Source organism: Lepisosteus platostomus, chromosome 2 (genome assembly GCF_059453375.1).
Source record: "Lepisosteus platostomus isolate fLepPlt1 chromosome 2, fLepPlt1.hap1, whole genome shotgun sequence".
NCBI lineage: Eukaryota > Metazoa > Chordata > Actinopteri > Semionotiformes > Lepisosteidae > Lepisosteus > Lepisosteus platostomus.
In genome coordinates, this window is record NC_142612.1 from 54,237,507 (window position 1) to 54,347,526 (window position 110,020).

At 39.4% G+C, this 110,020-nt stretch overlaps 1 protein-coding gene and 9 long non-coding RNA genes across 14 annotated transcripts; 6 read left to right on the forward strand and 4 right to left on the reverse strand.

The window, feature by feature from the left end:
- Window positions 1-6,427: 6,427 nt before the first annotated feature.
- On the reverse strand, window positions 6,428-11,273 carry LOC148676524 (uncharacterized). Of its 2 annotated transcripts, XR_015927154.1 has the most exons (4): window positions 10,832-11,273; window positions 10,490-10,563; window positions 9,328-9,412; window positions 6,428-7,743 (listed from the first exon to the last, which is right to left on the reverse strand). It is a non-coding gene; the product is annotated as an uncharacterized LOC148676524 (long non-coding RNA). The 2 variants fall into 2 exon arrangements; XR_015927151.1 differs by lacking the exon at window positions 10,490-10,563 and having other exon boundaries at window positions 10,832-11,211.
- Window positions 8,125-16,389, forward strand: LOC148676525 (uncharacterized). The gene is made up of 3 exons (XR_015927163.1): window positions 8,125-8,446; window positions 15,622-15,668; window positions 16,303-16,389. It is a non-coding gene; the product is annotated as an uncharacterized LOC148676525 (long non-coding RNA).
- LOC148676526 (uncharacterized) lies at window positions 11,449-13,561 on the forward strand. The gene is made up of 2 exons (XR_015927169.1): window positions 11,449-11,709; window positions 12,559-13,561. It is a non-coding gene; the product is annotated as an uncharacterized LOC148676526 (long non-coding RNA).
- A 10,812-nt stretch (window positions 16,390-27,201) lies between the features above and the next one.
- Window positions 27,202-30,903, forward strand: LOC148676527 (uncharacterized). The gene is made up of 5 exons (XR_015927172.1): window positions 27,202-27,338; window positions 27,420-27,767; window positions 28,673-28,765; window positions 29,149-29,222; window positions 29,721-30,903. It is a non-coding gene; the product is annotated as an uncharacterized LOC148676527 (long non-coding RNA).
- A 2,637-nt stretch (window positions 30,904-33,540) lies between these two features.
- LOC148676528 (uncharacterized) lies at window positions 33,541-37,859 on the reverse strand. Its single transcript, XR_015927181.1, has 2 exons — window positions 36,143-37,859; window positions 33,541-35,542 (listed from the first exon to the last, which is right to left on the reverse strand). It is a non-coding gene; the product is annotated as an uncharacterized LOC148676528 (long non-coding RNA).
- A 4,643-nt stretch (window positions 37,860-42,502) lies between these two features.
- Window positions 42,503-48,595, forward strand: LOC148676529 (uncharacterized). Its single transcript, XR_015927177.1, has 4 exons — window positions 42,503-42,815; window positions 44,198-44,308; window positions 46,973-47,057; window positions 47,473-48,595. It is a non-coding gene; the product is annotated as an uncharacterized LOC148676529 (long non-coding RNA).
- A 332-nt stretch (window positions 48,596-48,927) lies between these two features.
- On the forward strand, window positions 48,928-58,550 carry LOC148676530 (uncharacterized). 3 transcript variants are annotated; one of them, XM_088608504.1, is made up of 6 exons: window positions 48,928-49,078; window positions 49,324-49,656; window positions 51,662-51,682; window positions 52,334-52,516; window positions 52,712-52,797; window positions 58,482-58,550. In XM_088608504.1, exons 1-6 carry the CDS (start codon window positions 49,042-49,044, stop codon window positions 58,548-58,550), a joined length of 729 nt encoding a protein of 242 aa, XP_088464630.1. In that variant the 5' UTR covers window positions 48,928-49,041. The 3 variants fall into 3 exon arrangements, with proteins under 3 accessions (XP_088464630.1, XP_088464629.1, XP_088464631.1); XM_088608503.1 differs by lacking the exon at window positions 58,482-58,550 and adding an exon at window positions 53,056-53,772 and having other exon boundaries at window positions 48,939-49,078; XM_088608505.1 differs by lacking the exon at window positions 58,482-58,550 and adding an exon at window positions 53,056-53,772 and having other exon boundaries at window positions 48,940-49,078; window positions 52,406-52,516.
- On the reverse strand, window positions 49,651-66,227 carry LOC148676531 (uncharacterized). Of its 2 annotated transcripts, none has more exons than XR_015927222.1 (6): window positions 65,914-66,227; window positions 58,471-58,592; window positions 54,797-54,950; window positions 53,045-53,166; window positions 51,641-51,708; window positions 49,651-51,585 (listed from the first exon to the last, which is right to left on the reverse strand). It is a non-coding gene; the product is annotated as an uncharacterized LOC148676531 (long non-coding RNA). The 2 variants fall into 2 exon arrangements; XR_015927216.1 differs by lacking the exon at window positions 65,914-66,227 and adding an exon at window positions 65,571-65,902.
- An 8,907-nt stretch (window positions 66,228-75,134) lies between these two features.
- Window positions 75,135-82,008, reverse strand: LOC148676532 (uncharacterized). Its single transcript, XR_015927233.1, has 3 exons — window positions 81,656-82,008; window positions 79,740-79,825; window positions 75,135-79,458 (listed from the first exon to the last, which is right to left on the reverse strand). It is a non-coding gene; the product is annotated as an uncharacterized LOC148676532 (long non-coding RNA).
- Window positions 82,009-101,167: 19,159 nt separating this feature from the next.
- LOC148676533 (uncharacterized) lies at window positions 101,168-103,379 on the forward strand. The gene is made up of 5 exons (XR_015927244.1): window positions 101,168-101,307; window positions 101,453-101,785; window positions 102,207-102,233; window positions 102,481-102,507; window positions 103,299-103,379. It is a non-coding gene; the product is annotated as an uncharacterized LOC148676533 (long non-coding RNA).
- Window positions 103,380-110,020: the final 6,641 nt, after the last annotated feature.

The following is a 110,020-nucleotide window of genomic DNA, read 5'->3' on the forward strand; positions in this document are numbered from 1 at the left end:
TGGGTCTCTCTATTCACCTTCTAAATAAACCATATGGATACAACTCCACTGTGTGACTCCTAACAGATTTAAGGCACTGTGACCACATTGCCCCAACTGTGGCATCTCTGCACTGGCTCTCCATTATTCAGCACATTGACTTACATTTTTTAACTTTTACCTTCTGCAGTCTTATACTCTGAACCCTGCAAAGCTTTACATTTTATTTACTAACTGTGAAATAAGCAGGGCCTAACTCTATGCCAAGGCACATCTTTTAATAGTTTCTTTAGTATTTTCAGGATGTGATTTTAACCACATTGTTCCACGGCTCTGAGGCTCACTCCCTGTCTATCTGAGAACTATAAACTCTTTTTGAGGTCTTACTTCTAAAGTGAAAACCAGAGGTCCTACTCTTATTTTCATCTGTTCCCCCTCTTTTTTTTACTACTTTATCTATCTCAGCTTTGCAGGGGACCTGGAGTTCATCCCTGTCCAACACCCTGAATGAGACACCAGTCCACCACAAGGCACACACAGATACGGGGCTCTGTACACACTCACACCTAGGTCAAACTTTTCCCTTTTTTTTAGATACCATTTGACCCACCCACATGTCTTTGGACTGTGGGAGGAATCCAGAGCATAGGAACAGAACCCACACAAATACGGGGAGAAGATATAGACTCAATGCACACAGCACCCCATTAATTGAACCCAAGGCTAAACTGTATGAGGCACAAATGCTAATTATTGAGATTGTGCTCTCCTCATATATTTCAGCTTTGTTTCAACTAAATTTGTATAGCTAATGTTTATACAAATACTATCTGATTTATATATCCGAGTCATTTAGGTCTACCTAAAGTGAACTCCTGTGAACTAAACTTTGCTTCTCTGTGGTCCATTACCTGTTGCAGGTTGAAAACTACCGTAAAACTACTTTTTTGCTGTTCTCCTGTACCTGACAAATGACATGGTGTCAGACTAAACAGCCTATCAGATCACCCTGTTTTTTTCATGTCAAAGTCTACAGTTGCTTTCAGGTTTGTGTGCGAGTGTAGAGCTCTCAAACCATCTAGACAGTGCATTCTTTGCTACAGGAGCAAGGAAGGAGTATGATTTCATATTTAATTTGATAGTGCAGTGGATCTGTTTGTCTCTGTTCTTTTAACTAAATTTGTTGTATTGGTGATGAGTAATCTTTTGGATAAATTTGACCAGTTCCTGAGAAAAGTACTCCATGTAGAACATTTTATCAATGATATTTAATTCATCAAAAACATTTCAAAGTTTTGTAATCGGGATTATCAAGCTTTTCTTAAGTTTTTACATTTGTTCAAAGTCTGAAATAAACATCACAGCTGAGGGAGAATTTTATGTATTGTAGAATTGTCTAGTATAACAAATAGTATAAACTTTATAGCTATCCACTTGCAAATAAAGAGGATTATCATGTCACAAGAACTGTGATATGATGCAGCCCTTCCTGCTCACAAGTCACTACAACGACTAATATAGACATAGTTGCAGTTCCTCTTTAAGTATTTTGAAGTAGTTGTCTACCAGCTTTGTACACTTGCCACGATATGGATTTCGCTATACTGTTTATACCGGTAGAGAATGGATTTTGATGTTTACACAGATTGCACCGCCAGCATCCGGTTTATGATATGTCTGAGGTCATTGTGGAATATAAAAACATGTGGGCATCCTTTTCCCTTTTCCATGAAAACAAACGCACATGTTCATTGTGCCCGTCTGCAAACACAAATACGCGGAGGAATGGAGAAAGGCAGTGAGCAAGACGGGAACAAGTGACGAAACTGTTGAAAAGCATCAACAGTTAATAATAACTAGCAGCCATATCACTCTGCAACTCACAACTGGCAACCCACTGAAGCTCAGCAGGTGTGAGCCTGGCCAGTACTTGGATGGGAGACCTCTTGGGAAGAACTAAGGTTGCTGCTGGAAGAGGTATTAGTGGGGCCAGCAGGGGGTGCTCACCCCATGGTCCATGTGGGTCCTAAAGCCTCAGTATAGTGATGGGAACACTATACTGTAAACAGGTGCTGTCCTTCAGATGAGATGTAAAACTCATTTTAGAGTCCTGACTCTCTGTGGTTATTAAAAACCCCACGGTGTTTCTCGAAAAGAGTAGGGGTGTTTCCCCGGGGTTTTGGCCAAATTTCCCATTGGCCCTTACCAATCATGGCCTCCTAATAATCCCCATCTATGAATTGGCTTCTTTACTCCGCTTTCCTCCCCACTGATAGCTGGTGTGCGGTGTGCGGTGAGTGTTCTGGAGCACTATGGCTGCCGTTGCATCATCCAGGTGGAAGCTGCACATTGGTTAGTGGAGGGGAGCCCCCATTACCTGTAAAAGCGCTTTGAGTGGAGTGTCCAGAAAAGCGCTATATAAGTGTAAGCAATTATTATTAATACTTAGCTCCAGGCAATAAAAACTTACTGTCAAAATCTTGTAATCCTTTTAAAGCATGTTCTATTGAAATTCTCTGTTTATGTTCAAATTGATTTATTTTATCTTAATTTCATTTTTTAAATATGACCTTTGATTTACCACTTTAGACTTTTCTTTAAAATTAAGCATTGAGAAAGTTGTTATTGTTACAAGAGTAGGTCCATAAAGTGAATTTTGTGAATTATCCACTTATATTTTTTATGCGCTGTTCCTTAGCATACAGTATTTCCACTATTTGGCCACTGTTCTTTAAGTCATATGTGCTCATGCTCGATAATGTAAAATTAGTTGGTCCCTGCACCATTCCAGTTTCACTGGACCTCAGGGCGTTTCTCTTCATTCCAGGACCTCAGTCATTACTTTAGCCTTGACCAAACTCACATTATTTAACAACTTGCACTTATTTTTAGTTATTGTCATTCACAATTGATCATTTGTTCTTGTTTTCAGATCATACAGTATCTTGGTTTTCGTTTAACCTACCTATTTTTCTTCAGTCTCTGCACAGAACATCACAACAGGATTCCATGTTCTTCGCCAATTGATGAAACCCAGCTAAAAATATACTGGTCCTGTACAGGCAAAATTGTCCATGATTTTGTTCATGGGAAAGATGATCTGTCAGACCAGGACATCCAGTTTAAAAACCAGACTTGCCTGTTTCCAAGTGAATTTAAAAAGGAAACTTTTCCTTCGAGTTGATCAATCTGAATAAGTTGGATAATGGAGTGTACATCTGTCATGTAAATTTAAAACAGATAAACACGATACAACTTTGTGTTGAAGGTATTTAACTATTTTTGTATACACATTTTTTAAATTGTATATTAAAACATTACCTAGGCTTAAGGAAAATAATTTAAGTAAAAAGGGCCTTGCAAAATTCAGATTTTCAATAGGTTTTTGTGCATGATTTGCTCAGTTGTAGCCTCGGAACAACATTAATTACAATTCATTCCATTTTCACAGACTTATGAACACAATCCACTGAACATTTACTGCCACACTTAATTGCATTGTACACTAAATTCTACATTAAAATACCATGTTTTCAGTTTTAATTCTAGATTCCATATTAAATAGCAGAACTTATTTTTTCAAAGAAGAACTTCATCAGACTTTGTGATCCCAAACATAAAGTATGTTGTACTGTTATTCACATTTTGAAGTGTGGAGATTTTTAACAATCAACCTAACATTGAGTTAAGGAAATTGTAACTAGGTTTTACGTTTTTGCAATGTTTAGGCTATAAGGAGTCAATCTACAGTGTGGCGGCAAGGCTTATTAATAATACAGGAATTAAGTTTGCTGCTCCCTTGCCAGTCTCTCTCTTCCTCATCTTAGTGGTGCTGGACACAGAGAGGCCATTCCATTTGGTTCAGGTTTAAGGTGTTTTTCTGTCTGATAGAGTTTCTTGAAAAGGAACAACTCCCAAGGCTGAGATTCTCCAGCCACCCTAATGAATTGTCTTCTCTGGTGCCTCACTGTCTGGGAGATTCCAAGGGAGAGTCTAATCCCAAGGTTTACAACCCTAATGTCAGAGTGCATTGTTACTCATCCTCCACTCAATCAGCCAATCAGGAACTGGTAGGGCAGGGTAACCCCACGTGGGTCTCGAATACCCGCGGAACTTTCAACCAAGAACAACCATAGTTCCTCCAGATAAAAGAGGCAGCACAAGGCTCAGAAGGGGCCCCTCCAGGATATTCTCAGACTCATCTCGGACAATCACGTGACGGCCAGTGTCTCCGAGTGCCAGGACTTTACTTTGTTCTAAGACTCGAGAACGGAGATCGCCCGCGCATAACCAAAGGATCCGCCCAAGGTTAACCCAGCAGCAAGCCTCGTGAACCGCCAGTACTCCACCGCAAACGCTCTCCTGATCAACGAGTGAACTACAGGTCGGAACTGTCGATAGCTGAATCTCAGGATTCAGGACTAGCGCTAAATCGGGAATGAACCGGTCTTCTTCCCGTCTAAAGAGTGTGACTTGCTTGGACCCGCAGTCACTTTTGATGTGCACAAACTGTGCTTGTTCAGCCAGGACTAACTAGCCGGTCTTCAGAGAGCCACTGCCAGCGCGCCGCAGCAGGAATCTCTCCCTCCTTCTCCCACACCTCACGTCGCACCAGGACTGCCTGGCACCTGGCCAGAGGACACTGATTGGACGCAGCAACAGCCAGTCGTTGTTCCTTTGTGATCGCAGGAGATCTGAATCTACATAAATTGGATGAGTATTCAACATTCTACATTACAGCTCGAGAATTAAATTGTTACCTCAACCCCAGTTGATATCAATTTAACTCCTATGAGTGACGTACTTGCTTTGAAGTATCTAGTGTGGAAGTTGTGATCAAAGTTAATTAACGAAATGGTATAAATGAATGATATACTGAATGCATGTCTCTCTTGGTATTTGTAACTCTTCGTTATTTTTGTATTAGCAGAAAACAAAATACCTTTTGTATTCTGCTAACCCTCACTATAAGATCTGTTATGTTTATATGCACATTTTATAGATTAATAAATGTATTCTTGTGTATTTGTGTGTGCGTTGCTGAGTTATTCCGCAAGGTCGGTTTTCTAATAGCCATCAAAAAATCATTTTGTGACATACTGCTACAATTAAGAATTGTCCCTGTAAATGCACAAAACCCCTCCAGCATCAATCAAGATAATCTTTCAAATCAACCAGGCCCTATGACAGCTTAAATCTGATTTGTTTAATCGACAGCAATGTAATCAGATTAGTGACTTTATGACTTTACAGGTATGTATGTATAGTTAAGCCACTGGGATCTATCTTAGAACCCTTATTATTTTCTGTAGCATTGTTGTAATCTTCCTTTGAGCAGTAGAATTCATGGCATTAGTGTTCACCGTAGTGCTTAAATGCAACTTCTTTTATAAAAATGTTATTCTACATGTATACTAATTAAACCTACAGTACTACTGATTCAGGGAGAGAAAAGCTATTAAATGTATATACTATGTCAAACAAAATGGTGGCCAAATGAGATTTCTAATCTATATTATTTTTAATGCCCACAAAAGGCCACAAACCAGTTTGAGATGTCCAGGCCATTACACAACCTGCTTCTCTCCAAATCATTTTTGACCAATTTGGCCATTTTTATAATCTTCCTTTGAGCAGTAGAATTCATGGCATTAGTGTTCACTGTAATGCTTAAATGTATGTAAACTCTTATATAAACATGTAATTCTAAATGTATACTAATTAAACCTACAGTACTACTGATTCAGCCACTTGTATACTTTCATCATTTCTGACAGATAACATGGATGAAACTGAATGGCTCTGAATGTAACTACAGTATGACAATACTATTGTTCTTTGACTCTACTCAGCAGTTGCACAAGATGGATAGCTTTGAATGGAGCATTGAAGGGAAAGAGATTAAACAGCTAAGATCATAAATCTGAGAACTGTGTTTGACCACATTAGCTGAAAGTGTCTTTCATTTGCACACTATTTCTTGCCTGTTGTTGACTTGCAAGCTTTGAATGGCCTCAGTCCAGTGTACTTGGAAGATGTGCTTGAGGTCCAGTCTCATTCTCCATACTGTACTTACAATCAACAGTCTCTGGTCCTCTTTCCATCCCAGATCAAGATGGCGCTCCATGAGGGAATTGGGGAAGAGCGATAATGTCTCCAAATCCATCGTCATTCTAAGTCATGAGTCACAAAATCATATTTTTTCTCCATTATTCTTGATTTTATTAAGTATTCTGTTTTATTGAATTATTTGTGAGACCTCTTAGATTTGAATATTTTTATCTCTCAATCTTTTATGTACAGGGCTTTGGGATATCTTAATGAAAGACAATAAATATAAAACAAAACTAATCTAAAGTAGTATCAGATTCTAAAGTAGGTGAATATTCATTGATATTTTCCTCAGTTAAGTAGTAGATATTACCCATATTCTTCATCTGGTAATCTGTTGTTCAAATTCAAATTCAAGTTTATTGTCATTATAAGATAAAGATAAGATCATAAGATCATTGTCATTATACTCATACATACAGTAGGTACATTTTATGGTATAATGAAATGCTATTAAGCTAGCTCTCAGACAGTATGTAGTACAAAAAACAAATATACAATTGTATAAGAAAAGAAAGACAAAGACAACAGGCAATGTGCAAAACAACAACAGGTAACAGATAATGTGCAAAACAACAGTTTTGCAAATCATACATCAACAGAATGAAATAAAGGATAGAAGATTATGGGAAGTAAACGTCTTGACATGTGAGGTAGAGGTAGAGTTCAATGTGCGTTCAGCAATACTCCATACCACACTTTCTGTAGTGCATCTGTAAAAGTTAGTCAGGATCTGGTGGAGATATCTTAGCCTTCTTCAACCGTCTTAGGAAGTACAGGCGCTGTTGCACTTTCTTAATCAGACAAGTGGCGTTGAGAGACCATGTGAGGTCCTCGGTGATATGGATGCCAAGGAATTTGAAGTTACTAACCCTTTCCACTTCAGTCCCATTGATGTGGATAGGGGCACGACCGTTTTGCAGTTTTCTGAAATCAAAGATCAGCTCCTTGGTTTTGCTAACGTTGAGGGTGAGGTTGTTGTCTTCACACCATGTTGTAAGGAGATTGACCTCCTCCCTGTAGGCCCTCTCATTGTCTGTGATCAGACACACAACTGTGGTGTCATCTGCAAACTTGATGATGGAGTTGGTGTTATGTTTGGCCTTACAGTCATGGGTGTAGAGAACGTAGAGCAATGGACTAAGCACACACCCCTGGGGGACCCCAGTGTTCAGAGTTAGTGTGCTGGAGGTGTGGTTTCCAAGCCTGACAGCCTGAGGTCTGCCTGTCAAAAAGTCCAGAATCCAGGTACAGAGGGTGGTGTCAAGACCCAGTGCACTGAGTTTTTTTACTAGTTTCTCTGGAATGATGGTGTTAAAAGCTGAACTGAAGTCGATGAGTAGTAGTTTTGCATATGTGTTATTTTGTGGTTTTCTTAGGTTTTGGGAAGATGGTGGTTGTCTTGAAGCAGATGGGGACTACAGCTTGGGCCAGAGACATGTTGAAAATGTTGTTTTACACAGTTGATCCTGCAAGGCTATAGAATTGACCAGCAAGATGAGACGTGTTATAGGATAGAATCAGAATCGCCAAGCGAGAGCCTCAACAGCCACCTCAGGGCTCTTCTCAGCAGGTTTGTCTCAGCTTCAGGAAATCTCTCAGGATCAGTCTCTGTCCACATCCCTCTTATTCTCCATCTTGTTTTGTATTGTACTGTAGTGGAGGAGGATATAAGGGAAGAGGCTATTTTATCATACAGATCGCAAATAAGGACTAAATAAGGACTTTACTATCACTCCAAACGATCCTTAGAATGACTAAATCAAAGAGTTAAAGATTTTTGAGTGACTTAGTTTACTCAGTTCCATGGTGACTTAGTTTCTTAACGTCACTAGTTTCCGTGCTTTCTGGCTTTTTTTAAGAACAACTCGTTCTGAAGTTCCTGCTGTGTTGGGAGATGAGCAAGAGCTCATCGTCACAAGATAGGCAGCTTATTTCCGGGACGTTTACAGCGCATTGGTACGCTCTGTGACCTAGTGCATCATATATTAAGACTGGCACAATTAATATACACACATGAATAACACACGTCCATCCATCACCAGAAAGACTCGTTAGCCTACAAGTTTCGTTAGCCTGCAGCCCGAGACAGGACTAAACCCTTTCTTATAAAAACTCATCAACTAACTCTGACCGTCACCCAGCCTGTGATTGGATCATTTTGATGTCAGTAATGACTGGTCTCGAATGGTCTATATAGGATGAGAATTTGATTGGACGTCTTTGCCAAACAGTCACGAAAGCAGGGCTGAACCCGAAAGATCATCCAATCATTTCTCGGGGTGACGGTCGGTCACAGAAAGGTGCTTGGCGGTGCTGATCAACTGAGCTCTCTTGAAAGCTGAAAGGAAATAAGGTAATAAGATGATCATAAGGTAGGCTGTTGTACTGTTGTCCTGAAAGGATACTTTTTCTTCATATTTTGGCGGCTGCACTTCTACAGCAATACGCTTTTACTGCTGTAGCGAATGTAAAATGTTCAAAATATTGTCTGAGACCATTATTACGTGTGTTAATCATTCGGTATTTAACACCGTTTTGTGGTTGCATTAACCTGAGAAGGAATGTAAATGTGTATGCTACGTTAATTTATATAGCTTTAAGAATAAAGAACAACACCCAGCCGGTTTATTGGTATACTGTATGTACAGTACTACATGACGCAGCTGGATAACGGTTTTGCGTCTCAAACATAAGGACTGGTTTCGTTTTCTAAGAACACTATTGCATTATTGCTATCCTTTCTGGGTATTTATAAAATAAATGTTATAGATATAGCTCTGGCCGTCTGTTCAGAAGCTCTGTGTCGTTCATTAAATTAATAAACAACTCTACGACTGGCTTTTTACTCTTAACCAGCGGACTTCCCCCGGTCACCGCCCAAGGCATGGTGCACGTAGGAAAGTCAAGAATTGTAAAGTGATAATTTACTAATATCTTGCGATTGAGATACTTTGTGTTACAAACTGTCTGATCTTGATGTGTAGGTTTACAGTTACTGGGGGTTAAGAACTGGTTTTGTTGTCTCCTGGTCTCGCTGCTCTTTCTGGAGTTCAGCAAATCTCGTCAGCAGGCCAGGGCACTGGTCTCAGATCATCTATTATTTAGTCTTTCCTTTCAGATCAAATGCACCTCTAAATATATATCTTGTTCTTGAGATGTCCTGATATTATTGTCGTGTAGTAGCGCTGGCCACACAACGCTCCATAGTGTGTGAGATTGTAAGTGTTAACTCACCATTACTGTGAGTGAGTCACAGTCATGAGGGCCTTCACCCAAAACACCACAGGATCCTCATGTAGAGCTGCCTACACCCACACTCCTAGGAGAAAACACTGTTAATGGTTTCTTGAGGAAAAACATGGTTGTCCTGTAATAATCCAGAATCAATTGATTGTCTATAAATATGAGTGAGCCAGTTATGGAGGTGGCCTACAGTTCTTTGGTTCCTTCCTTTCTCCACACTTTAACCTTTCAGACACTTTGGTAAAGGTTTATATTGGTGTTTGCATATTTATTGGGCAGTACTTCATCATGCAGCATTACTGTGACTCCATACATATGGCCAAGGCAAAACAACTTCCTCAGCGCTGCATATGTGTGGTTAAGTAGGGCCTAGTATAGTACTGAACAGTAATCTTTGATATTCCACAGCTGGTTTATTTTTGTATAACAAGTTTATAGTGCCTGTTCACCAGAGGTACATACCATTACATACTGTACCAGGCTGGTATTTCACACACAAGTGGAACACGTGTGGATTTTGCTTTGTGTGGGTCAGAATATATTAGTTCTATTGGAGATACAGCAAGAGATAGCGTTATGGACCAAATATTATCTTTGGACCTAATATTAATAATTGATCAACACAGGAACCCCATTTTTAAGATTGTTCATTCTGTTAGTACAAATAAATTTAGTACCTATTATGTTGAGGGTTAAGGCCTAATGGGCCAAAAATGGTTTGGAGAGAAGCAGGTTGTGTAATGGCCTGGGCATCTCAAACTGGTTTGTGGCCCTTTGTGAGCATTAACAATAATATAAATTAAAAATCAAATTTGGCCACCATTATGGTTGACATTGTACATGAAGTTAACAGCTTTTCTCTCCCAATATATCCACCTACAGTAGTAAGGGAACAAGTAATAGGTTTAGTTCATGCTGAAAAGAGAAGAAAGAAAACACAACGTTTCGGCTGTGGAGCCTTCTTCAGGTGTGTTGGCACCAGAAGGCTCCACGGACAAAACGTGTTTTCGTTCTTCTCTTTTCAGCATGAACTAAACCTATTACTTGTTCCTTTGCAGCCTACGCATGCTGACACAGCTACCCACCTGAACTACTATCCACCTAGTAGTTTCAACTACTACAGTACCCAGTATTCAAAGACAAGCAGTCTTACCCTGTAATCTGTACAGGCTGGGAGGCCTGGTGAGACCCACATCTCTGAAGGGTGCTGTCAGAAGGTTTGCATTCCTGTGTAGTGATTTTCACTGTCAACTACAGTTTGTTTTTGCATGTGCAAGTATTCACATGTCTGCATAGGCAGTCCTGGAACTACGACACTACTGAACTACGTGGAACAAGTCTGCTCTGACTGCAGACTTGCCCTGGAGACTAACTTGACTGAAAACATTGAACGCTATTGTTTTCTGTTTAATAATTACCTTTTTGAGTAAATATTAACTCACCAGTTCCTTCACATCTGAATGACTGTGCAAAACAGAAATATTACAGTACTTACATGCTCCAGAATCTCATTCACTCCTTTATTCCACTCAGAAGTCACTCCAAGAGGAGAAACAGTCTGAGTTCTGACTTGATCTTGGGGGAATAAAAAGTGAACAAATATGAACTAAACTTTGCTTCTCTGCGGTCCATTACCTGTTGCAGGTTGAAAAGTACCGGAAAACTTTATTGCTGTTCTCCTGTACCTGACAAATGACATAGTGTCAGACTAAACAGCCTATCAGATCACCCTGTTTTTTTCATGTCAAAGTCTACAGTTGCTTTCAGGTTTGTGTGCGACTGTAGAGCTCTCAAACCATCTAGACTGTGTGTTCTTTTCTACAGGAGCAAGGAAGGAGTATAATTTCATATTTAATTTGATAGTGCAGTGGATCTGTTTGTCTCTGTTCTTTTAACTAAATTTGTTGTATTGGTGAAGAGTAAACTTTTGGATAAAGTTGACCAGTTCCTGAGAAAAATATCCCATATAGAACATTTTATCAACCATATTTGATTTATCAAAAACAAGTTTTGTAATTAATTGGGATAATCAAGCTTTTCTTAAGCTTTTACATTTGTTCAAAGTCTGAAATAAACATCACAGCTGAGGGAGAATTATATGTATTGTAGAATTGTCTAGCATAATAAATAGTATAAACTTTATAGCTATCCACTTCCAAATAGAGGATTATATTTTTTCCATTCACTAGGTGTTAATTTTTTTTATTTTTCAGCAGTAAACTGTCACTTATCTGCAGTTCTCTCGCAGAGAGAAACATTCCCGGGATACAGATGAACTCTTATTTATAAAATGTGGGTGGGGAGATGTGAGGCCGGCATGCAGTATCCTCACATGACCATTATTATACAATTATTTCTACAGATGCAGAGAAAGTAAAACTGTCCAAAAATTCTAAGCTTCACATAAATACATTTCAAGGTTGTAAAATGGTGCTTTTGATCATGCCAGTGGTAAATTTAAACATAGGAAGTTCAGTATAATAGATTAATGCATTATTATAGGGTTATGGATGATGCTAAATGATAAATATATAGAATTGTCTTATAGTGTTTGAACTGGGACAACGGTTTATATTAAAGCTAATTTAGACCTATAATGTGTATACAATGTGTTTAAAAATCAAATATATTTTTTGTATTAAAACATGATCTACAGTAGCTGTGCTATGTTACGTTTCTGGTTGACCTCAATTACAGAACATACGAACAGTTACAGATGAGAGCAGGCCTTTCAGCATATCTAGTTATTTTATTTTTTTTCAGTAGCAAATTGATCCTATCTTATAATTTGCTGAGTTATGCTGTTGAAAGCAGCACAGAAGCTAGATTCAACAGCGTAAACGAAGGCAGTGAGTTTCATTTTGTAGTTTGTAGGGGAGCCAGCTTCACAGAACCGTTCTGATTTCCTGTGAAGCTTCTCCACTCCTCATCCTCCTGATCTGGTATCTATGAATATAACTAGTTTACCATCTATACTAGAATCTAGATCACCAATGTTAATTGGGAAGAGTAGTGATTCTAACATGGGTCTGTTACTCTGTAATCACATCATCCCAAGTTGAGCACTCACCTTTCTTTTCCGTCTATTAACCGGTTTGCCTATAGTTTAATTTTTTTATGATCCTCTACTCCTAATTATCTTTTCTATAACTTTAGCCAGTATAAGTAAAGACGTGTTCATCTGTAAATGCTTGTTTCATTCATATTTCATTCTTTGTATAGTCTGCCTAGAACACTTCTGCCTTGGTCTGGATCTGTGTGGAGTTTGTATGTTCTCCCCATCTATACGTGAGTTTCCTCCATGTGGTCTGGTTTGGTTTTTGGGAAATTGGCCCTGGTGTGAGTGCGTGTCTGTCTTGTGATGGACTGGTATCCTGTTCAGGGTATATGCCATAAGCCCTTTGCTTGCTGGGATAGGCTTTGACCTTGAATTGAATTACTGTGCAGCAGGGGTGGGCAAACATGTTTTGGCCCAAGGGCCACATAAAAGTTTGAAAATGTATAGAGGGCCACTTCAGGCTGCTGTTACAGATAGCCTATGCCCTATATAAGTTTAAAATCCAACATGAGCTTATTAGTTCAAGGTTAACGATAACCTGAGAGAAATATTTTAATTATAAAAACTCAATAAAACTTGTTCAACTCGCAAGCCAAGTCTTCAGCGATTACCTCTACCCGACGGGTAACTGTACTGCGTGATAAACTTATTTTCTTAAATTTGCTCTTGCTCTCTGGAAAAAGAATATCTGTGGTTTTTTATCATACTCCTTCAAGTGCTCCCCTTCAGAGAATGGCTTGCTTTGTTCAGCAATTTTATACTGTATGCAAGCAGGTAGCTTGCCTTTGTGCTAGCCTCTTGGATAGCAGAAGAGCCGAAAAATACATTTTAGCCTGCTCCTCCCATGACAGATTGCTAGCATAGTTCGCATGTTTGGTAAAAAAATGCCGATTGAGATTGTATTCTTTGAACACTGTGACCCTTTTCTTACAAATTAAACATACAGCCTTTCCACATGCCTCCCCCTCTCCGAAAATAAGTTCTATATTTGAAAAGGAAATGATGGGTCAAAATAAAAAAGGTGATCCAATTTTTATTTTTTTAAATCATTTTCAAAACCAAAATACTTTTTGGTTAATAATGACTTTTTAAAAATAGTCAACATCTTTGTAAAATGCAAATAAAATGACATTTTATAATAAAATTACAAAAAGTAAAAAAAAATAACATTCATGTTTTTACAAAAGGGGGAGAAATAGTCTTTTTGTTTGTGCCTCTTAAAGGATAGGTGGGCTTGTTTAATAAATTAACATAATTCACCGAACATACTGGGTAGTATTTTTGAAATGGCAACGCAGATCTCCTTCTCAGTATTGACTCTTTGATCTCTACTTGGATTTCATAACCGCAAGTGCTGAAAACCCAGCCTCACAAAGGCAGGAAGTTACAAAGGGAAGCAGAATTCGCAAGGCTCTGTTGCTTATTCGTTGGTATTCCAATAGTAGGAGTTTTTTTGCATTGTGCTACTCTGTACACAACTTTGTATGATGAAAGAAGAACTTTGCTGGGGACTGTAGCTTGGTTAGAAAAAGCGGCTTTCTGTTCATTCGTTTAACTTGCGCGAAAAATACTCACGAGGCTTTCTTATCAAACTACTGTGAACAGTTTCCAAATTGTTTCAATTTATTAGGGAGCATGCTCTCAGCAGCTAACATTTTAAGGCAGACAACACAGTGGGCATTCTTCAGTGTTCACAATTGTGCACGTGAAACAGAAATTCAATTTTTTCTGTATTTCTGTATTTGGTTTCCGTTTCTCTTTAGAACTAGGCTCTATGTCCTTAACATTTTCTACTCGTATTGAAAAACCTCTCCATTACGATCGTGTTACAAAAAAACTCCCAAAATGACCACTCATCGAAACATGAAACAGTGATCGTACATTCTGTGTGCATGAAAAGCGGGTTTTGGTTGTAGTAATTTTTTATTTCACTGCGACACCCCTGACCGACAATGGCACCTCCCCAAGGCGGCGCGATGCACAATTTGGAACCCCTGTGCTAAAGCGTTCGTGCGCCATGATACGGCACGAATAATGAAATGTAAGAAAAAAAATAGCTCCAAATAAGATGGAATATGGCAAATATTGACTCGTTTATTTTTTTTTACCTCAAGGGCCAGTTAAAACTGGCTGGCGGGCCGTTTGCCCACATGTGGTCTAGAGCCTACTCTTGCAGATAGGAGTTTATCACTCCATCATGAATATTCCAGTGAAACAGGAGTTCAACATCACCCCAACTATAAAGGCCACATTGAATTTTGTATTCATAGCTATGACAAACCCACACTATTGAATTATATCCAGAATAGTCATTCATTGTTTTATGAATATTTTTATTAATTGTATATTTTATATCTCTTATATTAAATTATCTATTTCATTAAAGGTGATTTATTGAATATACAGAAACACAACTTCAGAAACAGTGTTCCCTTATGAGCTGTATTTGGTTTCTTTGTTGTCCATTACTGTAGCTGAAATGACACTATAACAAATCTAAATGGACTGGTATGAAGATTTATCCAATCATCACTAAAATTGACCCTTTGAATGGTGTTTTCATTGAAGTAGATGTTGGTTTGGCCGTGAGTCATTGCTTTGCAAGTGTGCTGTATCTATTATATACTCATGCTGCTACAATTTATGGCAAGTAGTTTTTTTTGTTGTTGAGCTGTCTTCATGGTAGTCCTCTGTTGTGTGCCTTTATTTCATTGGTTGCTAGTCTAATTTATATATCCATTATCTGAATGGGTTATGGTAATGCAGAGATTTTCCCAAAAACCCAGAGTACAAGATGGAAAGGCAGTTCATCACAGGTTAAACAAGCAAACGCACAAGCACACAGGATAATTTAGAACCCAGTTAACCCAGCTTTTGTCTTTGGAAGATGGAAATGTGAACCCTAGCCCAAAGAGGTGTGAGAAAGCAGCCCTAACTGCCTCACTATTGCCCTAACTGCAGTGTTACTGTGACACCTTTATTTTATCCATGTCTGTGTCAAATGAGTCTTTTTATCACTTATGCCAATATATCAAAATTATAACAAGATTTTATAGTTTCATTTGTTTAAAAAGTTATCTTTAAGCAGTTACATTGTGTGATCTTTTGTTTTAACTCATCACAGCTTCATGAAGTTGATGGAACTAGAAAATGTTTTGTCTTTATTTTCTATATGTAGCTTATTAGGGGATACAATGTAATTACATTTTAAATGTTTGTTTTTACAGGTGTTTGCAGTTATCCTTTGTGGTGTTATTTACCAGCACAGTTAAAGGTATGGTGATGAAAAATACTTTTGATATTTGGAGAAAATTATTTTTTACTTTGTGAAAAGAAATACAAACCTATGTGAATTTTATTTTCTTTCTATTGATATTTTTGATTAGGTGTTTTTCTAACACATTAGTAGGTAAAACAGATATGATGAACCTCCTGTATTAGTTACAAACAAGTGAGTGGATTACTCAAAGATTTGTAGAGCATTGAATCGATGTAAGGGTAACTATTCTTATGAAACAGAGTTTAGTGTTGGCTGTTTCACTGTCTTAATTTGTTTCATCATAGGTACAACTTTTTAAATATGGAATCCTAGATTTTTAGCTGTTATGAGGCTAAGTCAACAAGTTAAGGGAATTTGTTATTTACCAAATATGCTCTATGGACTGGGATGAATATTTTACCTTAACCATTATACATTTTGCTACCATGTCACAGGCTTATGGGTTTATTCATTATATCTCATGTTTTGCATATGAATTATTCATGCACCATAACTTGTGACCACATTTGCTTCATTTAAATTAATGATAATTATTATACTTTTTCTTGTGTCAAATTTATTTTATGTTTCTGTACCCAGTGTTTTAATGTATATCTTGATTTTGTTGTAATTGTTTTTTATTTTATAGTCTCTGCACAGGAGCCCATTTTTAGATTCCAAGGAGAAAGTGTTGTCTTGCCTTGTACTACTAAAATAAGTGGAAGCCGTACACTTATATTGTGGTCCTATGGCGCAGGCAAAAGAGTGCACGATTTTTTCAATGGGAAGGACTCTATATCAAAACAGAACATCCAGTTTATAAACAGGACTCAGCTGTTTCATGACGAAATTCCAAAGGGTAATTTCTCCTTGAAGCTGACAGATCTGAAGAAAACTGATAATGGAACATACAAGTGTCATTTAGAAAATGAACTGATAAGCACATCAGTTCTTTTTGTTGGAGGTATTTAACTGTTTGCTTTTTAATCTATATGTATGCATGTTTTAAATTCTTTTAATTCAGCCAAGGCAATTTGTCAGTCAGGAGTTGCAAAATTCACTTTGTTTCCCTATAATTGGTTCAATTGTAGCCTTAAGTCAACATTAATAATCACTGTACAATTATTCCAACATTCTTTCATCCTTTAATTAATTGATCATTCCATTTCTACAGACTTCACAACTGCTACATAATTATCTGTAATTTTCCACTAAGGACAGTATGACATTATACTTTACATTTTAAACAGCCTAGATTAGTACAGCAGCAACAGACAAATTCACTTCAGTGGTTCTTCATTTCAGATTTGTGAACAAGCTGATTTACAAAATCGTCTGTTGCACATTGAGGGGGCCCCCCTGGTGGCAGTTGCCTTCTTCATCTAAGCCAAGGGCTGATCGTGATGGGGGGGGATGAATATTTTAATTGAGCACACTATTCATTGTAGAACACGGGCATTTTTGGTTACTGAATATTGTTTCATTTTTCATTTTCTATGTTTCAGATCCCAAGTCTGACTCTGCAGAAGCTGTAGTCCCTACAAAAACTACCAAAGACCAGGCTCGTGGCAGCAGCAGCAGCAGCTCTAGGATGTGTGCAGAAGTCATTTATCACCTGCTTGCTCTCACTATTCTTTCCATGTATCTCTAATGGTGTTCTAATTTAAATTATATTTTTGTTTGTTTTCATCCAGTTATTTAACTTTGGAACTCTTATTAATGTATAGCTTATTTTAGCACAAGAGAGAATTCTTTTTGCCGTTGAAGTATATAATCACCATGGAAGTGCATTGCTGCCATGAAGAAAAATCATGTGTTATCTTGTAATCGTGAGATGGCAACAATCATTTCAGTGTTCATTCAATGATCATTACAGTGTACAAGCTGTTACATTATGCAATGACAGTATCTACAAGCTACCACTAGCTTTGCTGGAACAGTGGGTTAAGTGATCTTGACAGTTCTAACTATTTTTGAGGATACATTTACATGTATCCTCAAACAAGAATTAGTGTGGCCTGGAAACGATTCCACAGCTTAAAACTGAAAGTCGGATAATGATAATGTATGACAATTGTGCTATCGTTCGTTGATCACATACAATATGTTGGAATGTGTTATCTCGTAATTAGGAGATAATCATTGTCCTATTAGATGATAAATCTTCTCCCAAGTCCCAAGTCTCTTGCAAACTGCAGCAGGTTTTTCTCCAGGATTTCTCTTTACTTTGCGGCACACATTTTGCCTTTTACCCTCACAAGTTTTCCAGGCCCTGATGCAGCAAAGCATCCCCATAGCATAATGCTGTCACCACCATGTTTAATGGTAGGAATGGTGTTTTCAGGATGGTGTGGTGTTGTGCTTACAAAAACATAAAACATAAAACATAAAACATAAAACATAATGCTTAGCATTGTGGCTATAAAAGTCAATTTATGGTCTCATTAGACTGTAGAATCTTCTTTTACTTGTGTGACAGTGGAACACACCTCCCACTGCATTTCTCACTCTGCGGCGCGGGGGAATATGCAGCTTGCACTCCTGACGCTAATCAGCGCTGCGATTTAAGATCCCCACGCCCCCGCAGACAGTGTTCACGGCAGAACCGAATGTGTTCCCCTCACCGGCGACACAAACTAATCTCTCCGATCAGAGAAAGATTTCTCTCCTGTACCAGAGAACTGAAACTTCTGCAGACGACTATACACCGGCACACTGCAGGGAAGACAATACACACTCTGCCGGTGTTCAGGCAGCCTCTTAACACTACTGACACTATCACACTTGTGATACAGTAGCTTTGTACCAATCACTCCAGTATTTTTGTGATAAGAGGATTTTGTGCAGCTCTAATAAGTTCTGTACTTTCCTTGTTTTCCTTCTAGTGTTTATTATTCCAAGTGTATAACTTACAGTAAAAGTGTTACCTCCTTGTACTGTTAATGTCTTATCCAGGTCTGAACTATTTTGAGTCTATTGAAAATAGTTGTTGCCTAGGTATTTTTTGTCATGTAAAATTTGCACATGAACAGACGCTTTACAGAGCATAAGCATGTACCCTTAATTTTGCAAAAGTAGATTCTGTGCTTAAATTTTTCATTCTTTTGTTTTTTGAATCACTATTCAGTATGTATGATGTAAATGTGTTCATTATGTACATTAACACAAAATAGATTCTGTTGTGCTCGTGCAAAGCATATAATTCAGAGCATCTGAAGATTGTGATTATATAAAAAATACAATTTCACATGTAGCTTATCTAGAGCTCTTTCAGGTAGAGTCCTAAATGTTCATTGCAGAAGACTTGCTTGCCTAGGCACCCATCTCTGATATGAGTTGATTATTTTTACTTGGGGTTAATTGGAAAAATTAAGGTTTCCAAGCTAATCTGTGCAATCTTAAGGATCCTTCAGAGCACAGAGTGTGTTTCTTGAATGTAAGGAAAGATGTACTGAAACCATTTAAAATTCTGTATGAAGTTCAAGATTAACACACGCATACATATTTATTATTAAAATATGTATTTTTACTTGATTTCTCAGGAAATAATTTCTGCTTTGCCCCCTGTCCCAGCAAGCAACAGGTGCACCCTGGTTGGGACCCCAGTCCATCATAGAGCAAACTCAGACATGCACACACTCACACCTAGTGTGATGAATTTTACCAGACTCCAGTTAACTTACCTGTATTTCTTCGGACTGTAGGAGGACAGTGGAGCACCTGGAGGAAACCCACGCAAATGCAGGGAGAACATACAAGCTCCAAACAGAGCACTGTAACACCCCAGGTCTAGAACTCAGGGCCCCATTGCTGTTATGCAACAATGCCAAACCCTGCCCCACTGAGCCTCCTGTTACCATGATGCTTTCTAGTGAGGAACAGATGGAAGAGAAATAGAAAAAATACTCTGCATCATGGTATTTTTCTTGAAATCTTACCTTCATAATTTCTGATTTAGTAGAGTACCTTGGGCAAATAGGTGAAAGAAGCTTAAGATGACATATTATGTTGCTAAATTGAATATTGTTAGGCCAGATTCAAAAAGGGATGTAGTGGTCCTTGATTCATCATCAAAGCAATCATAAAATTTTTCTTGGTTTACCTTAGTTAAGTTATGGATAAATGATTAAGTGTGAGTCAACAGTCCGGGAACAGATGCATAAAACAGGCAGACAGTGCAGAAGAGACTACAAGACAAACAAGGAGAAGAGACGAGAGAATGTAGAGGCTCCTTTTTCAACATCACCCCAAAAAAACATGAAATATTTGAACCTTGTTAAGAGAGCTTGCTATTCTGTGTTTTTTAGGGAACTTTGATTTCTTGTAAAGAATCCCTTGGGTAAAAATGGCCTCTCCTGGCTCATGGGTGCATTTTCAGAATAGAGAAATAGATTACCTTTTATTTTGTTGCACCAGGGTTTACAGAAAGCATTTAACCGCTGTTTAGTTTAGACGGCAACTTATCTATTTTTTTGGGCTTTGTTGTATTATAATAATAGTTTGAATACTTGGTAATAGTCTTGGGTTTTTCTGTGTGGCTCGGATGTTAGGCCTCTGGAACACCTTATTTGAAAGTTTGTAAAAGTATATAGGGTAACTTCTGTATTGTATCTTGTTTAGTGTGTGTATTGTCACTGTTAACAAATATTTGTTTAACCCAGTGTACCTGACTCATTACTCTTTTTAACAAAACTGTGGCAGAGAACAAAGAATGTATATGCTTTTAACTGTACCAATCACTCGCATATATACTTGACAAAATCTTAACTCTCAGCTTGTAACGATGAGTCAAATTACTTATTGATTTATCTGCTTGGTAAATCTAGAATTTTCTCCAGGATCCCCCTTTTTGTAACAATATATACTGATGCAAAAATGAAACACAACAACTCCTCCTCCACACTCTGACCCTCTCGTCTGCATCGAACAAGCTGAGGAGTGACTCATCCATGAAAAGGACCTGATGCTATTGCTAACAAGTCCAATGCAGCCTCTGTCTGGCCCAAGCCAGTCGGGTGTGATGTCTAGGAGGTGTAAGCAGAGGGCCACTGACAGGTCACCCTGCTCTAAGGCCAGCAGCATGGAGCCGCACTGTCCTGTCACGGCCAGCAAACACAATGCCCGCATCAGTTTCAGCAGCAGTATGGGTGGCAAATCTGAAATGATCTCTCAGATGGACCAGTCTGATGTGTCGGTCCTGCTCTGGTGTGGTCACTTGAAGGCAACCGGATGTTGGATGGTCATCTGTCTTGCTGGTCTGCTGAAACCTCTGCAGTCAGGACACAGTGGAGCGGCTTACTCCATAGTGTCTGGCAATCTGGCAAAGCTGGCACATGACATGCCTGCCTGCAGCATGCCAAAGGCCTTCTCCCTTGCTTCTGGTAACATTCAAGGCATTATGGAATGCACAAAAAACTGACTAAGTGTGACCTTTTCTTGCAGTGACCTAAGCTTTGAATTAAGGCCTTTTTAAAGGTAACCTGATCAGACATTGTTCAATCTGGACCTCGTTGGATAAAAGTGCACCTAATGAGCTTTCGTGTGATTGGCAAGTTGCAATACCTCACTTCACAAACTGTATTGCTGGTCAGTGGGCTGAAAAATTGACAACTTTTTGTGAAAGTACAGTACATAAGCTATAAATTTAGTATTCTCATTCCAGAAAATGGTGTGTTTCTTTTTCTCATCAGTATGTATAATATTAATTAAGCAAAAAGTTAGTAGAGAAAAGAGCACCCGGACCCCACAGGGGAACCCAGGTGGTCGACTGGGTTGGCTGGCTCGGCAGCCTCCATGGTGTGAAAACATGAACACCCCTGACTCGTGGAGAGTCGCTTGAGAGGCGCTGCCTCACGACTGGGAGCTAGGCCCTCAGGGGTAGGGAAGGAAGAGAAAGACTCCCCTGACTTGCTGAGGATCGCTTTGAGAGGTGCTGCCTCATGACCAGGCGCTGACCTCAGGGGATATAGAAAGGGTGTAACAGGACAGTTCTTTCCGGACCCTATGCGGATGACACAATCCAGAATAGTGAGGAAACACTGGGGAAAATGTCATGCAGGAATACGGGGATGAAAACAGGGGGGCGTGCCCATGCAGTGCTGGTGATCTGGGGAGGTGTGGCCGAGGCTGATGCAGTGCTGGTGATCCGGGGAGGTGTGGCCGAGGCTGACAATCCAAAGAGATCCAAAGGGAGAATCAAAAGTGAAAGCAAAGCCCATGGCCGAGTAATCCATCCAAAAACCAGAGATTAAAAACAGGTGCCAGGTTGGGACCGGCGGGGGGAACAGGAACAGGCGCAGGAAGCTAAAAACATAACGGAGCCAGGCGCAACCAGGACCCGGGCTCGCACGATGCGGAGATCAGATGCAGAGCCTCGAGTGAAGTGAGCGCCTGGCTTTTAAAGGCGAACTTAAACGGGGTAGAAACAAGGAACAGGTGCGGGGAATGAGGCAAACGAGGAAGAGCTGAAGCGCCCTTAAGAGGAGGGGTTTGCAATCGTGACAAAGGGAAGAGGAAGACCCCTGACTTTTTGAGGGTCGCTTTGAGAGGAGCTGCCCTCAGGGGATAGAAAGGAGGAGATAGCCTCTTGACTCACTGAGAGTCTCATGAGAGGGGCTGCCTCACGACTGGAAACGAATCCCTCAAGGGGGAAGAAAAATAACCCCTGACTGGAGGAATCACTTGAGAAGTGCTGCTGGATGGGGTTGAGAATGAAGAGAAAGCTGCTCGAGAAGGAAGCGAAAGAAGTCCCCTGACTCGCTGAGAGTTGCTTTGAGGCGCTGCCTCGCAACTGGGATAAACCCTCAGGGTACAGAGGGAACGAGAATTAACAAGTTACAGTTCCCAAGAATAATGTGGCCAGGGGTTCCCTCTGGCTCACGCTTGAGAACCTCCCCAGAAAGAGACAAGGTGGCGCTGCCATCCTGAGGTCAGGGAAGTAAGCTTCAAATACCCCGCAAAGATGGACCCCGGACCAACACTTTCCCTCCCAACACCTGTGAGGACAAACAGTTTTCCAATGCATAATTAAAACAAACAAGAGAAAAGAACAGAAGAGGAAGGTGATGAGGTTATGAGTGAGCCTGACCGCACAGTGGAGAGGAAAAAAACCCTATATGCCAATTCAGGGGAAAACCTCTGCTGGCCCCAGCAGAACAGACACCCCCACTCCGGGCATACTAGCAATAGATCATGAGTAGCTGAAATGTCTGAGAGTGGTATTGATGTAAAGGTGGAGTGCAGAGGTGGATGACTGGCCCATTGTTTAAATAAGTTGAATATCCAGGATAACTCAGGCAGTGGAGATGGCAGCTCCAATTCTGAAGGAACGAGGAGAGTAAGCTGAAGGTTGAGACCAGCATTGGAGATTGAGCTCACAGCTGAGGAGAAAACATGTATCTGGGTACTGAAGTATCCACAACGAAGTGGATCAGGCTAGAAGAACATAGAAAAAAAAATGAGAGGCTGGGATATACTGCAAGTCGAGTCACTCAATTCTGGAAAATGGAATACACACAGACTGGTGAGTTGCGGCTCTTAAATCTGAGGCAGTCAAACACATTGCATCCAAAAGAGCATCCTTGAAGGGGTAAAACTGCCTTGTCTCAGGAAACAAGCGGAGGATGTTGGAGGAGATAGGCTTCCTGAAAGGAACTCTTAGACGTGCTGTCTCTGGATTCCATGAAATGCAACAGAAAGCAGTGAGGACATTAAAGGGACTGAAACGTGAGGCAGAACTGAATCCCAGAGGTAAGATTCTGTTGCACTTGCAAAACAGCGAGAAGAGCAAGGTTAAAATGGAAATAAAAGTGGCCGGTGAAATGGGGCAAAGGGAGAGCATGCAGTCCTGGCAGAAGAGTAGGCTGTGTGGGCAGATGGGGCTAAAGCATGCACTGTAGTAACACCTCCATTGAAGCTGAATTGATTCTAAACGACAAAAGAATGCTGAACTCGGAACTTGAAGGGGAAAAGAGCTGAGATGGGCATTTAGGATGCAGGATTTGGGTAACTGCGAATGGTAAAAAGCATTGGTTGAGCATTGGAAAGGCCAGGGAGGTGATCCTCACTAGAGCTGAAGGAAATCCAGGTGAGATAGCGAAGGAAACTTGAAACTAGGAGAAGGGCATCTTCCTTTATCGGTAATGGAAGCAGCGGACACGATATCAGAAAAAAGATTGATCACTGGTCCTGAGGTATCACAGACATGGATGGCAGCAACAATAGGGTAGAGCTCTAGAAGGGCTGACGATTATACAAGGAGAGAGAGAAAAACACTGAGCATTGAATATTACTGAAAGAATGACAGAAGCATTAGAGAAAATGGAGAGGTCATGCAGAGGAGAACACCAATTCTTGTAGAAGAGAGAGGCAGTTCTGAAGACAGAGTAGAGATCCACAGTCTGATATCCTTCTGAACGTCAGCTGATATAGTAACGTGGGCATTGATAGACGACAGTTGTATAACACGAGAAGATGGGAGAAAGATTTGGCTTGAGGTAATGTGGATATCATAATTTTAATGCGCCGACTAGGATAGCAAGTCACATTACCGATAATTTCAAAATCTGAAATGAAAATATAGACAGCTGTCAAGAGGAAGGTAAGCTGCAAATTTAACCATATCTTAAGGGATAGGAAAGCTTACTAAAAGCAATACCAAAAAGGGGCTGATCCCAAATGATGAAGACACTCTACGAAGGAGCCAATGAGAAAACCTTTCGGAGCTCCACTGTTAGAAGAAAGACGAGAATCATTTTACAGATCTACAGATGTCAAAACCGCTATGTTATGAATATTCAAATAGGGGCGTGCCTTAAAACAGGAAGAGTGGCTTAATTACAAATCGGTTCAAACTGAAAATTTAATTGGGCAAAATAAAGAACCACTTTAATAAATAAAGACAAGCAGTAGCAGTCCACTCCTGGCGCTGCGGAGGGTGGAAAGAACAGATGACATCCCTGAAAATAGAGAAATTCAGAATAAATTCTCTGAGAGTGAAACCACTACTCAGTAATTACGATTAGAAACATTTAGTATGAGAGAAATGGAATTGACATCTTTACCCTCAAGGATCTGGCGGCGAAAATGAGGGTGGCCTGAGAGCAGCATAGAGTGAGAGGCTTTAGCTGTACTGAGGGTGGAGAAGAAAAAAAAACACTGAAGATGGGCATGGCTGAAGGAAGCAGAGCTGAATGAAGGGAATTTTCAAGCTTGAGCAGATGGGATCCAAGTCAGAGCTAAAAATCTCACTGGTGAACCTACTGGCTCCTCATCTCTCCATCTAAACTAACAATCTGACTTTTCCAATTACATGACTACTATTAGTCCAAGTCACAACTTAAACATTTCTTAAAGACACTTGGCCAACACAGTAAGTCAATGAAGTACTGTAAATTCTATCCAAGATATTCTTTCTTTAACGAAGAAATCTTGTGTTCACAGACCCATTGTTATTTCTGCTTGATTAACAAAATAAAAAAGTTGGACTCTTTCTTTATGTCAACATCCAGATTATACAAGCATATTCTGATCAAAGCTACAGCCAGGATGAACCGAGTTACCCTTTGTCTACCTTGCAGCCAGACCCCAAGAAGACAAACTTAGTACAAACCATTTTTAAAGACTGAAGTCAGCAAGATGCTCACTTTGGTAGAGGTGCCTGAGGCCAATGCAAGCTGCTAAGCAATGTCAGGCAAAGCTCTCTTTCTCTCCTCTCTGTAACTATGAAACTCCCAGTACAGGGCAGTGCAAATCAGTGGAAAATTTAACTCATCATGGATGTGTGGCCAACAGATTTTTTAATATAAATTATTTTATTCACATTAGAATTCTCGAGAGTTGTACTATTATTCCAGACATGTTTGATCTTTACTTCATGATAGTAAATGCATATTTACTTGTGTCTGAGATTAAGTGATATAAATAATGAGACTGATAGAACCTATGAGCTAGACCATCATAACACATTAGTTGATGCATATTTAATCTGTGAAGTTATTAACTCTATTTGTTATCCCTGAGAGAACTATTAGCCTTTTGTATCACAGAAGACTGTTTAACAGATATATTCTGTCATGTTCGTTGTTTGCAATGCATGTTTTGGCTGTATCAATAAATTATACATTGTATATTCAGAATAAGTGTGTGAGACTGTAAATTATTATGTTTAATTGATCCCTAAAAGTTGTCAAGTACCCTCACAATTTACAATTACAATTTCTGATTGTTAAATTAAAACCCTACATCCCTTACAACACAATAGTGATGCCTAAAGTAAACTTAATCTCAGCTCATAAACCTTTCCTTCTTCTGTTCACTTTTTGTGACAATTGTTTGGATGTAAAGTTTGGTTTGGTCCCAATCGTGTTACAATACTGTAAGAGGAATTACCATTGATGTAATTTCCTCAAGTGTCCACAAGATGCCCTCAATCTACAAATTCAGACCAGAAAAACACTGATTATTTCTGCACATATTAATTGAAACTATAACACCAACAAACATCAACCAGTCAGCATTCATAAACATCTTTTCCAATAATCTGCTATTCAAAACAACTAAACTAAAGTGGTAGAATTTCCCATTCATGGAATACTTTCATTTCCATAATATAGATCATTGCACCCTTTATGAAGACAAATCTGAATTAATCACAATGCTAAATTTCCTTGTAGTATTTTAAGGGACATTTTTGTTACAGCTAAAGCTTTTAATCAAATGGTCAGTATAATTTACTTAGACTTGAAAATGCTTAAGAGTTGATAAAAACATACAAAATGTGATATACCTTTATTAATATACTTTATAAACATAATTTTTAAAACAGAAAAGTCTGATATCTGCAGGACCTCTATGTCTCTTTAAAGTCCCAGCACATAAAGAGCTGGCAAAAATGGCCAAAATGGTCCATTTAAGATATTAACTAATAATAATAATAACATCACCTTATTAACCCTTTACAATCTCTTGCATTAGGAATTTGTCTTTTCACAAACCCCAGCTTGCTCTCCATGATGCCCCTGGGGCAGTTGGGGTTAAGGGCCTTGCTCAGGAGCCCAATGGAGTAGGATTCCTCTGCCAGCTGTGGGATTTGAACAGGCAACCTTCCAGCCACAGGCAAAGATCCAGGCACAGATCCTTAGCCACAGAGCCAGCAATCTGCCCCCTAAACTGTGCAATGGCAATGTGTGACTTAAACTACAAGAAAAGAAAAACATTACAGGAACTAACTGATACGAATCCCTGTAGACTTACAAGTCATCTATTTTATTTGCTTGCTTAGAAATTGTTTTCAGAATTAAGGTTATTCCTTTCCATTTCCAAACATAATAACTCTTCCATTTTGAACTACAATATTATAGCATAGTATTATATTATTTTTTCAACAGTAATGCTTAAAATCAATACTTCAAAAGTGTAAAAGATTATAAACAGCGCAATGACAATGTGCGACTTAAACTACAAGAAAAGAAAAACATTACAGGAAGTTTTGTGAAAGTCATGTGATGACCTTATGCTGATTATCTGTGCATTTCTGTCACTAAACACGACATCACATTTACAACTCTTCAGATGGGTCAGTTCTTCCTGAATTAACTTTACTAAAAGTTTTTCCTTCACACGAGACTGAAGGAATACTCATTATGAAAACTAGATTCAACATTTTAAAGTCAAAGTTAAAAACAAGTGAGTAACTTTTTTTCATTAATGATTAATTAAAACATTTATACAAATATATGTTAAGATGTTTGATCATTTTGTTTGCAGATTTGTTTTTCTGCAGCCTGTTTGTTAACTGTTTATCACTGACCCCTCACAATGGGGAGAATGTGACTCTCCAGTGTCCTTTCAAAGGGATTTATACTTACTGGCTCAGACAGCAGCCAGACCAGTCCCCACTGGTCATACTGCAGGTTCTGAGACCTGAATATCACGTGGCCATCTACTACAACGGGTTTGGGACACGACATTCACTGGGACCAGACAGCAGCCTGTCCATCCATAACGTTTCCCATGAGGACTCAGGAATTTACTACTGTGCTAGGAGAGAGAACGACACTCAGAACGATGCTCTTGTGTTCAGCAACAGCACCTCACTGAGTATCAGAAGTACCGGTAAGATCAATCTTTTACTCCCCACTGACACTGGACTTTGAGCAGTTTGGACTGATTTTGAAGTGTGTACATAATTAATAGTTTAAAAATCTCAGGAATTGATTATATAAAACAATTGACATTTTATAACAAGATTTTTTCAACTGTTTTTCAGTTTTGAGTAGTAAAACATGATTTCAAAGTGTATAATAAAAATACAAAACGTTGAATTTTGTGTAATTAGATTTTTGTTTTTTTTATGGTACTGACAATACAAAGACAAAAAAAACAAAGATAAGATATTTTTATTACTTTTTATTTTAGAATTCTACAACATTTAAGGATTAAATTATTTTGCACCCTAAATACTAAGATGAACACTGTTTTGAATAAAGCAATCATTGAAACTTTGGATTGCATGATGGAATAATGGAAAATAATGGAAATTGTTCCATAAATGAAATAATGGAAAAACAATATCAGTTTTATCTTTATGATATTATTGTTAATACATATTGAAGGAGTTCTGGTTCAGAAAAGGTCTTTAATTTTATTACTTTTTACTGATTCTTGAGTGCAGGTATAACACAAAGTCTTTGTTATAGAATTATAATGTTACATGACTGCACTGCCCCTGTATAATTAAGGGCAAACAAAACTCATGAAGTACAAAAGAAAAAAGTTATTTTTTTCTAACAATTTAACAGTCATGGTGCTAAATATGACAGTATTTCAAGAAAAAATAGCAAAATAATCTTTTGTACTTTCTTTAACAAATCTGATATATCTTACATCAGTCAAACTATACTTAGAAAGCAATCTTGTACATCCTTAAAATTCTATCCACAAAATTCATATTTGCGATGATGTATTAACAGAATGTCTGAATTTGACAGTTTAACTGTAACTTTTATCGTCCCTCACAGATTCTTATGTTCAACAACATCCTGAATCATGGAAAACAATCATTCTGGTTGCTTCACTTATCTGTAGTTTTATTTTATTGATTATAGTCATAGGTGAGTTGCAAACATTTTATGTGAAAATTAATCTCAGCAATAGGAGAAATTGGTATTCATCCAGCAATTAGGGTCTTGATTGTAAGCTAAAGTTCAATAAATTAATTGTAATATATTGTGTAATATATTGTGATATTAAAGGACAGGTTTGGTATGCACTGTAAGCAAATTAAAGTTAATAGAAAGAAAGATAATAGAAATAAAGCAAGTATGATAAATTAATTAAATTAATAATACAGGAACATTTAAAGGCTCAGAATTTCTTTCTACTTTTTTTTCTACTTATCAGCATGGAATTAACCTTTACTTGTTCCAAATTAAATAATACTACTTCTATACTACAGGTGGTGCAGCTAATACTAACAGCAATTGATTTATTTCAGTGTTAATGAGGAGACTCCAGATTCTGGGCAAGTTCCTTGTGAATAAATCTGAGAAACTCCAAGAGAACACACAGGTAAAGAAATGCTGCTTTAACACTCTACACACCAATTTTGATAGACTGTCCTTACTGCAGAGGATTCCAGAATCACAGCTAGATAATCATGTCCCTGTCTTCCTAGCAGCAACTGGTCTACTTGTGAAGCACACAATTGCAGGGAAATTACTCCTTTGTTACAGCAATGAACTCAGAGCTTCTTATATTGTATACTGTATTTATTCTTATATAAATATGTTTAATAGTTCACAACTATTGAATTTCACATTGTCCACACTAATATCAGCCGTAAGATCTGATACAAAAGGTTGTGGGAGCCATGTTGTTGAAGACATAAAACAGACTTCTTTCATGAAATCCTTTTATCAGTTATCTACAGTCAACCAAGTTAGATGTTTGCATCCTTTCTTGTGTTCTTATGTGCCCAAACAATTTCCTTTATTTTGCACGAAACCGCAGTGAATATCTTATTGCTTACTTATCAGAATATGACTGAGCTCATCCGTTTGATTTTAGCAACAAGATTTAGCGTATGCCGAGGTTCAAGCGGCCACAACCCAGAAGAGGATAAAGAAGAAAGAGATACACTCCACCTACGCTGAGGTGCAGTTTACTTGTCAGAGCTGATCCCAGGGAGGGAGCACAGTATAATCAACGGGCAGCACTGATAGAAACAGCACAAACCAGAAATACGTCCTGTAGTTTAGAAACCAGTGACAGACAGTCAACGTATTTTTAAAACTTTTCAACATTGAGAGATTGAATATCAATAATATTTACTGACAATAAAGTAAATGGTTTTGTAAATATCCACCCCCAAATATCTTTATTTTAATAAAAAAATGTTGATGTGCAATAACAGTTCCTCCAGTGTTTTTTTTTTCAATTATAGAGATATGGAATGTTCACTTATAATGCTGCTAATTAATGAAACACAAGAACAACGCACAAATGAGAATGTAGATATACTGTATATTAAAGGGTGATGAAAGCGAGAAATGATATCAGTCTGAGAGCACAGAAAAGCAATTTGCTGTGTGAACTTCATAGAAGCTCAATTTTAAAATTAGTCTAAAAGAACAATAATAGAATTAGAAACATTTAACCCGTGACGATATCAATTTCAATATGAAACAATCTGTGCTGCCCTGGTGTCTCCTGCTTGACCAGTGGGCTGTGTCATTCTGTTCTTATGAAGAAGGACTTTAAGATACTGTTCTGCTCCTGCACAGCAACTCTGTGACAGTCTGAAATTGTTCTGTTTGACTCGGCTTTGATGTGCTTTTGTCAAACTGCTGTGATCCACACGAGCCAGTAAAATCCCCAATTTTACTGCTGAGTTTGTGGGTCGTGTTGTCATCTATTTGGAATGGAAAATGTTTGGAAAAAGTATACATTTCAGCTTTGTTCAATGAGTAAGCAAAGACATATTCGTGTTACAAAGGAAATTCCCCTTCTATGTTTTATTCAATTCAAAATACTTTATCCATCCCAAAGGGTAATATATATCTTTTATAGTACTGGAGAATTCTAGGGGTAATACAGTAAGAATATAAAATGTTTATTTAGGTCTGTAACCCAAAACTGTTAATTAATGTTATTAATTATTACATTAATAATACAGAAATGTCACAAAAATAACTGAAACTGTAATGTTTAATACCAAAAAGTTTAACCACCAGTCTGTAACTTTTTTACTGTTCTTTTTAATGTGAAGTGGGAAACAGAGCTGTCTTGATAAACATGGGACTGTCTTGCAGATTATCCTGCTGCTTCAGGAGGAAAAAAATAGAATGTGTTAGCAGATACATGGTTTCCTGTTTATTAATGTGCATTTTTGTCACAGAGAGAGAGAGATGCCATGAGATCAGCACTTGTCCACAATTCATGTTGTTGGCCATCTCACATTGGTCATTACTGTTCCCATAACGCTGCTGCCTTTGTGGAAGAGCTAAAAATAATTTCTACTTCTTCTTGACCGTAGACTTACAGGACTGGCAAAACATCATAGTGTCTATATAGGAAGGTTTAAAGTCTTTGTTTTCCAACAACATCAAGGTTTTAATAAAAAAAAGGAATGTAGTAATGTAGTGCGACAATATTAAAACACCAAACAAATTTAAGATGTTTGTACCTGTAGGTTGTCTTTGGTCTTGACATGACCGTGAATTGAAAAGAGAAGAGATTAGCAGGTTTTTCTGGTGTACAGCCCACATTTCAGTCAGAACCTTGTTGTCGGCTGAGTCATTGCACATGGAAACCAGCAACTCAAATCAATAACGGCAGTAAACAATTTAACTTTAAGCATAAAGTTAATTTTTCAAAGGAGTATTATATTTTATATAAACCTCTATAGACATTTGTAATTTTTAACTAAATTCTGCTTATTAAGAGAAATGAGCTCTCAGTATTATAGCCCAGCAGCAGATACTGTGTATAAACTACGGAGACTGTCATGTTTCGACTGCACAAACTACCCACTCCACACTACATGTACAAGTGGTGCCCACTGTTTGACTGCACTGGAAAATAAAGCCCACAACTGTCATCTGTACTGCAATTGTCACATCAGACAAGTTGCCTGTTTGTTATCTATCCATGAATTACATTCTTTCAGATATTATTTTTCATACTCTGTGATTCTCTGGTAATTATGAATTCTGGTTTAAATAAAATAGTACAATAACTAAAACATTATTATACAAGTTCAAGTAGGTGGCTGCCAAGTTGATTGACTCGTTAGGCCTTAAATTAAGCCAGGTGAAGACAATTCCATAGTCGAATAAATACTCTGACCCTTCTAACCTCTCAGGATGTTGTGCCTACTCACAACAACCATGGCCTCCTCTAAGAAGATGACTGAGGACTTGAAAATAAATAAAACTGACTCTTACAAAGAAAAAAGATATCTACTGTATAAGATATTTATAAGCTTCCATCTTAGAATTTCCACTGTCAGAAACATCATTAAGAAATGGAAGTTAAAATCCATGGAAGAGTTATCAGAAGGAAACCATCTCTACAACCTCATCACAAAAGGCAACATGTGAAGTGTGCAAAACTATACTTAGATAAGCCAGAAACCTTTTGGAACAAAGTGCTGTGGACTGATGAAACCAAAAAAACTTTTTTTGGCCACCACCACAAAAAATACATTTGGAGAAAACATAGGTGAAGCATTTGAAGAAAAGAACAGTTGCCAACTGTTAAGCATGGGGTGGATCTGTTAAGCTTTGAGGTTGTGTGGCAGCCAGTGGCACAGGAAATATTGTGCAGGTTGAAGAAAGAATGGATTCAACTAAATATCAACAAATCCTAGAAGCTAAGTGATGAAATTGAAGCTGAAAAGAGGTTGGATATTTCAGCAAGACAACTATCCAAAACATATCTCAAAATCAACCATGAAGTACTTACAGTAACGAAAGATTAAGTCCCCAGACTTGAAAACTATTGAAAATCTGTTGGGAGATCTCAAACATGCAGTTCATGCAAGAAGACCTAATAATATTTCTGAGCTAGAAGAATTCTTCAAGGAAGAATGGAAAAAAAACCCTAAAGCAAGAATAGAAAGACTCTTAGCTGGCTACAAGAAGCTGTGATTTTTGTTAAAGGAGGTGTTACTAAGTACTGACTGACAGGGTGCCTAAAGATTTGCGCATGCCACATTCATAATTTTATTTTTTTCAGTATGTTCAATTCAGCAAATAAATCGGAATTGTGCATTAAAATGTGTCATGTTTAAGTTTGTTCCCTGCAGAGGTTGTGTTAACTTCTTTCCACTTAGAGATTCTGTGAAACATGCAATTTGACCAGAGGTGCCTAAACTTTTGCATACTGTGAAGTTGAGTGGAGACTAAGACATCTTTAAACCACAGCAGGTTGCCATCAGTTGAAGAATTGTTCCTCTTGAGAGCAGAACAGCGGGCGTACTGCACTTGTACAAAACCTGTGTCAGCCTGGTCAGATACACTTTATTATTTTAATCCTCCCTTTTTCCCACTCTTTCCTCTGAGCTCCCTTTTTATATTGTATACTTCATTAATTTGTTCAGTTCTGTTTTGAGAAAATGTAATGCTCAAAAGATCATATAATAGTGTTTAAATTTACATTTTTTTTCTTTGTAAGAACTGAACCTTACTGAATATCTGAGAATAAACATAAAAAACATCTGTGCCATAGTTATTTAGCAGCTCAAGTTCACTTCAAGAATTAGAACTACCGTAACTCTAGATCATTTGAAAAGAAATATAGTCAGCATTTAATTTTATTGTTTTCCAAACTCTTGTGAAAATGCTCAACTCATTAGTGCTAAAAAAATGACAATGACATGAGGCAATTTAGAGAGAGTGTTGGCTCCCTTTATTTCATCATACAGTACATCTATAGCAGAAGCAGTATAAATTAGGTGTTTCCTGTATGTTTTTGTAATTTCTACACAATTTGTGATGTTTTGCAGATGCAGGCAGACCTGATCTTTCAACATGAAGCAATCTGATAATTTTAGCACAGAAAAGCGAGGCAATTAAACCACATAGTGTCACCCCCAGCCAGCCCACAGCCCTGCTGTGAGCCCTGCAGCAGAAATGGGGTTCACTGTGTGCTCACATACTGTAAGCACAGAACCACATTGACAAGTTGGTCTCGCAGCCAAAGCAGCAAGAGACCTTAGGGGAAAAGTGTCTCTCGTTGAACCACATAGGCCCCCCGCCTCCCTGTCGTTTTAGAACAGCGCTCTGGTTTGTCTCGCGCTCACTTTGGTATTCACACCTGTTCAGAGTCTGTCAGTGGTCAGACACATCCGGCTTCACTGCTACAGCGAACCCTCATCAGCCTCTTCAATGGAAAAACATCTCTTCTATTGGCAGAGCCAGAAACCACTAATGAACATGACCAAGACAATCCAACCATATTACTGGACTTCCACAGACAGGACAAGCACAGGCACACGCTGTTATGGTCAGTGAAGGGTTTTTCTCCTTGGTGAAAACAATGAAGATGCACTAAATGTTTGGTATTTGCTGAAGCAAGGGACTACAAATCTCATCACTGTTCCAAATCTAGCAGCCTGTTTCCCCTTCTTGTACCCACCTACACCAGTAGTTATCACACCAATCTGTGCTACTTGCACAGGGTAAACACAGACCGTCCTGTGGTAAGAAGTGCAAGACGAAGCAAGCTTGACTGCAAGCTCTGATTTGCTATGAAAAACCCTTCAGATTATAAAGATGATGGTTTTTCAACAAAGCAGTAAATCATAAAAAAGCATCAAACTGTCTCATTGCATTGTCAATATGAGACTTGTTAAAGTCTTGCAAAAATAAAATAGCACAGACATGATACCAAAACATTCCCTTAATTGAAATGTGTTTCAGAATCTGAGAGTCAGATTGTAAGAATGCCAAATGCCCTATGAATGGTAAAAAATAAGGCAAAGGTCAGACTGAGACTCCTGATTTTATCACCACTGACGATGACCTTGATGTCACAAGCCAGCCTTCCTGTCTGCGAGTGTCAATTAGATGGACTTCCAATAAATTCTTAGCATAGTCTCGGGTCACTGCTATGGGGTCCACTAATCAGGACCAGTCGAGACACGGGACAGTCTAGGGTCTGAAATATCTAAAATTGTAAAGAATTCAATCAACTTGATTACAAACCCGAATCTTTGGGGTTATTACAGATACAGATTACAGAAAGTGGAAGAATCATTAGGTTAAGTCTGAAGTTCCACTACCACACACCTCCCAGATGCACACACTTGCACAGAACCTCCCAGACCTACTCGAGGCTGGGAGACCATGTGTGAGAGCAGACTTGATAACACGTCAGAGATCTTATCTGCAGCTGACCGCAGCACACAGTGCGCACAGAGTCTCAGAGTCTCAGACCCTGAAGCAGACACCCCCAGGATGTACAGCTTGTAAAGCACGTTCTTCCACACCCAGTAGGAAACAGTGGGCAACTGACAGCACATCGATACACACTATAGGTTAACACTCACAGAAGCCCCACTACCGACCTTAGCAAGACTCTTCTTCCTCTCACTTAGCCCATACACTCTCAGCACGTGGCCTCTGAGCGATGATGGGCCCACAGACTCTTGGACCATGTCCGTTGAACGACGATGAGCCCACAGACTCTTGGCCCATGTCCTCTGAGCAACCATGAGCCCAGAGACTCTCGGCACACTCTGTGTTGCACGAGAGAGTGAGCTGGGAAGCAAGTTACTGTGGTCAGTTGTCTCAAGAGCTAAGAAGAGAAAACACAAAGAGGAAGAATGTAGGCATCAGACACACTATCCACACCTCTCCCTCTCAAACTTTTTTTACTTTCGTTACCTTGATAATAATAATAATAATTGCTTACACTTATATAGCGCTTTTCTGGACACTCCACTCAAAGCGCTTTACAGGTAATGGGGACTCCCCTCCACCACCACCAATGTGCAGCATCCACCTGGATGATGCGACGGCAGCCATAGTGCGCCAGAACGCTCACCACACATCAGCTATCAGTGGGGAGGAGAGCAGAGTAATGTAGCCAATTCATAGAGGGGGATTATTAGGAGGCCATGATTAGTAAGGGCCAATTGGAAATTTGGCCAGGACACCGGGGTACACCCCTACTCTTTTCGAGAAGAGCCCTGGGATTTTTAATGACCACAGAGAGTCAGGACCTCGGTTTTACGTCTCATCCGAAGGACGGCGCCTGTTTACAGTATAGTGTCCCCATCACTATACTGGGGCATTAGGACCCACATGGACCACAGGGTGAGCGCCCCCTGCTAGCCCCACTAACACCTCTTCCAACAGCAGCAACCTTAGTTTTTCCCAGGAGGTCTCCCATCCAGGTACTGACCAGGCTCACACCTGCTTAGCTTCAGTGGGTTGCCAGTTGTGAGTTGCAGGGTGATATGGCTGCTGGCCATATCTTGATACCTTGATACATGAACTTCAAGAAATAACCACACAGAACACACACTCCAACAGAATACACTTGCTCACTTTGCACAAGCTATTTCTGCCTCTTCAGCAAGTCTTTCTACACGGCAGCTGAAAATACAGGAGGAAATGTCACACTGGCTGTGTTCAAGTGGGAAGCACCAAGAGGAAAAGACAGTGCTGACAATTCAGTCAGCTAACTATGTCCACAGTTATTTTAGTCTTCTCTGCTATCACCCCAGGACCCACCCATTCTGACAGAGCCCTCACAAACCTTGCCAACATATTGCTTTGATCCCTCTTTGAAACTCAGACATGCACGACATATTGTGATAGTGTGAAAAGGCAGAGAGTCCTCTGAATGTTAATAATGGGTGATATTATTAACCCATGGATGAATGGATGACTCTTTCAAAAGTGTTTTATTTTGCTGACAGATTCTGGCAGAGAGCTTTAAGGGAAAGGTATGCATTGTTTTTCGTCTTCATCACTCTTGTGCGGTTAGGGCCTTTACCAGGTCAGGTTATTTGCAAGAACAAATTTGCCAGAACAAAAAAAATAAATCTTGAGAATTAAATTTGAGGAGCCCTGTTACAGGATGGCGGTGAGAACACATTAAAAGACAATGACAGCAAAACATTGACAAGCATTTCCTGAAAACATTGACAAGCATTTCCTGGGGACCCTTACAGCTGTCAATGATACTATATTTCCAACAGCACTTAATCAATTCCTAGAGATATACAGTATCTATAGGTATTATGCTACAGAGTATTATGCTACTAGAGATATAGCTATAGGTATTATGCCATGATATTAAAGGTATTGCTCCAATGGAAAATGACCTTCCATCTGCATATTCTGGTGTTTGTACCAACATTGGTAAACTGACTCTGAAAATTAAAAGTAAGGCCATTAATGCCACATGGACAGCCAGGATGTTAGCCTTTCCCTCAGAAGAAAGAACAGAGGGGGAACGAAACATCACACTTTGCTAAAAGCATCTGTTGCTAATTGCAGTACTGTACACAGCATGTCAGAACTGTTCCTTAGAGAACACAAAAAACAATGTCCTTTCTGACAACGATTTTCATTTCACATCAGCTACGCATTTTGATCACATATTAAACTTACATATTAAATGTTATTTTGACATGAGTATCGATAAATTACACAGGACCCTAATTTGAACAGATGAGCCTGTGGTCATTGCATCAGAATGACTCGTTTAGACAGATTATTCACAGGAATGGAAGAACATTGATTGGATCTCCACATTTGCAGGTGTTGGCAGTCAATATAAACATTTTTCCGGTTAAAGGCGATTATAACAATCCTGTCCTTTCGAAAAGTCTCATAGGAAGTTTGGATCAGAAGTTTACTTCTGTCTAATATGTATAATATCTAATATGTCTAATAACTAGGCACCCCTTGAGATATAGCTTGAAAGGAAGAGGGAAGTACAATTCACCAGTTGATACAAATCTGTGATGCAGTTGAGAACAAGAACCCGTGGTTTTTTCACATGCACATTTCTCAGGGTTCCTCTTTTACAGAGACACACCACAGCAGACAGTACTATGGTAAATAAATGTGCTCTTCCAGTTATTAAGCAACAGCTGTGCTGAGAAGGAGGCACTTGGGAAGTCGATATTTCACTGGAGAGAAGGTTAACAGAAAGGCTCTGAGGTTGTAGAAACACAAGTACGTACTGTATTTCTACAGTCTGAATACTGTTCATCACAGGACAGACAGACACAAACACACACATACCAGGGCCAGTTTTCCCATAAACCAATTAACTTACCGGTATGTTTTGGAGTGCGAGAGGGAGTCATATCACACATATGGAGAAAAACCATGTAACCCAGAGAGAACATGTAAACCCCACACACACAGGATGGCAGGAATTGAACCTAGGACCCCAGTGCTGCAAGATAGCAATGCTAACCACTTTGCCACCATTATAAATGGATGGATATCTTAGTTATCTTTCTAGTTCACAGGTTTGCATGCATAATTTAATTTTGAAAGCCACTGAGACATCAGGTACTACTGTTGTTCCTTAAGCCAGCACTATAAAATATTTTATTCTCAGTGAGATGCTGCCATTTCATAGTGGGTTTCTAACACTGTGTATAGTTCCATCCACACAGTGCCTTTACTTCCATTTCTAATCTCTTTATCCAGTACAGAGGATTTGGAGCCTATCCCAGTGAGCAACGGACACAAGGCAGAATACACCCTGGACATAGCGCCAGTCCATCACAGGACAGACAGACACAAACACACACACACCAGGGCCAGTTTTCCCATAAACCAATTAACTTACCGGTATGTTTTGGAGTGCGAGAGGGAGTCATATCACACATATGGAGAAAAACCATGTAACCCAGAGAGAACATGTAAACCCCACACACACAGGATGGCAGGAATTGAACCTAGGACCCCAGTGCTGCAAGATAGCAATGCTAACCACTTTGCCACCATTATAAATGGATGGATATCTTAGTTATCTTTCTAGTTCACAGGTTTGCATGCATAATTTAATTTTGAAAGCCACTGAGACATCAGGTACTACTGTTGTATTTATGAAAAAAAAACAAAACAAAAAACATACTAACAACTGTGCCATCCTACTCCTTAGTTAATACATTTTATTATTCATAAACAGTTAACATTGTTAGCAAAATATTTTGAATTATATTTAACCCTATTTTTTCTTTAGTTTTGTATTTAACTTATTATATGATAGTCAGACTTAATGTATATTTGAACAATGAAAATATATTTTTACAAGATTTTACATTAAGCACTTAAAATTAATATGGTTAATAATAGTAAACTGTAACATGCTGTAACAAGATCGGTTAAACTGCGAAGAAAATGCTTTCAGAGAAAATGTTTCAGGTGTGAAGAACATAGATCTCCAATGCAATTTCAACCAAACCTGTTCCCACACACCCTGCCCCCACTACCATTAGAATATACACAAAGCACTCCAATCTTTCGAGCTAATGATCAGGTGACCCGAGAGAGAGCGAGAGAAACACCAAGGGGTGCGGAACCAGGGAACTTTTTACATGGAAAACGGGCGATCTCCCCAGACTGTCCGCCCGTTTCACTGTTACCTGGATACCTCTTTATTTAGAACTCACTAACACTGGTTTTTAGTTTAGAAGGATTCAAGTAGGGTTTTAAATGAAAGGCAGCGACCTTAATCAAGCCCAAATCATAATTGAACCCATTCAGAGCCTACATTACATTTTAGCGTTTCATTCTGAGCAGAAGACCCTCACACCTGAAGAGTGCTGGCTGTGACGAAATAAACCGGTTTTACAGGTTTCAATCACAGACCATGTGACATTGGAGTCAGGAAACTAACACACAGCGCCACCGGATTTGATAACGCTATAAATACGCTATAAAATAATGTGACTTGGCACAGAACAAGTTTACAGCACAGTACAATAATAAATGCTGACCATGACTTTAGAAGCATAAATTGCCTTACACTCAATTTAAACACAAGCTGTCTTTAGCCCTCTAAGCTGGTTCATACAGAAATGTAGAGATCCAGGCTCAGAACACACAGCTTCATTAGCGAATACATATGCAGGACAACTAGAGAAGACGTTTTACAGAGGATGGATTTTTAGAAACATCCCATCAGTGACATCACTGAAGTCAACTCCTAGGTACTGTAACTGTCGTGTGGATAGTTTCACAAGAATCAGACAAAGGTTTAAGCATCGCTTGTTCTAGATAAAACTGCAAAAAAAAAAACAACAACCAATAATGTACTTCTTTGCGGCTCTATTTGCCCAAATCATATATTCACAACGTGAAATCTAGAAAATAATATTACGTAACCAAAATCCGCAATATGGAAACAGAACCTGTGTAATTGTTGATAGATGATTTACTCGTAACATTTTTTCAAGACGAACTACAACATTTAAAAAATGACTTGTATGTACTTGATATCTCTAATCAATCCACGGGTCCTAGCACAAAACGAAACTAAAACGCATACCGTTTCGTGCTTCTTATTAGTTGCTCAAAAGTAATTTGACCGTATGAAATGCATAATATAAACCTAGAAACATATACGTGAGCAGTACTTAAGCACTGTAGTATCGGTGCTAAGACATACCTCTCAAATACTGTAAATCAAGTTAAAAATATCTCAAGACCGATTCTGGTCATAATGAAACCATGTTTCGTGTATGTTTTCTTTTTCATCTTGAAATAACTCATTTCTAAATACCTTTTTCACTGTTAACATCTTGCAGCAACTCTGCAACAAAATATACACTCTGACAGTTCATCCTGCTACCAACATTAAATAAAACAAATCTTAAGATTTCTATATTTATGTCTTTATTTAGTGGTTTCATTAGTGACAAAGGCTAAACTTTCGTTGCGGAAAAAAACTGCCTTGCTTTAACAAAATATGTTTACAAATCCTTTCACCTGGCATTTTCGTAGTTAGAAATTATGGAACGCTCTGTTAAAAGCAAGGGAGTTTTTATGTCCGTTGCAGTTCTTTTGCAACATGAATATAATTATATCGTTATTAATTTCTTGAGATACGCGATTCCATATTATATTCCCTTTTAATCAAATTCTAAAAGTATGCTTGTTGACTCCGGTATCACGTTAGTTAAAGACTTCGAAGCTTACAATGTTTAGGGAGAAATGGAATACTGGTGTGTTTTTTTTTCTTTAAAGTACCAAGACCAGCTATATACTGTATGTTTATGTTCCAAAATTAATATCGTTTATGGCCTTCACACGCGTTACAGTATGCTCCTATTCTTTTTATGCTCAGCTACTAAGATTTCCCTTCAGTGGTAAAATTCAATATCTACAACGGGCACAGTAAAGACGTTTACAGTAAGTCTTTCTACGACAGACTAACGGACCACGAGTGCCCCTGTCGGTCAACCAATCACGCACCGCGGTATTTTGCGTCATCGCGCGTCACGATGCACGACGCCGTAGCCAATTACCTCCGGTACGTGTCTGTACCGCGCACTTTGAATGGCTGGATCTGTAAATGAAACAAAAACTTGAAGACTCAAGGTCATCCAGATGCTCAGTTCCTGATACATGCTTTATACTTGGAGATCCATTCGTACAGATCTGAGTGTCCGTCAGTGGGAGAAATGCTTTAATATAGGGTAACTCCAATGGAGATGTTCTGATCTGAACAAGAGCAGAGCCTGTGTGCTCACTGCCAGAGCAGAAGAGTGTCGGACACAGTGTGTTTAAACTTCCTCTGCTGGTTTCACAGAAAGGTGGTTTCTACTGCAGGCGGAGTCAGTACCGATCAGCATCGAGAGGAGTGATCTCTTGACACATTGAAAGCAGACGTTATTCAGAGAAGATGAAAAACGGTCTTTGCCTCGCACGTGAGTATGGGGAGAATATCTTTTATTGGGCTTTGCTGTTTTCTGATGCTGAGAGAGACCTGCCATACACAGCAGGCGGTGCTATTTCTGCTCCTTAGATAAATGCCTGAAGATGTTGTGGAAGGAAAAAGCAGGGTGTTACTGAAGGTTTTGTAAAACAAGTAGTTTAGAGAGTTAGGTGTTTAACAATTTTTAAAAGACGGCAAATCCTCAAATCCATTTTTACATTTCATTCCTCATCTCCAGATGTATAAATATAATCTTTGGCATTAAAAAAAAGTTTTGTTTGACAAGTTGGAAAATGAAATGATTTGATTTTGGTTGCAGGTTTGTTTTTCTGCAGCCTGTTTGTTAACTGTTTATCACTGACTCCTCACACTGGGGAGACTGTGACTCTCCAGTGTCCTTTCAAAGGGATTCACACCTACTGGTACAGACAGCAGCCAGACCAGTCCCCACTGGTCATACTGCAGACTGTGAGACCCAAATATCAAGCGGCCAACTACTACAACGGGTTAGGGACGCGACATTCACTTGGACCAGACAGCAGCTTGTTGATCCATAACGTTTCCCATGAGGACTCAGGAATGTACTACTGTGCTAGGAGAGAGAATGATGCTCAGAACGACGCTCTTGTGTTCAGCAATGGAACCACACTGAGGATCAATAGTAAGATAAGATAACTCTCTTACTTCAAAATGACACTGGACTTTAATCACTTAGGGCTGATATTTACTGTATGAGTAATTACAACTAAACTTAAAAAGCTTTCTGCGTTAATAATGTAAAATAGAGACAATTCATAATTCAAAATAAAAACATGGTTGTGAATTTTTCCAGACTTAAAAAAAAAACAGAATTCATCGTGCTCTGATGGTAGTAAGATTTTAAAAAAAAATTTTCAATTGTGTTACAGGAGGACTCACTCTGACAATCAATGTTACTGGTAAGCTCATTCACTCCTTTCTCACTAACACTGTACTTTACCAATTTGCTTTCTATTGTATATAAAAATCCTAGTTAAAAATCATTTTTAACGGAATAAATAAGTAGTATTTTTAAATCCAAACGACTGAGTTTATTTCCATTTTTCCCCCAAAATTTACATCTTTAAATAAATATGCATATTTTCCTTTGATATTGTTCTAAATTTCCAAATTGGTTATCCAAGGTTTCTGAAGACTGCATCCTTCCTGTAGTTTTAAAAGATTCTGTCTTCTCTTCAGGTCCTGACAAAACTGATCAAAATAAAGGTAAAAGTGTTGTTTTCTTCAGTACTCCAGTTATATATACAGAACAATTAGTAAATAACTATTTTCTTATTTTACTGAATTTTTCCTCAATGATAAAAACGACTAAGTACTTACTTTTTCACTTTTTGATGTCAGCTGTATACAAGCACACCAGTATAGGCTGGCAGACTATAGATGCTGGTTTCAAAATCTTTTCAAACAGCCTTCATTATAATTAATTTCAGAGCAGATCTGTAAACAAAAGTTCTGTTCTTTGCTGTTAGAGTCTAAGAGTCTTCTATATCTCTAAGAATTCAGAACATCCCCAAATCTAGCAAAACCTTTAATACATAAAGACAGATCATTTGTTATGCAAGTTGAACAATCAAAAGCAGATGTATTTGATGGAAATAGGATGAAAGTTTTAAACAAATAATTCTTCTTAGAATATGAATACTTTCATGTCTGGTATGTATGTGCGTAAAACAGTCCTGAAAAGACAATCTTATGCCTTCAAGAAGAACTTGTTAAAAAAAACACTTACACTGTTCAACAACAGGCAACAAGATCACTACAGCTGATACAGTATATCTTAAAATGAAGGGTTTCTCTCTGACCCTTGAAACAGCCTCAGAATACTGATACGTGGTGATATCACTATGCCCACTTAAGTAATCTTAATTCAATTAATCTTTATTAAATTAAGGCCCAGGAAACATTAAATTTACTGAAATTTAAGTAAAAGTCAGAAGTGAACAAAACGCTACACAGATTAAAAAGATATAAAAATATAAAGTCTCTCATTAAAGACATAAAATAAATTGATTTAAAGTAAGTATTATGTGGTTGTGAATGTAATTTCTAAAAAGATTATCTAGATTTCTTATTCTTTCACCTTCCCACCCTCCCTGCTGCTCCGATTTTTTTCTTGTACCTAATTAACAGTCTAAATTTTTGATTTTATGTTCAAAATCTCTAGCTCTCAGTAAATCAGTTTCCTGACCATCTGAGAGAGAAGACAATAATGGTTGTGTTTGACAGGATGTAGGATTCAATGTGTTTTTTTTTGTTATAAATAAACTATTATTTTTGTAAGTTAATTTGGGCATTTTAAACCCACTGGTCTTTGCTATACAGCCTACTCTATCTTGGATTTTTGAAAGAAAAATGTTAAAATCTTTAAATCTAGTACCAAAAATATTTTTTAAATTAAATTATTGTGAAAATATTCATTCTCACTGTCTTGATGGTTAAAACCTCTGTTATTTGTCTCAGATGACTGGTAGATTATCTTTCTATCCCTCATTCTGTTTGTCTAAAATCATCCGATGTCTCTTCAGTGTCTCCCATTCTTACTGTCCACTGTACTGGTCAGCACAGATCCTCTCCATGTCTGTCCTCAGGCAGTGCAGCTGTGGTCCAGCCCTGCTGTCAGTGTCCAGTCCTGTGGGCAGTGCTGGGAGTCCTCTCTGTGCTCCTGCTCTGCAGTGTGGCTGCTGCTGTGAGGGGGAGAGGTGGTACAGTCCTGGTGTCACTCTGTGAGGGGAGAGGTGGGTACAGTCCTGGAGTCACTCTGTGAGGGGACAGGTGGTACAGTCCTGATGTCACTCAGCCTCAGCAGGATGAACTGGTAGTTTAGCACTGTTTCCACTCCCAGGTGTTGCATAGTCTTGCCCCACACCACCTTGTGAATGGGCAGCTCCAGAACGTGTGCTCCTGTGTCTCCTCGATGAAACACGTGTCCCGGGGGCAATGTGGATTCCTGATGATTGGGTGCATGTAAAGGACCTCTCTGGTCGCCAGCCTCTGGTGCAAGGCCATCCATCAGGTCCTTTAGTTTGTTGTCCAGTTCTATTGAGAGCGTCCTTTTCCAGTTTTCTCTGGGAACCCACAGCGTTTCTCCAGTGACCTGTTGCTCTTTCACTTCTTTGTACAGGGCCCTGGGGTTGGTGCAGAGCTCTGGCTGTCTTGTAGCCTCGTACCTCTGGCTCCAGTTGACAGCATGGGTGTAGGTCTCTGGTTACTTTTCTGCTTTTGGTCCAGTGTTTGACAACTGGATCAGGGGCCTCATTAGGATGTAGAACCATAGCCTGACAAACTACAGGTACTTGAGGCTTATCGAGTCCTGCAGCTCCTGACAGAGGTTGCATCAGCAGATGCAGTTGAGGGGCAATGTGGCATGTCTCTCCCCCCTTCCTCAACCGCCTGACACATCCTGTTTCTCGGTACTCAGTACATCTACCTCTCCAGATGGACTTGAGGACCATTCCATGCAGCACTCATCTGAATATGGCCTGCAGTGGGTACGCACGACCAGGTAAACCAAAAAAGGCAGGATGTCTGCTTTCAACACCATGAGAGACAGCAGCCATGTTTTCCACAGAGCCAGCTTCTCATTCACCTTGGTGATCTTCTCAGCCCAGTTTGTGGTGTCGTTGTCCTGGTTCTGGAAAAAAACCCTCTTCAGACCTTCTCGAGACTTTCTGGCATCATGATTCTGAAACTCCAGGGTCTGAAGAACTTGACTTTGCTCTTTCGACAGTTGAGCTTTGAGCCCGAAGCCCTGGATCACCTGCAGCTCTCTCTGCAATCCACTGTATGAGCTCAGGAACAGTGTCAGGTCGTCTGTGTATTGGGAGATCTTGAGGGTTTCCCCTGTGTCTCTCAGTATCGCCTGGCCCTCGATGACTGGGTTCTGTCTCACTGCCTCTGCCAAGTTTCTCTAAGTTGTTTCCATGTCTTTGGGAAACACCACCTAAAGCCACCCACCAGGGGAAACTGAGCAGCATAGAAGGTACATTGATGGTGAGAACCACATGTCTGTTCATCGTGCAGCAGCTGGCCAGGTCAGTGAGTATTTCCTTCCATTCCAAGGGTTCCGTCAGAACGTAGATGTTAATCACTCTCAGCTTCATGTCTCGATGTCCCAGGAAGATTCCCACTCCGGAAAAGCGTACTCCTCCTACACTCCAGCCTACACTCCCGCTTGTCACCTGCATCCCACAGGTGGAGTTCCTGTAAGAAACATACTGAGAACCGCACGGAGGCCAAGTAGTAAAAAACTTCTTGTCTTTTCACTCTGTCTCTTAGCTCCCTGACATTAGTACAGATGAATGTTAATTTCACTGGCATGGTGGAGTTGTAAAAGGCTTTGCCAGTATTGCTTATAGCTTACCCGGACAGGAGTGATAGATTAAAGTCTTGGACTTGCCTTAAATGTAACGTTGGGAGACAGGGAGGAGCATACTGTGCTCCCTTCTGCTCTTGCCGGGGAGTAGAAAGGGACATCTCTGGCTGGGCCTACTCCTCCCTCCATTTTGTTCTCACAGGGGGTCTCACAGTCCTCACCATCTGAGTTGAGTGGGCTATCGGCAGCTCTTTCGCGGAGGCTTTTCAACCCTTTGATCCTCTATGGCTCGTCGTCTCCTTTGTCCTGGGCCCAAGAGGAGGGTGCCTTTATCTCCTGCAGGACCTTAATATGGTTCTCTTTCAGGGGCATTTTCTTTTTCCCCTCGGACGGTGGGTCTGCGCTGCTCTGCCTGATAAGCCACCAAATGTCTTTGTTATTTTAATGTCAACAAGCCAATTCTATTGATGCTACACTTTTATTCACACAGTGTGCTGACAATTAATTCAGGGCGACTTACAATTATCAAAACATAGTTAGACTTAATAGCTACAACAGCCTCCATCCTGTATTTGCAGGTCTCAAGCCAGATGTTTTAGAACAAAGCTGCTTTTTTTAAACAAGCAATAACCGCTGAGCAGGCCTTCTAGCTGTGGTTTCCACCAGCCTGCTTCTCTCTTCAGTCACACAGCAGCGTGGTGTGGTTCCTACTGCCTGTTCCTTCACTGTGTGGCTATTTGTGAGCTGCTGATAGAGAGTCAGTGCTGGGCCCCAGCAGGGCAGCTGAGCAGAGTGAACAGAGAGGAAGCTGCTGGCTGTCACAGTCTTGCGGTCACTCTGTGAGCAGAGAGGTGGTACAGTCCTGGGGTCACTCTGTAAGGGGAGAGGTGGTACAGTCTTGGGGTCACTCTGTGAGGGAGAGGTGGTACAGTCCCAGGGTCACTCTGTGTGGGGAGAGGTGGTACAGTCCTGGGGTCACAGTCCTGCAGAGAGACTGGAGGGCAGGCTGTTCAGCAGGCCTGATGGGGGTTCATCTGCTCCTCTGTTATAGGGGGGAGATCCCAGCTCAGCAGCACTCTGAGACTCGGGTGCGAAAGGAGAGCAGAGAGGCTGTGGGGGCTGAAGGACACTATCAGGTGAGCAGTAGGGATCAGTCCTCACACACTGCCTGTGTCTCAGGGCTGCCAGGCTGAGTGGGATCTGGGCTTGCAGATTATTAGTCTGATGGAAATTCCTTTGTTTTAAATTTATATCTTGTACATGTGTTTTTGTTAGATTCGCATAACATGTTCTTAAATGAATGCATGTCGTGTTTAATTAAAAAAAAATATTTTCAGAAAAGTAACTTTATTTCATATGTAATGTTATGTTTCTACTGCTTTTATAATATGGCTTTATAGTGACATTATACTGTTCTTTAAGATAGAGATTAGCATTTTTACATAATGAATTCAGTTTAATAGCTTTATTACTTACTTGCTTGATGAATCAGTGTGTTAGCCCATCGCCCTCAGCGTCCTGTGTGACAGTGACCTCTGACCTGTGTTGCAGGAGCTCTCTCACAGGGACACTGCAGTGTATGAGGTCTGTGGGACTCAGCATCAGCACAGGACACAGTAGAGCAGAGCTGCCACTCTGGAGCTGCACAGCAGGAGGACAGAGCTGGAAGAAGAGAAGAAGAGACAGAAGCACAGAGGAGATGTTCTTGCTGTGTAGCACAAGACAGATTCAAGTCACTGTGTTTTATTTTTTCATTGTTGTATGCATGCTCTTAAACATTCCTCATTAAGAATCTACTGTATTTCCTTTTTCACCAAACTCATTTGCAAATGTTGCCATCATCTCTCTGTCAGAAATAATAACTTTTGTATGAAACACAGGAAACTGCACAACTTGGCCACAGCCTTACTCTCTGACCTGCGGTTCCATACAGAAGAGGACTCAGTGTGTGATATACATCCCCTTTCTGCTGCCAGTGCTTGTGCTGTTCCTACAATGATCAATACAGAGCTCCATCAGTGTGTAATCGGTGTGTAATCTACAGCAGACTAATCCTGCACTCGACTGGTAACTTTCACAACACACTGCTACAGGAGACTTGGTTCCTCTACAGCAATCCAGAACTCTACAATCCCTCTGAAAGTCAACACAGGGGGTTCAGAGTCTCCCACAACAGCACAGGACACACAGGAATCAGAGGGGAAGTGTGAGGCTGAGTGAATATGCAGAGGAGGGAGTCCTCAGGAGGGAAGGATTTGGACTGAGCGGACTGTGTGATCCTAGTGACTGGTACTGTGTGTACCCAGCAGGTACTTGGGTCTCTGCTGAACTCTGGGAACTGGCTGCCTCTTGACTCCCAGCTTTTCCCTGCACTGCACTTCCTCCTACAGTGACTGTGACTGAATGTGAAATAGATCCTTCTGCTCCGGGTAGTCTCCTGTCTGAACTGCAGCAGCCCGGACTGCATGGAAGACTCTGGAATCTTTCTCTTTTACACAGTTCACAACAATGGAAAATGTGTCTGTGTTCAGTGTAATTTCAATATCACTCTTCTCATCACATGTCTCAGCAATATAAAGAATTTGACTTTAAAACTTTAAAAAAGCTATGTACTGTACAAGGCTCAGCCTTGTACATTTTTCATGTTGGTAATAAATACTGTACCCTCAATGTAGTTTGGTTTCATTTCCTTCATTTAAAGAGTTGCAACGAGAAGTTGCACAGAGAACAGCAATGAACCTCAGTCCATACTGCAGCTTTCCAAGATAAATTTAAAAATCAATTAAAATCATTTAAAATCAAAAGATAAGGTAGAGTGTTTAGTGCTCTCTTCCTGTTCCTGATCAAAAAGGTTAAAAAAATGAAAATATTGCTCAAGAAAAACTGTAGGCTTTAACATTTGATATGATTCACCCTTCATGAAGAGGCCAGATCTCACAATGTCTGTGTGGTCAGAGTGAAGGCTGCTCTGTGAGGAAGAGCTGTTGATCTTCCCCTCTGTCGCTCCTGAGGTGAGGTGATATCAGTAACCCTGTACTGATCTCTGCTGAGGGAGAGAACCTGCTTATCAGCTGAGCAGGTATACAGTAATTATTCACATAGAGAGTCACTACAGGAGCAATGGAAAGTCTAAAGAGTTTGGGTCTGACGTTAGTGTGTGAGTAGTAATTCATAATTATAAACAATAATTAATATTTAAAATCAATAATTTTAAAGAATGTATCAATCATTATTAATAAACTCTTAATGATGTTCAAGAATAAAGACTTTTAAGAGTGTATTAATGGAACACAAGAGCTGACAACAATAATTACTCTATATGAATAAAAATATTGTATTTCTAAATTGAAATAAAAAGGAATTTTGCCTTTCCAATCTCTTTTAAATGACTATTTGTTTTAGATCTGCTGTTCTGCTGTCTCCCAGTCATCTCTTTGTCAATGAGACGAGTGAATCCAGGAGAGAATGTGACCATTCAGTGTGACCTCACTGATCCTCGTATTCACTGGTACAGACAGAGCCCAGGACAGCTGCCCCTGGCCATCGTGCACACCCTGTCATCCACATATACAGACGCATGGTACTTCAATGGCTTCGGACATCATTACTCTCTGGCAGCTCATAACAGGCTGTTCATCCACAATGTTACGGCAGAAGATTCTGGGATATACTACTGCGCCAGGAAGGAGGACGACACTCTTACTTTTCACAATGGAACTGAACTGAATGTCGCAGGTAGGTTACTATTTCTGTCTCCTGTTGTTGAAGACATGACTGCAGGCGCACTGCTTCTGTATCAAGATTAGTCACTAATTGTAAGGGAAAAATATTTTGCTGAATTTATAATGCCTTAATTCAAGTGAAAATGAAGATATTCTGGTGAATTTATTAATTTAATATAAAGAGTTATTTCTGGTGTTGTCCTCTTTACAAGTACTGATATTTTTGCAATACTGCATTAATCAATTAGAGCCTCTGTACGGAGTACAGGAAATCAGCAGGAAAAAAAAGTTATATCGAGGGAACGATTTACAATTCGTGCGCACGAAATAACTTAATCGTTCCCTCGTTTTCTTTTATTCGTGCGCACGAAATAATATTTTCTCTTTCCTTTGTTTTATTTCTCACGGTAGTCACACGCACATACTGTATAGAAAGTTTCTAAAATGCCGAGATTATCCCCGGCTCGTAACTACAATTTTATCATACACTAGTTAACACGTTACTGTTTCTTTATATTAGTATAATAATGCCTAACTATCAGACAGTGCTGTAGATTAGGATACTGGATAGAGATGAACTGATTAAGGGGATGAGTTATTAGGGCATTGTAGCTACTGTACTCTTGAACTACTAGCTAGGACTGCACCTCTCTTTTCACTGCTAGTGCCACACCTGTCCTTGTGAAGGAAAGAGAAAACGTTATTCCGTGCGCACGAATTAAAGAAAACGAGGGAACGATTTAGCTATTTCGTGCGCACGAATTGTAAATCGTTCCCTCGATATAACTTTTTTTTTCCTACTGATGGCCCCTCCCGGGCTCCTCACCCTTGCATTAATTTCCTTTAGTTTAAAAATAAGATGTTTTCCTGAACTGAACACATTTCCACACATGAATCTCCTGCCCAATTGCAATGTAAATCCACCTTTAATTTTATGGAGCAGTTAAGACACACAGACTGAACGATAATTGCAAGATTCTTCTGTTCCCTGAAAATGCTACTTTTACTAAAGTGTTTTAAAATCACCCGAGGCTACAAGGACACACTTTAAGTACTAGGTGTAATGAATTAACACAAGCAACAGCAGAGGTTATTTATCGTGTAAATCAGCAACTTGCCTTGTTCTTGAATTGTCCTTAATGACAAATGTTTGAAAACAGCTTCTAAAGTTTTTCAGTTACACAAAGTACACAATTATCTTTATTTATATAACAGACAGAATCGGATATAATAATGTTATCAATATAATGCATTGTCTTTTGTTAAGATGTTTCATTCCTAATATTGCAAAAACCCTATGGAAGCCCGTTTCCGCCAGGGTGTAAAAAAAAACGCGGTGTGGTAACGGGCTTCCATACAAAACAGTGTTTCAAGCTGAAATTAGTTTTTAATTCTTATATACAGGTGTTTATTCCAACAGAGATGAAGGTAAAAAATAAATCAAACACAAGACTGAACATCCTTACGTTGTAAAAAATACACTGTATTTCGAAGTGTGCATGTCGTCGTTGAGTTGTCTAATTTCAATATAGCCCTGTAGGTCCTGTGTGATGGAATTCTTGTATTTCAAGTAAGAACTGAAAACAGGATTTCTTTCACCTGAAGCGAGTAAAGACATCTCTGGAATTTTATCCTCTGAAGACAAACTTACTGTATCTCATATGAATGAGACATTGATGGTGTAATTTCTACATTATTGATGCACTAATGCTTTAAGGAAATTATGAATATAGACCGAAGTGAATGACAGCGTACAGGGCTGTAGTATCAGCTCTGTTTATGTATTTCCATTGTTTCAATAATGCCTGAATTGAAAAGAGCAACACATCTTCCTCAATATCTAATTCTAATTCAGAAACAATAGAACGATTGCACAAACAAAAAGATCATACACTCTCCAGTCAGTCCCAGTGTTTCCTTAACTTCAGTTGACCTCTATTTTCTGCTTACTTTATGAACTTGTCTTCATTGGAGCTTCAGTTCTGTGAAAATGGAACATGTTTTCTTCTGTCCTGAAGCAGGTAGAAACTGCAGCGATGGTGAGAAATTATTTCGCTTGTCAGACCTGAAATATTGGTAGGAACGAGCTGTAAAGGTTCTAATACAAATATACACATTTATGTATTTGATACACATTTAGAAAAGAGAAATTAAGTTAACAACTTTTCACAAAAGTGTGTTGAGAAAATAGTGACATACAAATTAAATAAATACAGTTTTTCAGTAAAGTATTGTAAATGTGTGGTTTAAGAAAATTTGTCATTCAATTGTGTTTATATAGATATCAAGAGTCTTCTTTCTCATGCAGTATGTGCTGTTTTTAATTAATAATATGTTAAAACATCAAAGTAGCTGAAATAGAAGAACATAAATTTCGATACATGAGGTGAAATGTGTACCAGTGAATTTGTGTTCACTAGTACTAAGATTATAATAGAATATTTTTTGCCATTAAATCATAATTGATAATATATGAATATAAAATACAGAGAAATAAGGTTTCTAACTTCATCATCATCATTATCATCAGTGATTTGTGATAAAAATATTTTTAGATCCCATATTAAATAACTGGTTTAGTTTTTAAAACGAAACACATCTGTGATCTCTGTGTCTTTTATAGCTATTCTAACAACACCAGCAATCTAAACAAAATTATAAAAAAATAATTATTTATTAAAATCTTTCAGTGTCACTCCAGATTCCTGCATTCCCATTTTCCACTGTACTGGTCAGCACAGATCCTGTCCCTGTGTCCTCAGGCAGTGCAGCTGTGGTCCAGCCCTGCTGTCAGTGTCCAGTCCTGTGGGCAGTGCTGGGAGTCCTCTCTGTGCTCCTGCTCTGCAGTGTGGCTGCTGCTGTGAGGGGGAGAGGTGGGTACAGTCCTGGGGTCACTCAGTTAGGGGAGAGGTGGTACAGTCCTGGGGTCACTCAGTTAGGGGAGGTGGTACAGTCCTGGGGTCACTCTGTGAGGGGTAGTACAGTCCTGGGATCACAGTCCTGCAGGGAGACTGGAGGGCAGCCTGTGCAGCAAAGCTGATGGGGGTTCATCTGCTCCTCTGTTACAGGGGGGAGATCCCAGCTCCAGCAGCACCCTGAGACTCGGGTGCGAAAGGAGAGCAGAGAGGCTGTGGGGGCTGAAGGACACTATCAGGTGAGCAGTGGGGATAAGTCCTCACACACTGCCTGTGTCTCTGGGCTGCCAGGCTGAGTGGGGTCTGGGCTTGTAGATGATAAAATTGATTTCAGAAATTTACTTTTCTGTCAGCTGCAATGTAATATTTCTAATTCAATTGCCTGATTTATTAACTATTTGCTGGATTGATTGATTGATCAGTGCATTAGCCCATCTCCCTCAGTGTCCTCTCAGCCCCTGTGTGACAGCAGCAGTGACCTCTGACCTGTGTTGCAGGAGCTCTCTCATAGGGACACTGCAGTGTATGAGCTCTGTGGGACTCAGCATCAGCACAGGACACAGTAGAGCAGAGCTGCCACTCTGGAGCTGCACAGCAGGAGGACACAGCTGGAAGAAGAGAAGAAGAGACAGAAGCACAGAGGAGATGGTTTTGCTGTGTAGCACTCTGAGAACACAGCAGAAACATGGCCGCACTAATGATCTTATTCGGTTATACCGATCCAGAGTCTACTGAGCTGTACAGATCCCTCCTTAATCGAAACTGCAGAAAATTGAAGTCAGAAATTGAGCCATTTATTCCACCTGTCAATAGAGGGCGCTGCCTCTTTCTTTTACGAGATGACTGGAGTGTTTTTAACAGTCGGCATTAAACACCCAGTTATCAATCTTGACACTATCTCCTCTCATCTGTGGCTCTCAAACCTCTGTATCTGTGTATTTCTCGAGACAGCTTTTCATGTAGACATGAGAAGTTATTCAAACTGTATGTAGACCAGTTTCAGGGACCGGATTGAAGTTGTCTTTCAGATTTCACAAGGTCATGGTCAAAGTGTTGTAGTAGCAATAAAAGCTGAACAAATACTTGTGTATCTGCAACATCTTCTGCTTCATTTAATCATTATTTGAATAAGAAGAGATTGCAGCTACTAACAGATGTGTTACCTGAAATGTATTATTCCGAAAGAAAATAAATCTCTTTTGTAGGAGAGTGTCTGATACCTTGTCTTTCCAGTATGTGTCTGCTCATCATAAAGATTACACATATCGAGAGGAAGGAAGAAATTTCCATGAGATCATTTACATCTTATAGACATGGTATGGAAGCAATTAAAAAGGCAACCCAAAAGTTATGATATATAGTTAACAGTGTATCATTGAAATCAAAGTGTGTAATGTTAATATTGTATAAAACACCAGTTAGGGGTCATTCAGTACAGAGTTCAATATTTGGACATCAAGTAATATGTAAAACATTGCTGCTCTGAAATAAGTCCAGAGAAAAGCAGCAGATAGTCTCCTTGACTCTGAATAATCAGAAAGTCTTATACTGACAGGCTGAAAGATCTTGGTCCTTTTAGTCTTGAACAGAGAGGATTATGAGGGAGAGGCAGGGAATCCTGCTTTGGTAGGATTCTTCAAGCACACCTAACAGAACAGAACTACTCATTTATACCAGAGGTGTCCAGCTCAGTTTGTTGAGGGCCTGGTGTCTTCTGTTTTTTGGTCTGACATGAGTAGTTAATTAAGTAATTAACCTAATTATTTTCTTAATTAGACATATAAAGGATTTTTCTAAAGGCCACTTACTGCTTAAAAAATAAAATTCAGTAAAAGTACAGTTATTTGTTATAAATCATCTTCACACCTGGTTAGATTAGAATGTTAATGAAATAATTACCGCAGTCATGTAACAGAGCTTGAATGGAACAAAAACTTCAAGAGGCAAGGTCATCCAGATGCTCAGTTCGTGACACATGCTTTATACTCGGAGATCCAACCTGAGTGTTCATCAGTGAGAGAAATGCTTGCACATAAAGTATCTCCAATGGAAAAGTACTGCAGAGCCTGTTTGCTTACAGCCAGAGCAGATGAGTGTTGGACACAGTGTGTTTAAACTTCCTCTGTTGGTTTCACAGAAAGGCGGTTTCTACTGCAGGTGGAGTCAGTACCGATTAGCACCAAGACGCAGTGATCTGTTTACACTAAAAGTAGACGTAATTTAAACATGTTTACTAACCTCTGCAAGAAGATGAAAACTGGACTGGTCCTCACGTGCGAGTATGGAGAGAACATCTTTTACTGGGCTTCGCTCATTTCTGATGCTGGGAGAGACCTGCCATACAGTACATGTTCACAGCAGGTGGTGTTATTTCTGCTCCTTTGATAAATGCCTGAAGATGTTGTGGAAGGACAAAGCAGGGTGTTATTGAAGGTTTTCTAAAACAAGTACAGTAGCTTAGAGAGTTAGGTGTTTAAAAACTCCTCAATGACTGCAAATCTTCAAATCCATTTTTATATTTCATTCCTGATCTCCAGAAGTATACATGTTGATCTTTCTCATTTTAAGAAATGTTTGTGTGACAAGTTGGAAAATGAAATGATTTGATTTCAGTTGCAGGTTTGTTTTTCTGCGGCCTGTTTGTTCACTGTTTAACACTGAGTCCTCACACTGGGGAAACTGTGATTCTCCAGTGTTCTTTCAAGGGGATTTATACTTACTGGTACAGACAGCAGCCAGACCAGTCCCCACTGGTCATACTGCAGGTTCTGAGACCTGACTATCACCTGGCCATCTACTACAACGGGTTTGGGACACGAAATTCACTGGGACCAGATAGCAGCCTGTCCATCCGTAACATTTCCCATGAGGACTCAGGAATGTACTACTGTGCTAGGAGAGAGAACAACGCTTTTGTGTTCAGCAACAGCACCACACTGAGTATCAGTAGTACCGGTAAGACCACTCTCTTGCTATTCACTGAAACTGGAATCAGTTAGATCTCATAAGTATGTATAATTAAAAAAGCAGTCAAAAGACTTCTGAATTAATAATTTAAAATATGAGACAAATTCTCAATTCTTAATTCCAAATTAAAAAACATGGTAGTTAATTTTCGTATTGTCCAATCTTTTAAAAAATTATATGCTGTTGTTTGATGATGATAAAGATTTCAAAACAGTGTTTCAATTGTGTTTCATGAGGACTCACTCTGACAATCAATGGTACTATAGATTTATTTCTACTTTATAAATCAATTGTATATTCCTAAAAATGCAGAATATCCTGAAATTTAGCACAACGTGTTATAATATAAGAAGACAGCAATTGTTTTAATGCAACTCGAACAACCTGGATTTGAATGAAAAAGGATCAAACTTTTTTAAACAAATATTTTTTGTAGAATATGAATACGTTCATGTCTGGTATGTTTGTGTATACGAAAAAACTAAAAAGACAGTCTTATGCCTTCAAGAAGATATTCAGGATTTCAGATAATGAGCATGTCTTTTTGTGCTGTAAAGTGTCTTAGTTTTATTGTGATCTAGTTGTGGTACAAAAAGAAATAAAATTGACAAGTGTTTAAAAACACTCTTCTACAACAGGCTGCAGCTGAAGATCACTTTAGCCCATATATATCTTAAAATGAAGGGTTTCTCCTTAGCCCTTGAAACAGACCCAGAATACTGATATGCGGTAATGTGAGTATCAGTGGGGATATTATTATCCTCATTAATTTCCATTAATCCTAATTTAATCAGTCTTCAGGAAACATTTATTTTACTGAAATCTAAGTAAAAGTCAGAAGTGAAGGAAAAATTACACAAATTAAAATATCTAAAATATATAAACTCTCTCATGAGAGACACACAAATATAAATTGAAGTAATAACTATAAGTGTTATACGGTTTTAAACATAATTTCTAGAAATATTATCTACATTTCTTCTTCTTCCACACACACACCATCCCTGCTGTTCCTGTTTTTTTTTCTTGTGCCTGATTAACAGTCTAAATCTTTGGTTTAATCTTCAAAACGAACTCATTTAATCTTCCCTAACCATCTGGGAGAGAAGACATGTTCGTGCTCGACAGGTCTTAAAATTCAGTTATGTTTTGCTAAAAATAAACTAATATTTTTGTCAGTTATTTCAGTAATCGAAAACACAGTTTTGTACTGGTCTTTCCTGTACAGTTTACCTTATCTATGATTTTAGAAAAAAAGGTGTTAAAACTTTGAAATGTATTAACAAAAATATTTTTGCTTTAATGAGAAATTCTTGAACATAGGATGCACTTTCTCTCTATACTGATGGTTAAACACCCTGGTATTCCTTTCAGATTACTGGTGCAGAATCCTTCTTAACTGCCTGTCCCTCAGTCTGTTTGTCAGTCGTTCTAAAATCTTCTGAGATGACTTCAGTCTCTTTCATTCCCACTGTCCACTATACTGGTCAGCACAGATCCTGTCCCTGTCTGTCCTCAGGCAGTGTGGTCCAGCCCTGCTGTCAGTGTCCAGTCCTGTGGGCAGTGCTGGGAATCCTCTCTGTGCTCCTGCTCTGCAGTGTGGCCGCTGCTGTGAGGGGGAGAGGTGGGTACAGTCCTGAGGTCACTCTGTGAGGGGAGAGGTGGGTACAGTCCTGGGGTCACTCTGTTAGGTTGGCTGGGTGTGGAGTCAGGGGTTGTTTTATGTGCTCCTGGCTGTGGGCAGTGCTGAGAGTCCTCTCTGTGCTCCTAATCTTGAGTGTGGATGCTGCTGTGAGGGGGAGAGGTTTTTTATGGTTGTTTTATGGGACAGCAGGATATGGGGATCAGTGTTGAGGGGAAATTAATCCTGGAGAGCACTCCTTATGTTTGAAGTGTTATTAGGGAGCAAAACTGAGGATCCTATTGAGGTGAAAGAAGGTATGAGATAATAATTACAAAAGGTAAACAAAATGCCTTATAAGCCATTTTAATACCAATAAGCCAGTTCTAGTGATGCTGCACTATTATTTACACAGTGAGCTGACAATTAATTCAGGGTGACTTACAATTATCAAAACATAGTAAGACTTAGTAGCTACAACAGCCTCCACCTTGTATTTGCAGCTCTCAAGACAGAAGTTTTGGAACAAAGGTGCTTTTTTAAAACGAGCAACAACTGCTGAGCAGGCTTTTACGTGCGGTTTACCACCAGCCTGCTTCTCTCTTCAGTCACATGGCAACGCCGTGTGGTTTCTCCTGCTGCCTGTTCCTTCACCATGCGGCTATTTGTGAGCTGCTGATAGAGAGTCAGCACTGGGCCCCAGCAGGGCTGCTGAGCTGAGTGACCAGAGAGGAGGCTGCTGGCTGTCACAGTCCTGGGGCCACTCTGTGAGGGGAGGGGTGCTACAGTCCTGAGGTCACTCTGTGAGGGGAGAGGTTGTACAGTCCTGGGGTCACTCTGTGAGGGGAGAGGGTGTACAGTCCTGGGGTCACAGTCCTGCAGAGAGACTGGAGGGCAGCCTGTGCAGCAGAGCTGATGGGGGTTCATCTGCTCCTCTGTTACAGGGGGGAGATCCCAGCTCCAGCAGCGCCCTGAGACTCAGATGCGAAAGGAGAGAAGAGAGGCTCTGGGGGCTGAAGGACACTATCAGGTGAGCAGTGGGGATCAGTCCTCACACACTGCCTGTGCCTCAGGGCTGCCAGGCTGAGTGGGAACTGGGTTTAGAGATTATAATATTGAATTCATTTCCAATATAATATTTCTACTACTGTTTTAATATGCCTTTCAACGCAAGCATCCATTTTTAAATGCTCTAAGACAGTGGACACCATCTTAAAATTTGAGTAGTTGCCCGATTGATTGATTCATTGATCAGTGTGTTAGCCCTTCCATTTCCCCTTAGTGTCCTCTCAGCACCTGTGTGACAGCAGCAGTGACCTCTGACCTGTGTTGCAGGAGCTCTCTCACAGGGACACTGCAGTGTATGAGATCTGTGGGACTCAGCATCAGCACAGGACACAGTAGAGCAGAGCTGCCACTCTGGAGCTGCACAGCAGGAGGACACAGCTGGAAGAAGAAAAAAAGAGACAAAAGCACAGAGGAGCTGTAATGTTCTCACTCAGATCAGCAATAGAAAAAGTATTTTTATCACAGCATGGCAAAAAGGAGCAATTATTTTGGATTTCTGATCTCACACTTGACCTCACAAGTGTCTTTAAAAATTCAGTCGTTATTTAACTTCTGTTATTTTTTAGCTGGAAATCTGTCGATTTGAGCTCCTCTAACCAGTTGGCAGTTTGTGATGACCCAACACGATTGTGTACTGGAGTCTTCCAGTGGAGTCTTCTTAGGTGAGTTTGCTGATTTTCTCTCATTCTTATCCCTTACATTTAAAAGGATCCTTATTCTAGGGGACTTTAATATACACATTGATTCAACTTCCTCCAGTCTGGCTAAAGACTTCCTTTCTCTTTTGGGATGCTTTGACCTTGCTCAGTTTGTTTGTACCCCTACACATAACAAAGGACACACCTTAGATCTAATTATTGCAAATGACTCCTTTGTCTCCCACTGCTCCCCCCTTGATCTAGGCCTCTCTGACCACTTAGCCATTCTCTTCAATCTGGAATTACCTGTTTCTAACACTTCCCCCTCACGCTCTGTAAATTTCCGCAACTGGCGATCAATTGATCACCCAAGGTTTGCAAATTCTGTTCTGTCCTCCTTATCCTGTTTCTCTTCCTCTGACCCTCTAGAGGACAAAATACAGTTACTTGACAATGCTCTTTTATCTACCCTCGACACCTTTGCTCCTTTAAAAACTCGAACCATCTCCTTCTCTCGCCCTGCCCCCTGGTACAATGACCATCTGCGTTCCATGAAGGCAGCCTCTCGCAAACTTGAGCGTAGGTGGCGTCTTTCCGGCCTAAATGTACATTATCAGGCCTGGAGAGATTACTTATCTGATTATAAGGTTACTATAGAGTCTGCTAGATCCACCTACTTCTCTCACATCATTGAAAATCACCAAAACAATCCCAGACATCTTTTCTCCACCATCAACAGACTGCTCAAGCCAAACTGCCCCACCACATTACCTGCCTCATCACAACTTTGCAACACATTCTTAGATTTCTTTAGTTCTAAGATTGACAACATCCGGCATCACATTCTCTCCACTACGGATATAATTTCCACACCTCCTCCCTCCTCATCCAACTTCTCTGGTTCCCGTCTCTCCAGCTTCTCTCTTCTTGACTCAGCATCCCTAAACAAACTAGTTACGCGCATGAAACCCACCACATCTATTTTAGATCCCATTCCCACCACTTTATTCCAGTCCTGTTTCTCTTCTCTCTGTCCCATTGTCCTCAATATAATACATGAATCCTTGAGCACCGGCATTGTACCAACGGTCCTCAAAACTGCTGCTATTACCCCAGTGCCAAAGAAGCCTAACATGGCTCTCGACAATCTTAACAACTTTCGCCCCATCTCCAACTTACCCTTTCTCTCTAAAATTCTAGAACGTGCTGTCACACTTCAGTTACATAACCACCTCATGACAAACAACCTTTTCGAACCCCTCCAATCTGGCTTCCGTCAACTTCACAGCACAGAAACCGCCCTAGTCAAAGTCACCAACGATCTCCTAATAGCTTCTGATTCTGGTTCTCTTTCCATACTCATCCTTCTTGATCTCAGTGCTGCCTTTGACACTGTTGACCATAACATCTTGCTTTCTCGTCTCGAGACTGTGTTTGGAGTCTCTGACACTGCCCTCAAATGGTTTAAGTCTTACCTCACTGATCGCTGTCACTTTGTCTCTCTCAATGGGTACAGGTCTGAAATTGGTCTTGTCAAGTCTGGTGTCCCTCAGGGCTCAATACTGGGCCCCTTGCTCTTCAGCATTTACATGTTCCCACTTGGTCAGCTTTTAAGATCACATGGCCTCAGCTTTCATTTTTACGCTGACGATACTCAAATATACATCCATACCAAACCCGACACTGATGTGGCTGTCTCTATTCTATCTAATTGCATCTCTGACATAAAAATTTGGATGACTCAAAACTTCCTTCATCTTAACTGTGACAAGACTGAAGTCATGCTTATTGGTACCCCCCATCAACTTCGCAAAGCCAGTCCTGTAACCCTGTCTGTAGATGGCTCTGTACTTGAGCTCCAATCAAAATTGAAAAACCTTGGGGTTATATTCGATTCTGGCTTAACATTCGACCCACATGTACAGCATACTGTCAAAACATCTTTTTTTCACCTCAGAAATATCGCAAGACTACGCCCTATGCTATCATTAACTGTGGCTGAAAAGCTGATCAACATATTTGTATTCTCTCGAATTGACTACTGCAATGCTCTACTCCCTGGGGTATCTAAATCTACTCTGAACAAGCTGCAGTATGTCCAAAATTCAGCAGCCAGAATCCTGACCAGATCTAGTGCAAGTGTTCACATTACTCCTATCCTGGAGTCCTTGCACTGGCTTCCGGTCAAATTCCGCGTAGACTTTAAAATCCTCATGCTCACCTACAAGGCTTTACATGGCTTGGCACCTCAATACCTGTCTGAACTTTTATCGCCCTACTCCCCACCTCGCAACCTCCGCTCTTCAAATTCTGCCCTCCTTACTGTCCCCCAAGCCCGTCTACATTGTATGGGCGACAGGGCCTTCTCCTGCTATGCCCCCAAGCTCTGGAACTCCTTGCCCAAGGATATTAGAGAGTCACCTTCTCTAAACTCCTTCAAATCCAGACTCAAAACCCTCCTTTTCAGAAAAGCCTTTACTTAACTGGTTCCATTCTTCACCCCTCTGCTCTTCTTAATACCATCTTCCACGGTCTCCTCTATTGTTATTGTTGTATTGCTGTAATTATAATTGTGTCCTGTCTTGTGAAATTTTCTTATTTATTGTTGTAGTCTTCTTATTTATTGTTATTGTCATCCTGTAAAGCGCTTTGAGAAGCCACCTTTAAAGGCGCTATATAAAATAAAGTTTATTATTATTATTATTATTATTACTGTATCCTGAGGTCAGCGTGAGCAGTTCCATCACATGAGGGCTGATGTCATTTGTCTGTGCCCTGAGCATCCACGTTTGGCAATATTAGCAGGATGCAGGTTACAGTGTGTGCTGAATGATACTGGTGCCACTGTTCACTTTCACACCTTGGTTAAGGTTGGGAAGTTCTAATGGCTGCTGACTTGAGCAGATTTTCAATGCTAGTTATTCTGGACCTAACTGCTGCCTTTTGGCAGCATCAATCAAGATAATCTTTAGAATCAACCAGGCCCTATGACAGCCTAAATCTGATTTGTTTAATCGACAGCAATGCAATAGGATTAGTGACTTTATGACTTTTTAGGTACTGTATGTATAGTGATGCCACTGGGATCTATCTTAGAACCCTTATTAATTACTGTAGCATTTTTGTAATCTTCGTTTGAGCAGTAGAATTCATGGCGTTAGTGTTCACTGTAGTGCTTAAATGCAACTTCTTTTATAAAAATGTAATTCTAAATGTATACTCATTAAACCTACAGTACTGCTGATTCAGCCACTTGTATACTTTCATCATTTCTGACAGATAACATGAATGAAACTGAATGGCTCTGAATGTAACTACAGTATGACATTACTATTGTTCTTTGTCTGTACTCAGCAGTTGCACAAGATGGATAGCTTTGAATGGAGCATTGAAGGAAAAGAGATTAAACAACTAAGATCATAAATCCGAGAACTGTGTTTGACCACAATAGCTGAAAGTGTCTTTCATTTGCACACTAGTTCTTGCCTGTAGACTGTTCCTTTGTCGTATACAGATAAATGAATGCATTTTTTTTTAGGTAGAATTGTTTTTAAATGCTCTTTTTTGACTATTTCCCATGGTGAATTAGTCTCTTAACCTCACTTGTTTCTATGCTTTCTGGCTCTTTTAAAGCACAACTCGTGCTGAAGTTCCTGCTGTGTTGGGAGACAAGGAAGAGTTCATCATCACAAGACAGGCAGCTTATTTTCGGGCTGTTTACAGCGGATCGGTCCGCTCTGTGACCTAGCACATCATATATTAAGACTGGCACAATTAATATACACAGATGAATAACACATGTCCATCCATCACCAGAAAGACTCGTTAGTCTGCAGGTTTCATTAGCCTGCAGCCCGAGACAGGACTAAACCCTTTCTTTAAAAACTCATCAATGAACTCTGACCGTCACCCAACCTGTGATTGGATCATTTTGATGTCAGTAATGACTGGTCTATTTAGCCTAGAAATGGTCTATATAGGATGAGAGTTTGATTGGACGGTCATTTCCTAACAGTCACGAAAGAGGGTTGAACCCGAAAGATCATCCAATCACTTCTTGGGGTGACGGTCGGTCACAGAAAGGTACTTGGCGGTACTGATCAACTGAGCTCTCTTGAAAGCTGAAAGGAAATAAGTCAATAAGATGATCATAAGGTAGGTTGTTGTACTGTTGTCCTGAAAGAATACTTTTTTCATATGTTGGTGGCTGAACTTCTACAGCAATACGCTTTTACTGCTTTAGTCAATGTAAAATTCAAAAGATTGTCTGAGACCATTACTACTGGACGTGTGTTATTCACTCAATATTTAACTCCATTTTGTAGTTGCGCTTCATAAACCTGAGAAGGAATGTAAATATGTAGGCTATGTTAATTTATATAGCTTTAAGAACAAAGAACAACGCCCAGACAGTTTATTGGTATACTGTATGTACAGTATGACATGATGCAGCTGGATAACGGTTTTGGGACTGCAACATAAGGACTGGTTTCGTTTTCTAATAGAGTTTTAAGTAAATACTTAAATGTAGTCTCTTAACAGAACACTATTGCATTATTGCTATCCCTTCTGAATATTTATCAAATAAATGTTATAGATATAGCTCTGACTGTCTGTTCAGAAGCTCTTTGTCATTCATTAAATTGATAAATAACTCTATGAGCGGCTTTCCACTCTTAACCAGTGGACTTCCTCTGGTCACCCCCCAAGGCATGGTGCACGAAGGAAAGTCAAGAGTTTACAACTGATAATTTACTAATATCTTGCAATGGAGATACTTTGTGTTACAAATTCTTGTCTGATCTTGATGTGTAGGTTTACAGTTACTGGAAATTAAGAGCTGGTTATGTGTTGTCTCCTGGTCTCGCTGCTCTTTCTGGAGTTCAGCCAATCTCGTCAGCAGGCCAGGGCGCTGGTATCAGATCATATTATTTAGTTTTTCCTTTCAGATCAAACGCACCTTTAAATACATATCTTGTTCTTGAGATGTCCTGATATTATTGTCGTGTAGCAGCGCTGGCCACACAGAGCTCCATAGTGTGTGAGATTGTAAGTGTTAACTCACCATTACTGTGTGTGAGTCACAGCCATGAGGGCCTTCGCCCAAAACACCACAAGATCCCCCTGCAGAGCTGCCCGAAACTACTCCCAGGAGAAAACACTGTTAATGGTTTCTTGAGGAAAAACGTGGTTGTCCTGTACAAAATAATCCAGAATCAATTGTTTGTCCATAAATATGAGTGTGCCAGTTCTAGAGGTGACCTTTAGTTCTTTGGTTCCTTTATTTCTTCACACTTGAACTTTTCAGAAACTTTGGTAAAGGTTTATATTGGCATCAACTGTCCATAAAACTTTGTTCTTTCCTTATCTTTTTACTTCTGAGGAAATGCAAGACAGTGTGGTGGAGGATAATGTCATGGCCTGGACATGCAGCTGTCTGTACAACTGTTTCAGTTCTCTTTACTGATGGCCGCAGCAGAATAGTTCTGAAGTTTACAGAACCATTTTGTCTCCTTCTGTAGCAGAAAATGTTTCCATATTTAATGGGCAGTACTTCATCATGCAGCATGACGGTGACTCAAAACTTATGGCCAAAGCAAAACAACTTCCTCAGCGCTGCATATGTGTGGTTAAGTAGGGCCTAGTATGGTACTGGACAGTAATCTGTGATATTCCACAGCTGGTTTATTTTGTATAACAAGTTTATAGTGCCTGTTCACAAGAGGTACATACCATTACATACCAGGCTGGAATTTCACACACAAATTTGGTGTGGCTCTTGTCTTTATTAGTGCTTGAGTCTTGTGGAACACGTGTGGATTTTGCTTTGTGTTGGTCAGAATATATTAGTTCTATTGGAGATACAGCAAGAGATGGCGTTATGGACCGAATATTATTCTTTGGACCTAATATTAATAATTGATCAACACGGGAACCCTATTTTTAAGATTGTTCATTCTGTTAGGGTTAGGGCCTAATGGTCCAAAAATGGTTTGGAGAGAAGCAGGTTGTGTAATGGCCTGGTCATCTCAAACTGGTTTGTGGCCTTTTGTGGGCATTAAAAATAATATAGATTAAAAATCAGATTTGGCCACCATTTTGGTTGACATAGTACTGTACATACATTTTTTCTCTCCCTGAATCAGTAGTACTGTAGGTTTAATTAGTATAAATTTAAATCTAACATCTTTTCTCTCCCAGTATATCCACCTAGTGAGGGAACAAGTAATAGGTTTATTTCAGGCCGAAAAGAGAAGAAAGAAAACCCAAACTTTTGGCCGTGGAGCCTTCTTCAGGTGTGTTGGAACCAGAAGAAGGCTCCATGGTCGAAACGCTGTGTTTTCTTTTTTTTAATATACCAAAAATATTTCATTATAAAGCCAATCTATCTGCAGTTCTGCTTGTTATTCCAGTAAGATAAAACTACACCAGTCACAGGCAAGTACATCAAACAGCTGTCCTCCCACACAGGCAAGCGCTCCCGCATTCCCACGAGCTCTTCCTGTCCTAAATGTGCACGCACCAATCTTCCCTCTATTTAAACCCTCGCCAGACCCCATTTCAGTGCTCAGGATTGAGATTCTCTCCCTGAGCTTCGTTCCTAGTTTTCAATCTGTGATACTTCTGTTTGACTCCTGGATTTTGACCCTGCTGTTCTTCTACTACGCCTTAGCCTCCCGACATACAGTACCCAGTATTCAAAGACAAGCAGTCTTACCCTGTAATCTGTACAGGCTGGGAGGCCTGGTGAGACCCACATCTCTGAAGGGTGCTGTCAAAAGGTTTGCATTCCTGTGCAGTGATTTACACTGTCGACTACAGTTTGTTTTTGCAAGTGCAAGTATTCACATGTCTGCATAGGCAGTGTCGTGAACTGCCTGCTCTGACTGCAGACTTGTCCTGGAGACGAACTTGACTGAAAACGTTGAACATTATTGTTTTCTGTTTAATAATTACCTTTTTGAGAAAATATTAACACTCACCAGTTCCTTCACAAGAAGGCCCATCTGTAGGCCCACTGCAGGAATGACTGTGTGAAACAGAAATATTACAGTACTTACATGCTCCAAAATCTTATTCACTCCTGTATTCCACTCAGAAGTCACTCCAAGAGGATAAACAGAGTTCTGACTTGATCTTGGGGGAATAAAAAGTGAACAACCATGAACTAAACTTTGCTTTTCTGCGGTGCATTACCTGTTGCAGGTTGAAAAGTACTGTCAAACTGCTTTTTTGCTGTTCTCCTGTACCTGACAAATGACAAATAGTGTCAGACTAAACAGCCTATCAGATCACCCTGTTTTTTTCATGTCAAAGTCTACTGTTGCTTTCAGGTTTGTGTGCGACTGTAGAGCTCTCAAACATCTAGACAGTGTTCTTTGTTACAGGAGCAAGGATGGAGTATAATAAAATATATATGTAAAATATATTTAATTTGATAGTGCAGTGGATCTGTTTGTCTCTGTTCTTTTCACTAAATTTGTTGTATTGGTGAATAGTAAACTTTTGGATAAAGTTGACCAGTTTCTGAGAAAAGTACCCCATGTAGAACATTTTATCAACCATATTTGATTTATCAAAAACATTTAAATGTTTTGTAATTAATCTGGATTATCAAGCTTTTCTTTTTTCAAGTTTTTACATTTGTTCAAAGTCTGAAATAAACATCACCGCTGAGGGAGAATTTTATGTATTGTAAAATTGTCTAGCATAATAAATAGTATAAACTTTATAGCTATCCACTTGCAAATAGAGGATTATATTTTGTATCACAAAATTTGACAAATTCCATATCTAGCACAAAATGATGAACTTTGTGAAAGTACTGTATGGTCTTCATTTTGTCGCAAACCCCTGGTTTTGCCGTGGGTGAGAGAGAGCAAAAGTTCCCAAGAACTGCGACATGATGCAGCCCTTCCTGCTCACATCTCACTGCAACGACTAATATAGACATAGTTGCAGTTCCCCTTTAAGTCTTTTGGAGTAGTTGTCTATCAGCTTTGTACACTTACATGCCACGATATGGATTTGGCTATACAGTTTATACTGGTAGAGAATGGATGTTAACGCAGATTGCGCTGCCAGCATCGTTGCCAAACGGGGTTCGGAAAGTTTTGCTCTTGACCAGTCATAGTTTAAAATACTCCCGTATCCAATTATATAATTCTGAAAATGTTCATCTTTCTGATATTTGGAAATCCCGTACAGGTAGGTGCAGAATTATTGATCTTCGGCGCTTCAGAGGTCCGTTTTATGACGCGTGTGAGGTCATTGCGGCATATAAAAACATGCAGGCATCCTTTTCACTTTTCCATAAAAACAAACGCACGTGTTCGTGGTGCAAACACACATACGCGGAGAAATTGAGAAAGGCAGTGGCCGAGACGGGAACAAGCGACGAAATTGTTTAAAATCACCAACAGTTAATATTAACTTAATAGTTAACTCTAGGCAATAAAAACTTACTGTCCAAATCTTGTATTTCTTTTAAAGCAGGTTCTAATTGAAATTGAGAAAATTCTATATAATGATATTGTAGCATTTTCAGGTTCCCTCAGGACAAAGGACTAGTGGAGACGTGATAGTAAACCAAGCGACTTTTTAATTCTCCTATCGAAACTACACAAAACCAAACACAGGATATACAGTACACACACATGAGGAGACTGGCGGAACACGTACAGATCGTTAGGGTGGTAATTCGTTAACAGGCTATACACTTATAAAGCTACACAGGACACTAAAACTACTATAACACTATTTACACATGCAGGGTCAGCTGCTGGTCATCGTGCTGACCCTCACACTCCCCCCCGCCTACAACTCCCAGCCTGCTCCGAGGTACTATGAGTGCCTAGGTGCGCTTCCTCCTCACCACCGGGCGAGGGCGTTACAATATATTGTTACCATCCAAAATTAAAATTATACAGTGATATAAATTTTAGGCCATATCGCCCAGCCCTAGACTCTGATTACTTTAGCAAGGCATTGCACAGGAAACATTTTATTATTATCAAGTTAAATAGGTTATGCATATATATAGTCTATAGTTTTGCAAGACACTGTACTTTTGAGTAGACATACAGTACATTAAGGTGTATAACCTAATTTATTTCTAAAAAAAAACTTTTTTCCAGGTGCTTGCAGTTATCTTTTGTGTTGTCGTTGGCTGGCAGAGTTAAAGGTATGTGGATTGCTAAATATTGCTTTTGATAAACAGTTTTAAAGTCAACAGATTGTTAATTGTTAAACAATTTACTAAACCCAAAAAATAATTCTCTTGGTAAGTTTAGTAAATCCTCTTATCTGGCAATAAGATCTTTTAGAAGACATGAATATATGCATGACTGCAATACAGTATGTTCGTTCACATAAAATAATATAAGAATTGTTTGGGTTACACTAATAATTAAGTTGGTGTTATGCAATCTTCATTTATCTTTTTGCATAAAGTGTTGGTGCTAGGCTAATTGATAGGACATCGACATGGGAATAGATCTATAGAATACATTTCTAACCAAGTTGTGCTGTCAATGTCCTATAGAGCAAAGCTACAGTTAATCTTCTGTGAAATTTCAAATGTGTTGCGTAAAGTACTTCGTGAACAATATGGTTATGGTGTTTTCATTTGAACTTCAAGAAGGAGATAGATTGCTAGATATTAAGCAGAATTTAAAAGGTTAACTTCTCGTAATTCTCAAGTTTTGTGTTTGTATATTCTCTGCTTATGTACAAATTGATTTATTTTATCTTAATTCCAGTTTTTAAATATGACCTTTGATTTACCACTTTAGACTTTTCTTTAAAATTAAGTATTGTTAAATTTATTGTTACAAGAGTCCATAAAGTGAATTTTGTGAATTATCCACTTATATTTTTGATGTGCTGTTCCTTAGCATACAGTATTCACACTATTTGGCCACTGTTCTTTAAGTCATATGTGCTCGTGATAATGTAAAATTAGTTGGTCCCCGCACCATTCCAGTTTCACCATTTGGACCTCAGTCATCGCTCTAGCCTGAACCAAACTCGCTTTATTTAACAACTTGCACTTATTTTTATTTATTGTCATTCACACTTGATAATTTGTGTTTTTGTTTTCAGATCATATCTTGGTTTTCTTTTAACCCACTTATTTTTCTTCAGTCTCTGCACAGAACGTCACAACAGGATTCCAAGGAAGAGCTGTTGTCTTGCCATGTTATACGCCAATTGATGAAACCCAGCTAAAAATATTCTGGTCCTGTACAGGCAAAAGTGTCTATGATTTTGTTCATGGGAAAGATGATCTGTCAGACCAGGACATCCAGTTTAAAAACCGGACTCGCCTGTTTCCAAGTGAATTTAAAAAAGGAATTTTTTCCTTGGAGTTGATCAATCTGAATAAGTGGGATAATGGAGTGTACATCTGTCATGTAAATTTGAAGCAGACAAACATGATACAACCTCTTGTTGAAGGTATTTAACTATTTTTGTATAAACATTTGTTAAATTGTATATTAAAACATTACCTAGGCTTAAGGAAAATAATTTAAGTAAAAACAGGCCTTGCAAAATTCAGATTTTTTAATATGTTTTTGTGTATGATTTGCTCAGTTGTAGCCTCAGAACAACATTAATTACGATTCATTCCATTTCCACAGACTTATGAACACAATCCACTGAACATTTACTGCCACACTAAATTGCATTGTACACTAAATTCTACATTTAAAACTGAAAACATGGTATTTTATTCTAGATTCCATATTAAATAGCAGAACCTCTGTGTGAAGAACTTCATCAGACTTTGTGATCCAAAACATAAAGTATGTTGTACTGATATTCACATTTTTGTATTGGTTATGCTTGAATTGTAGTGATTAATGATTAACTATCTTCTTAATAGGAGTAGTTTTGTATTCTGATTTCCATACTTCCAAACTGCTGGTTATTCTTTTCTGAGGTGATGTAGTATATTTTTAAAATGACCTGTGCTGTCCTGACTTGACTGCAGCAGCTGTTTTCGTCATGGTCTTTCTGCTTCTGCTGTTCACCCTCCCTCCCCAAATTCATCAGGAATTCTTTCACTTTTGTTTTCTGTTCCTCATCTTTTCCCATGTCTCCACCCTATTGCTCTTTTATACTGTACCTTACCATCTGTATACTGTGGCACACCCCAGTTCTTGTTTATTGATCCTTCATATCATAACTTCTCTTTATTCCGTACACTGTACCCAGGTTTCCATGTTCTTAACCAAGCCACCTTCTGTTTATTTTGACAACTGGTAATCAAAAACATTTTGATTATTCATTATGTGCATTCAAAATGTGCTATTGTATTATCATGTAGTAGTTCAGATGGGTAGCTGGGTCAGCATGCGTAGGCTGCAAAGGAACAAGTAATAGGTTTATTCCATGCTGAAAACAAGAAGAAAGAAAACACAACGTTTCGGCCGTGGAGCCTTCTTCAGGTGTATTATCATTGCACTGATCTGTATTGTTTTATTTTTTCTTAAATTAATGTATTGTATACCTGAATGTATTTTGTTTTTTCAATTCATGTACATTGGACTAAATAAGAACAGCTGCAAAGAAAATTAACAAAAGTTTTTTTTCTTAAGGCGTGTGCCCCCCGACCACGATCTCCGCCATCTCTCTGTCAGCGGAGAAGCTAGGAAAATAAACTCCACTCGCTGAGACAGCTAGTGAAGGACACAGAGAGATTTGACCCCACAGTGTCAGGGAATAATGTCAAGAGTTATATTCATGATGCCACAGAACCGGAGAAAGTGTTGCTGGTGAGAAAAACTACCAGCAGAGCCATACATGAGTGGATGGCAAGGCAGACGAAAGAGGTCTGTATTGACTTTGAGGAGCTGTGCCAAGCTCTGATCCAAGAGTACAGTGCGTTTATTGACCTGATTGCTGCCGTGGCCACCGCCCATCACATTAAGCACGAGAGAGCTGAGTCCCCTCGTGAATATTACAAGAAAATTAGAAGCACTTATTTTTCAGGGTGAAATTATGAGGGTTGTGAAGAGAACGCAAATTTCAAGCGTTTATTCATTGCCAATCTCCACCCGTCAGTCAGAAAAATGATCGTGATGCATGCAGATGCACAAACCATGAAAATGACTGATATTAGGAGATAAGTGCCGAAAGCCTGGGAGTATGAGGTCCACGGTCTCTCCAATCAAAAAGCTATTAAAGCGACTGTGTTTGCCGCCAGCAGGATTAATACCCTCCTGCTCAAAGGAGCGGAAGCTGCTGAGCCAGCAAAGCAGGCATACAGGACTGCACCCAGCGTCCTAAACGCCGTGAGAACACCGGGGGAGGAAAAGGACTAGAGAAAGCTAGCCAAAAGGATGCGGTAGCTGCCCGCCTGGCCAGGCTTGAACAGGCTTGATTTGGACAGGGACAAACTTTCCCCAAGGCTGCCAGAAATGAGCTAGATCTCTCCACCTCAGGAGAGCGGGCCACGCGCCTCTCCACTGGAAGAGGCGGAGACCCGCACCCTCCCCCTCCCTCAGTCTATCAGATTGAGCTGAATGGTTCCTGGTTGGATGAGCTGTGCTCACACAGTGTCCACCGAACACAGTCGCCCAGGCGGAGATTTCTTCTGTGCCCTCTGGACAAGAAGTACATTTTCTTGTTTCCCGGATATACAGGGAAGTCCTGCCCTGGCCAAGGTCCCAACAGCCTCCCTGCCACAGAAGCGGTGCTCCAAGCAGCCGCCTGATCCACCAGGTAAAGCACACCCCTTTTACATCCCTAAAGAGGAGCGGATCTCCTCACCTGGTGATGAAAAGGAGTTTTCCCTTTGCACCCTGCCAGGACCACAGGTCAGGACCACCACTCCGCGTTGGTGGAAGAGATCCAGATGGCAGGAGAGCAGGTTGGTGATGTAGCCCTCACCCTTCGCTCTGAGAAGTCTTCTATTAATGAGGATCTGTTTGAGCAGCTGTCACAGAGCCACCGCCAAGTGACCCTGGTGCAACATTCACAGGTTAGACAGGGGGCTCAGCTGGACACTGGGTCTAGTGTGCTGTGGACACACCTGAGTCCAGATGCCAATCCCCTCTGCTGTGACCCAGGGAACTTGCAGTCAGGTAACATTATTTCTCAGGCCTGCCAGGTAGTGAGTGAGATTGACCTGATTGTTCCTGCCTCTACGGCAGGGTTTCCAACACACCCTGTCCCCAGGAAGGGGACTGAGTCTGAGCAATGGTAGTACACCCAGACTGGAGCTGGATGGTCAAGCCACCCGCCTGTTAGTGCAAAACATGGCAAAGGGGGGTGTCAGAATCCCCTCCCGCACTGACCTGGGCCTGGTGAGTGATAGCGAGTTCCATGACTGTGAACTAGCTATCCCAGTGCTGGGGCAGCTCCCTGACCCCCTAACGAGGGAAGGGGGGAGCGAGCAGGTGTCCTAAACCCACCCCCAGCGAACGATTGCAAACATGCTGTTAGAGGGATTCTTCAATCAGGAGGTGTGTAGGGTGGACCTGAACAGTGAGAATGGGATAATCATTCCAGTTCACTCAGGGGCTCCAGATGACCACTAAACTGAGGGTTAGGCAGGCTCTACCACTGCACCACCCCCAGTGGGGTTCTTTGAGCACAGGCATGAACAAATTGAAAAAGCAGATGCCCTGGAAATCGAGGAGCAGCATCTGCAGCTACGCCAGATCTCCCCAGATTTCCAGGACATTGTCGCACAGGATGCCACATGGCATACCAAGAAAGACACCATGTACATGCTCCGCCAGCTTAGAAAGGGGACAGTCACTCAGGAGGAAATGAATGGGATCAGCCACCCTAAAAGATTTTTAGGGGCACTGATTGCTGCTACTGTTGTGGGTTTGCTATTCTTGGTATGTCTGTTTGCCACTTACACTGTCACCCTGACGACCTTGGGCAGGCAGATGTCAGAGATTAGTGACAGGCTGTATCAACAGCAGCAGGAGCTGGAAAGCCTAGGGAAAACCCTACGGATAACTTTCTATGCAACAGGGTTAACTCATATCCTCCACCCATTGAGCAGGATTGTCGGTGTTGTATGTTTACGCTTGTGTGCAACAGGCCAGAATGGTGACACAAGACCTGTTTAGGGAGCTTAGTGCCACTGTAGCCAGTCTAGCCTTGGGACAAATCCCAACCCACTTGATCCCACTCTTCTCAGTAGAAGAGCATGCAACATTAACCACTCTACCGTTTGTAGCTCACCTAGAAGGTGATCCAAGATTGAACCTGGTTCCAAATCTTGAGATGGGTATGTCTACCAAAGCTATCCATTGTCTGTGTCTAAATGATCCACCAATGAAGGGTGTAAAGCTACTATAATGGACAGAGGGAGGTTAATGAACCCCATGGAGAGCAGGTGGGAAGTAAATGGCTGGTCAGCACACCACATTTAACTGTCACTATGACTTGTGACAGGCATGATACAGCTACCACAATGCAGCCGCCCAATCAAACAGTTTTCTGCATGTTCCTGAGGAGGCCATCTTGGTCTTGGTGACTTAACACTGTACTGTCTAGAGTCAGACAATATAAGACCAAACGTGAGGTCGTGAATGCCTTCAGGGGCCACACTGTTGAATTGGGTAGTAAAATCCAAGAAACAGTAAGCCTTGAAGGGGTACAGGTAGTTGAGTTTGCTTTTAATGGAACAGATCTCCAGACTGCCCTGGTGGGTGCCCAAGACAGTTTTGAGGTTCACCAGTGTTGTTATTCTATCGCTGCTGCTGGGTAGCTGGATCATGACTGGCATGGTACTCTGGATGCTATACTCTCACATCATGATGTACTCCGGGGAGCATAAATGGGTCAAAGGTAGCACGTCAAAGAAAGGAGGTGACCACTCCCCAAATATCTGCCTACTGCAGAGGTATCAGATACTGACAGTGAACTTCCTGATGTGTAATGCCTAGACTGAGATGATGTCTACTACCTTGTTTATACATACTCCAGGTGCTATGATAAGCTAAGTGATGGTCAGTATCTCATGTGAGTGTGACTTGTCATCTGTTCTAGCAGATGTTATTCATCATGTTTGATTCCAATGCTGGTTCCTGTATGAATTCTCGAGAAATAATGTGGACCTTGTAGGTTAATGTTTTAATGATACAAGGGGCATCACTTAATCCTGTGTTTTGGTTTGAAGACAACAACGTCTCAGGACCTCGTGACCTTCAAAAAGGGGGGAAATGTAGCGGCAAGGCTTATTAATAATACAGGAATTAAGTTTGCTGCTTCCTTGCCAGTCTCTCTCTCCCTCATCTTAGTGGTGCTGGACACAGAGATCCATGACGGCCACTATGTCCGAGTGCCAGGACTTTACTGTGTTCTAAGAGTCGACATCAGAGGTCACCCGCGTGTAACCAAAGGGTCCGCCCGAGGTTAGCCCAGCAGCAAACCTGCTGGGCTAACCTCCCAGTGGGGGGCCGATGGGGGGCCGGTACCCCACCGCAAAAGCTCGCCTGATCAATGAGTGAACTACGGTCAGAACTATAGACAGCTGAATCTCAGTATTCAGGACTAGCATTACATCAGGAACGAACCGGTCTTATTCCCGTCTAAAGAGTGTGATTTGCTTGGACCCGCAGTCACTTTTCATGTGCACAAACTGTGCTAGTTCAGCCAAAACTAACAAGCTGGTCTTCAGAGAGCCCACTGCCAGCACGCCGCAGCATGAATCTCAGAATCCTACTCCCACACCTCACGCCGCACCAGGACGGCCTGGCACTGGGCCAGAGGACGCCGATTGGACACAGCAACAGCCTGTAGCTGTTCCTTTGTCTTCCCGGGAGATCTGAATCCACATAGATTGGATGAGTATTCAACATTCTGCATTACAGCTTGAGAATTCAATTGTTACCTCAACCCCAGGTGATATAAATTTAACTCCTATGAGTGACATACTTGCTTTGGAGTATCTAGTGTGTTGTAATCAAAGTTAATTTACGAAACAGTAAAAATGAATGGTATACTGAATGTATGTCTCTCTTGGTATTTGTAACTCTTCGTTATTGAATATATACCTTTTGTATTCTGCTAACCCTCACTATAAGATCTGTTATGTTTATATGCACATTTTATATATTAATAAATGTATTGTCACGTGTTAGTATCCGTGTGTGTGCGTTGCTGAGTTATTCCACAAGGTCGGTTTTCTAATAGCCATCAAAGAATAATTTTGTGACTTACTGCTACGATTAATAATTGTCCCAGTAAATGCACAAAACCCCTTAAGCATCAATGAAGATAATCTTTCAAATCAATCAGGCCCTATGACAGCTTAAATCTGATTTGTTTAATCGACAGCAATGTAATCGGATTAGTGGCTTTATGACTTTTCAGGTATGTACAGTATGTATGGCGATGCCACTGGGATCTATCTTAGAACCCTTATTATTTACTGTAGCATTGTTATTATCTTCCTTTGAGCAGTAGAATTCATGGCGTTAGTGTTCTTTCAGTTGCACACTATTTCTTGCTTGTAGTCTCTTCCTTTGTCTGATACAGATAAATTAATGCAGATTTTTCTTTCATGTAGAATTGGTTTTTAAATGCTCTTTTTTTACTATTTCCTTCACCTCAATCCATGTTTTACTTCTTTCACCTTAAATAAGTTACAGCACTTTATATACTGTACGGAATCCAGGTGTCCGGGTCTTGATGGATTCTCAGTTAAATAGTCACATTCTGCAGTTTCGGTTTTAAATCCAGCACATGTGAACTAGTACATACAGTATCACTGATTGTAAAATCATGTTGTTGATTTGCAAGCTTTTGAATGGCCTCAGTCCAATGTAGCTGGAAGATGTGCTTGAAGTCCAGTCTCATTCTCCAAACTAAACGTACGATCAACAATCTCTGGTCCTCTTTCCATCCCAGATCAAGACCGTGCTCCATGAAGGAATTGGGGAAGAGCAATAATGTCTCCAAATCCATCGTCATTCTAAGGCATGAGTCACAAAATCATATTTTTTTCTCCATTACTCTTGATTATATCAACTATTCTGTTTTATTGAATTATTTTTGGGACCTCTTAGATTTGAATATTTTTATCTCTGTCAATCTTTTATGTACAGGGCTTTGGAATATCTTAATGAAAGATGATAAATATAAAACAAAACTAATCTAAAGTAGTTTTAGAATCGAAAGTAGATGAATATTCATTGATATTTTTCTCAGTTAAGTGGTAGATATTACCCATATTCTTCATCTGGTAATCTGTTGTTCAAATTCAAGTTTATTGTCATTATAAGATAAAGATAAGATCATTAGATCATAAGATCATTGTCATTATACTCATACATAGGTACAGTATATGGTATAATGAAATGCTATTTAGCTAGTTCTCAGATGGTAAGTAGTACAAAAAACAACAATACAATTGTATAAGAAAAGAAAGACAGAGACAACAGGCAATGTGCAAAACAACAACATTATCAGATAATGTGCAAAACAACAACAGGTAACAGGTAATGTGCAAAACAGCAGTTGTGCAAAATCATACATCAACAGAATGAAATAAAGGATTCAAAATTATGGGAAGCGAGCTTCTTGACATGTGAGGTAGAGGTAGATTTCAATGTGTGTTTGAGTTTTGATGAAGAGAGAAGGCACTGTGAGGTTCAGATGGTAGGTGAGAGAGGCTGGGAGTTTAATAGTTTGATAGTGCGGGGGTAAAAACTGTCTCTGAGTCTGGTAGTCTGGGCCCGAATGCTCCGATACTGTTTTCCAGATGGTAGAGGGTCAAACGTTCTGTAGCTGGGGTGTGTGGGGTCTTTGATGGTGCTTATTTCCTCAAGCATTGTCTGTCATAAATGTCCTGGATGGATGGAAGAGCGACCCCAGTGATGGACTGGGCAGTTTTCATCACCCGCTGTAGGGCTTTACTGTAGTCAACAACACTCCAGTTGCCATAGCACACTGTGATGCAACCTGTCAGAATGCTTTTTATAGTGCATCTGTAAAAGGTAGTAAAGATCTGGGGAGATATCTTAGCCTTTTTCAACTGTCTTATGAAGTACAGGCGCTGTTGCACTTTCTTAATCAGACAAGTGGTGTTGAGAGACCATGTGAGGTCCTCGGTGATATGGACACCAAGGAATTTGAAGTTACTAACCCTTTCCACCTCAGTCCCATTGATGTGGATAGGGGCATGACCTATTTGCAGTTTTCTGAAATCGACGATCAGCTCCTTGGTTTTGCTGATGTTGAGGGTGAGGTTGTTGTCTTCACACCACGTTGAAAGAAGATTGACCTCCTCCCTGTAGGCCCTCTCATGATTGTCTGTGATCAGACACACAACTGTGGTGTCATCGGCAAACTTGATGATGGAGTTGGCCTTACAGTCGTGGGAGTAGAGCATTGGACTAAGCACACAACCCTGGGGGACCCCAGGGTTCAAAGTAAGTGTGCTGGAGGTGTGGTTTCCAAGCCTGACAGCCTGGAGTCTCCCTGTCAGGAAGTCCAGAATCCAGGTACAGAGGGTGGTGTCAAGACCCAGTGCACTGAGTTTCTTAACTTGTTTCTCTGGAATGATGATGTTAAAAGCTGAGCTGAAGTCGATGAATAGTAGTCTTGCATATGTGTTATTTTGTGGTTTTCTTAGGTATTGGGATGATGGTGGTTGTCTTGTAGCAGGTGGGGACTACAGCTTGGGCCAGAGAAATGTTGAAAGGGTTGTTTTACACAGTTGATCCTGCAAGGCTATAGAATTGACCAGCAAGATGAGACTTGTTATAGTATAAAATCAGAATCGCCAAGCGAGAGCCCCTACAGCCACTGTTCTCAGTGGGTTTGTCTCAGCATCAGGAACTCTCTAAGGGATTTTATCAGGGATCAGCCTCTGTCCACATTCCTCTCATTTTCCATCTTGTTTTGTATTGTACTGTAGTAGAGCTGGATATAAAGGAATAGGCTATTTTATCACACAGATCATAAATAAGGACTAAATAAGGACTTCATTATCACTCCAAACCATCCTTAGAATTACTAAATAATAGAGTTAAAGATTTTTGAGTTATTCCCATGGTGAGTTAGTCTCTTAACCTCACTAGTTTCTGTGCTTTCTGGCTTTTTTAAAGCACAACTCGTGCTGAAGTTCCGGCAGTGTTGGGAGACAAGGAAGAGTTCATCATCACAAGATAGGCAGCTTATTTCCGGGCTGTTTACAGCGGATCGGTCCGCTCTGTGACCTAGCACATCATATATTAAGACTGGCACAATTAATATAAAGAGATGAATAACACATGTCCATCCATCACCAGAAAGACTCGTTAATCTGCAGGTTTCGTTAGCCTGCAGCCCGAGACAGGACTAAACCCTTTCTTTAAAAACTCATCAATGAACTCTGACCGTCACCCAACCTGTGATTGGATCATTTTGATGTCAGTAATGATTGTACTATTTAGCCTAGAAATGGTCTATATAGGATGAGATTTTGATTGGACGGTCATTTCCTAACAGTCACGAAAGGAGGGTTGAACCCGAAAGATCATCCAATCACTTCTCGGGGTGACGGTCGGTCACAGAAAGGTACTTGGCGGTACTGATCAACTGAGCTCTCTTGAAACCGGAAAGGAAATAAGTTAATAAAATGATCATAAGGTAGGTTGTTGTACTGAAATATTACTTTTTTCGTATGTTGGTGGCTGAACTTCTACAGCAATACGCTTTTACTGCTTTAGCCAATGTAAAACGTTCAAAAGATTGTCTGAGACCATTACTACTGGACGTGTATTATTCACTCAATATTTAATTCCGTTTTGTGGTTGCGCTTCATAAACCTGAGAAGGAATGTAAATGTGTAGGCTACGTTAATTTTATAGCTTTAAAAACAAAGATTTATTGGTTTATTGGTATACTGTATGTGCAGTATGACATGACGCAGCTCGATAACGGTTTTGGGACTGTAACATAAGGACTGGTTTCGTAAATGTAAAGTAAATGGAGTTTAAGTAAATACTGAAATGTGGTCTCTTAACAGAACACTATTGCATTTTGCTATTCTTTCTGAATATTTATAAAATAAATGTTATAGATATAGCTCTGGCCGTCTGTTCAGAAGCTCTTTGTCGTTGATTAAATTGATAAATAACTATGAGCGGCTTTCCACTCTTAACCAGCGGACTTCCCCCGGTCACCGCCCAAGGCATGGTGCACGTAGGAAAGTCCAGAATTTATAAGTGATTATTTACTAATATCTTGCGATTGAGATACTTTGATGTGTGAACTTGTGTCTAGTTACAAGCTCTGATCTTGACGTGTAGGTTTACAGTTACTGGAAATTAAGAGCTGGTTTTGTGTTGTCTCCTGGTCTCGCTGCTCTTTCTGGAGCTGAGCCTATCTCGTCAGCAGGCCAGGGCGCTGGTCTCTGATCATCTATTATTTAGTCTTTCCTTTCAGATCAAACGCACCTTTAAAAACATATCTTGCTCTTGAGATGTCCTGACATTATTGTGTCGTATTGCAGTGCTGGCCACACAGAGTTCCTCAGTGTGTGAGATTGTAAGTGTTAATTCACCATTACCGTGTGTGAGTCACAGCCATGAGGGCCTTCGCCCAAAACACCACAAGATCCTCACGTAGAGCTGCCTACAACCACACTCCTAGGAGAAAACATTGTGTTAATGGTTGCTTGAGAAAAACATGGTTGTCCTGTACAAAATAACTCAGAATCTGTTGTTTTTCCATAAATATGTGTGAGCCAGTTCTACGGGTGACCATGCTTTACAGATGAGAAGCTTTTTAGTTCCTTTCTTTCTCCACACTTTAACCTTGCAGAAATGTTGGTAAATGTTTGTTTTATGTCCATAAAACTTTGTTTATGCCTTATCTTTTTATTTCTGAGGAAATGCAAGAATCTGTGTTTTGAGGAAAGTGTAATTACCTGGACATTCATGGCTGTCTGTACAACTGGCTCAGTTTACTGATGGCAGCTGCATCCTGAAGTTTACAGAAACATTTTGTCTCCTTCTGTAAGACAAAATTCTTACATATTTATTGGTTAACTGCATCATGCAGCATGACAATGACTCAAAACATATGACCAAGGCACAATAATGTCCTCAGCACAACATATTGAAGTAGGGCCTAGTATGGTACTGGATGCTAATCTGTGGTATTCCACACCTGATTAATTATTGTAAACAAAGTTAATAATGTCTTTTCACCAGGGTACACAATATTACGTTCATTCTTCAGTAGTTAATGATCGGTGAGGCTGGTATTTCACACGCAGATCTGTTGTGGCTCAGTTCTTTATTAGTGCTTACAGAGCAGACAATGATTGTGCTAAGTGTGGGTCAGAATTTCTGCAGGGGATATTGTGTTATGGACTGCATATAGACAGTCAAGATAAAAATAAGTCATGTGGCCATGTTTGAACCCATTTTTAGGGATGTTCATTCTGTTAGTAAAAATAAATTAGTTCAAGTAGCTGGGTGTGTCAGCATGCATAGGCTGCAAAAGAACAAATAAAGGTTTATTCCATGCTGAAAAGAGATGAAAAGAAACATGTTTCAGCTGTGGAGCCTTCTTCAGGTGTGAGAAAGACAGGGCAGTCAGCAAAGATAATTTAGGACAGAAGAACAAAAGCCGGGAGTGTGGAGGGGGGAGGTAGAGAGGCCACTCAGGTGGTGCAAAGTCTAGAGAGGTGAAAAGAGGTGTGAAGATGAAGCTTGCAAATGAATAGAGCAGATTAGAAGGAAACGAGTCTGTCGTTGAGAAAAGGGGGAAGGTGTGATCCTAGTCACAGGATAATTTTGATTTTGGATGTCTTTCTGGAATAGGAGTTAAGAAACCCTACTTTGAGAATGCAGACGGAAAGATCAGTGGGCTCATGACCATTAGAGGTGAAATGAGAAACTTTGGGCTTGGAGAAAGCTTTGATCCTCACAGCCCTAACATGTTCTCTGAAGCGGTCTCTGAGTCTCCTTCCTGTTTCTCCAGTGTAGATGGCTGGGCATTTTCTGCGACATGCAGTAAATAAGGTTGCTGGTGGTACAAGATGCCATCTGGGTGATCTGGAATTGTCCTGAGGGGCCTTGTATAAGTGTGGTGTTAGATGTGTACTTGCAGGTGATACAGCGAGCTCTGTTGCAGGGGAAAGTGCCTGGTGTGGATGGTTGTTGACGGCGGTCAAGGGAGCTGTGAACAAGGAGGTTATGCAGAGTATTTGGTCGGCGATATGAGATGGGGCAGTCAGACAAAAGGTACCGATGGAGGGATAAAAATTATACCTATGATGGTTAGGGCCTAATTGGCCAAATGGGTTTTGAGCAAAAGCAGTTTGGGTAATGGCCTGCCCAATTTATAAAGGAACAAACTGGTCTGAGTATTAAAAATAAATTGGATTGAAAATAAGAAAATAATTTGGCTGCCAAAATGGTTGAAATAGTACAGAAATTTAACCCATTTTCTCTCCCAGTATACCTACCTAGTAGTTGAAGCTTCTACAGTACCCAATATTCAAAGACAAATTCTCTTGTAATCTGTACAGGCTGGGAGGCCTGGTGAGACCCACATCGCTGAAGGGTGCTGTCAGAAGGTTTGCATTCCACTGCATTTATTTACACTGTCGACTACATATCGTTTCTGCGAGTACAAGTATTCACATGTCTGCATGGGCACAGTGTCGCGGAACAGCCTGCTTTTACTAAAGACCTGCCTTACAGACAAACTTGACTGAAAACATGAACCGCTATCATTTTCTGTTTAATAATTACCTTTTTGAGTAAATATTAACACTCATATCTCTAAGCCCATTGCACGAATGACATTGGAACACAGAAATGTGTTACTTACTGTACATGCTCCAGAATCTCATTCACTCCTTTATTCCACTCAGAAGTCATTCAGAGTTGATGAACAGAGTTCTTTCTTGATCATTGTGGATTAAAAATCGATCAATTAGAAACTAAAAGTTGCTTTTCTGTGATCCTGACCTGACGCATGTTTACAAGGTGAGCAGTGCTGTAAAACTGCTTCTGTTCTCCTGTATCTGACAAATCACGTGGTTTCAGACTGATCACCCAATCAGAATCGCACTGTTTTTTTCATGTCAAAGTAAAGTTTCTTTTACTTTGCAGAGCTCTCAAAACCTATACACTGTGTTCTTTGCTCCAGGAGCAAACAAAGTCTGATTTAATTTTAGTTGATTGTGGAGTAGATCTTTTTCTGTCTGTTCTTTTAGTTAAACTTATTTACTCTTTATCAACAACATCTTGGCAAACTAGTTCAGGTGGTTAGCTGCGTCAGCATGAGTAGGCAGCAAAGGAACAAGTAATAGGTTTATTCCATGCTGTAAAGAGAAGAAAGAAAACACTTCTTCTGCAGGCTCCGTGGCCGAAACGTTGTGTTTTCTTTCTTCTCTTTTCAGCATGGAATAAACCTATTACTTGTATCTTGGCAAACTGGCAAGTTCATAAGAATGTATTACTTTAAATAATTACTTTGGAACCTTTCTGCGGCGAAATGTCTGCTGTACAACCTGTATTTAATTGTATATCACATTTAGTCATTGGGAGACTAGTGAGCAGGAAGGGCCGAATCACATCACAGTTCATGGGAACTTGAATGTGAGTTGGCAAAAACATGGCGTCTTTACAGAACTTTCAGTGTTCACGATTTTGTGCTTAATTCCAAATTTGTATTTTTTTCTATAATGTCAATGTATTTATTTTGTTACTGACATTTAATAACCAGTCTGAGAAATTGGAACTCCAGTTCCCCTTTAAGCCACTCCATTTTCCATTATTTTCCATTAAAATTAATAGGTGGGGGGGAAGGGTTGTTTTAGAGTATGGATGTCATTTCTCACTTGAATTATTTTGGATTTGTTTTCAAGTACATGCAGGCATTCTAACACTTTTCCATGTGTACAAATATGTCCTTGTACGTCTTTATATTTGTTTCAGTACACTATTTGTCAGTGTATTGCAGTATACCCTGAGCACAGTCGCATTAGCATTCCTGTAAAATGTGGTAAGAATAGTTGGAAATAAACCAGATTTTTTGCATATTCTTATCTGGCATTTTTGCAGCATACAAAAGAGAAGCTATGTAGTGCATTGTGAATTGAGATACTTGCAGCCCTGCAGTCTTGAATCTCTTTAGCTGTTATTTTAGGAATTTCTCTTCACATCATTAATGATTTTTCTATCGTCAACTGGCATCTTCATTGAACAACGATTTGCTCTCATCTTCACAATGGCTTGCTTTTCCAACATAGACAACTTCCAAGACTTCATCTTAGCCTCTGCCTTCTAAATCAAGAGGCAGACCCAAAGAGTAAAAAATCCAAGAACTGGAGCCATATTAGCTGAAAGATTATTTTTAAAACAATTGATCTTTAAACTTGATTCAAGCCTAAGCCTATACAGTACATCCAATATTGTTTATTTTAAATGTAGTGAAATAGGCTTTCATAATGCATAATACAGAACTGGGAGTATATTTTGTGATTAAGGAGCACTCCAATTGATAAAAACGTTATACCCTAAGACCACCTCTGAAATACTACTGATACTGATTTGTTTCAATTGTAATAACAGGATATAGATATTTGCCTGAATATGCTCCTTTATCAACAGAGCTACATTTTTTTAAATGCATTTCCTGACGGCAGTACAAACTTTACTTTCTTGTACTGAAGTCAAGTGTTGAAGTAGCATGTCTTTAGAGAAGCAAAACAATCATTGTCTTGATGTTCCTCTTGAAATTTGACATTTTATACCTGCAACATTCTTTAATAATAAGGAACAAGTAATAGGTTTATTCCTTGCTGAAAAAAATAGAAGAAAGAAAACACAATGTTTCGGCCGTGGAGCCTTCTTCAGGTGTGAGAGAGGATTCTTTAATAATATGCTGTAATACTACAGACTGGCACAAGTGTGTAATCAAAGTATAAACCAAGAATAAACAAATGACTACAGTACTTAATATTTAGTGGCATAATGACTTAGTAGAGAATTGTGGATGGATGTACCTGTAACGCCACCCACCACCAATCCACTGCTATTTACCTGGTTTTTGTGTGTTTCTCTTTAGAAATTGACATCTGAAAGAATAATACAATTCAAATGGAACATATTAATTTCAGATACACAGTCTTAGACTGGGAACCCTACATTTATCACTTAAAATTGCCTCTGCATTCTTTGCAAATGGTAAAAATGGGGATAAACTTATCAGTCGACACCCAGAATGAATAATAAAGTATTATTCATTGTTATAATAGAGACAGCCTTTTGCTCCATTGAATAAAAAAATCCAAAATTCTTACTTCATATTTATGAAGGCATAAATAAAACACATGAACTTTAACTTATTTGTTACCTTGAAGAAAAATGCAGGCCTGGCTGAAAATGTTTTTGATATACTTGTGTGATCGTCACGGTTCCGCGCGGGCTCGTGCCCCCCCCCACCTGTTCCGTCCCGCACACCTGGGGCGCGAACCCAGGTCTCCGGCGTAACGCAACAGGGCACCAACTGCGTGAGCTAAAGGAGACCTCCCCCAGCCCAGGCAGCTGAGGACTCCGATACGCGCAGTGAGGGCGCCGACGTCACCACACTAGCTCCGCTACACCTGTGACGTATTATTGTAATTATGTCTACTTAAAATCATAGTAAAATTACAGTTAAGTTAAGAGTATAAACTACACTGCAAATGAGATTTGTGACTGGATCATCTAAAGCAGTGGTTCTCAAACTTTTTGGACCAAGTACCACCTACAAGTCATCATCTCGTAGGAACCCCAGAAATTCTCAATGACCAACATGAGCGCACCTGCCCACACACTCACACATACATATAATAAATATTATAATAATAAACTTTATTTGATATAGCGCCTTTAAAGGTGGCTTCTCAAAGTGTTTTACAGAAAAAAAAAACATTAACAACAACTAATAAAAAAGCACCATTTCAGTGAGAGGGGTGAGCCTGTTTAGTTGAGCAAAGCAGATGTGAATTAATTTTTCGAGCCTTGATACAATTCACAACAGAGTCTAACAGATATTAAATCGTCAGGCATTTTCTTGACGGCAAAGGTCTCGCGGTGGATGTTGTAATGCGTAATTTCTGGAGCAACCTCTCTAATTCGTGCAACTACACCGTTATGTCAGCTTGTCATTGCTCTAGCACTGTCTGTACAAACTCAGACGCATTTTATCCAGTCGAGGCCTGCGTTCGTAGCACATATTTCTATGCATTCCTGTGTTTACAACGTTGGCATTGTTCCAAAATCACGCACATTCTCCTTTCTCCCTATTTGCTGGAGATACAGTAGCTTTTTTAAAATACAATTGGTCATTTGCATCCGTAGCATGCATTCCTATAGAGTGGTATAGAATTACAGAGTATCTCTTGTGTCCACTGAAGTATTAGCGCGCACTGTATCATAGTACGTAGGCTGCGTATTCGACACGTATTAAAATACAAAATATGAAAACCCGTCCCGATTTTTCAGCGCACACGACACAGTTCCAGGGTCATTTGGCGTACCACCTGGCGGCACGCCACGTACCACTGCCAGTACGCGTACCACAGTTTGAGAACCACTGATCTAAAGCTTACAATGTCTGTAAATTTAGTTTCTTGCAGTCAAATAAGTGATAGAAAATTAATGTTAATCTCTTCAATTTTGCATATTTGATGTACACTTATGGAAGCATTCTCCATTGTCTGTGTAATTTAGTTACTGTACATTTCATGATACTATGCAGCAATACAGTTAAACATTTCCTGTACCTAATGTACTGTAAGCTGTATCTCTGTTGTTGCTTTATATATGGCTACACCAAAATCTTTGTTCACTATTACTTTTCTAATTTGTTGGATAAAAGTGGATGGCATCGAGTGTTTACAGAAAGTAAGTGAATAGCACCTTATTTGCCTTTTTCCTGGTCTAACTGTAATGCTCATGTAATCATGTAGTTATGTTTACTATTATAGTGAATATCATGAGGTATAGAACTAATTATTCCAAGGATGAGGGATTCTGCTTATGTCTCTACAAAGTGAAAAACTTACACAATCATTTACTAGAAAGCAAGTGTTAGAAAATCTTGTTAAGAAACAAGAAGCAATTGCCATGCCTAAAACTGCTTGAAATGAAACAAAAGAATGGGTAATGAAACTAAACTCCTAATCTCCATAATGAGAAAAGTAATAATGATAATAATTGCTTACATTTATATAGCGCTTTTTCTGGACACTCCACTCAAAGCGCTTTACAGGTAATGGGGACTCCCCTCCAACACCACCAATGTGCACCATCCACCTAGTAGTCTCAAATTATTGAAGATGCAAGCAAAGTGCGTCTTTGCTAATATAAAATGTATATTAAAAAATACCAGCCCACTGCTGGCCTCCGACAAATACCGAAAAACTCTCCCTCAACAACAAAACCTTTCTTCAACCCTGATGAGATAGTTGGCGCTTTAGTAAAGAAGTATTTTTATGTGATATTAAAAGTCCTTTTGATTTTGTTTTAAAATATTGTTTCCATTTCCACAGGCTTTTCCATGTTTTTCTAATATTTATGACAAGCAGTCTTAAAGGTAAGTACTGTTGACCTTTACTGGTATGACTTTAATACCTTGGAACTTTCTGAAGCTATGGAAAAGTATAGACTTACCATACAGTTTTTTCTAGCCTAATAGTCTCCATGGCATTTCAAGAATTGATATGTGTAGTTTCTTGGTAATGATCACATGATATTGCATATTGCCTTTTCGGTTTTTGCTAAGGAAGTCTTGATATGTTGCAATTAGAAATTACCTGCTTAGGCAGTGGTAACACTCAGGACATTTTTGTTAACCCTTTAATGAAAAGGGTAGGAAATGAAAAAGCATGACAATTAGAAATATTGCTTTTGAAAAAACTGAGCCACTAAACTATCTTTAACTTTCTGAAAATTACAAAATTAGAACTACACCTTTAATTTTAATTTCATAGGCCCTAGACAACAATCAAAATCTTTCTGCCAGAATCCAATTGTAAACCTAAGATTTGATGACAATCTTGAATTATGAAGACATGAGAAGGCTGTGACAAATCTAGCAGTTGATTCCAGAAAACCTTCTCCTCTATCTTTACAGTATTTGCCGAGGTAAAGACTGTGACTGGAAACAGAGGAGGAGATGCTGTCTTGCCATGTAATACTGAAGCACACGAGGATTCTAGAGCAACTGTGTTTTGGCGTTACAAGACCAACATAATAGTTCACAGTGTGAATGATGGCGTGGAAAATCTATCACAGCAGGATTCCCGCTTTAAGAACAGAACTCGGATGTTTCCAAATGAATTTAGACAAGGAAAGTTCTCACTCGAGCTGAGCAGACTGCAAGATAACGACACAGGAAGTTACACGTGCTATATTCCATCAAAAAGCTTTCAAGAACACATTGAACTGAATGTCACATGTGAGTATTCAACTTCTTTAGTATGTTTTTTTCAGTGTGCAATAATTAATGTAAATACCTTGTAGGATCATCATGGTAAAAATAAAAATGATATTCCTTCTATTAATACGTAATACTATTGAACACTAGTTTACAGTTGCATGTTTGAAGTGTTTTAGGACAATACAAGCCAGTTAAGACATTGCAGACTCATCTTCAATACAGAGACTGTCTCAAATATCTCCAATGTCAAAATTTTGATGATGGCAATTCTTTTTGTTTTCCTTTATTTCTTTAGTGTTTGAATTGCAAAAGACAAAGCATAAATAAGAAAACAATCTTAGAAACTGCAGGCTGGTCGTTTGATAATGCTGCACATGAGGAGTTACATCTGCTTAATCTCCATTTTATATTGAGATTATGAATCCACTCAGTTTTTATACCAAAGCTAATAAGTCATTTACTGTACAGTTCATTTTTAGCTTGATACAGTACGTATAGATATCCTAGTTTTTAGGCTCCATGTCTTGATTCCAGGGTCATTATATGGGTGTATCAACACAAGTCCTAAACCTGCATGGCCCCTTTTAATCATTGATAACAGCAAGGCATCTGCAGCTCACAAATTCTATGTAAATGTCGTTTCAAATATTAACCAGCTTCCTGAGGCATCTGTATTGTTTCTATTTAGTGAAGAGAGAAGTCTACCTTGTTCTTCAGGTGTTTTTTTGCTGTTGCAAAGTTGTTGGAGAATATGTGGTATAATGTGGCTATTATCCTGTTGCTGTACTAGATGTCGACAATGAACCTAAATGAAGGAAATAATGTTGTCCTTGTACTCTACTCTACTGCCTTTTTTAGGTTTCCATTAGTTATCACTCTCTGTGGTCTTTGGATGTTTAATCATGCCTTCCCAGAGCATCATTGAATGACTTCACTTGTTCCCTTACACAAAGCACTTGGAGGTCTAGACTGCTTAACAGTTGACATTATCATTGGAAAATTCACTAAGGGGATTTCTGTGACATCGTTTTAGGATATTCCTACTTGAAGCATTACTCTTATCCAACACTTTATTTACTTTCATCAGTGAACAATTATATCACTGTATATAGAATAAGCTTTCGGGTTATGAGCTTGCGGTTGCTCAACATGGACGCACAGTGTGATGTGGCAAAGGTATCTGGAGTTTTGAGCTTGACTCAAAAGTGAAGGCTGCCATTAATTACTCCAGAAAAAAAAGAAACGTCTGTTATATTCTGCTCCTGAAGAAGGAATTTGGCATCTGCAACAGAACAGTAAATGGTTAACATCTTGGGCGAGACAAAACAATGACTTATATTATCTATTATAAATAGCATCTGTTATAAGAAAACGGTCAAGTACCTGATTGGGGATTTATAATACACGATAGCTACCGTTGGATTTATAGAAACACTTGCAATTTTATCTCAACCTCGGACCACACAGGATCTGCTGGTGATACTGTAATTTTTATACCATTCCTATTAAGAACAGGGATATGGTTAAATGGGTAAAGGATCTAGAGTGGGTCAGGATAAAACATCTGGTTAGTCCAGCTTGAGCTCAATATTTACATTCAGAAGGTACATATGTATGTTTGTAGGTCTTCCAAGACCTTGCTACCTGACAGGGAGGATTGGCTACAACAGTTAGTATACAGTATGTGTGCTAATGAATACATTGAGTCTACACTTAGTATTTCAGTATCAGAATGTGTAGTGTCATGCTTGAATGCTTTCCTTCCTTCTGTGTGTAAAATGATTGCAATAAAAATTAAAACTATTCTGGGAGGAGTACTCTTATCAATAAAATTAGTATATACATTTATCTCTAAGAACAGCTTGGTAGAAAATCACAAAGTAGTACAATATGACATGAGATCTTGAGAATTGCTGGTATTCATTACCTACAAATACTCATAATATCCATTTCTTTTTTTTCCTAAAGATCCACCACCAACACCACCACCACCACCAAGTATTGGACCCAGAAGCTGCTGTGGGTTTATAAAATTTGAACACTATCTTCTTTATCTCTTCTTTTCTTATGTATTGTGTTTATCGAATGTCTAATGAAAGGTGTAAAGTACAACAATTAATAAGCCAGCACCTTAGGAGATGTAATGCATAAAATGGCCCAACTTGTATCCAGATATCCCATTCATCCATTTTCTAACCGCTTACTCCTGGTAAGGGTTGTAGAGGTAAGAAGCTGTACCAACTGGCCCAGACTTCCCTTTCCCCAGCAACAGGCTCCAGGTAGTCCTAGGGGATTCTCAGGTGTGCCCAGGCCACCTGAGAGGTATACTACCTCTGTCGTGTCCTGGGTCTGCCTTAGGATATCTTCCCAGTGGACTGTATTCAGTATACCTCCAGTGGGAGACAAGCTGGGAATCCTCACCAAATGACCAAACCACCTTAACTGGCTCCTCTCAATCTAGAGGAGCAGCAGCTCTAGTCCAGGCTCCTCTTCCTGTTAGAGAGTAAGCCCAGCAACCCTAAAGAGAAACCTGATTTCTGCTTCTCCTACCCATGATCTCATTCTTTTGATGACTGCTCAACACTTGAGCCCAGATTTGAGGATAGAGACATAGACAGATTGGAAAACCAAAGGCTTTGTCCGAAATAGCAGATGCCACTTCATTACCACAGTGTGGTCAAGTTACCCATGATACCCCAACAACGGCCACGGCCTTCAGCGGTTCCAGTCCGGATCTCCTCCACTCCTACAGCCCTACCACTACACATCTAGTAAGTCATCACAGTGACCTGAGCCACAGCAATGGACCCAATCTCACTCAAGGCTTCTGATAGGAAAGTGTTGTGTGTCCACCAGATTCAAGAGTTTCTCTGATTGCTCTTTCCACCTCACAAATAATATCCACGTCAAGGTCAGTGTTTCCCTGGGCTTTCTGATAACAGCCTGGGCAATGTCCCATCTTTCCCTACTGAGTCTTCGAATTATTTGTAAGAACATCTTTGGGGCTATCTGACAGTCATTCTCCATGGCCTCTCTGAACGCTTTCCAGCACGCAATGCACACCTCTGTACTTGACAGCTTTCCTCACTGGTGCTGGGTTCTCACAGTTTTTATGTAAATTAAGAATTAAGAAAAAAAAGAATTGTTTGTATTGTTCTTTGTCTGGCTCCTCACCTTGGATCAGTTTGCCAAGGGTAACCCTACCAGGAGTATAAAGCTCTAAGCCATCCTGGGGCACTCAAGGCCCTCTACTGTGGCAAGGTCATGATTCCAGGAGGGTTATGCAAGTATTAAGTATATCATTTTCATCTGACATAGGAATGTATATTAACACCCCTGTAATTCTTTTTATATTTTATTGCTGTTTGTGTTTGCAATCGCAGCATTTTAGAGCCAAGATTTTTATATTTGGAATCGTAACAGTATTCAAAGTGTTACATGCTAAAAAAACTCTGACAGTATGTGACTTTTAAATAAAAACTAAAAGGTTCTCAGTCACTAAGTATTCAACTCCTCTGTTACAGCGGCTCTAGATCAGTTCAACTTCTGAAATGATCTCATGGCTTGAATGTACTGAAACAAATAGAAATTGTAACAGTAAATTGCAAGATTGCTTTAAGGCTGTTAGTAACCAACTAGATACTGTAGAAGTTACTGTACATGCATTCATAACATATAACCTACAATTAATACAACACCAAAACACGCATAGCAAACCTACAGGTATATGAGTAATAATACAGTATGCAGCGATTTTGACTATATCATTTATGGTCTATCTCATAATTTAAATTAGTCTCATGTAATCACATTCATGGACTCAAACATGGTCATGAACTAAAGGTCAGATGTTTGAAATAAGTTTAACTCTTGAGGTGTTATGTCAAAACATTGACGTTTACCAAAGATCAGCTGGCCAGTCTTGTAGAGCTTAAACCTCCTAGCTGGCTCTGCAAGTATGTTCCATAAATCAGAAAAGGAAGCTAATATGTTAGCTTGGTGCTGAAGTCAACTCCTCAGAGAGTTTAGCACTGCGCTGAGCTTTTGCCAGTTAAAACAGTTTGAGCACGTTCTGACAGAGGTCAAGCTGCAAGTGAGATCGGTTGGAATGAAGTCGGCTCATTCCAGGATATAGTGCTATATTCAGGCTGTCGACAAAAATGTCACATTTTCTTCCATTAACTGAACACATTTATGGTTGGCTTGTGAGATACAAGATTTCTTATGATGCAGAACGAAACTAGGGCAGAATTCTGGTTATGTACAGACTTGCTCTCATTTCACCGTGGTGTCTTAAACTAAAGTTTAATTTCCTTACTCCAGACAAGACTTGTTGTTGAGTCACATGGCTGATGTTGGATTGCCAGAGTTTAATTGAGAGAGCAGAGCAAGAAAAGTGAGAAATCACAGTTGCTGATTGATTGTGATGTCATCGGGTGTATCGTCTTTCTCCAACCTACAGGTTTCTCATAGACTTATAATCTTCTGGGTGGTTTAACTGTGATGGCTGAACTGGTATCTTAGTCAAGATGGTCATGCAGTTTGTACATTTCAATTGTATATTTCCTTTCCAGGTTTTGCACGCATTCTGACCACTTCACATATACAGTAACAGGTCACATTTATTTTGACAGTACGTGTAATTCATTAGTAGGGGGTTAATATTTTTGCAATGTACTATATATTTAACCTTACAGGTATTGAATAAAGACTTCTGAAATTTGTTACTTAACTTTTGAAATTGCTTTCACTTTTGTTAGAATTTACTGGGACTACTAAATTATATGCATTTATCAGTTTGTTTTGTTTCTTTACTTCAGTATTTGTTTTAAATATGAAACCAACATTAAACAACAAAATCATTTTTAATTCGGTATTTTAATATTTAAAATCGATATTGTTAAATACATGTTTCTGTTCTGTGTATTTCATTGTCAGTGTGCCTGTAGATTGTTTGTGCAGATAAACAGCTTTGGTGAAGGGAAATAAAAGCATCCATTCAAAACACTTCAGATTAAGACAACCTACAGCACACTTTAAAGAAACCAAAGTTGCCATTCCAGAGATGAGAGGGACATTTTGTTTTAAAATTATTAAAGGCAAGTGTAACATTATTTCACATTTATACAGCTTAATATCTCATGGGGATTTTATTCATTCTAGTCAGTGTGCCATGCTTAATAGATGCTATCAGATGATAAGAGAAATGCTGTAAGTACCTGAAGTTCACTGTCTTGCTGTTAAGATGATATGACAGAATAGCCTTTCATTGCATGTTTGAGAGGTGTTTTTGCTTCTTGGTTTATAAAGTAAATCTAACATTTTTTATTTTGATTTGTTGCAGTTTTGATTAAATAAGGCCCCTTTACAAATTGATTCAATCATGTTGTATGATAGAGACATGAGACATAATAGGCAAGACATGTTAGGTGTTTATCTGCTAGGGTCTGTTGTTCCTTCTGAAAAATGTTTTTCCTTTGTACATTTTTAAATAATATAAATATTGAATAATAAGACATTCATATTAGAAATTTGAGTGTTGCATGTTTTGTGTAGTGTGTCTTGTCATTGATAAATATTTGTTTAACCAAGTGTGCCTGGATTATTACTCTTTTCACCAAAGGTGTGCCAGAGAATTCACTTGCCTCTAACTATACCAGCCACTTGGGTATATTCTGGAGAAATCACTTTCACTTACAAGTTGGGGGTTTTGAATATTTTACTTAACGAAACCACTCAGTCAATTCCCAATTTTCACCATATTCTTAACCCTCCATTTGTAAAAATTGGTGTCAGTGCGGGATTCTCTGGTTTGAACAGTTGGGTGCAAGAAGTGTAATATACAGTACGATGTACCTCTGTAAATTTATTCAACATTTCCTCTAATTTTACAGTGGCATTTTCGCAGAATATCACTGTAGTTATGCAGCTTTTTAGTACCTTTTAGCAAGAGCTTGTAAACAAAATGGATAACACCAAGGAAATGCTAGCAACTACAATGAAAAAAGCAAAAACTTTATCTAAAAATAAATTAGATAATTGGTGTTTAAATTTAGATGTAAGGACTCTGAGATCAGAGGGGAGTTTGGTAACTTTAGAGGATAATAGATTTTTCAGTGAATGTTGTTAAGTAGAGGTGTGTGACCTTGAGCTGACCAGGTGGATGGAGCAGAAATGGGAGAGCGAGTTGCTCACTAAACAGGAAAGAACTGCTGTGCCATTAATCAACAGTGAAGAAGCCAGTCTCTGGCCTTTCTGGATGAACAAGTGTCAGGGCTAGAACAATCTGCAGTAGACTGTACTACTGCACAAAAGACGGTGATCCACTGCTTGAGACTGAGACTGCCCCACAGCCACCAGCTCCACAGCGATAGCCCTCTGACATTGAAGGAACCACTTCTGAGAGAGAATCAGCAGTGTGAAGCCAGCAACATTTAGCCACACAAACTGGCTTCCTATTGGCTGCACCATTTAAAATAATAGACCCCTATAACATGCCTCAGAAAAAAAAAATCCTCAACAAGATAAAATCACATCTCTAGAAAAGCAATTTGTGCATCCTGAAAATGACAGTAGGTGGAATGTGATAAAGAGACAGCTAACTGAAAATTACCGTTCTTCATTCACTTTTGCGTTCTTGCTAATATTTTGGGTGTTTTTATATCACTTCCTCTTTGCAAATTGACAGTGCTATGTAGTGTTAGACAGGGAAAAGTCTCATGCTGACCAAACAAATTTGTGCCTCTCAAAAAATAGCATATACCTATTCTAAAGAACCACAACACAATAGTAAACCCCAGCAACTTTTGCAAAGACATCTCAGAAATCTCAGAAAACCAAGATGATATCCTATTGGTTAATAAATAGATTGTATAATAGATTGCAGCTACTTTTGAAGAGGAACAAATTTTTCTTTGGTCAGGAGTCCTGCACCATGCTGCACTGACCCAGTCTGGGAACAGGAAGTGTCCTATAACCCCGGCGACATTGGTAAAGACACTTACAGTATTTGACAAACCTATGGTGATTTTCTATTAGCAGGGGGTCTGTATAATAGATTGCAACTATTTTGGAGAGGCACAAATTTATTTGGTCAGGAATGATACTTTTCCCTGTCCAGCATTGCACAGTCCCAGTTGAGGAACAGGAAGTGTTCTACAGTATAAACCCCAGCAACATCAGCAAACACACTAATCTGACAAAACCAAGGTGATTTTCTATTAGATGTGGGTCTGTACAATAGATTCCAGACACTTTTGGAGAGGCACAAATTTTGGTTTGTTCTTGAATGAGATCTTTCCCCGTCCAATTCTGAACTGCAGTTTTTCAAGAGGTGATCCACGTACACCAACAATATTAGTAAAGTCAATACTGAATGAAGAAGAGTGATTTGCTACTGGCTGAGTGTCCCAAAATTTTCTCCACTTTTGATGGTGCCAAAAATATGTTTTGTCTGGGGGTTATGGTTAAACATACTGATTGTATTAAAATTTTTAAAAACTATTTTTAATTACAATAAACACATTTTTGATACAGCTCCCTTAAAAGCTTGCACCTCAAAGCGCTTTTAATTTAATGGAAGAAAACATTTAAAAGAAAAAATTATAGAAATGACAATTTACAGGAGTATAAGTGGAAGAAACATGTTGCAAAACTAATAACAATTTGTCATAATCTTAGATTTGTCAAAATTCAGTGGAGGCATTCAACAAATACAAAAAAGGTCTTTAAAAAATTCATCAGAATGTTCAAGGAATTAACAACAACAACAACAACAACAATAATAATAATAATAAAATTCCTTACACTTACAGTACATAGCGCTTTTCTGGACACTCCACTCAAAGCGCTTTACAGGTAATGGGGACTCCCCTCTACCACCACCATTGTGCAGAATCCACCTGGATGATGTGACGGCAGCCATAGTGCACCAGTACACTCACCACACATCAGCTATCAGTGGGGAGGAGAGCAGAGTAATGAAGCCAATTCATAGATGGGGATTATTAGGAGGTCATGATTGGTAAGGGCCAATGGAAAATGTGGCCAGGACACCATGGTTACCCCTACTCTTTTCAAAAAACACCCTGGGATTTTTAATTAGCACAGAGAGTAGGACGTGAGTTTTACATCGCATCCGAAGGACGGCGCCTTTTTACAGTATAATGTCCCCATGACTATACTGCCCTCTGCTGGTCCCACTAACACCTCTTCCAGCAGCAACTTTAGTTTTTCCCAGGAGGTCTCCCATCCAGGTACTGACCAGGCTCACACCTGCTGAGCTTCAGTGGGTTGCCAGTTGTGAGTTGCAGAGTGATATGGCTGCAAGTAACCATGAAGAAATAACAAAGTGGGTGTTAAGGCTGCTTGTTGCTTCGCTTAATGTTGCCATACTCTTCATGCACTGTAATGGCTGAAGGACTTTTACTTTGATTGAAATTCTACTGTTTACAAATACTTCCAAATCATTCACATTGCTTAACATCATCCTGCATCTTCACCCAGCTTCCACAAAGTGCCAAAGGAGGAAGAGCTCCAACAAACAGAAGACACAGAGGACAGCAGCAGCAGAATCAGCCTTCCCAGACCAAGCAGTGCTGAAGTGCTGGTGTCAGTGGCCTGACTCTCTGGGTCCAATAGGTTTGACCAGCAAATTGGACCTGGAGAAAAACTGTGAGATGCCTTTTCTATCACTAGACTAGAGCCTGTGGGACACTATGGCTACAGATAAGGACATGTGAGTTGCAAGACACTGGAAGAGCAGGGCAACAGCTCTGAAATCTGTGCTGACAATTTAATGATTGTCTCCAACAGTGGCACACAGTTTTCTGCCACAGAGCACTGAAGACATGCCTCTCCTAAAACTCATTTTTGTCTGTAGCACTGACAACCTGTCTTTCTCACCCAAAACATCGGTCTGCATCAGCACCACAGACAGAGCAAAGGGTCACACAGCCTATCCAGTCACGTTCTGCCAGGTATCGGGGAGCCAGGACTTTATCCTTGAGACATTCTCCATTCAGCAGCAGGAACACAGGCAGGATACCGAACACATCTTGTCTCCAGACAACATCGGCCTCACTGCCATTTCTCCCAATCCTAGCAACAAGGTTTGACAACATCAATTTGAACTGATTTAGGAGTTCATACTGCAGTGTCATCAGGACACAGGGGGCACTGATTTATGCCAGAACCCATCACTCCCAGTAACCAGGTTTTGCTTCAGAAAACCAGGCCTGCTTTTGTGCTGGGCAGACCAAAGCCACCTGCGGTGATTTGGCCTTTCTTGTGGGTACCGTTTATGGAGCCTTGTTGATACCCCAGGAAGAAAGGAACTGGACTGATCATGGGTTCTGTTTTATGTAATTCACTTCTAGTACTTTTGTTATGTTTTGTATTGTTGTAACATTTTTTACAGTACATCATAACATGTTTTTTGGTCTCCGATTATAATGTGATGCACTAGAGTTTTGTTTTTGTTGTTTTGTTTCAGTTTAATGTAAGAACTGTTTGTTATTTTTTGATGTGTTTTAATGTCCTTGTACTATGTACTAATGTACTATGGTTTATGTTGTATCTTTTTCATTGGGTTTATTTTTATAAGGATATGCTGAAGGTTTTATTTTCTTTTACTAGTTTAAATTTTAAAAACCTGTTATTGTTCTGTTTATATTTTTAACTCTTTTAGAATTGTCTATGCTGAGTTTATATAGGTCTCTGGTCTGTTGGTTTAGTGCTGCTATTCAAATGAACAGTAGGTACACAACTGCAACTTTCATGTAAATAAAAGTCTTAATCAGAGACTCAGGTTTGTAACAGAATTGTCTTCCAATCAGTGGAGACCAGGATCACCCAAAGATTCCCAGCATTCTTAAGATAAAAGGTAATTTTGATTGTTTTCCTTTGGTTACAGCTTTACCTGGGACCAAATCTCCATCGTTATTTTAATGTCTTCAAACAAGCTACTTCAAACAAAAAAAGTCACTTTAAGAGTAAAAAAAGAGTAACAGATTTTCTCACGTTTAGATTAAATAATGTTAACAGCAGTATCTACACCTTTGCCGTAATTTAAGGTTTAAATTTCAGTGGTTCATACCGAAGAGATTATTTTGAGTAGGGAAGAGTTTTTAAATAATGAGTAATGGGCACCTCTGTTTGCCTTTATTGAATTGGATAGCTGAATTGAAAGAGCTGTGATCTTATCAAACAGTCTGTGGTCTGTCACTGAACAGGGTTTGAGAGGCACCAGAAATTTGTGAGCAACGCTTGTGAGATTAATCAGTTTTCAGAAGCAGAGGCGGTAATCTGTGTGTATTCTGTAAATAAAGGTGACTTCCACTGTTCAGTACAGTTTTGCATTTTTGATTCGCAAAGAACACTAGCCATAAAATGGCATCAGACAGAGTGATTGCCCTAATATTGATAAGCCTATAATTAAGGGAAATCAAGTTGGAAAAACACTATAAGCTCTGTCAGTAAAGGGCACTAGTTTTCTCTTAAATTAGGAGATCTAAAATTATAAGTTTAAATACTGAAATATACTTGGTAAAAGCAGAAATCTGTTAACTTTCCTTTACCCCTTTAATGACCTCTCTAGATAAGGTCACCTGCTGAAAGCAATTTTTAGGGACATTTTTTTTTAAAGAGGGGGTATTGTTACAGCTATAGGTGACTATGAAGTGTCTCTAAGAGTTTAGATTGTGTGACACCTAGCAGTGTAAACATTTCCAGCTTTAAGGCAGACAACTGCCACTGTTGGTCAATTGCAACCAGAGTAATTTAGCTCAGCTCTCTTTTTCGTTTGCTTATTCATTGGTTTCAATTTTGGGTTAATTCTGACTTAAAACTGCCTCAGGGTGACCAGGAATCACAGGACCAGTAGACAACCCTAGCTGAAAATCAATATTTTTTATTTGGATTGCCTAACTGGATCCAGTGGCAGGTATGAAATATATTTACAGTGCCTTGCGAAAGTATTCGGCCCCCTTGAACTTTTCAACCTTTTGCCACATTTCAGGCTTCAAACATAAAGATATAATTTTTTTATTTTATGTGAAGAATCACCAACAAGTGGGACACAATTGTGAAGTGGAACGAAATCTATTGGATTTTTGAAACTTTTTTAACTAATAAAAAAATGAAAAGTGGGGCGTGCAAAATTATTCGGCCCCTTTACTTTCAGTGCAGCAAACTCACTCCAGAAGTTCAGCGAGGATCTCTGAATGATCCAATGTTGTCCTAAATGACTGATGGTGATAAATAGAATCCACCTGTGTGTAATCAAGTCTCTATATAAATGCACCTGCTCTGTGATAGTCTCAAGGTTCTGTTGAAAGCGCAGAGAGCATCATGAAGACCAAGGAACACACCAGGCAGGTCCGTAATACTGTTGTGGAGAAGTTTAAAGCCGGATTTGGATACAAAAAGATTTCCCAAGCTTCAAACATCCCAAGGAGCACTGTGCAAGCGATCATCTTGAAATGGAAGGAGTATCAGACCACTGCAAATCTACCAAGACCTGGCCGTCCCTCTAAACTTTCAGCTCAGACAAGGAGAAGACTGATCAGAGATGCAGCCAAGAGGCCCATGATCACTCTGGATGAACTGCAGAGAACTACAGCTGAGGTGGGAGAGTCTGTCCATAGGACAACAATCAGTCTTACACTGCACAAATCTGGCCTTTATGGAAGAGTGGCAAGAAGAAAGCCATTTCTCAAAGATATCCATAAAAAGTCTCGTCTAAAGTTTGCCACAAGCCACCTGGGAGACACCCCAAACATGTGGAAGAAGGTGCTCTGGTCAGATGAAACCAAAATCGAACTTTTTGGCCACAATGCAAAACGATATGTTTGGCGTAAAAGCAACACAGCTCATCACCCTCAACACACCATCCCCACTGTCAAACATGGTGGTGGCAGCATCATGGTTTGGGCCTGCTTTTCTTCAGCAGGGACAGGGAAGATGGTTAAAATTGAGGGGAAGATGGATGCAGCCAAATACAGGACCATTCTGGATGAAAACCTGTTGGAGTCTGCAAAAGACCTGAAACTGGGAGGGAGATTTATCTTCCAACAAGACAATGATCCCAAACATACAGCAAAATCTACAAAGGAATGGTTCACAAATAAACGTATCCAGGTGTTTGAATGGCCAAGTCAAAGTCCAGACCTGAATCCAATCGAGAATCTGTGGAAAGAGCTGAAAACTGCTGTTCACAAACGCTCTCCATCCAACCTCACTGAGCTCGAGCTGTTTTGCAAGGAAGAATGGGCAAGAATTTCAGTCTCTCGATGTGCAAAACTGATAGAGACATACCCCAAGCGACTTGCAGCTGTAATCGCAGCAAAAGGTGGCTCTACAAAGTATTAACGCAAGGGGGCCGAATAATTTTGCACGCCCCACTTTTCATTTTTTTATTAGTTAAAAGAGTTTCAAAAATCCAATAGATTTCGTTCCACTTCACAATTGTGTCCCACTTGTTGGTGATTCTTCACATAAAATAAAAAATGTATATCTTTATGTTTGAAGCCTGAAATGTGGCAAAAGGTTGAAAAGTTCAAGGGGGCCGAATACTTTCGCAAGGCACTGTAAATGAACTGCTAAGAGAAAGAGATGATTTACTGAAAAATGCTTATTATTGACTTAATTATACCAGCTGCTTCACCCAGATCTTTTGGTTGCAGTGCTTTAAAGAGACCTGGAAACCTTGCAGACACACATGGCCTCCAAGACCAGAACTGGAGACCCTGCTCTACAACAGGATGGAGTATTTTGGGCAGGGTGTTCACACCAGCAAGTACTGAGATAACATTTGCGTTTGAATGTATATAGTATATAGTGTAAATAAAGAGCACTTTTGTGATGAACAAATGAACAAAGTATCTGCCTATTCTGTGGCAATGTTTAATGTGTCCTACATGTTCTGTGCAGGGCTTGTATTTGTTTCTCCTGCTTCTGTCTCTTGATGGTTTCCTCTTTGATATAGTACATATTGCCTGCACGTCACCCCTCTGTTCTGTCCTCTCAGCTCTGAGCACTTCTCCAGTCCTCCGTACAATATCTCTAACTCTTCCCCATCTCGAGCCCAGTGTCCTTTCTCACTGGTGGTCCTCCTCTCTCTGTGTGGCTGATTGACAGGTGTTTAGGGAATTTGCTATAAATTAACTAAAATTGAGAGAAAGGAGTAAGGGATTTAAATAGAAGGTGGAAAATCTCTAGTGATTTTTATACTTCTAAAAGGATTTGACGCAGTTAGAGATCGAGTGGGTGGTGTGCTTAAAAGTATTAAGTACAGTACACTTTTAGATATTTTAGCAGATTTTCTGTGTTTTTTCTAGTACAGTGCTTTTAATTTCTTTTTCATATAAAATCAATTTCAATATGCTCTAGGATCTGTTGTTAATAATTGTCCTTGTACCCAGACTCAAAACGAACTAATTTACAAAATATATTCAGATGCAGCATAATTTATCTAATGTACCAATGGAGAACTGTTACAATAGTTCAAATATAAATTCAATACTGTTACAGAGATGAGGCCATGAATTCCAAATTGTTAATACAATAGGTCATTACAGAATTATTATAGGCATTATATTTCATCCCCTTGCTTTACTCTTAGGTTTTATTTAAGCATCCAGGTCTCCAACACAGCTACCACTTGCACCCAATAAATCTATTAAAATGTGTTTTTAATCTTTGTAGTAAGGAACTGTGAGTCTGATATTTGTTGAACATATAAAACAATAATCAACAAATAATGCACACTGGTTGCTGATTTTTTCATAACATTCAGTGTTTAAGGATATGGTCATGTTCAGATCAGATGATTTTTTCTTCTTGTGATTGCTGTACAGTAGGGGGAGTCATAAAAGCAAAATTCACTTCCCCCTTTAATGAGAGCTGTTAGATATACGTGATTGTGACTGGTGGAGTTGTCTGTGGCTGAAACACCAAACAACCCTCAAGAATGCTGGCTTTATAATGAAACAATTTTTGTCACAAAAGAAAACAAATGGTATTTCAAAGTAATACTAAGCTGCAATTATGTAAGTATGCATGTTTAACTTTTTGCTAATTCAGATTTTCAGAATTATATACCCATATACTTATTTTAAAAATGTAAAAATTTTCACAGTTAATTATAAAATTCATTTTCAGAAAACCAGTTCTGGGTGTTTTTCACTGTTGCAGGTGTGCTTCTCCTCAGTCTGCAGGCTCACTGTCTGACAGGATGGTCAGTGAGTCCTGGACAGAATGTGTCTCTTGAATGTCCTCTCAGCACTGGAGAAGTTTACTGGTACAGACAGGACTCGGCAGAGCTCCTGCTGGCCATCCTGCGCTCCTTTGAGTCCACATCCACAATCCCTTTTTATTACAACGGGTTTGGAAAACATCACTCTCTAGAGACGAACAGCAGGTTGCTGATTCACAATGTCACAAGTCACGATTCTGGAATGTACTACTGTGCCAGAAAGGAGAAGGATATATTTGTGTTCAGCAACGGTACAAGACTGGATGTCACAAGTAAGTTGCTGTGCTTCTTTTGGCTAAAACTTTCCAAAGTTTGCAGAATACAGTGTATATCAGAGTGTAGATTATTTTCTCTTGATGTTTCATTATTTCCCCAACAAAAGTGTTTAAATTAAACTGTGTTTTAATTATTGCAGCAGAGCTATAACACAAAATTGCAGTTCTGCCTTTGCTTATTGCAACAACTTTGTTGATGCAGTCATGGAACATAGTGTTTAGATATTAGTACTATACTGTTTAATATTTAAATTATGAGACCAACCAAGCGTTGATGTGAAAACCTAATACGTGTTATAGAATTAGAATTTGATCTTGATCCATAAAACTGGTAAGAGACAAGTATCAGAATAAAAAAGCAAGTATATGATCGATCATGTCGGAAATCATGTTTATACTTATATTATTTTAATTACAGAAGAGAACATCAGTAATTCCCATTCAGGTATGATCCATTCATTCAACATTTACCTATAGCTGAAGAGCTTTGAATAGCTGTGACATTTAAAAACATTGTGCAAAATAAGGACATTTATTTTATTATTAAACTTAATTTATTTGAATTCATATTCATATTACAAATACATGAAGAACAAAGGCATCTTGGTGTGACAATAGTTTTGTTTGTTGTTATTCTGTTAGTAGTTTTTAATTGTGATTAATTCACTTTTATTATTTAAATATTATAACAGGACAGAACATCACTAGTAGTGATCAAGGTATGTTGTCCATTATTATTATTAGTAGTAGTATTACTAATGTTATACTTCAAATTTTTGAATTTTTGAATTGCTATACTAAAAACTGGTGTATCTCATGATTTATTCTCTGTAACTTTAAGTTCCACAACTTTCCTACTGCGTCCCATTCTAATTTGTTATGTTTTAAGTCAACTCAGAATTTAATTATTGACGTCAATGTATACAGAGATTATTATTTTTTTTAATAATTTGTATGTTTCCAATAGTATGAATTGTTCTGTTATAACAAAACATCTGTTAAACATTGTAAGAATTTTTTTAAAATATATTTTAAGTATATTAAAATATATTAAACATAAAATAATTTTTGTATTAGATTATATATTTTTAAAAAGGAATGCACAATTTGAGATATTCTGGTAACAATTCTCATGAATAATAAGACATAAATGCTTTAGCAAGCTTTAGGTCTAAGTATTCAAAAATGTGTACAGACAAAATTTCCTTGTTGGAATTCCTGTTACCAGTTTTGAAGATTGGTTAGTAATCTTTGCATATAGTTTTGAAACATTCTTACAGCATTTGTCATTGCTCTGCATTTCACTTCTGTCATGCTTCTGTCATGTTCTTGCTTGACTGTTTTATCTTTCATTTGTATTTTTACTTATTTTCTCTGTATTTGAATTAGTAGTTTTTAGAATTACCTGAATTACATAGTTAGGAATTTTAGTGCATAGTGAATAATCAAGCTATCCATACATGTAAAAAGGTTCATTTTATGCTGAACTTTACTTTCAATTTTCTCCGAGGCTTCTCTCAAAACATATGGCTATCAATATCGCTGGTGTGCTCCTTCCTTTTAAATTTTATTTTGTTGATTCTAGTCACAGGTGAGTAGAATACTTTATCTTCATATCTGAATCACTAAACCTCATTGAAACTGAATAATGTTGACATTAACCCTAAAGTTTAGCCTGTTTGTCTTGTTGGTAGGATATTTTATGCAAAACAGTTAATGTAAAATTATCTTGTAGAGTAATGCAAAGGAATATTTAATAGTGTTGTAGAAGTGTAGGATGGTGTGGACTATAGTACTGTATATATACTGGTGAAGATATATTCTGCTCATATGTGACCTGTCTCTGGAAACCAGGCTCTTTGAGGCAAAGTTCTTTTAATCACAAATTTGAAAAGAGAGTTTAAATTAGATGACTGTGTGACTCCATATTCAGAGGCATTAAAATTGCCTTTAAACTGAAATAAATTAATGTTTGAATTCAATTTTACACCATTATGAAACCTACGGTACCATGGATACTCAATGACTGTGTGCAGTAAAACCATAATGGTGTTAAGATGCCCATTGTTCTTGATGAGACTAAGCTGTGCAATGTTCTGATTTTGTTTGGAAGAAATATTTTGCATTAGTTTGAAATGCAATTATTAATGCCATCAGATAACTGAATATTATTAAGAAAAAATGTTAGAAAGCCAGACACTTTATTGTATTAGTGGCTGCAAAACGTTATCAACAAAAGGAACATTAAACTTGAACATTTTCAGTAAAAGATACTTTATTAAATGTTTCATTTTTTTTTCTCTGCAAGGTCATTAAGGAGCACTGCTCAACTGAGCAGACATACTCATCTAAAATTTGATGTGATTCAGTGGTTCTCAATGGTTGTTGTGGGGGACCTACAGTAGCATTGGAAAGTACATTATTTCCAATAACTGCATCCTACAAACTTTTATCTCAACTCAACTTGATCATAAAGAATTGTTTACATTTTTTCTTACTAAGCTGAACAGACACAGGTGGGAATGTCAATGTATCTGACTCCCCCACAGTCTGGGTCAGACTTTAAATCCATCTGGTTATATTTCAGATCACAAAGGTCATACATATCCTTGTTATAGCCAACATATAATTTGATCCATCCATCTATTTTCTGACCACTTCTTCCAATTCAGGGTTGTACGGGAGCTAGAGCCTACCCAGAAAAGCAAAGGGCACAAGACAGGATAAGATACACTCTCAACGGGACACCAGACCATCACAGGGCACAAACATAAACATACACATTCACACCACAAGCCAACTAACCTATGTTTTTAGACTGTGGTAGAAAATTGGGGCACATTGAGAAAACTCTCATGAACATGGGGTGAACATACAAACTCCAAGCAGACGGTGCCTCAGAAATTGAACCGAGGGCCTCATCGCTGAAAGGCAACAATGCTAACCATTATGCTGTTCTTTTTGATAAATACTAAATCTTGAATTAAACAGGGACCCTGATTTTAGAACAGGATACATACCATTTATCTCACTGGAAGATACAGATGATGACGATTAGTAGTAGTGGTAAAATGTGATGTACATTGCTGGGTAATATGTAATTATACTAATTCTCCTAAGTAACAACAGTTAAGGGTTTGTCATACATTTGTACTTGACAATACAAGTGCATACAAGTGCTGAGTGAATAATTCTGAAAACCTCAAGAAAATAAAGGCATGTTGGATCATCTGAGGGTGTAAACAAAAACTGTTGGGTTATGGAATATTGTTAGAAAAACTGTTAGTTGGGATTCCTTGAATTTGAGATGTTACGTTCCAGAAGCTGGCAGATTGTTTACAAATTATTATTTGGTGCTGTAATCCCTGGTTTTAGTGTTGTCAATTTTATATGGGTTACTGCAGTTGCCAGTTCTACTGTAAGATGGCATTATACTGCATATTTGCCAGTTCTACTGTAAGATTGCATTATATATTTCTATTTCAGTTTTAGTAAGGCGATCCCGAACATTGAATTGTTTCTGTGCCAAGAAATCAGAGAAACCCCAAGCGACAACTCAGGTAAGTAGAAGCCAGTTTTGCTTTCTTCATACAAATTGGAATATTTTTCACCTATACAGAGAATTATTCCTCAATTGCAGAGGTAATACAAGATAATTACTGTACATTTACTGTATGTGTTCTCCATACCATTGTTAATCGATTGTATGGCATTCAGAAAATGATTGAGCTTGTTTTTGGTTTTAGCAACAAGATTTAGCGTATGCTGAGGTACAAATGGCTGCGACCCAGAAGAGGATAAAGAAGAAAGAGATACACACCACCTACGCTGAAGTGCAGTTTACCTGAGGCCAGAGCTAATCCCAGGGAGGGAGCACAGTATAATCAACTGGGATCATGTTTTAAAAATATTTTTTCCAAATAAGAGACTACACTTCATTGACATTCCTATAGAAGACATAGTAAAATGTGTAAATACCTCCCAAAAATAATAATCTTAATAAAATTAATTATAATGTGCAATAGCAGTTATTTTCATCCCTTTTTTCAAAATATTTCTACCCAAAAGTTTTACTTTTCACGTAAAGAGACATATACTAATAACTTAATGCTGCTATTGTCTTGTGATCCTGTTTCCTCAATGATGCAACAAAGCACAATTAGAAAGTACAGCAGATCAATATTTAAGGGTGCCGAGTGGGTGGAATTAAATTGGTGTGAGTACACAGAAAGTGGTTTGCTTTGTAAGCTTCATGTAAGCGCAATTTTAAAAATTACAAGTAATAGGTTTATTCCATTCTATTGTGAGGCACCTGAAGAAGGCTTCATGGCCGAAACGTTGTGTTTTTTTCCTTCTGTTTTCAGCATGGAATAAACCTATTACTTGTTCCTTTGCTGCCTACGCATGCTGACGCAGCTGCCCACCTGAACTACTTCATTTTAAAAATTAGTCTGAAATAACAGTAATAGAATTAGGCAATTTTTTAACTTGTGACAATATAAATATGAATACAGAACAAGCTGTGTTGCCCTTATGCTTCCTGCCTGACCAGTAGGCTGTGCAATCTGTTCTTAAAAAGGGGGACCATAAGGTATTATGTTGTTCTTAAGCACAGCAATTGTATCTGCTCAACAAAAATTAAGCCCTCAACTGTCATCTCTACTACAACACTCACATCAGACCGATTGTCTGTTTGCTACGATGTCAAAATTAGAATCTCCGAATTACATTCTTTTAGACAAGTGACATCTTAACTTCCAAGGCTATCATTCATTATAAATCAAGGTTCAACCATAACCTTAGAATAACCAAAACAACTCTTCTGTGAAGTTGGAAGAAAACTGCGAGATCCTTAAACTGCAGGTAGTTGTTTGAAAAAACTGCTCAGGCTTGTACAAAAGCCTGGTCAAGACACACTCTCTTCATAAGAAAGTATGTTTGATTCCTCCCTGTTCCCCAGTCTTTCTTCTAAGCCTCTTTTAATATTTTATACTTGTCATCACTGATTCTGTTTTTCTGTATTGAAAACCTAATTTGTACTAAAACACCTACAATTTTACCTTTCCTCTTACATTTTTTCCTTCTGCATGAATTGCAACACACATCTGAGCATAAAGTATTTCTCTAAAAAAAGTCAGTGTAATAAACAGGTGTTTTGTAGCTCAAGGTCTACTCTAGATCATTTTCATTAAAAGAAGTCACCAGACATTTTTCTCTTTTTCTAACTTAGAAAATAAAATACACCAGAAATTCTGATTGTAATTTGGCCATTTCATCAGCATTTAAAGAAAATCAGAGACAGGAGATATTTTACAGTGGAAATAAAGTGTCAGGTCCCTTTTAATTAATCCAACAGTGAATCTGTAACAGAAACAGTATAACTGTAGTGTCATCTCTATGTCTCTGTAATTTATATTTAATCTTTGATGTTTTGCAGATACAGGCAAACCCGAGCTACCATATTAAGGCACAATTTTAGAACAGAAAAGCGAGGCAATGAAACCACATAGTGTCACCCCCAGCCAGCCGACAGCCCTGCTGTGAGCCCTGCAGCAGAAGTGGGGTTCACTGTGTGCTCACATCAGCACAGAACCACATCGACAAGCTGATCTCGCAGCCAAAGCAGCAAGAAACCTTAGGGTAAAAGTGTCTCTCATTGAACCACACAGGCCCCCCGCCTCCCTGTCGTTTTAGAACAGCGCTCTGGTTTGTCTCTCACTCACTTTGGTATTCACACCTGTTCAGAGTCTGTCAGTGCCACTGTGGTCAGACACATCCGGCTTCACTGCTACAGTGAACCCTCATCAGCCTCTTCAATGGAAAAACATCTCTTCTATTGGCAGAGCCAGAAACCACTGATGAACATGACCAAGACAAGCCAACCATATTACTGGACTTCCACAGACAGGAAAAGCACAGGCACACGCTGTTATGGTCAGTGAAGGGTTTTTCTCCTTGGTGAAAACAATGAAGATGCACTAAATGTTTGGTATTTGCTGGAGCAAGGGACTACAAATCTCATCACTGCTCCAAATCTAACAGCCTCTGTTTCCCCTTCTTGTACCCACCTGCACCAATCACACCAATCTGTGCTACTTGCACAGGGTAAATACAGACCGTCCTGTGGTAAGAACTGCAAGTTGAAGCAAGCTTGACTGCAAGCTCTGATTTGCTATGAAAAACCCTCCAGATTACAAAGATGATGGTTTTTCAACAAACAAAGCAGTAAAGCATAAAAAAGCATCAAACTGTCTCATCTCATTGTCAATATGAGTCTTACAAAAATAAAATAGCACAGACGTGATTCCAAAGCATTCCCTTAATTGAAATGGGTTTCAGAATCTGAGAGTCAGATTGTAAGAATGCCAAATGCCCTACAAATGGTAAAAAATAAGGCAAAGGTCAGACTGAGACTCCTGATTTTACCACCACTAACGGTAACCTTGATGTCACAAGCCAGCCTTCCTGTCTGCGAGTGTCAATTAGATGGACTTCTTAGAAACTCTTAGCATAGTCTCGGGTCACTGTTATGGAGTCCACTGATCAGGACCAGTCCAGACACAGGACAGTCTAGGGTCTGAAATATTTAGATTTCTAAAGAATTCAACCAACTTGATTACAAACCCGGATCTTATCTTTGGGGTTATTACAGATTTGTAGCCATCATGAAAATACATTGCCCACAAAATAAAGTGGAAGAATCATTAGGTTAAGTCTGAAGTTCCACTACCACAACCTCCCAGATGCACACACTTGCACTACTCAAGGCTGGGAGACCATGTGTGAGAGCAGACTTGATAACACGTCAGAGGTGTTGAGATCTTATCTGTAGCTGACCGCAGCACACAGTGCGCACAGAGTCTCAGAGTCTCAGACCCTGAAGCAGACACCCCCAGGATGTAGAGCTTGTAAAGCACATTCTTCCACACGCAGGAGGAAACAGTGGGCAACTGACAGCACATCGATACACACTATAGGTTAACACTCACAGAAGCCCCACCATCGACCTTAGCAAGACTCTTCTTCCTCTCACTTAGCCCATAAACTCTCAGCACGTGGCCTCTGAGCGATGATGGGCCCACAGACTCTTGGACCATGTCTTCTGTGCGATGATGAGCCCACAGACTCTTGGACCATGTCCGTTGAACGACGATGAGCCCACAGACTCTTGGCCCATGTCCTCTGAGCAACCATGAGCCCAGAGACTCTCGGCACACTCTGTGTTGCACAAGGGAGTGAACTGGGAAGCAAGTTACTGTGGTCAGTTGTCTCAAGAACTAAGAAGAGGAAACACATAGAGGAAGAATGGTGGCATCAGACACACTATCCACACCTCTCCCTCTCAAACTTTTTTGACTTAAGTAACCTTGATACATGAACTACAAGAAATAACCACACAAAACACACTCCAACAGAATACACTTGCTCACTTTGAACAAGCTATTTCTGCCTCTTCAGCAAGTCTTTCTACACGGCAGCTGAAAATACAGGAAGAAATGTCACACTGGCTGTGTTCAAGTGGGAAGCACCAACAGGAAAAGACAGTGCTGACAATTCAGTCAGCTAACTATGTCCACAGTTATTTTAGTCTTCTCTGCTATCACCCCATGACCCACTCATTCTGACAGAGCCCTCACAAACCTTGCCAACATATTGCTTTGATCCCTCTTCGAAACTCAGACTTGCAGGAAGACAGAGAGTCCTCTGAATGTTAATAATGGGTGATATTATTAACCCATGGATGAATGGATGACTCTTTCAAAAGTGTTTTATCTTGCTGAGAGCTTTAAGTGAAAGGTACGCATTGTTTTTCGTCTTTCTCACTCTTGTGCAGTTAGGGCCCTTACCAGGTCAGGTTATTTGCAAGAACAAATTTGCCAGAACAAAAAAAGTAAATCTTGAGAATTAAATTTGAGGAGCCCTGTTACAGGATGGTGGTGAGAACACATGAAAAGACAATGACAGCAAAACATTGACAAGCATTACCTGGGGACCCTGACAGCTGTCAATGATACTATATTTCCAATAGCACTTAATCAATTCCTAGAGATATACAGTAGCTATAGGTATTATGCTACAGAGTATTATGCTACTAGAGATATAGCTATAGGTATTATGACATGATATTAAAGGTATTGCTCCAATGGAAAATGACCTTCCATCTGCATATTCTGGTGTTTGTACCAACATTGGTAAACTGACCCTGAAAATTAAAAATAAGGCCATTATGCC

What these genes read in the sequence shown, in the direction of transcription:
- LOC148676530 (XM_088608504.1), top strand. Translation starts at nt 49,042, where the DNA reads ATGGAAAGTCTAAAGAGTTTGGGTCTGACGTTAGTGT. An exon ending in AACTGAACTGAATGTCGCAG is followed by an intron (nt 49,657 to 51,661) that starts GTAGGTTACTAT and finishes TCTGTCCTGAAG; the next exon opens with CAGGTAGAAACTGCAGCGAT. An exon ending in GGGCTGAAGGACACTATCAG is followed by an intron (nt 52,798 to 58,481) that starts GTGAGCAGTGGG and finishes CCTGTGTTGCAG; the next exon opens with GAGCTCTCTCACAGGGACAC.